We start from the raw sequence: 144,179 nt of genomic DNA on the forward strand, positions 1-144,179 counted from the left end.
CCTTAGTTTAAGGTGTTGGGATATTTATTTTTTTACATTTTCAAAGAGGCTCATTGTGGGCCTTTGTTTGATTATGCTTTAAGTAAAACAAATCTTTCCAGCACTTGCCTTAGAAAAATAGGACTTCTATGTAATGTAAGGAAGTGATATCACTCTAAAATCACTTTCATAAAAAGCATTAATATTAGATAAATATTCTTAGCTCTTAGGTGCTACTCTGTGTAATTACTTAGAGGTTTGTGGTGAAAGGGAATAGTCTGTCAAGGGTTGCATTCTCTCACAAAGTGTAATTTTTTGTCATTTACATTTTTTTATTTGAATGGCATAAATTACAAGAGCTTGACATGTTGAAACAATAAAAAGATCTTCATTGAAGGCTGTTGGTTTGAAAGCTGTCAGTCTCACTAGACAAGGTCTATGGAGACATTGTCTACAAAAATAAAAAGGTTATTGCAATTAACAGCTTTTAAGGAAATACTTTGACTTTAGCACAGAGACATGGCTTGAAGCAAAAAATGATAAAATTGGCAATTTGTTAAAAAAATTTCAGAAGCAAATATGGTACGACATGGAGAATCTGGGTACGACATGCCATTCTGTTTATCTTTTTCACTTCCATATGTCCTACTATAACGGCTCTGGCAGATGTTCTGCTAGGGTGTTCTAAGGACAAACTGTCCTTATCCAGCCCAACCTCATTTCGCTAAAAGTCTACGCACTACACGTCCTTCTGTAACAGCACTAACGTTCCGCTATGACATATTTCCCTAGTGTGTCTGTTTGCAGATGCCCTTTACTCCCTTTCAGATACTGGTGTCCTTTCTTCTAAAATGTAAAATGTTTATGGGTGAATGTATCAGTATTTTCCTGCCCAAATAATACAAATAGGCAGAAACAAGGAATATAAGAAAATAGTGCAAACATGTTAAGAATGGGTAATGTGCTAATCTCAAATTCGGTATAGGGAAGAAGTGCAAGTCACTAAACTCAGATTTGCTCACATGTTAACCAAATGTGTCTTAAACCAGATAACTGTAATACACCATCCCATGGTTATTAATAGTGCTAAATGCTGTATACACAACAGTACATTACTTTATATTACACTGAAAACAAATATGCCAAATATAGTATAGTTCACATTTTGTATGAGTTTCAAGTACTAATCCAACCAATTATTAAGATTTTCAAAAGTACCTTCAGCTATCACTGTAATTGATACAACTAGGTAAAAAATTTATACATATTACCCTTACACCATAAAGGACATTAAACTGGCATCATTTAGATGCTACCCCTAATTTCTCTGAAATCAATATAAATTACTCCCTTTGATTACATTTGAATTGACAACCTCTAAAAAAGGGTGCACATAGAGCCGGCACCTTTAAGTAAACTGAAGGAAAATATATTAAGATGTGCTGTGCTTGGCATAGAAAACTATGGAAATGCAGAAAAGTGGGTTCTGCAGAATGCTCCCTTTTATTTTATTTATTTATTACTATATGTGGTAAGTGTGCATAATTACATTTATTTCACTGCCAGTTATGCCTGCCCGTACTCTGCAAATACACATTTCCCACCTTGTCCTTCATGCACAGGATCTGAGCACTATTAGCATTTGCAGAAATCCTTACTTGACAAGTGGCAACTATAAGAGTTTGTGTCACTGGACAGCTACAAGTATAACATCTTAAAGAGTTTCTATTACAGCATTGTGAGACAAAGGACAAAGTCTTTTTTATATTAAGGTTATCGTTTGTTTTTTAAGAAGACTCTAAAGCAATTAGCCACCACGAGAGACAGACCCCTTAAGGACATGTATCCCTTAAAGATTTGATTGGGACATATAGGGACACTTGTTTTATGTGTGTTTAATGGCATGGCTAGGGTTTTATCAAGGATTGAACTTTATATTAAGATCCATAGTATTATTAATGGATAGGTTAAAGACTTTGTGGTCATGAAGGTACCATAACATGTGGTTGGCCAACATTGTCATGGTCTCACAACCTGAACTTTTTTGAAGTTAGGAACTAGTTTGTATACCTTTCTTCTCTGGTTTTTAAGAGTTTTCTACCACATCTGTCATTCAGACTCAAAAACTATTAGTGCACAGGGATTATTTTATGTTCTCTGTTTAAGGTCTGGTTATCCAAATAATAAAACATTACTGAAAAAGTATTAAAAAAGTCTTTATTTCTGCATTGATAAACCCTTGTTAAAAGTGTTGAACTTTTTCAGATAGGCACATTCGCATTCCTAAATGGAATGATTCTATATTTAAGCATCATTTATTGTGTAAATAGCGATAGTTTGATATCAGCCATGTACAGGGCTGATTTGTGAGTGTATATCTTTAAGAACATATGTGGACAAAGGACTGATCCTTTGGTTTACTCACCACAAATATTGGATACAAAGTTTCTCTTTAAAGTTTCATTTGTCTGATTTCTGTTTCATAAGCCAAAAAGCATTTAATTAGCTTTATAACGTAAACCATAGACCAGGTGGAGTTCAGATTTGATCTCTATCCATCTCTTTCTTAGGATTATGGACACTTAATAGAAATTAAAACCACTTGAGTTGTCTTAGTGTAGCCTGTGTTTCTTTTGTCCTAGGAACCAGATGGTAAATATCAAGTGTATATGAACTTTACAAGAAAAAGAACAAATAGTTCTCCTTGTGGATTCATTAAACATAGGAACTTGAATCTAGGCTTTAAAAATACAGGAGCAATAACATGTAATAAACCAATTGAGATGTCCACTCAGGAAGAAAAAAAATGATGGAAAATATTTACTTGTGGATATTTTTTCTTGTCACAGTACTGATTTCTAATGGAATAATACGTGAAAACACACAAGTGTAATATCTACCAGTACATATTGTCAGTACGCATAATAAGTAAGCATAATAATAACACAACCCCCCTACCCCAGTAGCAGGGGCGTACCTAGAGTATTTGGCACCTGGGGCAGATCCTGTATGTGGCACCCCCCCACTTTAAAACTGCATAGCTCTACTGTTATATACCGGCGCAGACACTGAAGGTGGTACAGCATAACACTTACTGTTATCATTATATACTGAGGCAGACATTGACAGTGGTACAGCATAACACCTATCACTATATACTGAGGCAGAAATTGACGGTGGTACAGCATAACACCTATCACTATATACTGAGGCAGACATTGACGGTTGTACAGCATAACACCTACCACTATATACTGAGGCAGACAATGACGGTGGTACAACATAACACCTATCACTATATACTGAGGCACACATTGATGGTGGTACAGCGTAATCCCTATGACTATATATTGAGCCAGACATTGACAATAGTGCAGCATAACTCCTATCACTATATACTAAGCCAAACATTGATGTGGTGTAGGCCTACCACTTCATTAGTAGTAGGGATGCACCAAAACGAATTCTGGACTGAAACCAAAAATGCAGCATTTACCCCCCACACCATAAAAAAAATTCTAACACTTTTATTTCAAGTAAGTAACACACCAAAATAGGACAAAACAATTAAATAACAATATTAAAGTAACACACCAAAATAGGACAAAACAATTAAATAACAATATTAATATGTATATATATATATATATATATATATATATATATATATATATATGATTGTTAACAGCAATCACATTTCTATCATGCCCAGGCATACCCAGATTCCAGGATGTACTCGCAGACTTGGCATGATAGGAGTATGATTGCCCTATCTACCCCTTCTCACTCCCTTTTGTCCTACCTACCCCTTCTTACTCCCTTCTCCCTATCTACCCCCTATCCCTCCGTCTCACTCCCTTCTCCCTATCTATCCCCTCCTAACTATCTACCCTCTCCCCCTTTGAAGTTCAAGTTGCAAGGCCTCTGTCTCCCAGCTCTGCCACTGTATGGAACAGTATAGCGTGATGGGAGTTATGATGTACTAGAGCATAATTATATAATGAAAAATACATTGGAAATGGTACAGCATAACACCCATCACTCTCACACACTTACCAATCCGCACATATACCAATCCACACACATACCAATCCACACACACACCAATCCACACACACACCAATCCACACACACACCAATCCACACACATACCAATCCACACACACACCAATCCACACACATACCAATCCACACACATACCAACCCACACACATACCAATCCACACACATACCAATCCACACATATACCAATCCACACATATACCAATCCAGACATACCAATCCACATATATACCAATCCACACACACACCAATCCACACACACACCAATCCACACACACACCAATCCACACACACACCAATCCACACATACACCAATCCACACACACCAATCCACACATATACCAATCCACACATATACCAATCCACACGCATACCAACCCACACGCATACCAACCCACACGCATACCAATCCACACACATACCAATCCACACATATACCAATCCACACATATACCAATCCAGACATACTAATCCACACATACCAATCCACATATATACCAATCCAATACATATACCAATCCACACATATACCAATCCACACATATCAATCCACACATATCAATCCACACATACATACCAATCCACACACATACCAATCCACACACATACCAATCCACACACATACCAATCAACTCTCACTCACTGAATGCTTTCCTACCTTTCCTCTTTTCTCCTTACAGCTTCTTTTCCTCCTCTTCGCGCCTCTTCTTCAGTTCTTCTGTCTTCTGTCTTCTTCCGGGTCAGAGGGCACGGACGGCAGGGGGCGCAGCTTCAGTGTTGTGCGCCGGGATCTGACAACAAATCCCGGTTTTAAGCCGGGTTCAAGGGTTGAACCCGGCTTAAAATCACTCAAGGGAGCCGGAGGTCTGCTAAAGACCTCCGATACCGCTCCCTTGCGAGCCTGCTCCTCCAGCGGCAGACATTGCTGTCCGTCTCTGGAGGGGTGCCGGCAAGTTGGCACCCCCCTGATGAGCGGCACCCGGTGCGGACCGCCCCCCCCTCCCCCCACTAGGTACGCTACTGCCCAGTAGCCTTGTGATTGCTCTAAAGAGCAACCACAAGCGCCATCAATGAGTGATGCTGCCACTCACAAGATGGCTGCGCCAATTGAAAAGCTAACAGAGGGTCTATCCAGAACAGGTGCTGCATTCAACCATGCAAGTCAGTAGACCAGCTCACTAATCACAATGTGATTAATAAAATAATAGTAAAAAAATAATAAAAACACCTAGTAACATGTAAAAATAATTCCTCACTGATGTCACCATCAGAGGAACCACCCAGTTCCAAATAATTTTTTTTTAAAGTACAAATATATATATATTTTTATCAGCAAGTCATTAACTTAATGCTGTATCTTCAACAAGAATTTTTGCATGGAAAGATTTCAAATACCAGCTTTTAAAATGCCAACAGAATGTTTAATTAAAAAAAAAAATGTATGATTTCATGAGATAAGTCAGGTTCAAGGATGTCCCTAAAATAAGACATGGGCACAGACTGACCAGATGTCTAAATTCCATAAAATCCACAACCCATGCATGGGGGTATCACTGTACTCAAGAGATGCTTCAGAACACATATCAGGGTGTTGTTTGGCAGTATCATATACCAGGAGCTGTAAATGTATATCTAAATAAAATGTGTGGAAACACACACCAAAAAAATATACGGCAAACTTTGACAAAGGCTGGTGGTAAAATGTGTGCATGGAAAAAGGTAACATACAAGGATTTGAAATACCCTGGGGTGTCTATATTTTTACCTGGGGTAAATTGAATTGGCTGGGAAAAATTTTCAACATGTCAAAATCCCAATTTGAAAAGTATACACTTCTCAAGAGTGGCCTTTTAGACCCCAAACAACCCAACCCCATGCATCAGGGCCAGATTAAGAGCAGCATGGGCCTGGTGCTGAAGATTTTAGTGGGTCTTTTTATGGAAATAAATAAAATAGGCAGAATAGACAGAATCTTAACCCCTCCTCAAGGGGCAGCTGCCCCTTTTGCCCTGCGTTAAAGACAGCTCTAGTGGAAGGGCCAGACTGGGAATGAAAAAGAAGCCCTGGAAATATTTGGACACCAGCCCCATCTATTGTATCGCGTGGTTGAACTCTTGTGCCCAAACCCCACACCCCTTACACAAGCTTATCTGAGCCGTACTATTTACTATTTACTATCCAAATGGCTATAAATTATTCTTATTAAAACTACTATTTGCTCGATTATAAGACAAGGGTTTTTTTAGAGCAAATGCTCTGAAAAATACCCCTCATCTTATAATCGGGGTCATTTTATAATCAGACCTCAAATAGGTCTGACTATGAGACTAAAATCCAGATCCTCAACAGTGCTGCAGGGGACCTGGATCCTCCTGTCTGGTAACCTCCCCCCCAAACTTACCGGTGCTTCTGACTCCCTGGTGTGTAGTCAGGGCAGCGGGTAGACGTCTACGCTATTCGCGTAGGCAACTTCCGCTGCAGCCGGAAGGAGGTGCTTTTAGCAAGTTTGGGAAGAGGGAGTGTTAAATAAGGGCATAAGGCATTTCTGTAGGCAGAGTGCTCTATGATATGCCTTTTAACCCCCTTAATGCCACTCTGCCTCCAGAAATGCCTTTAACCCTCTATATGCCACACTGCCTCCTGAAATGCCTTATACCTCCCTATATGGCACTCTGCCCAATGATATGCCTTTTAACCCTCTAAATGCCAGCGTGGCATATAGGGGTATAAGGCATTTCTGGAGCAGAGTGGCACGTAGGGGGTTAAAAGGCATATCATGGGGCTCAGTGGCATTTAGAGGGTTAAAAGGCATATTGTGGGGCACAGTGGCATATAGGGGGTATAAGGCATTTCTGGGGCAGAGTGGCAAGCCTGGGGGCAGATGTGCATTGTCACCCGCTCCCGCAACGCCGCTGTCCCCCGTCGTCCTGTGTCCGTCCGTCCGTCCTGCTCGGGGTTCCCCACTACACTTACCTCGTGTCGGGGTCAGGAGGAAGCGTTGGCTGGGTGCTTGGCGTGACGATCGTGTTCCCCCCACTGGACGCGCGCGCCACTGCCGCTAGTTTTAGCAGCAGCTGGTGTGTTCTGGCAGGGAGAAGCCGCGTGTGTCGTCAGCGTTGGGGGCGTGGCGGCTACCGGTGCCAAATTAAAAAATCCGGAAGCCTTTTTTCCTGTACCCTGGTGTGGTCTTTTGAAGTTTATCCTGTTCTGTAGCATTTTATGGTGAATCTGACCTTGGCTTGTCCTGACTACCCTCTGGACCATCTGACTACCCGCTTTGGATTTGACCCGTTAACTGGCTGACTACCTGTCCTGTGTTTGACCCCTGGCTTGTCTGACTCTGCGTTTGATTTTGCCCTCCGCCATTCCCTGCACTTTTGTGAACTCCTCATTTAGCAGATTGTGCCCTGACCGATTATCTCCGTTTTCCCTATTTTGTGTGGATCTCCTCAGCTATACCCAGAGATCTACCTTTCCATATCTACCTACTCCACGGCCTCCTCACTGTTGGGATCATTGAATACCTGGGGGTTGCTTCTAGGCACATTCCTCCAGGAGAAGAACTTCCGCGGTGAGTGCTCTGGTTTACGGTAGACGTGACATGCATAACTGGGGAGCAGGTTGGAAAATAAAAGGAAATAAAAACAAAAAAATATTTTTCTCAGTCATAGCTTTTATTAAAAAAAATTCGTTTACATAGTTTACATGAATTAACATTTAGTAGTGAAACTTTTTTCCTATAGGGTCGTCTTATATTCAGGCTTTTTTCCCCCTGAATTAATATTCAGATTTTGGGGGGTTGTCTTATAATCAACTACGGTATAAGCAAATACGGTATATTACATTGTTCCTTTACAATAACTGAATACCACATTATTATTAAAATCCCAGGAACCAAAAGTGTTAAAAGTACCTGGGAATGGACAGAAACTCTTCACCATCCATGTGTGCTGGATAAAGATGACATTAAAGCTTGGCAGATGTACGAGATAGAATCTTATGTGATGGGATTGGGAGTACATCCATAAAATAAAAAAAATAATGATACACCTGAAGCCATAATTTAGTGCCACTAATCCTTTTTAATAAAATATGCAGATTGAAACAGAGTAAATAACACAAAACCTTTACTTTTCCTCCCACTGATTTCTGGGCCCAGAACGTTTTGTCCTCTGAAGTGACTACAAATTCAGGAGGGTGTTTTATCTCTGGATAAGTAAAAATTACACCCAAATACACACACACCGGGACAGGCTCTGCCACACAGACACCCGAACACACACACCATGACAGGCTCTGTTACATCGACACCCAAACACCATGACAGGCTCTGCCACACCAACACCCAAACACACACACCAGGACAGCCTTTGCCACACAGACACCCAAACAAAGACACCATGACAGGCTCTGTTACACCGACACCCAAACACACACACCAGGACAGGCTCTGCCACACCGACACCCAAACACACACAACCAGGACAGGCCCTGTCACACCAACAGCTAAACACACACACACACACACACCAGGACAGCCTTTGCCACACCAACACTCAAACACACACCAGGACAGGCTCTGTCACACTGACACCCAAACACACACACACACCAGGACAAGATCTGCCACACAGACACCCAAACACACCAGGACAGGCTCTGCTACACCGACACCCAAACACACACACACCAGAACAGGCTCTGCCACACAGACACCCAAACACACCAGGACAAGCTGTGCCACACAGACACCCAAACACACACACCAGGACTGGCTCTGTCACACTGACACCTAAACACACACACCGGGACAGGCTCTGCCACACTGATACCCAAACTTACACACACCAGGACAAGCTCTGCCACACCGACACCCAAACACACACACCAGAACAGGTTCTGCCACACAGACACCCAAACATACCAGGACAGGCTCTGCCACCCAAACACACCAGGACAGGTTCTGCCACACAGACACCCAAACACACACACCAGGGCAGGCTCTGCCACACTAATACCCAAACACACCAGGACTGGCTCTGTCACACCAACACCCAAACACACACACTGGGACAGGCTCTGCCACACAGACACCCAGACACACACCAGGACAAGCTCTGCCACACAGACACCCAGACACACACCAGGCCAGGCTTTGCCACACAAACACCCAAACACACACACCAGGACAGGCTCTGCCACACAAACACCCAAACACACACACCAGGACAGGCTGTGCCACACCAACACCCAAACACACACACCAGGACAGGCTCTGCCACACAAACACTCAAACACACACACCAGGACAGGCTCTGCCACACAGATACCCAAACACACCAGGACAGGCTCTGCCACAAAAACACCCAAACACATACACCAGGACAGGCTCTGCCACACTGACACCCAAACACATACATAGTAGGACAGGCTCTGACACACAGACACCCAAACACACCAGGACAGGCTCTGCCACACAAACACCCAAACCAGGACATGTTCTGCCACACCAACACCCAAACACACCAAGACAGGCTCAACCACACCAACACCCAAACACGCACACCAAGACGGCTCTGCCACACTGAAGCATAAAAAAATAATTTTTACACCGCTTTGTTATTAACTGGCCCGTTTGTATTTTTGCCCCTTGTGTATTGATGCCCCACACCCTTCTGTATTGATTTATGTGATGCCCCAGCTAACCCCCTTCCTTGTGTATTGATGCCCCCCACCTTTTTAGTATTGGCTAATGTGATGCCAAACCACCCTCTTTTCTATTGATGCCCCCACTGCCATGTGTATTATCCCCAGCCTCATCCCTCCCTGTTTTTATTGATTTTGTAATGCCAGAACTCAGCCACTCCCCTCCCTTGAATATGGATCCGCTTTCCTATATGTTTCAAATTTCTCGGTTTCCGATGGGCCACTCTGGCCCTGCCTGGCGGCCACATCAGCCACACATAAGCCCAGTCAGTCCGGTCCTGTCTGAGCCTATTTTCTGGTAGGGGCGTAGAGCTGCAGCTCCATGAGCCTCTACATTAATCCGGCCCTGCCATGGATGGGTGGTATCACTGTACCCAGTAGATGTTGCTGAACACATATTGGGCTATTGTTTGACCGTTACGTAAACCAGGAGCGGTAAATTCATACAAGTAAAATGTGCACGAACAAAAAAATATTACCACAAACTTTGATTATCTAGTGGTAGAATTGGTGCATGGAAAGAGTTAAAATCCTATCATTTGAAATACCCTGTGGTGTCTAGTTTTCAAACATATATATGGTTTGGGGGTAAATTGAAGTAGCCAGCTACAAAGTTAGGACATAAATAGGACACAAGGTAGAATGTTCAACATGTCAAAATTCCAAGTTGAAAAATTAATTGCGCATGTCCCAAATCTCGCCTAATACTCCCAAAACAACCCAACAAATCACTGTACTGCCAGCTTCAAACATGTCCCAAATAGGACATGAGGTCAGCATGACCATACTTGCAACAAATAGTTTTGAAATAGCCATATGCTACGTGTACTTATAACCCTATAATGTTTTTTTTTTTAAAAAAAAGCAAAAAAAAAACCTAAAAACACTGGCTATTTCTAAATGTAGGACAAATATCACAATCAATTTTTTTCATTAGCTTTTGCAGATGAGTAAAAGATTTTATGAATAAAAGTCAGAAAAAGTCCTTTATTAAAAAAAAGCCCTGCTTGTCCTGAAAAAGACAATATATAACTTGTGTGGGTGCACTAAATGAGAAAGAAGAAAATCACAGCTAAACAGCAATACCACAAAAATTTTAAAACAGCCTTTTGTACTACAAGTAAAAAATGGTATTGTCATTTTAAGGTGTTAAACTCATCAAATTGGTGTATGTCAAGCAGTGATTCATGTTACCATTCACATATTTGTAACAATGTTCCCTTGCTGCCTGTCAAAAATCCATGCATGGCTATTCCCCCCAAACAGACACATAATCCTAATTTGTCTGTCCATAGGAGGAGTGCTATAATAAAACAGATTAAGTAGGTACGTATGGCCCCAATTTACCTCAAAGGATGCAAAAGAAGTGAGCCATAGAATCCTATTAAATTGATTATCATTATAACTATTATAAGCAAACCTGTGTATGCTTGGTATCATTTGTACTTGAGATAACTCTCTGTAAATATTTTTCTTAGGTGAGTCAAAAAACAAGAGGAGGGTGCTAAGATATGACATCATACTGTGTACTGTGTTTGTACAATGTACTAGATACTGAGAGCAATTAAAAGCTGCTGGGCACCTTTTGTTCTTGTTCTTGAGGTTGAACACTATCAAAAAGGCATATTTTGTTTTAAATGTCACATTGCAAAATTAGTAATAAGACTTAAACATATTTGTTAAGTTTAATTAAAATTATGAAATTCATGCTGGTGACATGAGGGAAGTGTGGCTTATATTCAGCTTAATGTCTGGGCAGATATGATTCATTATATTGCTAAATATTTTTAAGAACAACAATCATTGATTCTGAAATCTAGAAATGATGGTTATATCTCCACTGGAACTTAATAATTTTAAAATTCAGCTTTAAAACCCAAGAACATGCTGATTTGCTTTATTTTATTGGTCTTATAAGGCACTGCATGAAAGGGTTTCTGAATTCCTGTGATGGGAAATGGTAGAGGAAATGTATTATGGGCTGATCACGTTTAAGACAAATATATTAAACCAAATGAGCATATTTTATGCAAAACAAAAATATTTTATGTAATTTATGTGTTTAATTATGTCACTAGTAGAAAGAACTGATGACACTTCCCTTTTAATCATGCATTAAATATATTTTTTTGGGTTGAGATGGAGAGTTCTAGCGTTCACTACCGTCTTTGGAATAGACAGTGGCGACTCTAGAAACAATATATAGGGGGGGCACACAAGATACCACAGTCAAACTGGGGGGCATTCATAATTTCCAAAAGTAATGTGCTATGGAATTATACTTTTGTTATTGGGCTAAAATAATACTTGATCATTCAACATGGGAAGTCTGAAGCCACAATTGAGTGCGACTAATCCTTGAAATAAATATTATAACACAATAAATAACTTTTCCACTAAATGATTTCAGGGCCTTGATCATTTTCTCCCCTGAAGTCACTACAACTTCAGGAGGGCATTTTATCTCTGGATAAATCTAAATTAAATAATTCCTACTGTAAGTTAAGTGCCAGGAAACAGATGACCAAACACACACACCAACACAGGCTCTCTCACACTGACACCCAGACACACACACCAGGACAGGCTCTGCCCCACCGACAACCAAACACACACACACACCAGGACAGGCTCTGCCACACAGACACCCACACACATCAGGACAGGCTCTGCCACACCCACATCCAAACACACACCCTAGGACAGGCTCTGCCACACTGACAACCGAACACACACACCAGGACAGGCTCTGCCACACCAACACCCGAACACACACCAGGACAGGCTCTGCCACACCAACACCTATACACACACACCCGAGGACAGGCTCTGCTACACTGATAACCAAAAACACACAAACAGCAGGACACCATCTACGTCACAGACGTCTACATCAGGATGGATTTTTTACACTGCATTGTCGTTTATACCCCCTTAGTGTTTTTGCCCCTTGTGTATTGATGCCCCTGCTGCCCATATATATTAATATTAGCCCCAGTTGCCGATAGCAGGTATCAGGCCCGGACTGGCCATCGGGCCGGGCCGCGGCAGGGCCGGATTGATGGAGCTGCAGCTCCAGACCCCCTACCTTAAAATAGGCCCAGTCAGGACCTTAAGCCCGCCGCAACTGCGACCGGGTCCGCCACTCTAAGGGTCCGGGAAGCCCCCACCAAGGCCGGGGCCCTGGCTGCCGATCTTACGCGGGCCGCACCCTCTCTCTCCTGCGCATAAAAAAAAAAAGACGGGATTTAAAGTTGCATTGCGACTTTATTCAAAATTCGGCAGGGGGGCAACAATTAACCTAGGGGGGGCAATTGCCCCCCCTTGCCCCCCTGTAGCGACGCTACTGGGAATAGACTATAATAGGTGGTGATAATGATAATGAAGAATTACTTTCCTAGTAATCACTGATTTTGATCAGTGCAAAAAACTGGAGTTAGGAAGACTACTTTAGAAAAAAGAGAGAATGCAGTAAAAAGACTTTATAGGCCGTAAAAACTTTTTAAAAATTTCTAGCTTTACTAGTCAGAATAATAAGGGCCTCATATTGGTAATGGAAACCAGGTTGGCTTAAATTGGTTTCAAAAGTGAGTGGAAAATGGAGTACATTTCATGAGCTTCTTAATAACACTTGATGTTAATCTTGGATCTTCAGTTATGTCTGACCTTCAACTTGTTTTTAGATTTAGCTTCTTGGACTGTTCATCTGACATATCAACTATTACCTGATTTACATGGGAATGTTCAGCAATACCCTATAGAGGCAATTATCAAGTTTTCTGGTTACTGTCATAACTTCAAAATAATGTGCTCAAGCTATCTGTTGGTAAAACAGCCTCATAACCCACAATGTAGAAGTACTTGGAAGCATCGCTATAGTGAATAATAAACTCTACTAGCTATTGGCCATAAAACATGAACCTTATACATACAATAGCAATTTAATTACATTCTGTTTAGGCTTCAGACTGAGCCCCTGATTTTAGTATGTAGCCTAAGTGAAATGTGGACTTGAAGGGTTTATTTTAATATTTTGCCTTGTTCGACTGAATGGATTTCGTCTTCTGTAGAATCAACATTGGATACCTTAAATGCATCACCAAAATAAAGGTAAATAGACACCTGGTTTGGAATCTATGAAGAGCTGTGTGAAAAACATATCACAAAGCATATAGTTTCCTATATTTGCTTGTTAGAAATCAGAGTATCCCACTGTGTATTTGTACGTGTACTATGGAAGGCTCATCAGTTACCGATGGAGTATTGGAAGTATACCAAATTAATCTGATCGTGGTGAAAGGGTATTTTTTTCTGGTTCACGAACAGCTACACAAGAATGTGAAAGCTGAAACTCTTAACCACAGAGCTTCCTTTGCAGGGAAAGTAATCTGTTTTTCATTAAACAAAGCTTTCTTAACTCCTAGGAAAGAGTATTCAGGCTCTGTACTAGTGGCTTCTGTCCAAGAAAACATCCTTTCTGTCATTTCCAAAACTCCAATGCCTGAATAGGCATAGAACCATGTCTCCATCATAGCCCTGTACTTTATATGGAGTCTGTTGCAAGATTTATCAGACAGCACTCGTGCTCTCAGATTTCACTCCAAGTGTAAATAGGTACAAAGACTATAGCGGGAATTTAATAAACAAGTTGATGAAAAGAATTATATGAGTTACAAATAGTAAAAAGGCAGAGCGTGATTTAAAAGAGGGGTCAGCTAGGAAAGGGTCGGACCAACCTTGAAGATCCACCCCATTTACGCAGTCCCCATTATTACTGATTTTTTCATGAAGCTGGGTGTAGATTTTTTGCTGAATTATACTAGAAAAACCCAACAACCATGTAGGCACTAATGATGCCAATGAAGTCTTTTCATACCAACGTTCTTGTGCATCCACTATAACAAACGTTATATTCATGACAATGTGGAATAGATGTATTTATATACTGGATATATATACTCACTGGTCACTTTATTAGGTACACGTGGCTAGTACCGGGTTGAACCCCCTTTTGCCTTCTGGTGACTGTGAAGGGCATTGGAGTACAGTGAATTCATTGTCATGTTAAAAAAAAACAGTTTGAGATGATGTGAGCTTTGTGACATGGTGCATTATCCTGCTGGAAGTAGCCATCAGAAGATGGTTACACTGTCGTCATAAAGGTATGGACATGGCAGAGGAGCTCCCTGCCAGCGACCAATAGAGTCGCTCGTACAGACCTTTAACTCCTGACAGTGAAACTCCGCCTGAGGAGACAATGGGTTCCCTGTTCCAGGAGTTAAAGGTCCATATGAGCGACCAATAGAGTCGCATAAAAGACGTTTTTGCCGCCGCCGCCATGTTCATTTCATCGATATTCGGGCTGAACAATGAACACGGGCCCTTCGTGTTCATTTTTGCCCAAATACCAAGTCCCCATGGACTCCCGGAGCATAGAGAGGCCCTGAAAGGACAATCTCTGACCCATTGTGCTGGACCCATGTGTACTCTCTGGGGGATGTTTCCAGAGCTTGGCTTAGCTAAATCTGCTGGGGAAGTTAGTGAATATTTGGATTGTCAGTCTGGGCCAGCAACTTGTAGCCAGAGAGGACTTTTATTGGGAGCTAGGCTTTTATTTTATGATTTTTGTTTTGTTGATATCTGTTGTGTTCACCTTCATCACCTTCAGCCTTATTGCCCTAGAGGACAGTGGTTAAGATTCCAAACCGTGGCATTTATGACCCTCAGCTAACAGGATTTCCCCCACAATATATATATATATTTATATATATATGACATAACAGAAGCAAAATTAAGTATGTTTATTTTTTTTCATGACCAAATCATCATATTACCCTACCTTGTGTCCAGAATTCGTAAAAATGATTAAACATTCAGGGATCATCTTATCAGATATTGTCTATAAATTGCTGTATATTTGTGGCCCAAGTAATATAGTAGGTCATGTAAATCCTCCTACAAATAAGAGCTTAATCTGATACAATATATCAATATAAATTAAATGAAGTCATTGGAGATCTCATCAACAGAAAGTGTCTCCCAGATAACAATCTTGTCAGTTCAATATTAAGACCTTTTAAAGCCTGGAACACATTTGTCATCTTCCCAGAACAACCCAATAACTGAACCCCAAGCATGCTACTGCACATCTTTCACAAGAACAAACATCTTTACTCTGCCTTGTACCGAAGAAGAAGAAGCAATGGCTGTTTTCTGACAGCTGGGCTACTGTGTCAAAACGGTCACAAAATTAAGCTCTGCTTCGGGATTATAGAAAGTCTACTTGTCAGGAGAAGGTCAAAGTCAAAATCGAAATTTGGTTCATGGATAGTTGTCTACCCTTTGTGGCACCCGATTGTTTCTTCAATTGCTGGACCAAGGAATTGACGTTGATCAAGTGGTGCAAGGATGAAGTGGGCATGAATAAGAACACAACAGTCGATTAGAACAACTACATGCGAGAAGTCTGCGCTAACTACCTCATCGAACTACCAAAACGGAAGATTTGAGACGAAGGATTAATTGTCGAAATCTATGAGAGCTTGTTCGCTAGGCATTAGAACAATTCCGGACAAGTGTTTCCTCAGGAGTGGGTATTCTGAGAAGTACCCACAAGTGGTTCTTGGTCGAAGTTACAGATCGCAGAGCAGCAATCTAAATAACAGCAATCTTGGAAAATATCTAAACGGTCTCTATTATTTACTCAGAGGAATTAGAAAAGGCCTTATTTGAGCATTTTAAAGTCAATCACCGCTACAACTTCATTGATCCGCACACTGGCTTCTACACGCAGAGTGTTGAGTGAATGTGGGGATCGACTAAATGGCGCAACACACAACACTAAGGAACAGCAAATCATCATTTGGAGTAATATTTGGCAGAATTCATTTGGAGGCAGCATTTGGGACACAAGAATGTATTTGAGTAACTGTTGGAAGCAATAAACGTTTTTTGGCCTTCGAAATCTCAATTATAATTGAGTTATTGCGTCTCTATTGCTGCAGAGATAAATTGTTTTGAATGGCTCCAGATAACAGGAAAGTACCGTTTTGTTTTAAAATGAAATCAGTTCGAATGGTGGACTTATTATGTGGATAAATGTGGAATTTAGGAAGAAGAAAACCTTGGTTAGGGAGAAATATTGTAAAAGGAATCCTTTAAATAGTCTTTTTACACTAAAGTGGTCTTAGATTCTCCAACCCATGACAGGCCTATGCATATGAAGTATTTATTTTTTTTAGAATATTGCTATACACACCCCCCCCCAGAGAGTACACATATCTTGTCTATAACAATGTTGTAAACTGTAATCCACAGTTTTGAAATTTCTTCATGCAGCCATTTCACCACCATATCTTCCAAAGCTACCCTAATGCCCTGGCTTGTCTTTTCGTTCAGTGGCATCTCTTTTTGCAGTTTTGATTCCTGTGGTGGCTACTGAAGTTAGAATGTCAACATACCAGATTCGGCAAATTTTCCACTTGGCAAAGGTGCTCTGCATCTTGTAATATCTACTCTGGTGATTTCAAAGTAGATAAAAAACCTGTGCATGTTGGTGGTTTCCAAATCACAGCAAGTAAATTATTATATTTCTGGGTTATGGTAATTGTTATATTTTTGGGTTTGATTCAGATTAAATGATTGGTAGTATGCATTAAAAAAGTATAAACATAGCCCTACTTGACCTGAAAAAATATAATGTGTGGGTACAGTAAACCAGGAAATGATCCAGAACAAACACATAGTTTACAATGTCAAAAAACTCAGATCTTTGGGGTACAATATAGCCGTGGCCATGAAGATTAAAGTATGTAAAAACCCAGATATTTATTAGCTAACTAGCTAATATTGTGCATATCTATCCATATGTAGCAGTAGCAGCCACTCTGTGGGTAAGCAAAAAGCATTTCTGCAACACTCCCCAGATGTTACTTCACTGATCTCTCCTGCAAAAAAAAAAAGTGACAAAAAAAAAATTGAATTACAATGCCTGTGCTCAAGCCGGAATATCTAAAAAGTATAGGGTATTTGTAGCCCTAGAGAACTAGAGTTGTGTTGGTATGATTAATACACAGCATATATCATTTCTACACCTGGAATAGAAATCAAACTGGATTGTGAAATTTGCCTTTATTTTCATCTAATGAAAAGTGAAATGGGCATACATTAAACATGTATTTTATTTGATAGCAATAAGACCTCCCAGACTCTATTTCATGTGGTTTGTATCTTCCTATAATAAACATTTTGAAACTGTGTTCATATTTGTCACACAGCAGGAGCCAGACATTTTTCTAATATGAAATATTGGTTACGGTTCCTCAGAAAGTGCAATCTGTTTGTCAAAATCTCCACATGGCTTTTTGCCCTTGTATAGAAAATAATGTATTTAATTAACAATGTATATATCTAGGATGTAATCTTTATCCCCATAGGTAAGGTGGTGAAGAATACTGTCAAGAACAGAAAGCATAGTTCTCCTAAAAAAAAATAGCCACATGCTTATTTTTTTGATTTAAACAATTTAAAGGATTTGGTATTTTGGCAGGCTTACTTCCAACTGTATTTGTAAATGTTCTAGAGTGAAGTGGAGTGGTGAGTGGAATAAAGTCATCTGCTTAATTGAGAAGAAAACCTCATTTTTATGCACATTGACCTAGACAAGGAATGGATTTAGCAGCACCTTGCTGCTTAATTGCTGTGTTATATATAGATTATATCCTATGGTTTTCTCAGAGTATTTGCAGACCCAGCACAAGTCTTAATATGTAAGATATACTTGGAATGTATCACATTAGGAAAATATCTCTGACCATTAAGACCAGTAAGTTCTGACAAGTGAAGACTCCTTAACTATTTGTTTAAATATCTATAGAGCGTGAAATAAAACAGAAGGTATATAACCTGTAGGTAACCCAAAGATCGATACAATATAAAATGAAAAAGGAATGTGTGAAAAGTCCAAATATATTAAAAAATGGAGTGGTGTGTAAATAAAAAAGAAAATAGAAACCAAGTCTGGTCATATAAATCTTTTTGTTTGCACCATCATGCTTTACATGCAGTTAAGGCGATATACAAAATATTTGTATACAAAATATCACCCTCTGCTTGTAGGCATATTTATAATTGTTGGGACAGAGATTCCCAACTGAATTTAAATACCCTTGATGCACGATGTGAACCACAATGAGCTCACAACTAAGGAGGATGTCTCCTCCCTTTTCACCCAGAATAAGCAAACCATTTGGAGTGAAATACAACACTTCCATGGCACTTCCACTTACGGTTGACTGAAATACCAAGAAGGGATGAAATTTCATGCACTGACTTGTTACAAAGGTGGAATCCTATCACAGTACCCCATTTAAATTCACTGAGCTGTTCAGATTGACCCATGTTTTTTCATAACTGTAACTGCAGACAGCTTAGGTGCTTGAGTTCATACACTTGTGGAAATGGTTGAATGATTGAAATATTTGAATTCAATAATTAAGAGATGTGTCCCAATACTTATGTTGATATAGTGTATCTTGGCTCACACTGCAATCCAGGAGTGCTCCTTCTGCTCACCATGGCTCTTCGTGAGGCAAACATCCACATTTGGTAGGGATTCCTTTTTTAGACTTATAGCTAAAAATAGGGAATTGTAGGCGCAACTCAAGGCCCACTATGACCTCCCTGCATTCTTCTGAGCTTTCAATCTTTTTGACATGGCCTTACCAGACTGGAACTCGGAAGGTGAACAGGTTCTCCGTCTAGTGATGAAAAACAGGGGTCTGTGGCAGCAAGGTTTGAGAAGCCGCAGATCCATCATGTGTCGTAGAGATGGTAGGACGGACTTATGGTCATGTACTCTTTTCAGTTCACAGACGTTCTATAGCTGTTTTATGCGGAGTGACTGGTTTGACGAGTTAATGTTATAAAGTTTTGCTGGACACTTTGTTTTAAGTTGCAACAGTGGCTTGTCCGGACTTTAGAACTGTATTCTGAAAGTGACCCTGAGGTGGAACGAGGGCTTGAGGTTTGGGTGCTTGGCAAGTACATCTCACCCATCTCCTATGTCTTGCATTTCTACAGATATCTCAGAGCGACTGCGCTCATGTGCTGCATAGACTTTTGGCTTCTTGACTGTTGCATCCGGAAGCAAGTAAATTACCCCCGTAGGAGGCAAGCAAGAGAGAGCCTTGGATCTTGATTTGGGAATGTTATTCTTAATCTATTATACAGTAGCATATGTATTGGCTCCCCTTTCTTTATACCTAACTGAGCTAATCCATTTTATGCCAAATCACTGGAGATTTAAACAGCAACACTCAAGATAAAGTTTTTTTTAACAACTAAGTAAACTGAAACTAGACAAAGCTCCAGGGCCAGGTGGGATACTACGGGAAGATAGTCAAGAAATAGCCAGACCATCAAAGATAGTCAGAAATAGCCAGATTTTCAAAGATTCATTCCAGTCGGGAATTGCTGATGTGGTTCCCATTTTCTGTAAGCTTTCTGTAAGCTTGTAAGCTTGACATCTGTGGTGGGGAAATTGTTTAAAAGTTTATAAAGAGATGACATACAGGAATATATTGTAAACAATTATATCATCATTAGGAGTCAGCACGGTTTGGTGAAGAACAGATCATGTCAGACCAGTTTAATTGCATTTTATGATGTTGCGAGTAAATGTATAGATCAGGGTGTTGCTGGAGATGTTGTCTATCTAGATTTTGCAAAAGCATTTGACACTGTTCCACGCCAGTGGTTATTGTGTAAGCTAGGACAAATATTTCTTGGAGAAATGCCTGTGTTTGGATTAGAAATTTGCTTAGTGACAGGGTGCAAAGAGTTGATGTTAATGGTAAATTCTCAAGATGGACTACTGTGGTAAGTGGGGTGCCTTAGGGTTCTGTCTTGGTTCCAGTTCTCTTTAACTTATTTATTAACAATCTTGCAATAGATATTGGAAGTCACTTGTCTGTGTTTGCTGATGACACAAAATTAGATAAGGTTATAAAGTCTGACCAGGATGTAGCTCCTCTTCGGAATGATTTGGATAAATTAGGGGACTGGGCAAATAAATGGCAGCTGAGATTCTATAAAGAGAAGTGTAAGGAAATGCACTTTGGTACCAAAAAATAAGCATGCAACTTACACACTAAAGGGCTTTGCATTGGGACAAGCAGAACATGAGAAGGACTTACGTACAATTGTAGACCGTAAGTCCAAATCCAGTAAGGTATAGGCAGGCATAAAGAGGAGTATTAAATCACAAGATGAAAATATAATTTTACCTCTTTATAAAGCAATGGTGAGGCCTCACCTTGAATATGCAGTGCAATTTTGGGCACCAGTTTTTAAGCATGAAGTGATAGAGCTAGAGAAGACAGGCTACAAAGTTAATTAGAGGAATGGAGAATTTTAGTTATGAAGAAAGACTAGAAAAACTGAACTTGTTTTCACTTAAAAAGAGACAGGAAAGGTCTGGATGCTTTTCTGGTTAAGCATAACATAAAGGGCTACAACTGTTAAAAGGACAGTAGTATTAGCAAATTGATCCCGAGAGTAATCTGATTACCACTATGGAATCAAAAAGGATTTTTTTCTCCTGTTGTGGCAAAATTGGTAATTGCCTCAAGTAGGGGTTTTTTGCCTTCTTTTGGATCAAGTTTAGAACTTTAGAAGTGGTTATGTGTGAAAGGTTGAACTTGATGGACTGAAGTCTTTTTTCAACCTACTATACTACTATACTACCTTGCCTGTGCAGCTAAAAAGACTATTTAATATTATACAAGTAACACTTATGTTTTTTCTTTCTGTATTGTTTGCTCCACCTGTGGACAGCTTTGGCTTACGCGCATATCCCCCTACATATGTGACACACAACCTTTGGCTTTTTCCCACAATCAGGCTTCTGAGGCCTTCTACTGATCTACTTTAGACAGATGGTTAACAAAGGGATGTATCCCCTCTTCCTCTAAAGTATACACACCTGTTTGGTAGATATTTAGTTAATGCGGTTCCTATGTAACATACATTTTGCTCAGCACTGGCTGCTCTATGATACACACTTATCAAAAATGCTGAAATGCACCTCCCAGAAACCAAAAACTAGGAATTCACATACCGCCACTGTCTCCCTGTGCCGTGGAAAATATCTTGCTCTCTTACTGGCATTTGTTCAGTCAGCGGGACAACTCTAGAGCAGGCTTCGAATTAGTTCCCTGTATCACCCCCTCCTGCTTTTAATCTCCTATTCTCTGTATTGTTCATCTTTTCTTTGACCCTTACCCCAACTGGACTACCCTACTCAGACAAATGATGAAGATGCCTATATGCACACCTGCTTCTTGTTTTGGTTCCATTAATGAAAAAACATAACTGAAAAGTGGTCACAACTTAGAAGAGAGCCTCAGAGACCTAAATGTGACTTAGTCTTAATGCAAGAGACCCACTTTTTAGAGGGTAAAGTGCCCTTACTACATGACTTGCATTACACCAGAGCGTATTTTGAACAATGAATAATGAGGCCGTGATCTTACTATGCAAATATCAAAATCTCTCTCTGACACACAAGGTAGATACATCTTTGTGACCGGTCTTTGTGTGCTAATGTTACAGTAAGTCTGGCAAATCTTTTTGCACCCAAAGTGAAGCAAGATGTCTTTCTGGGTAAAACTTTGCAGGTGGTGCATCTACAGGAATAACCACAGTCCCCCAGCATATGCTAACAGAGAATTATAGATGTTTGGTTTTTTTTTATTTTATTTCAAATATGTATAAATTAACAAGCAGCAATATCAAATGACATCCATAGTGATGATAATACACCAATCTCATGTACTTAATTAAGACATTTGACAGTTATTTCAACATTCAGATATCTATCTTACTATTGTTGCTGCCAATACAACCTACTAATAAATCTTAGACATATAGACCAGATTATTCATGATATCTTCTGGTCTCCTGTCCAAATAGAAACAAAGAAAAAGAGAAAAAACAAAAAAAAACAAAGAGGATTTTACCACAATCATACTATCCATTCATACCAGTCATCACTTCAGGTGTTTCCTTGCATATATAAGTTATAATCCCTTTATAACTATAACCTCAATGCGGGTCAGGGTATTTAACCAACCAGGATCTCCACACTTTGTAGAATTTGTATAATTTCTGTTGCGCTTGGTAAAAATCCACGCTCCATTACGCATTGATGGTTAATTTGATTTATAACATGGTCTATACTAATTGATCTTTTTTGTAGCCCGTGTCTTGCTATAATTATTTTCATGGCCAATAGACATTGAAGAAGCAATGCTTTTTGATTAACAGAAATATTAATCAAATTCATGTGTAACAAGGCCTTATCGAGAGTGGAACTTATATAGCTATTCAAAATTTCCGATATGATCTCAAATAACTCCTTCCAGGTATGTTGTAGCAAATTGCAGCTCCACCAAACATGAACATATGTGCCTTTTTCCAGCCCACATCTCCAACATATGGCAGTGGCATTATGATTAAATTTAGCCAATTTCTCGGGTGTCATATACCATCTTAATATAATCTTATAATGGAGTTCTATCATGTTTAAAGAATGTGAGAATTTGCTAACTTCCACTAGACTCGTTATCCAATTTTTCTGATCTACTTGGGATCGAAGGTCCTGTTGCCAAGATGGGCTTTCTGTTTCCTCTAATAATAGATACCACTTCCTCATACCATTATTAATTACTTCTAGGGAAAACATGTCAATTATCTTTTGACACATCACTGATTTTTCTCCCTCATATAGATGGGTCTTTAAATAATGACTTATTCTATAAACATTGAAAAATTCAGAATTACCCAACTTAAAGTCTTCCTTCAAGCGGGAAAAGGAATTTATTTTGTTTAAAGTGTATATATCATTTATTCTCTTATTTCTAAAATCATCCCAGTTTCTAAGACTTAATTGTCGGATGTTATTTTGAAGAGATTCCAAAGGGGTGTCACGTCCTACCCAGGCTGCAGAGCTGCATATCTCGCTCTTGCTTCAGTTTCCCTGTTTTGCTTCGATCCATTCCTGGATTTCCTTTTGCTCTGTTCTGATCTTCCATTCCTTGCTTCTGCTTCAGCTCTTTGCTTCAGCTCTGTTTCCTTTATAAGGTGTGCCCCACCCGTGTGTTCTGTTTGTCTCAGTCTGCAGTCTAAAGGTATGTCTCAGTGCTATGTGTTTGGATTACATGTTTGGTTTGTTTCGTACCACTGTCAGCAGGGATTAGCGTTAGGACCCACCGTCATTGGAGTACTTTGGCGTAGTGGTGGGCTAAGCATACTATGGCCATATGATGTGACGGAATCTCCAATTGTTATCACATAGTTCTAGGCTAGTTCCTGTATTCATGTTTGTCTGTCTCTTATGTACCTTTGCCCTTCTTCCTTGAATCGTCTGAGGATTTCGGTTCCTCTCTCCTCTCCCCATGTCCCAGTTAAGTAGTCTTATCCTTGCTTAAAGGCGAAGTGTCCGAGGATCCTGGCTCCTCACTCCTTCCCATGTGTTCCTTGCCTTGTTCCCTGTCCTTTGTTGTGCCCTGTATCATGTATGTCTTGTCTGGTTATGTTTCGTGCCTGGTCTCCCTGTCCCTTGCTTGTTATGTTTCTGCTATATCCTTTGCTTAGCTTCCATACTCCCAGCCTGCAGCATCCTGCATGTGATTCCAGTGATATGTTTCATGCCTGCGCCAGGGTGCCTGCAGGATATCACTTCGTTTCCTTTTGGACTACATCTGCTGCTATGTCAGGGCACAACCCTAGGTGCTCAACACCTGGATGAGGGTGGTCGCCCTGCAACCAGGCCCTGTCCAACTCCACTACTGCACTGTGACTCCTGCAAACATTCTTTGGGCGCGCTGGGTCCTTTCAGTTATCCGTATGGACCCGGTTTCGTGACAAGGGGCAGATATTATTATTTTATTATGCAGTCCTACTCGATGTTTAAAGAGGGCCCAAAACTCTTTCTAGGCATGGTACATTTAATCCTCCTTTGTTTTTACTAGCATATAGAACTTTTTTTTGGATATTCTAGGTTTTTTGTCTGCCCATATGAATTTTTCAATATTTTTTTGAAACCTTTGGATTCATAGGGAAGGAAGTTTAATAGGGATCATTCGCAATAAATAAAACCATTTGGGAATTATGTATGATCTTATCACATTCATCCTTCCCAGGGCCGGCCCAAGGCAAAATGCCGCCTGGGGCGAATTTTAAAATGCCGCCCCCCCCCCTGTTTTACCCTTCCTCTCCCTCCGTCCCTGCCGCCCCCCCCATATTATCTACCCTTCCTCCCCCCCCCTTGTACTTACCTTTCAGCAGTCCTGCGGCGAATCTCCCTGTTCGGTCTCGGTGCCGGCTATGAGGAAATCTTCCGCCACTCAGCATTACAAGCCGGCACCGAGACTGAACAAGAAGACTCGCCGCAGAGGAGAGAGAGAGGGGCGCCGAGCGGGTACTGACAGCTTGGTAAGCGAAAACCACTCGGCGCCCCTTTCTCTCTCTCTTTCGCTTTAGAAAGAAAGAAAAAAAAAAAAAGGCTTGGGGCGGCGAAGTGCCGCCCCTTCAAAAGTGCCGCCTGGAGCGGCTGCCCCACTCGGCTCCATTGTCGGGCCGGCCCTGATCCTTCCCATCCAAGATATGAACAACCCTTTCCATTCTGCTGTTTGTCGTATTAATTGATCATAAAGTTTTCCATAATTAATATCTATAATTTGCATTATTTTAAGTGGAATAATAATTCCTAGATATTCAAATTTTGTAGTCTCCCATATGAAATCATATTCTCTCTCTAATCTTATTTTTATCTGTTCCGACAAGTTCACTATAACTGCTTGGGTCTTTTTTGTATTTAATTTATAATTGGAAAACTTACTGAATATTGTAATTTCCTCCATCAACTTACCTAACGAATTTACAGGGTCGTACATACATATTAATATATCGTCTGCGTATAGACTAATCTTATTTTCAACATTTCCAATATCCAAGCCTCTAATTTCTTTATTGTTTCTGATCTTTATTGTTTCTGAGGCAGGGTTTGATGCTGGGACCCACCGAACATTGGAGTACTTTGGCGTAGTGGTGGGCTAAGCATACTATGGCCATAAAGTGTGACTAAATCTCCAATTGTTATCATATTGTCCTAGGCTAGTCCTGTATTTGTGTGTGTTAGTCTTTCATGTACCTTTGCCGTCTTTTCCCTGAATCATCCGAGGATCTCGGTTCCTCGCTCCTCTCCCCATGTCCCAGTTTAAGATATCCTATCCTTGTTTAAAGGAGAAGTGTCTGAGGATCTCAGCTCCTCACTCTATCCCCTGTGTTCCTTGCTTTGTTCCCTGTCCTTTGTTCTGTCCTGTACCATGTATGTCTTGTCTGGGTATGTTTCACGCTCAGTTCTTGTTGCTCGCTCTGTCCTCCTTGCTTGCTGTGTTTCTGCTTTTACTCTGCTTAGCTTCTCTACTCCCAGCCTGCATCGTCCTGCACATTGTCTGTTGAGCTATGTCTCATGCCTCCTCCAGGGTGCCTGTAGGATATCACCAAGTTCTGTTTTGTCCTGGACAACATCGGTTGCTATGTCAGGGCCCCGGTTCTGACCATAAAACCCTAGGTGCTCATCACCCGGGTCCGACTGCGCATGAACTCCTAAACATCCATCATCGGGCGCTCTGGGTCTTTACAGTCATCTGTATGGACCCTGTCCCTGACAGATGTGTACAAAAATAATTCCCCCTTTTTAAGGGTGAAACTCACACAGAAGGAGTCTCAGCCCCGGGTCTTGATGGTAAAACAGTTGATATAAAACAAGGTGTTCCTTCCTTCAAAATACCAACAGTGATGGGTCATATATTGACTGGTAAAATAGCTGAGCATGATTAAACTTATAAAAAATATTAAATATTAAAATTACTGGGTTATCTATATATATGATTTCAGTGGTAGCACTTCCATCAGTCAAGACTAGTGATGTGAAAAATGCCATGAAGGGGCAATGCACTGAGCATGGAGCAACATAAAATATTTATAATCCTAACATATATGGACTTTTCTTTATGATATTGTTTTGTGTTCTTCCACGCTGCAACTCAAAGAAACCAGAGATGTACTGAATCCTTCCAACTGTTCCTGTCAAAAATATGGATTGTGTAAAGAATACAGCCATGAGACATGGACATGAGATTCAAGGGATCGTGCAAAATTCAGCATTTTGAAGAAAAACCTCAACGTATCAAAAGATCGGAAAAAAACCTGTCCGGTTCACAGATCATTTTCTTTATAACTAGCTTTATAGCTAGCAAAAAAAATGCATATGAATACAAGATGGGCTACGTAAAACTCCTCCCTAAGATAGGCACCTACTATGTCATCAGTACAGCATTTTCATAAAATAAAAGGAAACTAATTAAAAGTCAAATAGAGATGACTTTGCACAATTAAAGGCCAAATGTACAGTAGATGTAGGATGAATACGTCAAGACAGGGAGATGTAATCGCAGAAAAAGACAAGCTACATGGCAGGGGCGTACCTAGAGTATTTGGCACCTGGGGCGGGTCCTGTATGTGGCACCCCCCCACACACACACTTTAAAACTGCATAGCTTCTACCGTTATATACCGGCACAGACACTGAAGGTGGTACAGCATAACACTTACTGTTATCATTATATACTGAGGCAGACATTGACGGTGGTACAGCATAACACTTATCACTATATACTGAGGCAGAAATTGACGGTGGTACAGCGTAACACCTATCACTATATACTGAGGCAGACATTGACAATAGTGCAGCATAACTCCTATCACTATATACTAAGCCAAACATTGATGTGGTGTAGGCCTACCACTTCATTAGTAATAGGGATGCACCAAAACGAATTCTGGACTGAAACCGAAAATGCAGCATTTACCTGGCCGAAACCGAATATGACCCCCCCCCCCACACACCATAAAAAAAAAAATCTAACACTTGTATTTAACCCCTTGATGACAATTGCCGGTCCGGGCACGTCACCGAAAATCGTGACGATTATGACAATTGACGTGCCAGGACCGGCACGTCTTTAAACGGGTGAAAAAATCGATCCGTGATCGATTTTTTCACTCAAACGGTGTTGCTCTAATGCCTCGACATCGAGGCATTGAGCAACACCAAAAAAAACATTCCCGGCCCCCCCGATCGCTCCTAGGAGCAAATAAAAAAACATGTTTGAAAGACTGCACGTCTTTCAAACATGGCGGCGCCCGCCGCCGAAAAACGGGTTTAGGAAGTGATCGCGAGTCGCTTCCTTTGCTTAGCTGGTGTTGCTAAGATGCCTCAGTATCGAGGCATCTTTGCAACACCTGTTTAGCAAAGGAAGCGACTCGCGATCACTTCCTAAATGCTCAACTTACCTTCCCGGTGCCGGCGTCTTCGAAACACACGCGGTGTTTCAAGATGGCGGCGCCCATCAAGCCGGGGGGCGGAGCCTGCTGTCATCATCGGGGGGGGTGTTGCTGGATGTCATGGACATCCAGTGAATAACACCCCTAGTGGTCAGATCACTCATAAGAGTGATCATGATTTGCTAAATCAAAGGCAATGTTTTCTAAACATTGCCTTTGATCAGTATTGGATCTGCCTCCCTCCTTCACTTGTTTCTAGTGAGGGAGAGAGAGAGATCGGTGTGTTTTCTGGTATTTCAGGTATTCTCTAATAAAAAAATATATATATATTGATCCAAAGGCTCTTATAAGAGCCACCCATATAATATTAACCCCTTCATTGCCATTGATCACTGCATAAACAGTGATCTTGCATAGTGGCAATTGTTTTTGGGTTTGTTTTTTTTTTACATATTTTTTTTACTTTTTTTAGTTTTTTTTTTAGTTTTTATTATAGCCAAGCATTTTTCTTTACCCAGATGTAAAATTCCTACTGAATTTGAATTGCTCATGTTCCAAATGTGGCCCTTTTGCCCCCAAACAATCTGACAAACCCATGCATGTGGGGTATCAATGTTGCTGAACACATATCGGGGTGTTGTGTGACAGCAACATATACCAGGAGCTGTAATTTCACACCTGAAGTACAAAGTATGTGAAAAAAACACCAAAAACAATTACTATCACAAACTTTGACAAGGGTTGGTGGTAGGATTTGTGCATGGAAAGGGTTAAACTATCAGCATCTAAAATACCCTGGGGTGTCTAGTTTTCAAAAATATATGGTTTGGTGGGGTACATTTAATTTGCTGGCTTCAAAGATGCCCCAAATACCACATAGAGACAGAATTACCAGATTCAGAGAAAAATGGTTTTGAATTAGCAAAACTCTACTTGTACTTATTGCCCCATAACGTGTAGAAGAAAGCAAAAAAACATAAAAACATTGGGTATTTCTAAACTCGGGACAAATAGTAGAATCTATTTAGCAGGTTTTTTCAGTAGTTTTTTATGATGAATAAAAGATTTTTCAAATAAAAGTGAGACAATGTGTTTTTTTTTCAATTTTTCGTCATATTTTATTATTTTTATTATAGGAAATTACATCATATGAAAAAAATTATGGTGTCTGAAGAAAGCCCTTCTTGTCCTGAAAAAAACAATATATAACTTGTGTGGGTTTAGTAAATGGGTTAAGAGAAAACTACAGCTAAACACAAACACCGCAGAAACGATTAAACAGCCATTGTCACGAAGGGTACAAAAAATAGAATCAGCCTTTGTCACGAAGGGGTTAAAGTAAGTAACACACCAAAATAGGACAAAACATTTATATATATGATTGTTAACAGCAATCACATTCCTATCATGCCCAGGCATACCCAGATTCCAGGATGTACTCGCAGACTTGGCATGATAGGAGTATGATTGGCCTATCTACCCCTTCTCACTCCCTTTTGTCCTACCTACCCCTTCTTACTCCCTTCTCCCTATCTACCCCCTATCCCTCTGTCTCACTCACTTCTCCCTATCTATCCCCTCCTAACTATCTACCCTCTCCCCCTTTGAAGTTCACTTACCTTTCAGGAGTCCTGCGGTGGGGGTGCAAGGCCTCTGTCTCCCAGCTCTGCCACTGTATGGAACAGTATAGAGTGATGGGAGTTATGATGTACTAAAGCATAATTATATAATGAAAAATACATTGGAAATGGTACAGCATAACACCCATCACTCTCACACACTTACCAATCCACACATATACCAATCCACACACATACCAATCCATACACATACCAATCCACACATACACCAATCCAGACATATACCAATCCAGACATACTAATCCATACATACCAATCCACACATACCAATCCACACATATACCAATCCACACATATACCAATCCACACACATACCAATCCACTCATATACCAATCCACACATACCAATCCACACATACCAATCCACACATACTAATCCACACACATATACCAATCCACTCTCACTCACTGAATGCTTTCCTACCTTTCCTCTTTTCTCCTTACAGCTTCTTTTCCTCCGCTTCGCTCCTCTTCTTCAGTTCTTCTGTCTTCTTCCGGTTCAGTGGGCGCGGCTTCAGTGTTGTGCGCCGGGATCTGACAACAAATCCCGGCGCACAGCAGCTGTTGCCGCGCGGATCACAAGGGAGTGATATCGGAGGTCTTTAACAGACCTCCGGCTCCCTTGAGTGATTTTAAGCCGGGTTCAAGGGCTCCGATACCGCTCCCTTGCGAGCCTGCTCCTCCAGCGGCGGACATTACTGTCCGTCTCTGGAGGGGTGCCGGGTGCCGGCAAGTTGGCACCCCCCTGATGAGCGGCACCCGGTGCGGACCGCCCCTCCCGCCCCCCCCCCGCTAGGTACGCTACTGCTACATGGCTATCCAGTCCTATTCTGTGTAACAGAAATGTAATTAGTGGTCTTTGTTACGCAAAAAACAATAACAAATATATCATGTCTTCAAAATAAGCATGGTGAACTTGACAGGATTTTAATGTAGTTTCTTAAAATAGATACTTTTTATAGCTGGATTTCTATCATTTTCAGTGGTATTATAATTAACCACTATTAACTGATAAAAAAATTGAATTTCATATAATGTAATATTGCATATGAAATACACTGTGGTTATTAAAATTGTTGTTTTTTTTTATTTAATGTTGCTATTTAACTGACTACACAGTGGCATGTAAGTGCAGTAATCATAAAAATATATAGTTTCTTAATCTTGCCTTTGCAACTAAATGAATTCTTTATCATAAGTTATACTGTAACGCCCACCAAATCTTTGTGCTTTTTATGACCAAAATGTATGTGAACACCTAAGGACACCCCAATGCAGGTGCAGCAGGTGGACAATTACACATTCATGCTCACACACACACACTTACACATCCATGCTCTCTCACACACACACAATTACACATCCATGCTGACACACACAAGTGCACATCCATGCTCACAAACACACATAGATATATATTCATATATCTATACAAACACATTTACACATATACATACATCTCACCTGCCCCCACAGCTCTATCTCAGGCTGCTCACACTGGGCAGCCAGCCTCTGTTTCACAGCTCCTGTCTCCCTGTACCAGTTAAAAATAGTTTAGGAAGAGCCCTTCTGACCTGGAGTGGTACGGTCCAGGTCGGAAGGGCCCTTTCTAAATTATTTTGAACCGGCACATGGAGACAGGAACACGGGGTTGCAGGTTCACACCGGACCCCGTAGAGGCATGGGCCGCATCGCAGCTGCGGCTGCCACAACCCCTGTAGTTACGCCAGTGTTCTTCTGGTTGTGGGTAAGATTTTGCAGTTTAGTATATCATTCTTGAGCCCAATCAGCTTTAAATACCATGCAATAAAATACATTGCACTCAATACAGATTTAACTGACCATAAATAATACTAATAATTCCAACATTGTGTACATGTGATATGTGACACTAGTCCCATAAATCATCACACAATAAAAAATAGTTATTAGAACTGTTAATTAAATTACAGTCAATGTCCTGAAATATATACACACAGTATATCTTTTACAGAAACATGAATCATACATGCTTGTTCACAGCATGTAAATATACCACCAAAATGAATAAAAATCATGGATGGTAATAGATTATTTAGTTGATTGATCCCCACTTCTACATAGGATACACAGAGGAAGACCAATATATGTAAATTTATCAGATTGATACACTATCTAATTGGAACTGTCATCAGTCATCAGCGACTGGCTGCTTTTGTATTCATAAATAACGTAATAACACAAATAACATAATCACATTCATAATAAATATTGATTTGGAAATATTTGATTTAACTATTTTGAAAACGTTGGCACATCTCAGAAAATCTAGAAAATGTAATTTAGCGTGTTCACTCATCCTTATTATGAATCATTCAGTATCTTGGAGGAAAGTAAATGGAAATTGAGAGACACATTTTCTTTTTTACACAACACTATTAAAAATGACAAAAAAAACATTTGCATTAACAAATACACATTATGCATTGCTAGACACTTACTTTTGTAAAGTCTCTGCAGTCCATGCTTTATGATTCATAGTGAAATAATCAGGAGGTTAATTAATAATTAAGTGTTAAAGGAATGAGCCACATATAACACGTATCTTAGTTTCCATGTCACTAAGGATATTGCACTTAAGGTGTACATTTCACCATTACAGCTTTAAACATAACCTAAATCATTTTTCAAAAATATCTAAATAACGGAGCCTGAGCATGGTAGATGATTTACTTGCCCATGTCACCACAGGAGAATCTGTGGTTGGTGGGATTTCTGTCTCCTCACATCTCCTGCATATATGTGGTCCCTAACACACCTGCTGCTTATTCTGTAATAAAGGGCCTATATTTACTAGGGCTGCTCCCAGCTACCCTTACCTTGGACGCAGAATTTGATCTTGTTCTGCCCCTTTGTACATTGCTTCTCATGAAGAAGAGAGCAGAAGAAAGAAGACTATGCTTTACCACTATCGATGTTTGACTCGGTATATAGTGATAGGAGTTATGGTGTAGAACCTAGCTCTGTTTTAGTAGACTTGTGCATTTGGATTCTTAAACATTGCAAATTTACAGAATTCAGGCAAATTGGTGATTTGTACAAAGCCACAAAATTAGTCCAGACTCCCCATGAAGCGGATGAAAACAAAACTAAAAACTCTTTGGAATTTCTGTCCAAAATTAGCAGACTCTTTCACTCACAATCTTATGCATTCACCCTCTTACCCTCTTGTTCAGTCCCACATACTCTCTAAATGTTTCCCTACCATCTATGCTGACAACTTCCATTTCTGCCAACTACTTCTACATCTTCTTCTTCTCCTTCTTCTATCTTATAGTGGGGGAGGATATTAACAAAAGCACCATACAATTCACCTTAATTTCCTATAAACCTGGTCATGCTGCTAGTTCAATGCTACATCATTGTGTTTCTGACACTTTATTCTGTGGAGTGCAGTAGTTTTGTTGTATCATGGAATTTTACATTGAATCTGGTTTCTGTATTTGTACTGTGATTTATTTGGATCTTCTCGTTTTTGGCTTCTTGGTGTGGATTTTGGTACTGTGCTATTGTTCCCCAGTCTGATCGTGCTACAGACTCTGACATCATGATTGTGCCTATTTCAATTCATCTGGGATCTCCTCCTACTGTCCCTTTAAGAAGCCATCTGATGCGTGAGACGGAAACAATCCTCCGTCTCTGTCGTGACGGCCCCCTCTTTGTGCTCCAGCCGTCCTGCGGATCATGGTGTGAGGAAGGAGACCTTGGCACCGCCATAATCCGGAGGCAAGCGGGTCAACCATGCCGGACCCCTCTCCGTGCGGCGTCATGTCGGCGGCGCGTGTGGAGAGGAGTGCCGTGGCGGGGACCCGTCTGGGATTGTTATTTAATTTCTCTATACCTTTAACGGTACGTTTATTGGGTTATTGTCAGGACCCGGGCGAGCAGGTCTGGTAGGAGTCTATGTGCAAGGGATACGGGGGACTCTATCTGTACCCCTTTATGCATGGTGACAGAGAGAGATAGGTACAGACAGAGTAGCAGAACTGGAAAGGCAGAGAGACGGGAGCTGAGGCAGGTACAGGCTCAGGAGCTGAGGCAGAGAGACGGGAGCTGAGGCAGGTACAGGCTTGGGAGCTGAGGCAGAGAGACGGGAGCTGAGGCAGGTACAGGCTCGGGAGCTGAGGCAGAGAGACGGGAGCTGAGGCAGGTACAGGCTCGGGAGCTGAGGCAGAGAGACGGGAGCTGAGGCAGGTACAGCTACAGGCTCGGGTGCAGGTACAGCTACAGGCTCGGGTGCAGGTACAGCTACAGGCTCGGGTGCAGGTACAGCTACAGGCTCGGGTGCAGGTACAGCTACAGGCTCGGGTGCGGGCCCACTGGCAGTTTCAGGCACAGGTACAGGCTCGGGTGCGGGCCCACTGGCAGGTGAGCCCACAGGCAGGTTCAGGTACAGGTACAGGTTCAGGCACAGGCGAGGCCCACTGGCAGGGCGGACGGGAACGGAGGCCCACTGGCAGGGCGGACGGGAACGGAGGCCCACTGGCAGGGCGGACGGGAACGGAGTACTACCGGGCCAGGCACGTGTACAGGTTCATGCTTGGGTACTGGATCATGCACGAGTACCGGCTCAGGCACGGGTACGGGCACAGGCTCAGGCAGGAACGGGCACAGGCTCAGGCAGGCACGGACTCAAGGTCAGGCAGGCACGGGCTCAGGCACGGGCTCGGGAACGGGCTCGGGCACGGGTTCAGGCACAGGTTCAGGCACAGGCATGGGTACAGGCACGGGTTCAGGCACAGGCACGGGTTCAGGCACAGGCACGGGTTCAGGCACAGGCACGGGTTCAGGCACGGGCTCAGGTTCAGGCACGGGCTCAGGTTCAGGCTCGGGCTCGGGCTCGGGCACGGGTTCAGGTTCAGGTTCAGGTTCAGGTTCAGGTTCAGGCTCAGGCACAGGCACAGGCACAGGCACAGGCACAGGCACAGGCACAGGAAGCGGCTCAGCGCAAAGCAGTCCTTCAACGTCAATGCCAAGGCCCTGATTGAAGGGCAGGGCAGGTCTTTTAACCCCTTCGTGACAATTGCCGGTCCGGGCACGTCACTGAAAATCGTGACGATTATGACAATTGACGTGCCAGGACCGGCACGTCTTTAAACGGGTGAAAAAATCGATCCGTGATCGATTTTTTCACTCAAACGGTGTTGCTCTAATGCCTCGACATCGAGGCATTGAGCAACACCAAAAAAAACATTCCCGCCCCCCCCCGATCGCTCCTAGGAGCAAAAAAAAAACATGTTTGAAAGACTGCACGTCTTTCAAACATGGCGGCGCCCGCCGCCGAAAAACAGGTTTAGGAAGCGATCGCGAGTCGCTTCCTTTGCTTAGCTGGTGTTGCTAAGATGCCTCAGTATCGAGGCATCTTTGCAACACCTGTTTAGCAAAGGAAGCGACTCGCGATCGCTTCCTAAATGCTCAACTTACCTTCCCGGTGCCGGTGTCTTCGAAACACACGCGGTGTTTCAAGATGGCGGCGCCCATCAAGCCGGGGGGCGGAGCCTGCTGACATCATCGGGGGGGTGTTGCTGGATGTCATGGACATCCAGTGAATAACACCCCTAGTGGTCAGATCACTCATAAGAGTGATCATGATTTGATAAATCAAAGGCAATGTTTTCTAAACATTGCCTTTGATCAGTATTGGATCTGCCTCCCTCCTTCACTTGCTTCTAGTGAGGGAGAGAGACAGATCAGTGTGTTCTGGTATTTCAGGTATTCCCTAATAAAAATATATATATATTGATCCAAAGGCTCTTATAAGAGCCACCCATATAATATTAACCCCTTCATTGCCATTGATCACTGCATAAACAGTGATCTTGCATAGTGGCAATTGTTTTTGGGTTTTTTTTTTTTTTACATGTTTTTTTACTTTTTTTAGTTTTTTTTACTTTTTTTAGGTTTTTTTTTAATTTTTTATTATAGCCATTAACCCTTTCCTTCCCCACTATTTTTGCTGCAATTCTTACCATGCAGCGGTATACGGCTGAGGAGGCGTATGCCTTTTTGGCCACAGATTCTGAGGCCACTGATACAGCGTCAGATTTTGACGTTGGTCAGTTCACAGATACATCTAGTGATGTATCTGTGGCTGTTAGGACGCCTACCACACGTAGTCGTGGCAGTGCACCAGAGGCATGGGTAGCGCCTAATAGGTACAAGCCAGCTATCCCTCCTTTTTCTGGAATTCCTGGCATCAATATTGATGTTACAGGATTCACTCCACTGCAATTTGTGCAGGTTTTTTTGGGAGACGATGTCTTGGGAGACATTGTCACACAAACAAACATTTATGCCCAGCAGCACCGTGCTGCTAGCCCTAATTCTTTTTGGGCAAAACAGCCATGGACTCCCATTGACGTGCCAGAATTTCTTAAATTCTGGGCACTCACAATGTTAATGGGCATTATAAAAAAGCCCTCCATCCGCTCCTACTGGAGCACCAGCCCCATCTTTAGTACCCCCATTTTTGCCCAAACTATAACTAGGCAAAGGTATGAAATGATTCTTCGTTTCATGCATTTTAGCGACAACAGCCTGTGCCCCCCTAAGGAGGACCCCCAGTTTGATAGGCTGTACAAAATCCGCCCCCTGATTACCCATCTCGCTGCCAGGTTTCCAGAGGTTTATACACCTGGAAAGAATATCTGCGTGGATGAATCCCTAATGAAATATAAAGGAAGGTTGGGATTCAAGCAGTATATTCCTTCCAAGCGCTCCAGGTATGGAGTGAAGGTGTATAAGCTCTGCGAGAGCGAGACAGGATATACTCATGCCTTCCGGGTATACGAGGGTAAGGATAGCTACCTTGACCCTCCAGGTTGCCCAGATCATCTGGGCACCAGTGCCAAGATTGTTTGGGACCTAATATTCCCCCTTATGAACAAAGGCTACCACTTGTATGTAGATAACTTCTATACAAGCGTCCCTTTGTTCAAGCTGCTGTATTGTTTCGATACGGTAGCTTGCGGTTCTATAAAAAAGAACCGCTTGGGTTTCCCACAACGCCTGGTACGAACCCGGCTAGGAAAGGGGGAGACCTCAGCTCTACGCCAAGAGGAGCTTTTGGCATTGAAGTTCAAGGACAGAAAAGAGGTGTGCATGCTGAGCACCATCCACGATGAGAGAACCGTGGAGGTTTCTGTCCGTGGCAGAGCTGGGGTCACTACAAAGCCAGTGTGCATCAGGGCCTATAACAAGCACATGGGTGGAGTTGATCTGTCAGATCAACTCCTACAGCCCTACCTCATTATGAGGAAGACAAAGGCCTGGTACAAGAAGGTTGCAATTTATCTAATGCAAATTGCAACCTATAACGCTTTTTTGCTGCACAAAAAAGCAGACACTGGGCTGAAGCTGTCTTTTTTGCAGTTTCAGCTCGAAGTAATTTCAGGTATCTTGTACCGTGATGCACCTGGTCCCGAAGTAGTGATGGGAACCAACAGAATTGGGGCTACCCATTTTATTTTTAAAATCCCCCCTACAGCAAAGAAGCAGAATCCCCAAAAGAGATGCAGGGTATGCTACAGCAGGGGGCAAAGAAAGGACACCACATTTTACTGTCCAGATTGCCCTGGAAAACCTGCACTCTGTGTCGGTGACTGCTTCAAGCTGTATCACACAGTTTCCCATTTTTAATTTTTTTTTTGTTCCTGCTCCATTTTTGTATTTTTTTTTAATTTTTTGTTACATTTACTGTTTTTTAGCTTTTATTTGCTCCACCATTTTTAAGCGTTTTTATTTGCACTGTCAAGTGACCCCTGTGTCCATTCCGTGGCATGAGGGACCACTTAAGGTGCTAGATCAAATCCCTTCTTGGAGATAGGCCAGGCTTTCTTGTAACCTGTCCCTACTGATAGTTGGGTACAAGCATTTTTCTTTACCCAGATGTAAAATTCCTACTGAATTTGAATTGCTCATGTTCCAAATGTGGCCCTTTTGCCCCCAAACAATCTGACAAACCCATGCATGTGGGGTATCAATGTACTCAGGAGATGTTGCTGGACACATATCTGGGTGTTGTGTGACAGCAACATATACCAGGAGCTGTAATTTCACACCTGAAGTACAAAGTATGTGAAAAAAACACCAAAAACAATTACTATCCCAAACTTTGACAAGGGTTGGTGGTAGGATTAGTGCATGGAAAGGGTTAAACTATCAGCATCTAAAATACCCTGGGGTGTCTAGTTTTCAAAAATATATGGTTTGGTGGGGTAAATTTAATTTGCTGGCTTCAAAGATGCCCCAAATACCACATAGAGACAGAATTACCAGATTCAGAGAAAAATGGTTTTGAATTAGCAAAACGCTACTTGTACTTATTGCCCCATAACGTGTAGAAGAAAGCAAAAAAACATAAAAACATTGGGTATTTCTAAACTCGGGACAAATAGTAGAATCTATTTAGCAGGTTTTTTCAGTAGTTTTTTATGATGAATAAAAGATTTTTCAAATAAAAGTGAGAAAATGTGTTTTTTTTTCAATTTTTCGTCATATTTTATTATTTTTATTATAGGAAATTACATCATATGAAAAAAATTTGGTGTCTGAAGAAAGCCCTTCTTGTCCTGAAAAAAACAATATATAACTTGTGTGGGTTTAGTAAATGGGTTAAGAGAAAATTACAGCTAAACACAAACACCGCAGAAACGATAAAACAGCCATTGTCACGAAGGGTACAAAAAGTAAAATCAGCCTTTGTCACGAAGGGGTTAAAGGCAGGGCTTCACTCAGTTCATGAGGTGCAGCTGTACCTGATAATCAGGTTCAGATCACTCCAGAGGGAGGAGTGGAAGCAGATGTATTAGCCTGAAGTATAATTCAGCCATGGTTCAGGCAGCAGAGAGTGCTATTTAATGTACCCTACAAATTCAGTGTGCACATACTTTTGTAACGGGAAAAAAATTATACAACATAAGGTTTCTGTGCACACTTACTACTACAAAATAGAGGGAATGTTTAATTTGACAACATCAGCACCAGACTAATCTCATCACACATACGACAAAAGCAAATACACAACAGAGGCAATGGGATTAGGGAAGTAACTCTTAAATGTAGACTAGAAGGAGAGTCATTCTTAATATACATAGAAATGGAAACAAGGGTGAAAATACAGAATATTACTGTTATGGTCTGGCTGCCTTTCTGCATACTGCCAACTCCTCAGTTGTAGGCTAATTAACAGCTTGTCAGAGTTACCACGGCTCCTTTCCTTTGGATCAGCCCATTATCCAGCCCACGGCCAGCCCCTTCAGGCTATTGAAGCAGAAAGGTTCACTTCCTCCTTGACCTTGTGTTGTTTCCAGCTGTAAGTGTGTTATCCTGTGTTTCTGTTAGACTTGGGCACCAGGGGGCTCTTCGTGTTCGTCTTCGTGCTCGTCTTCGGCAAAAAAAAAACTTCGTATTCCGCGAATATTCGCCTGGTCCTGTCTTCTCTTCGGGCGAATATTCGCGGACACTCTTCGTGCTCGGGTTTTCTTCGTTTTCCCCGGTTAAGGGGTTAAAACGGGGTTAAAGCCGCTCTGGCGCCAGGAGTTTAAATGTCCGTATGAGCAACTCTATTGGTCGTCAGCAGGGGGCTCGTCTGCCATTGGTTGATGGCAGACGAGCCCCCTGCTGGCGACCAATAGGGTCGCTCGTACAGACTGTTATACTCCAGGTGCCGTAATTGTTCGGCAGATCCCGCTGGTCTCCCTGTTCTATCATTTATTAACTGATAGAACAGGGAGACCAGTGGGATCTGCCGGGTAAGTTGCAGCATTGGGATTTTAAAAGTCTGTACGAGCGACTCTGTTGGTCGCTCGTACAGACTTTTAGGCTCCTGGTGCTGTAACTTACCCGGCACATCCCACTGGTCTCCCTCCCTGTTCAATTAATTAAATGTCCGTACGAGCGAACAATAAAGTCGCTCGTACGGACATTTAACTCTGTACAGGGAGGGAGATGAGTGGCATCGGCAGGGTAAGTTGCAGCATTGGGGTTTTAAAACCCCAATGCTGCAACTTACCCTGCCGATGCCACTCATCTCCCTCCCTGTACAGAGTTAAATGTCCGTACGAGCGACTTTATTGGTCGCTCGTACGGACATTTAACCCGGCACGGACTAACTAATTGAACAGGGAGGGAGACCAGTGGCATCGGTCTCCCTCCCTGTTCAATTAGTTAAAGACCAGTGGCATCGGCAGGGCAAGTTGCAGCATTGGGGTTTTAAAACCCCAATGCTGCAACTTACCCTGCCGATGCCACTGGTCTCCCTCCCTGTACAGAGTTAAATGTCCGTACGAGCGACTTTATTGGTCGCTCGTACGGACATTTAACCCGGCACAGACTAACTAATTGAACAGGGAGGGAGACCAGTGGCATCGGCAGGGTAAGTTGCAGCATTGGGGTTTTAAAACCCCAATGCTGCAACTTACCCTGCCGATACCACTCGTCTCCCTCCCTGTACAGAGTTAAATGTCCGTACGAGCGACTTTATTGGTCGCTCGTACGGACATTTAACCCGGCACGGACTAACTAATTGAACAGGGAGGGAGACCAGTGGCATTGGTCTCCCTCCCTGTTCAATTAGTTAAAGACCAGTGGCATCGGCAGGGCAAGTTGCAGCATTGGGGGTTTTAAAACCCCAATGCTGCAACTTGCCCTGCCGATGCCACTGGTCTTTAACTAATTGAACAGGGAGGGAGACCGATGCCACTGGTCTCCCTCCCTGTTCAATTAGTTAGTCCGTGCCGGGTTAAATGTCCGTACGAGCGACCAATAAAGTCGCTCGTACGGACATTTAACTCTGTACGGGAGGGAGACCAGTGGCATCGGCAGGGTAAGTTGCAGCATTGGGGTTTTAAAACCCCAATGCTGCAACTTGCCCTGCCGATGCCACTGGTCTTTAACTAATTGAACAGGGAGGGAGACCGATGCCACTGGTCTCCCTCCCTGTTCAATTAGTTAGTCCGTGCCGGGTTAAATGTCCGTACGAGCGACCAATAAAGTCGCTCGTACGGACATTTAACTCTGTACGGGAGGGAGACCAGTGGCATCGGCAGGGTAAGTTGCAGCATTGGGGTTTTAAAACCCCAATGCTGCAACTTGCCCTGCCGATGCCACTGGTCTTTAACTAATTGAACAGGGAGGGAGACCGATGCCACTGGTCTCCCTCCCTGTTCAATTAGTTAGTCCGTGCCGGGTTAAATGTCCGTACGAGCGACCAATAAAGTCGCTCGTACGGACATTTAACTCTGTACAGGGAGGGAGATGAGTGGCATCGGCAGGGTAAGTTGCAGCATTGGGGTTTTAAAACCCCAATGCTGCAACTTACCCTGCCGATGCCACTGGTCTCCCTCCCTGTTCAATTAGTTAGTCTGTGCCGGGTTAAATGTCCGTACGAGCGACCAATAAAGTCGCTCGTACGGACATTTAACTCTGTACGGGAGGGAGACCAGTGGCATCAGCAGGGTAAGTTGCAGCATTGGGGTTTTAAAACCCCAATGCTGCAACTTGCCCTGCCGATGCCACTGGTCTTTAACTAATTGAACAGGGAGGGAGACCGATGCCACTGGTCTCCCTCCCTGTTCAATTAGTTAGTCTGTGCCGGGTTAAATGTCCGTACGAGCGACCATTAAAGTCGCTCGTACGGACATTTAACTAATTGAACAGGGAGGGAGACCAGTGGCATCGGCACTGCCGATGCCACTGGTCTCCCTCCCTGTTCAATTAGTTAGGGGTTAACTTTTTTTTAAAGGGTTAAGGGGCCGTGCAAGTGAGCCTATTGTTCGCTAGCACGGCCCTTTAACCTATGGATTTCCGCTCCCGTTAACCCCTTCGATGCTGTGTTAGATAACGCAGCATCGAAGGGGTTAACGGGAGCGGAAATCCATAGGTTCGCTGTCAGGGGCTACAAAGACCCTGCGAGTGAGCCTATTGGTCACCTGCAGGGTCTTTCTCTGGCATCAACCAATTGGTTGATGCCAGAGGAGGTCCCTGTAGGCGACCAATAGGCTCATTCGCACTGCCCTGTAGCGTGACGGCGAACCTGCGGATTTCCACTTCCGGGAACTGCCGCGATGCCGCGAAGCCAAGAAGCCAAGACAAGGTAAGATGAAGGGGGGGAATGGTAGACGAAGACGAAGACAATCACGAAGATCTTCGTGGTGTGTGTCTTCGTCTTCGCCTACGTTTTACCGCCGCCGTCTTCTCTTCGGCGTGTCTTCGGAACGAACACGAAAACGCACTCTTCGTGTTCGTTTCCATGTTCGCCCGAAGACGAATGCACAAGTCTAGTTTCTGTGTACCTGTGCATGACTTGGCTTTCCCTGACATCCCTCCTGACAACAGCTTGTCTGAGTAGCCGTCTTGGTTCCTGACCCTGGCTGATCTTTTGATATACACTCCTGGATCATGATTTGGATTTATTCACTCGAGTCCTACAATAAAGTTGTTTTGCATAAGTTTTGTGTCCGTCTGGTTTCTGGTAATAATAATTTTCCTAAAATGGGGGTCCAGCATCATACACTATATACACTATATATATATATATATATACCAATCATTCATAACATTATGACTGCTGACAGGTGAAGTGAATGAAACTGATAATCCTGTGGGATATATTAGGCAGCAACTGAACATTGATGTGTTAGAAGCAGGAGAAATGGGCAAGCGTAAGGATCTGAGTGACTTTGACAAGGGCCAAATTGTGATGGCGCCAGAGCATCTTTAAAACTGCAGCTCTTGTGGGATGTTCCCGGTCTGCAGTGGTCAGTATCAAAAGTGGTTCAAGGAAGGGAAAGTGTTGAACCAGCGACAGTGCCATGGCTCATTGATGCACGTGGGGGGCAAAGGCTGGCTCGTGTGGTCAAATCCAACAGACGAGCTACTGTAGCTCAAATTGCTGAAAAATGCTGGTTCTGATAGAAAGGTGTCAGGACACACAGTGCATCTCAATTTGTTGCATATGGGGCCATGTAGCTACAGTATGTTTAAGTTGAAATAATATTTTTCTCATGAAGAAATGAAACTGCATGATAAACCAAGAAAATATTGTTTTGTCGGAGAGTTATTTTGCAGAAGTCACTGGGAAAACGCCATGTTTATGTCATAGATGTGGACATATGTTTTATTCTTTTTGAAAGAATGCCATATTGTAAGAGAATGGGGGAGTAAATATGAAACGATAACCACAACTTGTTTCCAAGTTAAACAACATATTACTCTGCAGGTTTAAAAGCAATGCCAGTTCTCACATAAAAATAGGTTCTCCAATAGGCCTGTCCTAAAGCCAGTTAGTAAGGCCTTGTAGAATAATGAGATCTTTTGGTTGTCATGGCATTTGGTGCATGTGACCCACCACATCTGCTAGTTATTGTGGAAGAAAAATATATGAGTGGCGAAAAGAGTTTCCAGCATTTTCTGCAAAGGCAAGCATAACCTGAGCCAAAGAGAATTTAACACTTAAAAGAAAGGCATCAAAATATATAGTAATCATTCATGTGTGCTCACTTATCTATGACATAATATCATGATTGCAGTCCACCCATACATATGCTCTGATGGAAATAAAAAAAAAACCAACAAAGTATGTAAAATATTCGGCAACTCTTTTTCAGTGTCATTATTTCTGTACGTTTTACTTGTTTAAGGCGAGAGGCATAGGCTATTATCAACCCACGCACTTCAGTCTATTTTGGGGAGAAATCATGCACGTATTGAATGATATTTTATCCATTTTGATATTCTGTCCTCCCCTTCTTAACCTTTTATTTTTTAGATCATGGGGCTTTAGTAGCCTTTGTGGCTAATGGTGCCTAAAATGTCACACTGGCCTTGCTCACCTTCAGAGCGGCACCTTGTCTGTAACATTTCACACCTTGCAGAGGGCCCTGGTTGGAGTCACAGCTTCAAAAGACAAATTCATGCTATAAGACCTTTTGGCACCACATGCCTATACAATTGAATTAACCCCTCTCATGCTGAAATTTGGCCATACCATCTCTACCAGGTAGCAAGTCCATGTATGCACTACACAGGTTGGCGTGACACTATCTATAAGCTTATATAATGTATAAACAGCGTAAACCCTGTTTCTATCCACTCAAGGGGTCCAGAAAAGGGAAAGAGGTTAGGGAAGGATTGTTGAGGAAAGGTAAAAGAGATTAAGAGGTGATGGTTGTGAATACCCTTAGTTTTTAGTTTCTGTCTGAATATGAAGTGGTCTTCTGTTGTCCTGGTAGGTGGAGAGAGGGTGTACCAGAGCTACTGTATGTACCTAGTACAGAAGGTTAACGGCTGGATAATTTTTACTTCTGGTATATCTTACTTGTTGCAAGAGCAGTTGAGGAGGAGCAGATGTCTTTGGGGGAAGGTCATGGGGTGAACATCTGTAAATATAATGGTTCACTTTTATATAGTGCCCAGTGCACCATTGTGAAGGATTTTAAATGTTGGTGGTTGTTCTCTTCTGTAGTTTCTTCAGTTCCACAGATACAGTTTTGTGAAAAAGAAAGTAAACCCTCTTTGAACCCTATTGTCAGGAACTTACCGTTCACCCCGGCTTCTTCGTCCGCAGCCCACGCGGTCGCATACCACGCGGCTGTGGACCGCATCCATGGAGGATAGGCCGCATCCCCGACCTCTCCTACGGTGCACGCCGTGTAGGGCGGACGCCAGAAGGAGATTGACAGCGGGGAGGCGTGTCCTGCGGTCCAGTGACGCAGGTGGGCAGGCAGAGAGGCGGGACAAAGAGGTGACGGACAGTCACCATTAATATGGTATATTGGGGAAGGAGGGCTTATGGGAGGAGTCAGTCTTTAGCGGGCTATTTAAACCTGCAGCCCTGTACATTCATTACTTGATTGTTCTGGTTACCTGCTATATCCATCTCCCTTATTGCTGGACACTTGTTTATTGGATTCTACGGACTTTGACCTTGGCTTGATTATACGGACTTTGCTGATTCTCTCTACCCCTGACTGCGGATTGCTTAACGGTACTGCTTTTTGCCTATTCCTTTTTGCTTCAGTAAATAAATCATTGCTGTTGCATTATCTACTGGTTTTGTGTCTGCTGCTTCACCTGGTGTCTTTCTGCGCCGTGCTCCAACCCCACAAACCTTACACCTATGGTTTTAAATGTCAGGGCATGATAACAATTATATGTTGCTTTACCCTGAGAAAAAATTAGGTAAAAAACAAATTACGTAAATACAAACTTTTTAAATGTATTTAACAAAAAGAAAGCAAAAATGGAGAAGTGTGACCACCTCTATAAAAGCCAAAGGTTTAGCTGTTTGCTGGTCTGGAACATTTAGGTGTGTGTTAACACAATGCCAAGGAGGGATCTTAGAGAAGGCTATTTCCAAAGAAGTCCATTATTCTACAGTGAGAAAGATTATTGTAAACTGGAAAACATTCAAGATAGTTGCCCGGATCAGTAAATTTAGTCCACATCAAGTTCAAAATCTAGAAAATCAAAATAAATCACAGTGCAAAGGAGCACACCAGGACCAATGTCAAAATCCATGCCAAAGGGCAAAATTCACGCAGTTTATCAGTGCCATCCTAATCCCAAACAGTTTATCTGTGCCAGCTTTGCCCTCAGGATGTCTGCACCATCATTAACCCTTGCACACATATGTAAACACACACAAATTTGCACATGCTAACACACACTTATTCATTAACTCACGTACACACTCATTCTAACACACACACTCCCTCTTACACCACTTACACACACATGCTCACATACACTTATACACAGACATACATACATACAAACATATGTACCCCCGCCCTGGGATGTTGGTGATAGGAGTACTCCCTGTTTGACTGACGCACTGATTATGGAATGGATTGGGGCAATTATTGCTGGTGCTCAGAGTTTTTGAGGCGGTTTGCTAGACAAGAGTCTAATCTGCTTAGTTTCGGCGACGATACTAAGCAGGTCACTAGTGGATAGTTTTTGGAAGGAACTAAAAGGCTATCTTTAATGAAGCTTGGATCAAGTGTGACAGCTGGGCAATGGACTCTGAAGTGACCACATAAATAATTAGCATTTGCAGGCCGTGTGAATGAGCCAGACGACGCTAAACTCAGCAGGGGAGGACCCACCATGACCCCTTTATAAGGTAAGTGTGACAGGTTCATGATTCATCTGATATTTAAATTAACCAATTCAAACGATGCTTATCTTATTAAACAAGGTACTAACTGTCTGGTGAATGTCAGTGATGCACAAGGAAGAATGTCAGTTTAAATGCAGTGCAGTTACTTGAAATAGCAACAAAAATTTACTGTATGGTGTTAATCAGTGATATGGACAAAGTAAAGTAATAGTAGAAAAGTAAATGCCATGGGGAAAAAAAATCTATAAAAGAAAATGTTATGCAAGATAAAGTATTCCAACCTGCCTGTTGCTGGGTAGCTATTTCTTTAACAATGAATGGATGATAAAAGGGAACGTTATTACCCACATCAAGGTGCATTAATATTGTATGAGATTCAGACAAAACCATCACAGTCAAGAAGCTGGGTCATTTAATGATGACCCTTTTTCCCACAGATGAAAGACATTTGCACCTTGAATAGATCATCCAGGAGTTTCCAGTTTGAGTTTCCAGGAATAAACATAATAGCCTTTCCAGCAAGTAACAGGTATGATTGTGTCTTACTACAAAGGGAATATGCTTTTATTCTGTCTATGCCATACTTATATTTAAGATGTAAAAAGAAAAAATCAAAACAAAAAAGCTTATTGAACCATGTTTACTATAGTACACCCTATGATTGGACAAATATCTAATGTATTAAGCATTATTTACATATTGCAAGATCTGTGTGGGGTGCATGGAAATGGGGTCTATTCACAAAGGCTGAAATTGGCCCAAGATTATTTCCATTTGAAAAATTTGTGAACCATCATCCCAATGTTCTGATTCAAGGGTCAAATAAACTCTCCTCTGTAGTCTGTATCCTCTTGCCTTCCATTTGATGGAATGTTTAATGTTGTTAATGTCAGTGAAAGTGTTTCATAGACTAATAGAATGTGTCTCATGCCAAAACGTTCCCTTTTACCTTGTGGGAGGAGCAGATTTTAGAAATTATTTTTTTATTGTCCGTGGAAGGGGGTTAGTAGAATTGGAATAGAAAGATGGTCCTGATGTTGTCCATTGGGTAGTCCTCCTGTTAAATGTAATCTCATAATCAAGCTTCACAGGGAATGGGAGAAAGGAGCACATAACCTAAGCAGCCCACTACCTGGTTACTAATTGGAAATACTGAACGTTGTGGCACTTAATACTCATTTGGGCCATATAGTCTGGCCATTTTCTCCTGCAGAAAAACCTTAAACCTTAAATCGGTGCCTGGTCTTGTATTATATTGATGCATGTTTAAATTCCCTCACTGTATTAACTTCTATTACTTCTGCTGGAAGGTTGTTCCTATTATCTACTAGGCTTGTGCATACAGATTTGTACAGATTCCAAATTAAGGAGATTTGCATCTTTCATAAATTTGAGCAAATTTCCAAAAATGAGACAAGACCCCCCCAGTCTATCTCACTCTCATCCATGTTCTCTCACACTTCCATTCTCATTTTCTCACGCTCTCTGAATATCTCCGCATATTGCTTCTGCTTAAGCAAGGATCTTAATGCAGAGTGATGGGTGGGGCAATGGATGGGGCAATGGATGGGACAGTGGGATACACATATTGTGGGCTTATGGGCCTCAATATTTCTGATGGGGGGCCCTGAGCCAACTCAGCACATCCTCCATTGACTTCATTATAAAGCGCTGCATGCCTAATAGATACGACGCACAGGGATATGACATTGTATCCTGGTGCTCTGTACATTAAAGGCATGCAGCGCCTTTTAGTGTACCAGAAATCTGAACACAGAAGTGTTCACGTCTAGGGCAGCCCCAAAGGTAAATATACCTTTGGTTCCTTAGGTTAATCAATAAATTCATCAGAGCCAAAGAAAATTATTGAGCAGATTCCAGGGTTCCCTGATGCCACAGCAGAGATTGGTTGGCTTAAGAAGATATCAAGCATGTTGACTAACAGATACAAGCCATGGCATGGGTGGCCATTCAGGGAGGCCGCCCCCCAAAGGACATTCATGCAAATATGCCCACAATGCATTGTAGCATACAAGACTTCTCTACATTGTTTGTAGACAGTGCACAGGCTTTACTGGGATCTCTTGAAAACAAAACTCAAACTCTAATCGGTATGGGCTAATCCCAGGCACACAGAGGGTGCCACTGAAGAAGCTTGGTGCTCAATGTTTTTTGTTAAGGACACTTTGTGGTTTGCTAGGAACCGCCTGAAGCTGAGAAGGGAACAGGTCACTGCCTTAGACTGCTATTTCTTTTTTATACTGTTTCCAAATGAATGTTATGAATATACTATATTACATATGTGAACTGTTTGTTGTGCTATTATTAATATGAATCACGTTTTTATGTATTTTAGTTAAGCTGTTGCTGTTTGTGTTGTGTGCTGTGTCTCAGTATTCTTAGTATATTAAATGTATGTTATGTCTTTGAACAACCTCAGCCAACGTACATAGGACCAAGGTGTTCCACACTGCTATAATTCTTCAAATCCCTATGAGTTTTGTAAAAGATAAGGACATGTAACCTGAGAGGAGAGTGATGTGTGAGGCACTCTTTAACATGAGGAATTATAAGGGTAGAAAGGCAAGCTTTCAATGTACCACTTTGTGGAGGTGGAGCTCAGTGGTGTTACGCTATGTGTTAAAGTAAGTATTAGTACTAGTGTGCTAGTGTGTTTGTGTGAGTGTATGGTGGTCTTGTATGGTGGTCTGGGAGCAGTAGGTCACTTTGATTTACATGCCAGAAGGTGCCAGCCCTCCCCATGTGACCATGCTGGGTGGAAGCCCAGGCACTTAGTTTATGCTTTGCCTGAAAAGTTATTACGGCAGCCCTGTTAGTGGTTGGGGCTATACTGTACTGATAACTTTCTACCCATTTATCCACATACAATGTATTAGACATCTACCTTCAGTATTACCGTTGTAGCTTCCAAATACATAATTGTGGCTTTACTGAGATAAGCATTCTCATACACACCTGAACATAAACCCTGATGTATCCTGAATTATATATCATGCTCTGCCTTTGATGCTCCATGTGACTGTTCCTGTATGCACTTACACCATTCATAGACAAGGACTGTTACTAATTGAAAGACCCTGGAGACATAGATCAAAATATCCCTGCATAATCAGGCCATAGTGCTGGTTTCCCTGTAAGCCACGGAGCCTTCTTATCAGATTTCATCCTAGGTAGGTCACATGAATATAAAAAAATGGTAAGCTAAATAGAAAATTTGCACAATGAAAAAATATGCATGTTACAAAAAAACAAAAAATACTTCCTTACACGCCATATGGGTCAGTCAGAATGTTACTTGTAGCTAGCTGCTCTGGAGCTCTCTGGGTTAAACCTCCTCCTTGTTTAGTCTGCCTTCCTGTGGAAATCACAGCACCATGTCATCACTTTGACAACATCTGGATCTAATTATGAGCCACATGATCAGCATTTTCTTTTCTTTACTGCCATGCTTTTCCTCTTGAGAGTGCAAATATTCTGCATATGATACATTAGCTACATGACCCGCACACACAGCATTGGCTGTTAGACCATGAATAGTCCCCTTGTTCTCAGTTTAAAGCAGCAGCAGGCATTTGACTTTAATATGTGTGATTGCCTACCACTTTTTCTGTCCAAAACGGTGAGCTTCCATAGGTCCCTGCTAACTATTATCCAAAAATAGAACAGTTGTGCGGTTGAATGTTTTTCAATTTTCTCCAATTTTACATAGCGAGTAAAATAGTGGACAGCTTATATAAACAAAATATACATAGGACTATTCATTCAAAAACCCTTATTTTAATAGACGTCCCTTTTCCACAACTACAACTAACAGGATGTCCTTTCGGACTTAAGTATAGGTGAGTTGTTCCATTCGGGTATTATTATTATTAATAATAGTGTGCTTATTCTTACAATCAGGTCTCATCAAATACTACCCTTCCCCACCATGGGAAAAATATGCCATAGGGTATTATTTTTCTTGTACTACATCAGTGTAGGTTTTTAATTCTCTTCACATCTAGCTCTTTTCTTAAAACAAATTAATGATCTGTCAAATGAATTATATTACATAGTCATTTACATGTGTGTGGAGACCATGGGAAAATCATTTTTGTAACAAAATGTAATCTAGTTAGCCAGGACAGCTACATGTGTATAATGTACAACACAGTAGCATAGTAAAAAGCAATTCAGGTTTAAAAATAAGTTCATCAAGTTCAAAACTTCTAGCTATCATTCCTGCTTTTATCCAAAGGAAGGCAAAAAGAAAATCCCAATTAAGCTATTTTTTGGATTTTGGGGAAAAATCCTTCTCGACTCCAAAAGACAATCAGGTTTCTCCTTGGATCAAGAAGCTTTTAAATATGAATTTTAATTCTATCATATATAGGTGGTATACCTATCGTTATATAGGCTTTTGCCATTAAACATAAAAATCTCAAGGCAGAGTATACCATTGGGAACACTGTTCTGTCAGTGACGACAAAAGAGAGGAGTAATTATTTCTAATGACTTAAAGGTAAGCAGACAACACAATAAAGCATCTGAAAAGGCAAGCAGGGTGGTGGGTTGTGTAGCGAGGTGGTTCTGCTATGTTACAGATCTCTGGTCAGGCCTCATCTAGAGTTCTGTGTACAGTTCTGGAGAAGCCATCTCTAGAGCAATGTTGATACAGTGGAGCGTTCAGAGGAGGCCTACAAAATTGGTAAATGGTTTGGAAGACTAAGTGATCTTAAGATATATAGCAAAGCAAAGAAGCAAAGAAGGGAGATGCAATAGGAACATTTAAATACTTAAAAATGACTTAAAGTAAGTGAAGAGGCAAGTTTTTTTGAAAGCAGGAGTGATGTTAGAACAAGAGGTCAGGGTCTGAAACTATAGGTTCAGAGGCTTAGGGGTAATATAAGGAAGTTCTACTTTACTGACAGAATAGTAGATAAATGAAATATACAGTGATGAAATTTAAACATGCATGGGATAGAAAAAGCTATCCTCACTACGGGACCAGGCTAGAGACTGATAGGGGTTAGGATCCCTTACATCAGGGAAACCAGGGAAAATGGGCAGAATAGATGGGACAAATAATCCTTTTCTGCCATGAAATTCTATGGCTCTATGTTTTTATTAGCCTAGTGGTTTACATATTTTTCGACCCTGCACGGTGAATGTTTACACAATGTGTTCAATATAGACATTAAAACAAATAATCAATGTGTTATTGGTTGATGCAGACTGTGCTTGCCTGTTGAAGATCAGATCAAATTTCATGACCAATATATTGAGGTATATATCCAGGTAACTCCAAAGGGTTCACATACTTTTTTCCTGCAACTGTATATCTATATAGATTTGGGAAAATATATCATACACAATGCTTTCCAGATTGTCCTTCGAATAACCTGGGATGGCAAGCTGGTATGAGTAAAACTCAGTCCTGCAGGAAACTGACCTGCAATTATAAAAAATATAGACGTGCTTTAAATAAATAAAAACTGAGTTTGCTCATTCCAGTGTGTAATTTTATATACATATATTTTTGCTATATTTTACCCCAGAGCCAAAAGTCTCCTCTGTCATTTTATACATTTACTGAAGATATTCACACATACACATAAGCTTGTCTAAAATGTAGGTCTAGGAATTGTGAAAGAAATGTTTTCTGGTACATTCTGTTACTTTATCAGTTTTTTAAATGAGCTGGGAAGTGTCTCCCAGTTGTATAAAATATATTATAATGCATTACATATAGACTTGTTTTTTCCCATGTAGGAAACAAGGCTCTGATTATGACCCTGTGGATCAGTTAAAAGAGAAAACATGCTTACAATCTGTGTAATTATTAGCTGCCTGGCAATACACTCCTCTATCTTCCTAACAACAACTGAAGCCCAAGCAAACGTACAAAATTTTGCTAAAACATTTCACTCGGGCTGCCCCATATCTTTGGAATCTACTTCCACCGAACCTTCAGCATTCACCCTCCCTCCCAACATTCAAGAATCATCTCAAAAATCACTTCTTCAGAGAAGCCGCACCATCTTAGCTTCTAGAACCTCCTTGTCATCGATACAACCACCACACTACCTCTCACCCTTTCTCTGTGCCTTATGATTTTCACCCCATTCCCTCAAGATTGTAAGCTTGCGAGCAAGGCTCTCTCCACCTAATGTATTGGTTTGTCTTAGTCTGTCAATTATCATCTTGTCACATACCCCTTGAATATATGTATTATATTAAGCGCTGCGTACATTGTTGGCGCTTTATAAATAAAAGATAATAATAATAATATATTGGTTTGTTTATTTTCAATATAGACCGATTTGTGGGAAATGTTTTAATGCTATAGTGAAATTAAAATATTTAATTATGTGGTTTGAGTACAGGAGACAACTTTATTAACTGATTTTTGAAGAATGAAACACATACTTGTTGTAATATGTAACTCGGAGATGTTTTACAGATGTTTTCAGATTCTGCCATTTTTCTGTGTTTTGTGATTTTCATTATGACACTCCAATCATCATATACACTTGAATGCATATGATTGCTATGTGGTCCGTTTACATTTTTATTTGGTCCCCCATGAAATTGCATGGAGGGATTCTGCAGCACCCCTTCATGCAATTACCTTGCTCACCAAAGTGCCTGTGTGCTATACTCACCGACAGCCAGCTCCAAGGAAGTTTATCAAGACTTAAATGGGAGCTCCTTCTTGCTGCTGATTTGGTGAAGTAAGAACCACGGTCGCAAGGGTCACAACTGATACGCATCCTGCCACTCTAGGGACCACTCTAAAGCTGCTCTCTCTGCACGCCAAGGGCCCACAGCTTACCACTCTGGAACTCGCACACTGTGCAAGCAGCCTTGCGTTTAGCGCGGGATCATGTAATGTGTCCCTGCTGCGTTCCTATCTGTGCCAATAGGACTAGCCCTTTGTGAACAATTTTTGACAGGCACAAGAAGGCAGGAACTCAGCAGGGTCACATAACCACGTAAACATGGTGTGTAAGCTATTTGGGGTAAAGATGTCACATACATGCTGTTTGGGTGCAAAGATGGCGCTGACTTGCTGTTTTGGGGGGCCACTATAGGAAATGTTGATTGTGAAGTCAGGGGGCTGTGGTTTCTAGTTATGCCCCTGTGCTGTTCAACAATGGCGCAAAAAAGACGACCAAGGAAGCGTGGTATGCAGCAGCTGTTAAAGGTAAGTCATTTTTAAATATTTTTTTTGCAGGCTGATGATTGCATATTACTTATAAAATACTGTAGTATGCTCTTCTTTGGTGGTGCTCCATAGGAAACTGGATATTCATTTTAATATGTCACCTCATCAATGCAACTGTGTTGGAAAAGGACACTGGAATATCTGGTAAACTTGGATATGTCTCCCTGTTATGCCTAGCTCTCCTTTTTTATTTTATGCTCAAGCCAGAGAATCGGAATTTGCTGATACATGATATTCCAAAGCATTCTATAGGGTTTTCAACAATATTAAACCTGAATTTAAACCTTTCATTGCCCTATAATTCACCCCCTGAGCCAACGAAACTCTTTCTCCTGTGCTATCCACACACATCCTTTTTTTCTACTTAGATAAAAAAAATAAAAAAAAACAAACAAAAAGTATTTTAATTTTAGGGGTTAAGCTTTCATTTTTAGTTTTGGGTGGATAGAGTTTGGTGATTTAGTGCAAGTCTTATTTTGGTGGGTAGAGGGAATTTTGGAAGTGTAGCATGTTTTATTGTGCTTGGTGAGAAATGGTAATTTGAGAAGTGTACAGGGGTTTTAGCATTATGGATGGAGAAAACATAAAAAAACTTGTACTTTTCATGTACAAAGATTTACAACGTTTTGTAGTGTGTAACCCTAATGAAACACGTTCATACTGTGGAGGAGCCATATGCTATCCTGGCAGTGGAGAGCTACCAGATTCCACCCTTATGACATCTGGTAGCACCAAAACAACAAGTAACATTGTGAGTTATGAGACATTTCATTTTGTTGTTTTTATTGTTTTTTACTGATTACTTTTTAAAAACTGTAATGTTGGAAGCAAAAAGGTATGCCACAGTATCTTAACTCAGACTCATGCTACCAAGTGCGGGTTGGATAAAGGTGAGCGAGAGAGAGGGATGGAGCAAGCTAGTGAGTGGGAGGGTAAGAGTGGTAGTATATACCAATGTATGTTAGAATGCGAATATATTTATAAGTGTATGTGTTAACATGAATGTGTAGGTGTGTTTGTGTATGAATGATTAAGTGTTAGAGTGTTAGCATGGATGTGTAAGTTGTTTTGGTAAAGATGTCACATACATGCTGTTTTGGGCATAACCTGGCTAAGAAACTCTAAGCACTCTGCAAAAAGTGTAAAAGAAACAAAAAAGGCTATAAAATAAATATTACGCTAAAACTTGGCTACATGACACCTTGGGTTCTCTGCTTCCCGAAATTAACTAATGCAAAAACACTTGCATCTTTGAAACAAAGATGTTATTTCCAGAAGTTCATGAACATTCTATGTAAATTAGGTATTTTTTTAAAATCAACATATATCAATACACTTGAATAATTACATTTTTGTCAACAACTATTTTATTTGCTGTTTTTTTTTTCAATGTCACTGTTTTTAAAGATATTTTTGATAATAAATGTTGAGATGTAAAAGGAGCAAAATAAAGCTCTATCTTTACAGAAAAAAACAATATACAATCTGTGTGGGTGCATTAAAGGGAATCAAAATTCAACAAAGATGTGGTAAAAATGGCAAAATGGCATGTTAAAATGGTAAAAATGCATTTTGACATGAGTTGAAATACTAATAAAAAATTAAATAAAAAGGGTAATGCTTAGGTGCAATGGACGTTATCATCCACATGTTTGTAGAAGATAAGTCCAATTTAAATAGAAGCAAATAACTAAATATATTGGAAAATGTGACTTTGTTTTGCTGATAATGAAGCTATGCCTAGGGAATGGGTTTTCTAGGATTCTATGAAGTAACTAACTTCTTTAGTAGAAGCAGTTAAAAAAATGGTAATCATAATTATTGTAATCATTACATATTAGTACTAGTCAGAACAAATTTTTTTGTTCTGAATTGCTTCTTTTCATTGAAACAACACCTATTGTATTATAGTACTTGATACACTTTACTGTGTTTTCAAGGAGTGGAGAAACAGCTGTGGCCTACTTTCGGTATATTTATACAAGATATTTGTCCTATTTGCTTTGAAATGATTCCTTTTAGACTTCCTGTGCCTCTTCTTTTAGAAATGCTCCCTCTTTGATGTTCTTGGCTTGAACGTTGTTTACTGTCAATAATTCCAGTCTTAATTCTTAAAATTACCATAATTTGTGCTTCTCAGCATACCTACCCTTTTGCACATGTCATAGTTTCATATATACTATGAAATATGTTAAGAAAAAACACCAAACTGTTATTTACTGTTCTAGTTATCTATTTATGCGGGGGCTAAAACATTTCACTTGTTTTCCTCAATCTTATCTAAAAAAATAAATTGTGTTTTGAATTATGTTGAAGAACCAAACAGCTTTTCATATTTTAAATATTTCCTGACAAAAACTGTATTAGAAAAGTATAATAGATCACTAAATAAGTCCAAAGCTGTTATATCGTAGACATTTTATACCTGTCATTGTAGAACATGTTAGCCTACATGTGAGAGTCTTTCCACTGACACAATTGTACCCAATTATACCCTTTCTTTCGCAACGTATTTGAATTCACTAGACTCTAAATTTACTCTATAAGCCACCTCACCAAGTACCAGGAGAAACCTAGATTTGTAGGTAGAGAAGCACCCTTAGCGTCCCATTAAATTTGTTATTTAAAAAAGATTTTCTAGGGAAAAACCTAAGTAACATGCAGAAACCTTTTGACCTATACATTCTCAGCACACTAAAAAGGCGCGTTATCTTCAGTACCACTGTAGCCAAAAGATACATAAGAATATATACTGTATTTGCCCGAATATAGGCTGCACTTCCCCCCCCCACTTTAAGTCTTTAAAGTGGGGGTGTGGCCTATAATCGGAGTTTAGCGCAGGGATGGTCAATTCATATCGCCCAACGCTCAGGACATGCAGTTCCGGACGCCGGGTGGGTGTTTTGTTTTTTTCCTTTTTCATTTGGCCCTGCTGCGGGCACTTACTGTCAGCAGGTTACAAGTTATAGCAAGATAAATAATCCCTGCTCCACACAGCCAGAGGTCTCAAGAGTTCTTCAGTATATGGACCTTTCCTTCCTTAGAGGCACAAACTGCCCTCAGATCCCCTGAGCAGGTTTCATTTAGTTTTCTGTGGTTTATTTTTCTGGTTGGGTCAAAACTTTTGGCAGCAAATAGCCAATGCTGGGCTGGCTGAGTTTTCATCTGTGAAGGGCAAGGGGAAGATAAGCCCATCTTACTCTTAAAGCGGTGAACACACCAGCTACAATGAAATTCAGAGGGCCCTAGCATTCACATGCCTGAAAAGTTCTACAAAGGCAGGTGAACTCTAGGCACTAGAAGCAATTCCAAGTTGCTATGGCCCCCTGGTGACTTGGGTTTGTCAAACCCTGTAGTAGTAAATTACATTGGCTTAACTTACACAAACATCCATGAACAGAAGACGCATCTAAATCAAATCAATATTTGATGTGACACCCTTTGCCAAACTCAATAACAAGGTGAGGTTGCTAATGTCAAAAGTCATACTCCGTGGCAAGACTGAGCACAGCAACAAGATACAAGAAAGGTATACTGCATCAGCAAGGTCTTCCCCAGGCAGATATTTCAAGGCAGACAAGGGTTTCCAGATGTCCAGTGCATTAGTGAATGAGGTTAAGTGACAACAAATGTTTCTGTATATAAACCCCCTCTCATTTTCTTCCACACCGAAACGGCAGGAAAAAATAAATCCCCCCCAACGAAAAATGAAACAAAGAAATCTTCAAAAACGTTTTCGGTCCATTTGCACAAGTCTACTGTTCACTGTTAAATGATAAAAATAAACCGTTAACATGTCTATTTTTAGAGCCTTTTTGCTTTACAATTTTTTTACATTTTTTTTTAACAATAAGGCTAGTTAAATTGTAGCTATGGACACTTAAAGAACAGGACACCAGCAGTAACAGGAAATAAAGACATTTATTAACAAAGATTTTCTTTGGGCAAAAATATCAAGTTCAGTACCAGTCTTCTAATACAAAAACTTAATTAGCTAAACCTACTTGCAATATTATACAAAAGGCACTCGTCCTTACACAATTGTCAGGTCATAAATAGCATTTCAACACCACCAATATTCTTTTGGTTGAGTATAGCTTTCAGTTTCACTAGAAAGTATTTTATATATGCAGGTACTAAGGGAATCAGTCAATACCAGCTTGACTTTCCAACCTGACCCTTAACCCAAAAACAAAATATTCGTAACAGAGATGACAAACTTGAAATAAATTCTAATATATGAGAAATTGAATTTCATTTACCCCTCTTGAATTTTATAATACTGGTATAGGACTCTATACCAGCTTCTGGAAACATAAAAAGATAATTCTAACTAAACAGTCGAGCTAATTAACAGCTGAGGTTATGGAAGAGGTTAGGGCACATGACAGACCTATATTGTATACATGTTTGAAAGAATGACACCATAAATATCAATAATATTGTTAATTACAAGTAAGCAAGTTGCTGAGCAGGGAGGAAAATTTAGTATAAATGTACAAATGCCACCTTAGCCAATGTTTAGCCCTCAGAGCACTGAGTAAGAACATACATGGTAACCTATATTTGTACTTGGTACACAGATTATTGAAAGCCAAGGGGAATAATTTATAAAGGTATTAACAGGTGAAAAAAAACCAAACCAAAACTAAAGCAACACCCCAAGAGAGTAGGTTTGTAGAGACAGGATCACTCTACAAAGTTTCATATACAAATATACAGTATGTTGGGGTGTATTCAAAGTGACGGTACGTCTTCTAATGCAGAAGTATGCAAAGTTGATCATTCCTTTATAGGTTTCATCATGATGCAAACAATACTTTATGTATTGTTCCGATCATACGTTTGTGGTACATTTATGAATTACCCCCAAAATACTGACTTGGACATATAAGTACCGCACATACCACATATTACTTTTTTTTCTTTTGGTACAATTATTTCTACACACTGTACACATAAAAAATTATAAAACTATACATCCTGTAAATCCCTTCGGTTAAGACAACAGGAACAGCAATGGTTAATATTAAATCTTTTTATTGATCTATGGGATTATGACAATAATCTATGCCTCTCCATTTTGCTGATGTTTCTCAGGTGTCTGTACTAACAGCATGCACTGGGTTCGGTGCTATATTAACATGTATATGGCTGTTCTATCAGTGCCCCAGTTATGGCAGATACAGGCTGATTATTAAATGTATGTGAGTTTATTGCAAGTTGTTTTCAAATTATATCAGGCATTTCATACCTTGTTTGGCACTTCAAATGTCTGAACAATATGCAAATAATCCAAACACATGCAATATATGTGTGTGTGTGTGTATATATATATATATATATATATATATATATATATATATATAGCATACATATTATTCTATGGTGAATTTTTGGTCATGGGAAATAGCTGGTGATAGTAGCTAACAGTAATAGCTGACAAAACTGTACGGTTTGTTTATTTTTTATAGCTTTTTTCCCCATTATATAAATAAAACTTCAAAGCACTATTCCAGGAAATCATGGCTTATGAAGTATAAAATCTAGATTCTAATAATTATAACACATGGCCTTATTGCTTCCTAAAGATATTTTGCAGACAACACACTGCTATGTATTTTTAATGCAACTTGGCGGACAGCATGGTTTCTGTCCCAGTTATGTCTCTCTGTCATAAAGACATACATGCTGTAAAAGGGGATACTTTAGTATTTAATATGTAGGCTTTGCATGGTGAATAATAATTTCCATTGCGGTAGTCAGACCAGAAGCCATAGGAGATATGTATTGAATCTTACATGTTTTCAAAAGTTAAAAAAGACAAATTAGAACTGAATACAGAAAGACATTTTTTTCAGTTATCTGTTATGGAAACTAAAGCAAGACATTGATGCCTTTATTAGCACAAAATATATATATATATTTTTAATAAAAAGCTTTTTTTAATGCACAGTTTGATAAATATTCTTAAATTAGTTGAAAGTCAAAAGCTGTCTATTTTTCCTGGCCGAGTTTGATTAAAAATAATAATAATAACAAAATGCCCAAATGACAAAAAACTGTGCATCAAGGTATTGGTACTTAGAAAACCAAAATATTGTTTAAAATTGCTAAATAGGAAGTGATGTTTGAGTAATTGTTATTTTAAATCACCTAAAGCCAGTCTCTACTACATTTAGATCACAGTTAGGTAAACATTGAAAGGGTCCTACCTATACCACCTCAATAAGATGTCCATGTTTCTACAAAAAGTAATATTAGGATATGTAAAGCAGTAGGCTCTAAACTAGTAAAAATAGATTTGTTTTTGAAAGATTTTGTTTTTTTCAGGCAAAACCCCTGAAAACTTACAAAAAATTTATCATAAATTATACTTTTTATCTTGTGAAAAAAAAGGATGGAGTTTCTTTTAAGAAGCATGATTTTTAAATTTGTAAATTTTTAGTCATGTGCTTTTTCCTCTTGTAATAATAAAAAACCCTTTCAGTTGTGACCAGGAGATAAGCACTATTTCTCATCGGAATCTTCACTGAGGATTTTAAACCCACAAAGCTGTTGGTAACAATTTTTAAACAGTGGTATTATTGTACAGACTCAAAATAACATTGTTAAATAAAAGGTTCATGCATTTGTAGCCCAAGCTGAATATGGAAATGGAAATAACACAACTTGTAATAGGATAGCAAAGGGAACATAAGAGGCTAGCTTATCAAATGCAGCAAAACAGATTCATAAAATATTTTATATTAATATAAGCACTGCTTATGCACTTTCTGTTACAGGTACACATAATACTGCTTTAAGCTTCTGTTTTCAAACTGAAACAAATGACAATGTAATATTGATAAACATTACAATAATTGCTATTTGTTAACAAGATTCTTCTGAACTCTTAATTCTGAACCTCCGTTTATATCTTGTATAAAGAATAAAAAAGTGAATAACTTAGTTTTATTCTTTTAATCTGAGACGCATTAAATATAAAGAACAATAGTAAACTAAGAATGGATTTATCTGAAGGGGAAAAATACTTTGTATGGCAAATATTATTGAATATTAACAATCCAGAACAGAGTACAGGTTTACAGAAGTTCTAATGCTCCTAATATTTCTCTCTCTCAGCATTGTCCAGATTTCCATAGAAATGATGATTCCCAAGTAGATGGTTATCTACTCATACTACTCCTAGTTAAATTGATGGAGAGAGGCCATCAGTCCAGTGACAGATCCCTCTTGTCTCTGCACACTGAATTCTAAAAAGTTGGTTTCCATGTCCCATTGTCAATGAATATTTTAAAGGACAATATTCAGTTATTTGGCTCACGGCATGGCTAAAGCAAAATACATCAATGTATATTGCAGAAGTCATCTGAATCCAACTTAATGCCCTTTTCAGCAATAATACAGATGTGCAAATTTGCTACGATTATTTAACAGACTGAGGGGGCATAATTGCCATTTTCGGCTGAGATTTTCCATCAGAGTCCAAAGTGGCATCTTTGCTTTTCTTACGAGGAGGTTTCTTAATGGGTGTTTTTTTAATTGTTGGTTCTACTGCCTCCTGCTTTACATTTGTAACCTGTTCCTGGTTACTGTTTGAGTTTTGTTTTTCAATAGTGTTTGCATTGGTGGGGACTGTCTCTGAAACAGGGCTAATCATTTTTTGTAAATTAGTTGATGTTGGAAGAACAGGCTTACTGGATTTTTGGTTTATGCTAGCTGTAGATCGCTTGGCTTTTTGGGGAGGAGTTGGTTTATCTTTCTGTGCTTTCAGCAGCCCAACACCATTTTGAGTGGTGCTGCTTTCAATCCTGTTGAGACTCTGAGTTTTTTCTTTTAGCTGCGCAGCTAGTTGTGAAGCGGCCTCAGATGACAAATGTGGGTGAAAAACTTCAGCGCGAGACTTGCTATGATCAGGGCTTTTTGGAACCTCTTTTACATCAGCACTTTTTTTGTCAATATGAAGGTTCCCTATCTTTTTTAAAGCATTCTGAACTGTCCCATTAATGTTTTCTATGTTATCATGACTTGATTTATTCCTATGTTTTGTTTTGGATGGAGATTGGGGTTCTTCAGATGACCTGGAATCTGTAGCACTTCCATCCTTGGTTTGCTTGTGTCCTTTTTCCTTATTTCTTAAAATAATCTTATCTTCTTTTTTGCCATGGCCAGCAGGGCATGTGTCACTAGGGTTTTTTTTTCTGTGATGATCTTTAGTACTTAGCTCTGATTGTTCACATTGGCCAGTTGTCTTGTCATTAGGCCTGCTGGAAGTTGGTAAAGAGTTGGACTGGTTTGCATTATACTTCCCGTGAATCCAGGAAACTTTAGGCTTAGTAGATGGATCAGGTGGAGGCGGTTTTATTCTTTCTGGAGATGGAGGTTTCCCACTAATTGTAGCACTTTTATTATCCAACAATGTATCATCTTCATCCTTAGACTGCTTGGACAATCTCGCAACCTTCGCGTAAAGAGCACCCCCAGTTGACCCAGAGCCACATGATGACCTTTCACTATCTGAGGATTTCAACAATGGGGTTTCACTGTTGTCAACTTGAAATGATTTAGGTGACCCCGACTCTTTTAAGTATGTGTATTCCCCAGCTTCTTCATTAATTGGATGACTCATCTTTTCAAGAGCACTTGCATTTCCTTTCTCTTTACAATCTGTCACAGATTCTGCAAGATATAAGATCTATGTTTGAAAAACATACTACAAGAAAAAGTATTTTTCACACTCTATATTTCTGTAGCTGTAAAATACAACAATAAAAACTTAACTATAAAAAATATGGCTGTGGAAGATACTGACTCCAGTCATAACCCTTTGTGTTCCAGATAAGAAAGAAATGCATACAAATTTGGTAAACCTTTTTTATTATACTCAAAGAACCACATGGTAATCAAATATTACTTATTTGTACTAGAGCTTTATTTAGATACAGTTTACCTATTTTACTCCAATACAATCACAATTTAGTTATCCACAACGCAAGGATTGTGTTTTGGCATTGAAATGTCAATGTGTTTCTCACCTTCATGTGGTACACAATAAACTGGGCCATCATCAGTTGTATCAAATGATGAGAAGGAACCACGAGAAGACCATGATGGAGATGGCTGTTCTGTAGCAGATGGAGGCTCAATGAAGCTGCAGTTAAATGTATTCTCCATGTCATGATGGGCCACTGAAATGCAATATATGGTAAGTTTTCATTTATTAAGACTCCATAAAATAAACCAGTTTTCACTATTAACAAAAATGAATAATGAATAATATTTTTTTAGATCATTTTCAGTTCATTTGCAAAGTCTAGGGGAGGTCTGGCAGAGTTTACTGTTGTTAATAATTGTTGGTTATTTATCTGAGCAAATAAGGTTCTACTAAACAGATCAAATGGTTTCTACTGAAAGACATAATTATTGAAGGACCTGTTAACTTCCAGGAATCCAGAAAATCTGTGGTGGTTGAAACTTTTCAAGGCTTATAGCACAAGAAGAAGCTCATAAAAGAAGCAAAAATAAGTCTGCAGAATATGAATTACAGAGGCATTGTGTTCTGCCATTTACATTTCAATCATAAATATTCATTATTTTTTCATAGCAATGTCTTTTTCTGAACATGGAAGGTTTTGGCTACTGAGGCTCTATTGTCTGTGAGTACAAGTTACAAGTGCTTGTTTCTTTAGCCTTTGACCACCTTAAAAGACAGCACTGTCTGTCAAGACATGCACAGACCAGACCTTATGAAAATGTTAAACATAGCATATAAACAAGTCATTGATGTACCTAGAAAGTAATTGTGAGAGAGAATCTCAGTTCTGCACATTTGGATTTCTTTCCTCCAATGTCTTATCAATGTGAAAGTGCTTTACCAATATACATATATGTACTGTATATGTGTGTGCATATATATATATATATATATATATATATATATACAGCAGCTATATTGATTGTTCAGAATGTGATTGACCCTCAGCTTCTTTTTTATGTTTTAAAAACAGCAATGATTGATATTTGCAAATTAAAGACTTTAACACTGCTATTAATATTAATTATTTAATAAACATCATAGTGACATAACACAAAAATACAGTTGATGCCCTCGAAGTGACTACGTTCATAACTGCAAAACAACATTATTTTCTAGGTGGTATAGAGAAGGTCACCTGGTAGTTTTAAAGTGGCAGGCCACGCCACAATACCCTTCTGTTCATCTTAGCTTTTACAAAGTGCCAGCAGACTGGTTAAATGATTATATGCACCTATAGTCAGAACTTACTTCTGTAAACAGACTTTCACAGGAAAACAAAATTGACTTTGACTTTGAGTATAATGCAAATCAATTTATAACTTATTTGCTTTATTCTGCATTGGTTTGTTAGTCTCTCACTGTTCAAATAAACCTACCATTAAAATTATATACTGATCATGTCTTTGTCAGTGGGCAAACGTACAAAATCAGCAGGGGATCAAATAATTGTATCTTCATTGTAGGTTTATACACACAGTTGAATAGATTTATATGTTATTGACACAATAGTAATTAAAAAAGGAATCAAAATCATCAGTGAATACATAATTAAGCTTCTTAAATCTGATAAGAGTTTTCACTGAGCACTGCTTCATCAACACAATGTGTGGTGTACTATAAAATTATGCAGAGAGAAATGCCACTTCCTGCCTTTTGTTGAGACACAGAAGTGGAAGTGATCAGCAGATCTATCTATCTACCTACCTACCTATCTATCTATCTATCTATCTATCTATCTATCTATCTATCTATCTATCTATCTATCTATTAGCTATAACATTTTAAACACCTGCCTAATATTGTGTAGGTCCCCCAAAACACCAAGACATTAGCAGCAGATCTTTTAAGTCCTGTAAGGTGCGAGGTGGGGCCTCCATAGTTCAGACTTGTTTGTCCAGCACGTCCCACAGATGCTTGATTGGATTGAGATCTGGGGAATTTGGAGGCCAAGTCAACACCTTGAACTCGTTGTATTCCTCAAACCATTCCTAAACCATTTTTGCTTTGTGGCAGGGCATATTATCCTGCTGAAGGAGGTCAATGCCATCAGGGAATACCGTGTCCGTGAAAGGGTGTACAACAATGCTTAAGTAGGTGGTACATGTCAATGTAACTTCCACCTTAATGGCAGGTCCCAAGGTTTCCCAGTAGAAGCATCACACTGCCTCCAGCCGGCTTGAGTTCCTCCCATAGTCCATTCTGGTTCCAAGTGATGCACACACACCCAGCTATCCACGTTATTTAAAAGAAAATGTGATTCATCAGACCAGGCCACCTTCTTCCATTGCTCCGTTGTCCAGTTCTCATGCTCACGTGCCCATTGTAGGTGCTTTCGGCAATGGACAGGGGTCAGCATGGGCTCTCTGACTGGTCTGCGGCTATGTGGCCCCATACACAACAAACTGCAATGTACTGTGTGCAACTTTCTATCAGAACCAGCATTAACTTTTTTCAGTAGGTCGTCTGTTGGATTTGAAAGGGCCAGCCTTTGTCCATTTTTCCCGCTTCTAACACATCAAATTTGAGGACAAAATGTTCACTTACTGCCTAATATATGCTACCCACTGACAGGAGCCATAATAACAATATTATACGTGTTATTTACTTCACCTGTCAGTGATCATAAAGTTGTGGCTGATTAGTGTATATACTGTGTATATATATATATATATTTATATATATATATATTGTGGCAAGGTAATGGAGTCTGTCTACATAAGTGGCAGATTGGAACACTCATTATTCCCAGCATGAGGGGGTTAATTGCTGGAGGTCAGCAAGGTGGAGCCAATTAACCTGCACTCAGGTGTTTAAAGGGCGGCCGTTAGAGGCATTAGTTGTCTGGAAACAGGGAGAGAGGCAGTCAAGCCAGAGGCCCTCAGACTTTATAAAAAGGTACGGTCCAAAAATACGGTGTTGTGCTGCTATTACTTTTATGACTGGGACTGGATTAGCTGGCCTGTTAGTTAGTGAGGTAAGAACCTTGTATAGTTAGTCTCCAAGATGGAGTAGGATTTGTTTTTGTTTTGGTTTATTTATGTATCCTGTAAAGTGCAACACTCTGTGGACCTTACAGCAAGCTGCAATAAATTACATTGTGCTTTTATTCCGCTGGTGTTTTGGAGTTTCTTGTTTTGATCGGGCCATCCTGCCACAAGTGGTGTTAGAAGTGGGATATCTTGGTTATACTGTCGGGAGAGGTCTGGTAAAACCTCAAGTCACTAAGGCTGAGGCTATTGAACATTGGCCACGCCCTCTAAGAAAGAAACAGGTCAAAGCTTTTCCAGGAATAGTTGGCTATTATAGACGCTTTATACCCCACTTTGCCACTTGAGCTGCACCTCTCACTGATTTGATTAAAGAAAAGGCCCCAGATACAGTGAGATGGAATGATGAGGCAGAAAAAGCGTTTGCAGACTTGCGTACAGCTTTATGCAGGTACCCCGTTTTAGTAGCCCTAGATTTTAAGGAACATTTCTTTTTGCAAACTGATGCTTCTGATGTGGGCCTGGGGGCGGTATTATCTCAGATGATAGGAGAGGAAGAACATTCTGTATTATTTTTAAGTCGTAAGTTATTGCAAAGGGAGCAAAAGTATGCAACTGTAGAGAAGGAATGTTTGGCCATTAAGTGGGCAACTGAAACTTTGAAATATTATTTGTTGGGCAGATCTTTTACCCTCATCACTGACCATGCTCCACTACAGTGGATGCAGAACAATAAAGACAAGAATGCTAAAGTGACACGTTGGTTCCTCTCGTTGCAACAGTTTAAATTCGTTGTGAAGCATAGGGCTGGGCTATAGCATGCCAATGCAGATGCATTGTCTAGGGTGCACAGTTTCTTGTGATAGGCCGCTTCACACACCTGTGTTAAGCTGAGGGGGAGGATATGTGGCAAGGTAATGGAGTCTGTCTACATAAGTGGCAGATTGGAACGCTCATTATTCCCAGCATGAGGGGGTTAATTGCTGGAGGTCAGCAAGGTGGAGCCAATTAACCTGCACTCAGGTGTTTAAAGGGCGGCCGTTAGAGGCATTCGTTTTCTGGAAACAGGGAGAGAGGCAGTCAAGCCAGAGGCCCTCAGACTTTATAAAAAGGTACGGTCCAAAAATACGGTGTTGTGCTGCTATTACTTTTATGACTGGGACTGGATTAGCTGGCCGGTTAGTTAGTGAGGTAAGAACCTTGTATGGTTAGTCTCCAAGATGGAGTAGGATTTGTTTTTGTTTTGGTTTATTTATGTATCCTGTAAAGTGCAACGCTGGTGTTTTGGAGTTTTTTTGTTTTGATCGAGCCATCCTGCCACAATAGCATATATATATTTTTACATTGGGTAGAAAAAACAAAGAAAATTCCTACTCGCATTGTTAGAGGTACAATAGAGTTTGAAAAAAGTTGAAAAATTATATAGATTGTAAGCTAATTGGAAACACCAAGTGATAAAAATAGAAATAGCTTAACGCAAAAGCTAAATAGGCAATAGCGTGTTACCTATGCCCCTACACCCTAAGGCTTCTTAGTCCATATGAGGGCCCATTGAGGCTGGTACTAATGACAACTGCTGATAATGACCTCTGTAATTATTAAAGTATAAACTTTACATTACATGTTTCAGAATCTAGCCCCCTAAATCCATAATAAGACACATAAATCATTTTACTTTACATCATTGTTGGACACATAATTTCTATAGCATATGTGTTGCCATTAGTATTTTGTTAAAGTACAGTTCACATAATACTGTAGCTCACCAGCATGGGTATGGCTGGTAGAGCATCACTGGAGCCATATGTTGTTCACATTTTTGAGTGCATGCTGTTAGTATGTGTCTTCATGTTACTGTAAGGTATTCATGTGTATTAGTGTATGGTGTTAAAGCGAGTTACGTGTTCTTGTGTGCATCCGTTTTAGTTACGGGAGAGGCGCAGCCAAAGAAATACACCCAGGCGCCATTAACCCTGGGGTCTCTCTAGGCTCCCCCTTGCATAGTTACATCTGGAGAGTAAACATTTGGCTGATGCAAACAACAATGCTGCCAACCACACTCGCTTATTGACTAAATGTCAGACAAATGTTAATTGTCTGTCTATGAAATGCCTACTCATGAGATAGTTGGTAAAGCACCAATATCAGTGTTCTCATTCATTTGGTCTGCAGAAATCATTGTAAGAAAATAAGACAGAAGTAACCTTCCTGGAAGACTATTCTGTTGATCTGCATACCATTGCTTTGCCAGAAAAGATCTATTTTAGTTTACTCATACTTTTGTCATTACATCAATTATGTTAAGGTCAAGGGAAATATTTCAAGTCACTGTCTGTGTAAACTCATTACTGTAAATATGGAACTGAATTATGATTCTTAAAAACAGTCTCATGAAATTAATGTGTACATAAAGAGTACTTTGGAGAAAACTGCTGCTAAAGTTCAAAGGAAAATAGATATGAAAAGAGGCACATCTATTCCTTTTCCGCCAAAGTAACCTAAAGGTAAGCCAATGTTTAGACACAAAATTTTTACGGTATCAACTATCTGATACTTTCATGTTTCACGTCACAGCGTGGAGGGCCCACTATAATATAAGCCCATGGTACATTCTCTTTCAATTATTATCAAAGGACAGAAAGAATGTGGTAGCATTAAAACCCATGTATAAATTGGTATTTGTGACTTGTGGAATGGGGAAACAAAATTTTAAATATATATGGATTATGACCATCTAACAAAAAAAAGATATGTATGTTTGATGTTTTCATGTTACAGCATATGTCTCGTCACATATTTGTACTCCCCTAAGAAAGAAACAATTTCATTAATCACACCACACAAAAACAAAAGTTTTAGATTTTAGAAAAGCTGACTTTTCTAAAATGAGAAAATGTATAGAGGAGTCATTATCAGACTGGCGCAATTTAAATAGCGTTCAGGAGAAATGGGATTTTGTAAAAGCTGTTTTATTGAAGATAACAGAAAATTGTATTAGGCTGCTCAGTAAGAGTAAAAAATTAAGGAAACCGCTGTGGTACTCTGCAGAAGTGGCCAAAATCGTGAAAGACAAGAAGTTAGCCTTTAGTAGATACAAAAATACCCAAAGTGAGGAAGATAGACAGATCTATAAAATTAGGCAGAAAGAGGCAAAGAAAGTTATAAGAACTGCCAAATCACATGCAGAAGAACGAATTCCCTTCTCAGTAAAAAATGGAGATAAAACATTTTTTAGATATATAAATGAGAAAAGGAAAGTTAAACACGGATTAGTTAGACTAAAAACAAAAGGAATATATGTAGAAGAGGATAAAGGTTTAGCTGACTGCCTCAATGAATATTTCTGTTCAGTTTTTACAGATGAAAATGATGGAATGGGACCTCAGCTGGGAAAAAAGACTGAATCATTTGAAATATGTGAGTTTATCGAGGCGGAGGTTCTATTTCAGTTGTCTAAGGTAAAGACAAATAAGTCAATGGGGCCTAATGGGATACACCCCAAGTTATTAAATGAGCTTGGAGGTGTACTAGCAAAACCGTTAACTGATATATTTAACGAATCATTGGTAACGGGAGTTGTCCCTGGGGATTGGAAAGTAGCGAATGTTGTGCCCATTCACAAAAAAGGCAGTAGGGAGGAGTCGGGCAACTACAGGCCAGTTAGTCTTACGTCTGTAGTGGGGAAATTAATGGAAACAATGTTAAAGGAAAGGATTGTTGAACATCTGAAGTCACATGGGTTTCAAGATCAAAAACAACATGGGTTTTCCTCAGGAAGATCTTGCCAAACAAATCTTATTGATTTTTTTGATTGGGTGACTAAAGTAATTGATCAATGTGGTGCAGTAGACATTGCGTATCTGGATTTCAGTAAGGCCTTTTACACTGTGCCAAATAGAAAACTTATAAATAAACTGCAATCTCTGGGTTTAGATCCCAATGTTGTTGAATGGATTAAGGAGTGGCTGAGTGACAGACAACAGAGGGTTGTAGTGAATGGCGTATATTCAGAACAAGGTCTTGTTACCAGTGGGATACCTCAGGGATCTGTACTTGGACCCATTCTCTTTAATATTTTTATTAGTGATATTGCAGATGGACTTGATGGAAAGGTATGTTTATTTGCTGACGACACAAAAATTTGCAACAGGGCTGATGTTCCTGGAGGAAGAAGCAAAATGGCAAACGATCTAGGAAAACTGGAAAAATGGTCAGAGCTGTGGCAATTGGCATTTAATGTAGAGTAGTAATGCACCTGGGGCATAAAAACCCAAGGGCAGAGTATAGAATATTTGGTACTGTCCTAACCTCAACGTGTGAGGAAAGGGATTTAGGGGTGATTATTTCTGAGGATTTAAAGGTAGGCAGACAATGCAGTAGAGCAGCAGGTAATGCTAGCAGAATGCTTGGTTCTATAGCGAGAGGTATTAGCAGTAGAAAGAGGGAAGTGCTCATGCCGTTGTACAGATCACTGGTGAGACCTCACTTGGATTATTGTGTACAGTACTGGAGACCATATCTCCAGAAGGATATAGAAATGTTGAAGTGCTACTAAAATGGTTTATGGATTACAAGATAAACCTTACCAGGACAGGTTAAAGGATCTTAACCTATATAGCCTGGAAAAAAGATGGGACAGGGGGGATATGATAGAAACATTTAAATACTTAAAGGGAATCAACAAGGTAAAGGAAGAGAGTTTATTTAAAAGGAGAAATACTACCACAACAAGAGGACACAACCATAAACTGGAGGGGCAAAGGTTTAATGGTAACATCAGAAAATATTACTTTACGGAAAGGGTAGTGGACGCATGGAATAGCTTCCCAGCAGAAGTGGTAGATGTTAATAGAGTAAAGTCATTTAAGCAAGCATGGGATAGGCATAAGGGCAAGTACTAAAGGAAAGTACTCAGAGGTTGGGCAGACTGGGTGGGCCTACTGGTTCTTATCTGCCGTCACTTTCTATGTTTCTATGTTTCTACATGGGTTCTAATTACATAACAGCAATGCATTTATCTGCATTATGGTGCTTAACCGAAATCCTTATGAAAAAGTAATGGTTTAGTCATATAGGTTTCTTTTTTAATGAATGAGCACATATTTATGTTGTTATATGTATGTATGTAATATCGCCGTTTTTTTTCCAGTAAGCTAGTCTGATATTTATGTCGGTAAAATACTTAAAAATAAAAAAACCAAAGAGTTTTCGTCCATACCCCACATGGGAGAAGATGAAATTAATACCACAATGCAGAAAGACTATGTTACTGGGCCTAAGATCCTTTTCTGGCAGGTCTTCGCTCTCAAACATCTGTTTGCTTGGTAACATCATTATATCAGATCTAGCCATTTCCTGTTGGATTTAAGACTCCCTACAAAAAGCTGCATATATTACTTATACTAGATTCAAATAATCCTTATAGTGACCTATACAAAACGCAACAGATTAAAAACCTAATTATAAATACTGTACCTCTAAGTGGTAAATTGTAAAACAAGTTTTTTATTATAATAAAGATTTGTTTTTGTCTGGGTCCCATCAGTACTATAAACGTAGATATACGAAAGTAAAATTTATAAACAATTAAGTTCTATGCCAAATTAAGAAATAGAAATTATAGAATAATAGGTAACAATGTTATACATAGTTCAAAAACATAAAAAGCCGATCAAAACCATTATCCTAAGTATTTGCAACATAAGAAAGACAAATCCGCTAAAAGATCTGGGTCATTCTGATGCAAAGTATGGTTGCAAGAGTAAAAACATCACATTTGAAATATAGTCATGCAATCATGCCCAGAGTGGCCATTGCGCACACACAGCAAAGGCCAGAAATGATGGTGTCCTAAAGAGCCTCTTGCCTAGATTTGGAATACTACTATGTGGCGTAATGGTTACTGGGCCTTAAATTGCCAGGACTGATTCAATTCACCAATCTAGTATTATCTGCAATTGATAAACTAAACCAGCACTTCAGCCTTATTTTAATGATAAATTCATACTAGAGTACATTTTGCAAGGACTCCAGTGCAATTTACTGGATAGACATTGAAGTCCATTTAAAAATAAAAATACATATTTTGAGGACAAAGCTGATTCATTAAGAATGGGAATGAATCACACCTTTGAGTAACTTAATACTCAGATGCTATACATTTCAGAACAGAGGGGGCATGAGCAGAAGATTAGCTGTGAAAAACATTCTTAGTTTATTAGATGCAGCGAATTAAGAAAACACTACCAGCATACACAAATTTCAATCAACTATTGAAACAGCATGTAGGACGTGAGAAAGCACCAAGTGAGAGATCCAGCACCCCAGGACAACACTTACATTTTAATACAACACAGAAAAGGATACATTTGTTTGCAGAAAGCCTTTATCAAGACCCCAACGGAAGACTATACAACTATTTATTATACAGAGACCACATATTTTCATGAGATCAACTAGCAAGATTATCAATGTGTCTCAGAATAATGGTAAATTGTTTATTGTTTCCCCAATATGCCATGTAAAACATAAATTATGAACTGATCTTGTCTTTTTGCCCTGCTCTCAGGGTCTCACAGACTCACAGGGTAAAGGGGTAAATTCTCAGGGTCACACAATCTGGAGCTGGCTCGCACTACTATGATCATATCTAAGAGCCAATTAGTGCATTTATGAATAGTATATTATGGTGGCTATCCCTGCTTGAATGCAGGTAATTCAATTAATCTTTAAATTATCTTTAAATAATGAGAATTCAAAGTTTCCATGAAGGCCGGTATTAGAGCCATTTGACAACTCACTACAAAGAATATACAAGATGGGCTACAGGGCTGTAGGAAGGGGCGAGGGGGCGCACAGGTGCCTGATCAGAAGCTGCAGTACTGGTTGGGGAGATCACAATCTCCCTCCAACCGGCCCAACATTAGGGAGCGCGAAGTCTGTTGCTTCATACCTCGGCTTCCATGCTCCCTCGTCACTACGTGCCGGCAAATGATGCCGAGCGCATGTTATGACATCACCCCTGCGCTCTGCATCAATAGCCATAGTGATGAGGGAGCACTGCAGCAGAGGCCTGGAGTGATGGATGTTGTACTCCCAAAATTGAATGGAAGGTGGAGGATGGAAGATGAGAAAGGTAAGAGATGGGGAGAAAGGGCAGTGTACGTATATATGTGTGTGTTTTTTAACTTGTGTACGTGTATGGGCAGGTATGTGTAAGAGCAGTGTAGGTATTTGTAAGCTGGTGTGTATGTGCATATGTGTGTGTTAAGGCAGGGGTGAGTAATTGCAGTGTATGTGCATATGTGTGTGTAAAGGCAGGGACGAGTAATAGCAGTGTATGTGTATGTGTGTGTTTATGGGCAGGTGGGTGTAAAGGCAGTGTGTGTAAAGGCAGTGTAAGTGTATATGCATGTTAATGGGCAGGTGGGTGTAAAGGCAGTGTGTGTAAAGGCAGTGTAAGTGTATATGCATGTTACTGGGCTGGTGTGTGTAAAGGCAGTGTATGTGTATATGCGTGTTAATGGGCAGGTGTGTGTAAAGGCAGCGTGTGGACAGTCGTGTGTAAGGGCAGCATATGTGTATATGTGTGTTTATAGGCAGTCGTGTGTAAGGGCAGTGTACGTGTACATGTGTGTTTATGGGCAGTCGTGTGCAAGGACTGTGTATGTGTATATGTGTGTTTATGGGCACATAGCTGGGGGGCACAATTTTCCATTCTTGCCTTAATATTTTAAGTCATTTAGAAAGTTTCCAGATATGCTGATATGGCAATTACTGTGCCTCACACTTATTTAAAAAAAATTTACAAAAAATGCCTACAGGATGAAAACCATAGGTTTTTAAAATTCAGATTCATGCCTGTGTTTAGCTAAATATTTGTATGATGGGCCCCAGGATTGCCTGCAAACTCCAGGCAAAATGTGAAAATTTCTCACAGCGATTATTCTGCTTGAATCTCTTTTATAATAATAAAGCTTCTGTTGATAACAGGGCTGGTGCAAGGGTTTTTGTCAACATAGGCAAAACCTCATTTTGCTGCCCCTTTGACTGCTTTGGACTTGCTTAGCACCCATATTGCACATATATGACTTGCTTAGCACCCATACAGCACACATAGAACTTGCTCAGCACCCATATTTCACACATAACACTTGCCCAGCACCAAGATTGTACACATAGGACTTGCCACACCAAACACACATACTAGGACAGGCTCTGCTACACTGATAACCGCATCAGTATGGGTTAATCTACACAAAGCATAAAAAATGCTTTCCACACTGGTTTGTTTTTTGTGTGTTTCCCCCCTTGTGTATTGATGTCCCAGCCACCCCCCTTTGGTTTTAATGTATCCCCCCCCACACCCTTGTGTATTGCCCCATGTGCATTTCTGCCCTCAGCCAGCCCCCTTTGTGCATTTATGTCCCAACACCCTTGTGTATTAATTTATGTAATGTCCCCAGCCAGCCCCCCTCCCTTGTGTATTGATGCCCCCTTTTGTACTGGTTAATGTACCCATGTGTATTGCTCCCAGCCACCCACCCCCCTTTGTATTGATTTATGTGATGCCCCAACCACCCTGTTGTGTACTTATACCCCACCAGCCACCCACTTTTTGTATTTTATTGTTATCCCAAGGCAGCCCCCCTTTGAATATGGGTCCCCTTCCACCTATCACCCCAATTATTCTTTTTTTATACTTACCGTTTTGCTGCCTTCCTTCCCTGCAGACTGCGCTCCTCCGATATATTCTTCTCCTTGTCACGACTCACGAGGAGCTGTGACTCCGCCCCCTTCAGCGGCCCGTTGCGTCTTCAAAGGGGCGGGACGAAAAGGCCTCACTGAGGCACTGGGCGACACGGTGTGTCTTACCTCCGCTTTAAAACTTGCAGCAGCAACGGCTGCATTGGCATCTCGGTGTGCCGGCCCACCGCGGGTGCTGTGGTCTTTTGCTCCGCATTAAAGACGGCCCTGGCGCGGCCTAATCGGCCACTTCAGTGCGCGGACGATTAGTTCCCTGCATGTACACACACTAAAGTGCCCCTACACATACTAAGTTACAGTCACACTTTCACTAACATAGCCAAATAAACATGTTCACACACTAACATGTAGACACACACAAAAACTAACATAGCCAAAGGCACATGTTCACATACCAAAATACTCAGAAACACATACTAACATACCCAGACACATACACTGACATACTCCCACACACATTTACTAATATAACCAGACACACACTAACATACACAGACATGCACTATTATACCCTTACACACACACACTAACATACCCCTACACACAAACCTTAACATACCAAGACACACATACTTACCCAGACAGACACTAACATACCCAGGAAGAAAAATCTTCACACACTAACATACCCAGACACACATGCAAACATACCAACACACACAGACACACACTAACATACCCAGATATACCCAGCCAGACATTAGCATACATACCCAGAAACACACTAAAATACCCAGGCAGACATGAGCATACATACCCAGTCAGACACTAAAATACAGGCAGAGACACATACATATTCTGACAGACACTAACATACATACCCAGACAGACACAACACACATACCGAGACAGACACTAGCATACACACAGACACTAACATACAGGCAAACACACATTCATAACTAGGCAGACACACACTAATATACCCAGACACACATATACACAGCTCATTTACCTCAGAAAGCCTCAGTCGGTCTCTGATGCAGCTCACCCTGCGAGCTGCCGCGCTATCCCTTGCAGGGTCATGGGGGGATTCATTCTCCAATGTCAGCTGAGCATCAGCATATGACATCACATACCAGAGCCGGCAGGAGCACAGGGGAGCAGTCAGACGGGGGTCTTAATAGACCCTGCTCTTTTTTTATTGAGTGCTAGCTGGAGAGAGATCCAGTCTACCGCAGAGGTGGCATCCCCACATAGATTCTGTGTTCTAGGATAATAAAAAGCCACATATCCAAGTATCTTCTTCATTGCACAAGGTTAAGTCTGCTCATATAGAAAATTAACATTCTATTATGATCATAATGCGTTTAGATCTTTCTTTAGCTAAATTGCTTACATTTGTTCAGCCTATATTTAGATTTGTTTTTAGTCACAAAATATATAAGAACACAAACACATGGCAGATACTGTCTGCCAAGCAAAACAGGGCCTCTGACCAAAGCATTTTATCCAAGTGAAATAACAGTTGCCTCTGGCAATAAAAACAGACATTAAGGATAACATTTTCCCTTCTGTTGTGTGTGAAACTAAATGACTGTGATGAAAGGATTTTAAGATACCCATGAAAACCGGCTCTCCTTTAAGAAAACCACAAAGACCTGTGGTTTCTGTTGCCACTAGCGTGAATAACTATTTTGAAACAAGGGCTTTAATATTCTCCTGTTAAAGTAGAGAAGACTGTGAATCAAGTCTGGCAAATACCTGGTGGAGATCAGGTCCTCCATTGTATACATAGGCACATGGGTCAAGGGTGTAATAGAGTAGATTGCTCCCCTACTATAAGTGTATAAGTGTATAAGAGTATCTGAGAATGGAAGTCTATGTATAATTGTTTCTGAGCAGGGATGTCTATGTGTGCGAGCATGTACACTATATGGACAAAAGTATTGGGACACCTGACAGTTACACCAACAGGGACTATTATGACATTGCATTCTAAATACAATAATATGTAGTTGGGTCCCTCCTTTGCACTATAACAGCTTCCACTCTTCTGGGAAGGCTTTCCACAAGGTTTTGGAGGGTTTCTGTTTGCCTAGTCAATCCATTTCTGACGTCAGGCACTGGTGTTGGACTCTTGGCCCGCAATCTCTGTTCCAGCTCATCCCAAAGGTGTTTGATAGGGCTGAGGTCAGGGTTATGTGTGGGCCTGTCAAGTTCTTCCACACCAAACTCATGCAACCATTTCTTTATGGACCTTGCTTTGTACGCTAGGGCTAAATCATGCTGGAATAGAAAAGGGCCTTCCTCAAACTGTTCCCACAAAGTTGGAAACATATCATTGTCCAGAATGTCTTCGTATGCTAAAGGGGACATACCAAGACAATTCTGTTAGCAACAGAATTGGTTCTAGGCTTACGCTACTGAGCATCTGGTTACATTTGCAATGCAAGAAGAATGCTGTGAGTTCCTAACTATACCCTCAAAAAGACTATTAAATAAGAAGAACTGGTGACCTTGGGACATTTTCAAGCCTGTAATCTGTTTGAACACAGAAATGCTAACATACAGTATATGCCGTTAGTTTTGCCAGAACTGAACAGATCTTCCAGAACTGAAACAGAGAGGTTTGGCTAGGCTCACATACCATCTGTACATATTACAGTAAATGTCCTCTTTAATGATTACCATATAGCCATTGAAAATAAGCAGATTAAATGATCTAGGAAAATGCATTAAGCATATAATTTGAAAAACTGATATGATTTTAATCCAGGTGGCCTGTTTATCACATTGTATAAAGTATAGATAATAAATGTGATATACTGAATTTTGTGAAGAAACAACAGCATGCTTACTAGATATGAAAAACACCAAGGCTAAAATCCCAGACAAATATTATTTGCACTGTAATAATATTCCAAACTTAAAATAAATGAATTTATGAACAATATCTATAAAGAGACCGTTTTTTGTTATAAAAGTGGTTCCCCAACCATGACCTCAAGACACATCAATAACAAATGTTTTCTGGGTATCATATTCAAGACTACACAAATGAAAGTGGGATTGTTCTGTCATATACAAATGTATGAGCCACCTAATTTTTTTTAGGAACCAATAAAAATAATATATTTATCCCTTTAGATCACTATAATAGTGTGTGTACAAAAGTTGGGCACCAATAGTACTCTCTTACCAGCAAAGCCTCTGCTGGAACACTCCTTGGGTCTAAATCCTGGAATGTTGAGGACTGGCTCAGGAAGAACTACATGGAACTATGAAGAATACTGAAGCAAAGTTTAAATGATACATTGTATCATGTGGAATATAATACATTACACCAGAAGGCTGTCTGGGGCATATATGAACAGGCAGTATGGCGCCATTATGGACTGCACTCCTAATAATTATTATAATGTATAGTAATTACTTAACTACATTACATTCATTCATGACAGATTTGGCTACATTGTCTTGCTCCTAAAAGTGTAGTGCTGATATCTTATTTTGAAAGTCTGGAACCAGTTACTGATACCAACCAAAGAGGAATTCTCATATTAAGTGCTTGTTAATTCACTACTTAAAAGAGATAACCATGCCTATGTTGTTCCTTTATAATAACTTGTTTTCAGTTGAATCCTTGGTCAATCTCACATCTCCATCGCCTCCTTATAATTGAACGGGAAGCTAAACCTTTTAAATTACCTCCAATTTGTAATTATTTTACAAATCTAGACATTTGAATTGTTAACCTATTCTCATTGAGGGTCCTGCCTTGTGTGCTATCTTATAGATTTGATTACATAATGTTTTTGACATGTATGTGAAACGTTTTCAAAATTATTCAGATAGGAAAATGTAGAATGTATATATTCTTGTTTAAAATTGTATTCATTTTTTAAATGCATTATCAATAGGGGTTAACAAACTATTAATTTTTACCTTGATGTGCAGTTACAGTATTCTTAATAGGAAGTTGTTAGAAAAACAGTTTTAATTTTTACCTTACACTTACTTCTGCTTTTCAAAATAAAATTCCCGAATAAGCATTGGCAATTGGTGAGCTTATAGTGGTGCCATTCTGGTTTCTGATTAGCTGACAATAGGAGAAATGATAAAGATGATCCTTGAACATATTATATGGCCCACAGGAAACAACTTCTACTCAATGGCATCTTGTGTTGGTTCTCAAACACCCTTCCTCACAGGCAAGTCATTTTCTTGTAACATTTATTAGCTATGATCTAAACCAGTGGTTTCCATCCCAGTATACAGAGCAGACCAAAATTCCAGATTTTTAAAAAATCTCTCAATGTAGTAAATATGAAATCCCATTTTGTTAGTCTGCATTAAAGACAGCGTATGGAACCCCTGATCTGACTGGTGTCAAGCAAAGATGATGCCATGCAATGCTGAAAGACCCAATGACCTTTTTTGCCATGTTTTCTCTAGTGTTAATTTGGATACAACTTTGCAGACTTTGCAGACAGTTGACACGCGGGCCTTGCCAAATCTAGTTGAAAATCTTTTACAAGCATATAGGGTTATCTGAAACTTTGGATTAAGTGTGTAGACTCCATACCTCAAACAGCCAAGTTGTGCTATGACATACAGACAAAATAATTAGTTTAAGTAAATTTTGACCTGAGTTAAATGTTCTAGTGACATGTATTCAACCTTCTATAAGTTTACGCACATTTGAAAACACCTAAAACACAGATGTTAGCGCATCCAGCAAATAGATTTATACACTTTTTTTTTCTTTTCAGGGGTAAGGGTGCCTAAGGAAGAGATTTTTTCTTTTTTTAAGATTTTCATAAAAATAGCTTCTGGAAAACATAAAATTAGATGCATTTATTTTCTGAAACATATGGGTTTTAGCATTTAAACAAATTGTGCTCTGTCAAACATAGAAGCAGATGGCAGAACGAAAAACTGCCAGTAAAATAAATATATTGCTCAGTTCAAAGTTTACATATGGCAGAATTTAATCACTTTCTGTTGACATGTCCTCAGCTATTCAATACACTGACAAGAACTTATATCAATTACATGCTAGCATAAACTGCTTCTGTTACAATGTTATTCTCCGCTTGAAATATGAAATAAGAACAACCTTGAAGCCAAAAACAACAAATGAAGGCAATATTTGGCATTCCAACTGTTTTTGAACATCATCTTGGATACTGAATTAGCATCATGGTATGTGGCGGCTTTAACTTGTAGAATTCCGCCGTTTTTATTGCAAATGTAAAAAAAATGCCTGTGAATATTGTTATAGTCATGGCCTTAATTACCGAAGAGCAAAATGGATAACTGCCCATGGCCCAGACATCCACAGGGGCTCACTCACAGCTATCCCTTTCCCTACTTGGCTTTTAATGACAAAGACCTGTGCATCAGGCTGTGTCTGAGGCAGAAGAGCTGCAGGGAAAGTTAGCTGAAACTGATGAGAATGAATTCCACACTTTCCAAGTACAACTCTCACGACTCTGAAACCACAACTCTCCTGCAAACCATCCTGTCAACTGTCTGTTTAGTGAATAGACTCCACAGATGTAGAGAGGATTCCCAAAGAGGTGAGTAGACATAATTTGTATTACCATATTGTTCATGGCATCCTTCACATGACTGCACCAAGGGCAGATTCAATGTTGAATTATTAGAATTAGTGCATATCCCAATATTAACAGGTTAGGAAGACAAAGGATAACACTTCAAAGGCTAAATTTACTGAGGTTTTCTTCAAGATAAGACTTTAAAAATACAAAACAAATTGCAGATAAGCAGAAGTGCCAACGTAGCTCAACTAACTGACGGTTGGACGTCTTGAAATAATTGGTGAATTCTCAAAAGAATACCTTACACAAGTGATGTAAGCAGCTTGATCTTGTTATACTTACCAATGTTCTTGACATGGCCTTTTATTAAAAAAAAAATGACTGCCTATTGAAGATTACATTGCCATTACATATGAAAATAAGGTCTTACGCATATTTCAAAATAAAAAAATAATAACTTCATTTGATCTGTGTAATTTAGAGCTAAATGCCCATGAAATAATAATCTTACCCACAACTTTTGGCAGCTTCTGTCTGCGCAAAGGAATTCGAGGCAACTTAGTGCTGATTCTGCTAAACCGTCCACAAAAACGTCGGGGAGTTTTCTTATTTATTTGGTCTTGTGCTCCTCTGTATGGAAGGCATTAGCAAACAAGTTAGTTATGTTAAAGGTGCAGGATTTAGGAGTGTAAAATAAAAAGATACTCTGTTAAACAATTTAATTGTTTTTTTTAAAAACGATTTGTTCAGCTTGGAAATTCTTCATCTATGCACTCTATGCCAGTGACCACAACATGTAGATGGATTTGTTAACCCTATGAAATGGCACCTTTGTTTGGTATAACACAAATATAACTATTGGAGATTGTATCATACCATATGGCCATATATTTCATAGTTTTCCATTTTGTCAGGGTACTCCAACTGCAGCCAATTCTATCTAATACTAACATGGCTGTTTTGCTTATCATTAATGTAGTACCAGTGAATCCCTGATTTGTATATTTGAAATAGGTGTTTTTTTGAATAGCATTTTCAGTATATACCTGTTGGTTATATGCTGTTTATTCGGTTACTTAGGAACTTTAGCTGATGCATAAACAACAGCACACAAAAAATAGCAAACTAAAAAAAGTTACTGAATTATAGCGGTATGAATAATAAAAACACAATCCCCTAACACAAATAGAAAGGGCATAGACTATAACAACTATGCTTTTTGGCTTCAGAACACATTTTAAATATATATATATATATATATATCATATATTATATCTGAAATGTCAGTAGCAATGCATATATACCGTACATATTATCTTAGTATTAGTATTAAGACAAACTTACTCAGGTGAGTCATCTTTCTTGCGACAGACACAGCAGCAACAAAGTAAGGATAGAAGAAGAATAAGAAGTAAGGCCACGAGAGCTCCAGCTCCTATTACACCCATGCGCTGATTTGCTTCTAAAAGAATAACATAGAAATAATATGATACTCAAGTATGAGTTTCTGGAGCTTACATTGAGTAGCTTCAAAAAAGCTATTAGCTATAGAAACATCTGAACATTCAACTCCCACTCGAAACATTATGTTATAACGATATATGTTATGATATGTTGTTATGCAGTCTCTTCTTTTATATCTTGTTATATAGCAGTATATTTTAGAAATAACTTATAACTGTTTTTCATTGATGCTATTGATGCCATATGATCATGTGTTTGGAACACCACCTTTTTGATTGAAGAGCTGTTTTCTTCAACTATTGCCTTTATTATATAGTCCCACCATCTTTTCAATAACATTGAAACGTTTTATCCTCAACCACTGTATATACCGTATTTGCTCGATTATAAGACAAGGTTTTTTTCAGAGCAAATGCTCTGAAAAATACCCCTCGTCTTATAATCGAGGTCGTCTTCTAATCAGACCTCAAAAAAATGTCCGCTGGGGCCAGGCTGCTTACCGGTGCTTTGGTCGCGAGCAGCGTCTCGTGTACTAGCAGCAGGAGAACAGGAAGCTAGCAGAGTGTCACATAACTCTGCCTCCCCCCTCCTTCCTCTGGGGGTGGGGCCAGAGAAGTTGCTCGCACAGCCGGGCCCCTGCAGAAGTCTTCGAGTGAGAGATCTGCAGTTCAGGTAAGGGGGTGGGGGAGGGTTTTTGAGCAGGTATGTGTGATTAATGGAATGAATGAGTATTTAAATGTTTGTGAATGAGTGTGTGTGTGATAGCATGGATGTGTAAGGGGGGTGGTGGTGGTAGCATGGCATAGGGAGGCTGTACTCACACTATCATCCCCAGGTTCCAGCATGTACTGGCTGCCTTGGCTTGATAGGAGTGTGATTCCTGTTAGCAGTTATATATATATATATATATATACCTCCAGAGATGTCTTATACCCTCCTATATGCCACTCTGTCCCATGATATGCCTTTTAACCCCCTATATGCCACTCTGTTTACATGAATTAATATTTACTAGTAAAACTTTTTTCCTATAGGGTCGTCTTATATTCAGGTTTTTGTTTTTTCCTAAATTAATATTTAGATTTTGAGGGGTCGTCTTATAATCAGGGTCGTCTTATAATCGAGCAAATACGGTAATTCTTTATGTGCACAAATAATTTTGTGCACATTGCAACTGTGTTTTAATTTGGCAAAGCTTTCCACATCCCCACTGCTTGACAAAAATGCAAGAAAAGTAGTTGCTGTACATTGATCTGAAATTTTTTTTTTTGATTTGCATGTTGATTTAATGAAGAGAATAAAGAGAATTTTGAGCAGCTTAGGTCTCATACTGCAAATGAACCTACATTTCTACATTAGTAACTATATGAGCAGTGTTTAAATAGGCTACTTGATCACAGAGAAATGGCTGTTATGAAGTTTACTGCTACATGGCAACAATTTCTCCCAGGGCTGAACAAGGCATGACTAGGCAGCCCTGGCACTTTAAGGCCAGTGGCCACCAAATGAAGTACGTGTAGCCACCAGCTGGATACACATGTTTGCACTTTAGTTTACTAATATCATGCAGTGTTAAACTACACAACCCTATACAATACGTGGTCCTACAGCAGCTGATCCACCGATAACCAGTCCAGGCCTGTTCTGTTCCACTCTGCTATGAGAATTTTGTGTCAAGATCAGGGGGCTCATGAGTTGGATTGTTTTTCTTTACTGAACCTCATAGCAGCAAAGAAAACCATGGTAACAATAAACAAAAAGATAAAAATCACACAATCTATATAACCCTGCCCCTTGAATAGGTTACTCCTCTTTCTTTGCTGCTTCTCCACAGGTCAGTGCTATTCTGATATGACATAGTATGTCTTCTAAACATTATTTTGTTATTTTGGGAAAGTGTTTTTCATACCTTAGGTTAACTATTAAGGTATTAGAGCCTGCCTATCTGTTGTGCGGTGGCAATCTTGGTGGTGGCGCGCTATTGCCTAAGCGTTTTGAGCCCGTTTTTCTTAATTTTTATGGTCTTCCTTCGTATCAGAAGGTCCCCCGTTTACCTCTCATGGTTGTGAGACGATTTTTGGGGCTGGTTTTTTGAGAATGCTTGTTTTTGTTCCGGCAGCCATCTTGGAGGTGGCATGCAGAAATCTCATGCACCCTCCATCTTGTGGAGGGCATGCTATGCTAATTTTTACCACGCATTTTCCCAGTTACCTAAGCTATGTGGCAGCTAGTTTATCTGTTTGGTGTAATACACCTCTTAGATAGTTATTTAAAGCTGTAGTAAACGCTGCACAAATATTGGCACTTAATTAGATTAACCCTTTGTAACATTCTAAATATAAAAAACATATTTGCAGTGGGTGAGCCCTACTACGGATCCCTGCGTCTATGCTGATATTATAGTGGTGAGCCCACGTTCTGTGAATTTATATGAGCCATAATCTGATAATTTGAGCCAAATAGAAAATTATTATACGATCCAGACGGCCATTCAGGAGGCTCTGGCTTCTGCTTTACCGGCAGCTCCAGTTATATCAGCAGCTCCAACCCAGGTAGGCCCTTAGACCCACCCGGAAGCCGCTCAAGTTCCCTACCCCACATTCAGATTCAGAGTCCAACTACTTGGCTCACTCCTCCTCATCTGTCTCCAGGCCTAGAGTGTCGGGGAAAAGACTGTCTCTCTTCTCCTTATATCTCCTATGTGGCCAACCCAACCTTGGTTCCCAGCGCTGCTGGAACTGTCCTTCAAGGACCCCATGCTTCTCCCTTGGAATCCTCGTCTTCTTCTAGATCAAGGTGGCAAGGTGGCAATTCACACCCTCTGATTCTAGATCGCCATCTTTCCATGACAGCATGGTCAATTTCAGGGGTGCCTGGAATATGTCAGGCCTATCACATACGGCTAGATCGTTGCTTCGGTATTCCTGGTCCTTTGGCACCAGACAAAGTTACCTCTGAGCATGGCGCAAATGGAGAGCTTGGTGTTTGGTTAGGCAGAGTGATCCCTTGTCTATTATTGTGGGGTATGGGTCTGGCGCGTCTGCCAGCCCCCTGATATTCTTCCTTTTGTGATGTTTCTCTGGTTCTCAATCTTTTCATGTATTGGCCAGACAATGATTCGTTGTCATCAAAGATGGCCACTTTACTCTGTTTACTCTCTTTCCGCCAAATGTCGGATATTCGGGCACTGGATTTCAACTCCTCTCAAGCCGTTTATTGTGGTTGCTCCTTGCAGGAAATCTTGCGCTCAGCAGACTGGTCTAGGGAATCCACCTTTAGGCATTTCTAGTTTCGTCCGGTAGATCATGCGGCAAGTGCCCCGGTTCAGCAGCGTTAAAACAAAAATATGAGCCTCCTGATCTTGACATAAAATTGAAGATTATGCTAGCTTTAGTGTTCGAGTAATCAGAATTTTATTAAAAACAAAAGGCGAATATTTTTCCCGCCCAAACGGCCTTTTAATGCATATTCCCTTCCCTATCTACTCAAAACTCTAAAGGTTTGTGGGGCTTTATATCTATGTTTTGTACTGTATAGTGATTGAGTGATTACATCTATAGTAATTAGGTGGTTTACTTTTTAGTGTGTATATTTATTGTTTGGTTACTAAGTTATTATGAAATCTTTAGTTATATCGCAATTTCTACCTCAATCCTGATGGTATCAGATCTTGGTTATGTGGATCGTTACTTCGAGGTTACTGTTAACATTTTTTTCTTAAGTTACTGGAAGTCGCTGCAAGAAAGAGGAACCTATTCAAGGGGCAGGGTTATATAGATTGTGTGGGTTTTTATCTATTGATTTATTGTTACCATGGTTTTCTTTGCTGCTATGACGTTCAGTAAATAAATATAATGCAAAATATTCACCTCCTGTCTTTAATACAATTCTGATTATTCGAACACTAAAGCTAGGATCATATTAAATTACACACAACCCACTACACACAGAAATGTAATTGTTAAAGGGAGAATAGGTTGCAGAGTTTGTAGAGGATTTAATGCTTTAGGTCCCTAGCTCACTGTTCATTACAAAGGGTGACCATTGGTAGGTTCCTCCAGCCAGTAGGGCTTGTATAATACATTATTTAATAGTTGAGGAGAGCATAACACAGGGCCAATCAAGCAGCAAAAGTTTTTGGGGGATGGGCCATCAGAGTAAGTAGTCAAGTCAATGAGTCAAAGCTACAAGTCTCCTACCAGCTCTCCCTTCAGTGAATACATTCTTAGACTTAAGTGTGCTTCATCGACCAATAGTTACAGCTCTCTTATCAAGGTTTTCCTTGTAATGACAGATATTTTTCTGTTTTGTTTACTTATTCATATTTTATACACCATTTTTATATTATCTGTATCTGGCCCTCCAGGCCTTGTGTTGAATAAAATTATTTTGGGTTCATCCCTTTTCCATAGCACATGGACCATATTTCTGCAGGAAGCATAAAACATTTTACAGTTGGGGTATATAAAACAGATGTTATATGGTAATATTTTATAAAAATACATAATTTTGCCATACATACAGAGTTCAATATATGTTTCATTACTATTTAATGTTATTTCAGATATTTAAAGACTGGCTTTTTATAAAAATTTTATGGCATATTAAGCAACACATTTCAAGCAGACGTGGACTGCTTTGAAATATTTATGCTCTGATCCCCCTAAGGATAAAATAATGCTGCAGGAACTACAACTACACAATCAAACCAAAAATAATACCTGTATACTGTAAAATGAAATCTGTAGTGCCATTTAATGGGCAAACAGCATAAAATGTATATAAAAAAAATACAAAAAGGAGGTCCCTGCCTACAGGAACATACAGTCTACAGTAGGAGATAACAGGAATCTCTTAGCTTGGAAGGGAAAAACACTCTTCCATCGATTGGTCAGCTAGAGAGTAAATATTTTATAACCAAGAACAAGAATAGTGAACAGTTATTTCTGCATTACCTTCCAGTGTCTTTTCTATGACCTGAAATCTGTATGGATTATTCATCCTTAGCTGGTCAGCATGGATATGCATTAGACAGAAAGTGCAATGCATACAATCTTCTTTAACATATGATAGTTGAGTCTTTCTAGTACAACTGTTTCACCTTTTTTTCCTGACATAATTTCTATGAAATACATAGAATGTAACCTACTTCCAGAAAATGGAAAAAAGTAATGTTCATAGCTCTATTTTGGATAGATGGTAATACATTTTTGAAAACAAAGAAGTTGTTCATGCTACCTTTTATCTTAATCATAATTATATGTGGTATTATGAATTTTGTAGATACTTTCCTACAATGACCTTGGCTAAAATAGACAGTACACAGAATCATGGGTTAAGTAAGTATTGTGAAAGAAGTCTAACAAGAAATATATATGACACTTACTGTCATCCCAAACTTTCAACTATTTGCACTAAATACTTTTGCAATCTAAATTGAATGTATAGAAACATGTATGAGTACATATATAAATATGCTCATATATACACACACACACACAAATAGACATTCAATAATTTGCCTTGACATCTAATTAGAACATCTAATATATCGCATCCATCTGGCACAGGAACGGTTAATCTCATTGAATACCTTAGAACCATAAAGTATTTCAATTACTTCCCAGACATGACACTAACATCTCAATGTATGTCTAAAAAAATAACAGGTTGGCAAATCAATGGAAAAGTATGTGCACTTTGTAATAATGTAAAATTATACATATATTGTTACTGTACCCAAAATTATGGCTATAGAATGCTTGTAAAGTTCAATAAATCAACATTTCAATTCACTTATTTCCATATGCTTCTTACCATCAAATGTTCAATGTCAGCCAGGCAGAAGAAGCCAAAGAGTAGAGTCCCAAAAGAAACATATAAAATGCTTGTTATGTTGCCTGCTGGATGGAACACTTCCTCTCTTTGAAGCACAGGAACAGTTCTTTTTAGTATGAAATCACAGATTTGTACACGGGGAGTTGCACATCTCACACTTGTTAGTACTGGCAACTCATTGACACGCTCGTACAACAGGATAAGCTGCCACACAAGCGTGTATTTGTCAGTTGCAAACTCCTTTGGTCTGGCTATCCAGGAGAGTTGGCATGTCCACTTTTTGGCCTTGTCTATAGCTTAGCAAATGTTACGCATGGCAACAGGAACAAATGCATTTGAATGAGGATTATTGGAATAAAGTAGATGACAATAAATATCATTGTATAGTTTCTCTAATAGTACTTTTAAATGCATTGCACAAACAAGAATTTTAAGAATGTATTATTTTCTGTTGTGAATTTATTTCAAATACCATTTCTTTCTAAGGGTTGTTTGAACCAATGTCTTTGGTTGTCAGTTTAAAGAAGCAGAAGATGTGTACCTACAAAGGCAGATTTCTCCTTTCCTTGCCTGTACCAGTTTACCATTATATAGAAGACTTACCCATATAGCAGGCACCACTGACTGGATCACACTTGTTATCGTGACAGCTGCAATACTGGTCACAGTTAACGCCAAACTGGCCAGGAGGACATGTCATGTTGCAGCTAAAAATGACACAAAAAGCCAGGTTAATTTAAAGCAAGGTGGCTAGCTCGTAAGAGTTAGAATTAGAGTTTTTGCCCAATTAAATCATTGAGGCAGATTTTAAAAAATACACTGGGCAGATTTTTGATGTCCGATAATACCGTTAACTCCCTAAGTGCAGGATTTGTGTACAATACATCTTAATGCATGTCTCATCTCTCTGACACTGAAAGAGTTAAACCATTTCCAGTTCTCATACTGCATGCAATTGAAGCCTGGTATATAATTAGTATCTGCTCACAACTCTAATGTGGGTGGGGAACATGCAGTTTGGTCAACCAGACAACCATATCTAATGTTGGCATCGCTTCTTATTTGTGAAAAGACAAAGAATGGTAAAATCTAATGCACAAATTATAGAGTCCAGATGTGCTGTACCACATACTGAAAGAATAAATATATGTGGATATTAAAGGAAAGCTAGGGTTTCAGTTGTTGTCATGTGATGTAAATTACTTGTGAAAGACCAGTGATTTATTTTGGCTGATGTTCTGCAAGAGAAGTCGTCATGCCTTTTTGGTCACAAACAATGCAAGTGAATGGTTCTCATCAAATGTTCTTCCAGAATAATGTTTACTTCAATGTTTATAGGAAATTGTATGTGATTTCCATGTAGGATTCTTGTCCTTCTTTCATTCTTAGACAATACTTGCAACTACACATTCATTTTGTTTCATTCATTGGAACTATTTATAGTATTTCAGATGAACATGAAAACACCCTGGTAGAACTGTGGGTAATGTTTAAAAAAAATAATGAATAAAATTATGTAGGGGACAGTCCCCCCTGGTTTTCTTGGTCAATATCCTTGGCAGCAGGAAGAATGGTTTTATGTGCAATCTGAGTATAATCGTTAATTTCTAACGATAATTTGTTTTCCTTTAGTCCTAACGGCAGCACAAGAGGGGTATTACTGCCCCTGTGAACAATTAGGACAGGTGGAAAATTAATGATTTACACAATTAAATAAGCAATTAACCCCCTTTACCCCACCTATAAAGGGAACTCCACCCCTAACCACAGTGTGCTATAACAAGAATAATAAAAAAATATAAGAGGGAGGGATATTAGTGTGCTGCCGTTAGGACTAAGGGAAAACAAATTATCGTTAGAAATTAACGATTCCCTTACGTCCTTACTGGCAGCACAAGAGGGGAAGTAGCTAGAAGATCACCTATGAGGGAGGGTCTTCCGGCTGAACGACGTTCAGAACAGACCGCCCAAAAGCAGTGTCTTCCGAACGTCTTAAATTTAGCCTATAATGGCTTATAAAAGTGGAGTCAGAACTCCAGGAGGCTGCAGCACAAATATGTTGAAGAGGGATGAGGCCCCTTTTAGCAGCCGAGGTAGCTACCGCTCTGGTAGAGTGAGCGCGGACAAAGGCGGGAGGAGGCAAGCCTTGAGCTGAGAAGGATTCTCTGATGGCTTCCTTAATCCACCTGCTCAGGGATGGTTTAGAAGCTTTAGATCCTTTGTTCCTGCCAAAAAACTGTAGAAAGAGATTTTCATCTTTCCTGAAGACACCGGATCTTTGCAGATAGATCTGCAGACATCTGGGGATGTCAAGAGTATGTAGAAGAGATTCTTCTTCTGTTGAAGGATCCGGGTGAAAAACAGGTAGAGAAATGACCTGATTAATGTTCTGAAACGAAGGAATCTTCGGTAAAAAAGCTGGCAGGAACCTTAGGGAAACACTAAGGTGTAAGGCTCAAAGGCACACAGAGCTTGCAACTCACCAATTCTCTTGGCAGAGGTAATCGCCACTACATAGTAACATAGTTCATAAGGTTGAAAAAAGACCAAAGTCCATCAAGTTCAACCTACTAGGAAGGCAGCCTTCCAGGAAAGGTACTTCATGTCATGACAGTAAGGTCCTATTGAGGGACTGGTCTCAGGATCTTAGGTTTTAACCTTTCAGCTCCTTTAAGGAACCTCCTGATAAGGGGTTCTTGAGTCAGAAGTTACCTAAAAAAACAGATATGGCTGAGGTGTGCACTCTGAGTGTAGAGGGAGCAAGGCCTTTATCCAGTCCATCTTGGAGGAACTGTAATATGGAAGAAATGGGGGGATCTGAGAAACCCACTTAGTTCTTCGCACACCATAATGAAAAAGAGCGTCTAATCCGGTTGTAAGCTCTATTAGTAGACTCCGCTCTCGAATGAGACAAAGTCCTCAAGACCCCAGAAGAAAGTCCACTATCCTTCAATAGGGAGCTGTCAATCTCCAGGCTGTCAGATTGAGAATTCTCAGATCTAGACGAGAACCTGTTCCCAGAAACACAGGGTTCTCTGATATTGGAAGCTTCCAGTACAGACCGACTCATCCCCATGAGCTGGGTGAACCATGACCTCTTTGGCCAGAATGGAATTATCACAATAATCGAGGTCTGGTCCTGTCTGATCTTCATCAATACCCTTGGTATCATGGAAATTGGAGGGAAGATGTAAGCCAGCCCGAACCTCCAAGGGATGGACAGAGCATCTTAGAGAACTGGCGGCTCTGACAACCCGATTATGTCTGTCGAGAGACAGAGAGAGAGTCATCCGGGTCGAGTCAATTATGAACCCCAGAAACTTCCTGGAAGTGGATGGAACCAACTCGGACTTTAGGAAGTTTACTATCCACCCTAACTGGTGGAGAAAAGCCTGAGTCTGCTGAAGATGAGAATACAGAATTTCTGTAGAAGCGGCTTTTAGAAGCCAATCGTCTAAATATGGGACGATTTCTAGGCCTTCTAGACTCAAGATTGCTACCACGGCAACTACAACCTTGGTAAAGGTATGAGGAGCAGAGGAGATTCCGAAGGGAAGGGCAGCAAACTGAAGGTGTTTCACTTCACCACAAAGGGATACAGCCACACGCAGATACTTCCTGTGGCCTTGGCAAACAGGAACATGAAGGTAAGCGTCCTTCAAGTCTATAGAGACCATCACGTCTCCCGGCAGTAAGATATTTATTACAGAGCGGATGGACTCCATGCGGAATTTCTTTCTCGCTATGAACTTGTTCAAATAGCGAAGATCTATGATCATCGGCCAGTCTCCTGTGATCTTGGGCACTAGGAACACTGGCGAAAAGACGCCCGATCCACGCTCTTCTGGAGGAACTTCCTCCAACGCCTTCTTCTGTATATAGGCATGGATAGATGCCTCTAGGACTCTGAGCCTCTTGCGCGAGAGAATCCTTGTCAGAACAAAATTCAGAAGAGGTAGGGAAACAAAACTTATTTTGTAGCCTGACCGGACTACATCTAACACCCAGAGGTCTGATATGGACTTCCCGCAAGCCTCCAGAAAAAAAGATAGACGACCTCCCACCAGGGGGTCTATCACTGGAGGAGGGGTTACCTCCGGACTCTCTGGCGCCAGACGTCCTTTCTCTTCTCAAAGGACCCGCGGGAGCGACCTGCTCCTCTCTTCTGAGTCCCCTGACGCCATTGGGATCTAGAAGGTCCCTGGGACCTGGATCCTCTGGACTGTCTGCCCCCCTGCTGGGGGAGGGATTTGCCTTTCTTGTCAGAAAGGCCCTCCATGATCCTGTCCAGCTAACTGCCAAACAGCTTGCCAGGTTCGTAAGGCAACCCACAAAGCAAAAATTTGGAGGCGTTGTCCGCTTTCCAGGGTTTTAACCATAGGGGGTCTCCTTGCAGCAGCAGATAGCACCGAAGATTTGGAGGCTAGCTTCAGATGTTGAGGCGCAGCATCCGAAAGGAATTCCACAGCCAGTTGAGCCATTTTAAACTGCTTCAAGATATCGTCTCTTGGAACACCTGCATCAATATCCGACTGGATTTGAGACATTCTGGTGCGCAGAAAATGAGTAACCTCGCTAGAGGCTATAGCCACAGAAGCTGAGGCAGAAGCAGCCGCATAATTGTGGCGCAAGGAACACTCTGCGCATCCATGGCATCGTGTGAAGAAGATCCTCTTGGACATCTTGGCGATGGCCATATCGACTTTAGGGAGAGGACCCCATGGTCGCTGCTGGTCTACATTAAGGGGAAACATAGATTTGAACCGCTAGGTGATAACCGGACCTTTTTCCGGGAATTTCCATTCAGTTTCCATTAACTTAATGAGAGACTCATCCACTTTGAAGGCCCTTTGCCCTCTAGAGGTGGTTTCTGGAGCTTCCTTAGGGTCAACATCCTGGTCCCCTGACCGGATGGACTTTAGTAACCGTTGGGTTTTCTCAATGGGAAACCAGAACGGTGAAGCAGGTTCTTCTTCTTCAGAAGAGTCAAGCTCATCTAAAGTGAGATAAGCCTCTTCAGACATAGGGACCAACCTAGGAGGGGACTGGGCCCTAGGTCTCTTTATCTGGAGTGTATCCTCAAATCTCTTGAAAGAGGATCCAACAAAATCTTTAACCCAATCATCATATCACGTATATTGGGTTCTGCTTCAGGGGGATCTATGCAACTTGAGCAGCGACTATAAGGGTAAGCATGCTCTAGAGGTGTATCACACCCGCGGCAGGTAAAATGCCTGCGCTTGGCAGTGGACTTGCGCCCCTCGGGAGCAGGATCCTCTGGAGTATGGGATGACATCTGCAAAAGAGATGACCAAAATAATATAAAGAGTTTTATTAAACATAAAAATCTTCTTAGTTATACCTACCCTGAGATTGAAAATGCAAGGGAAGGATAACACACAAAGCCAAAGATAGACAGAAGACTCTGGGAAGGTAACCAATAGCTGTACCAAGAGACAGCCTAAAGGACACTAACAGGTTAATATACACTGGCAGAGAGCCAAAACGGGAAGCCACACCCCCCAGAAGTGACATCAGACACCACAAAAGAAAATCAGGAATCCAAGTAAGAACAAACTTTCTATGGGATTATTACTGCTGCTGAGGGAAAATTAATGGATTCTTCCCCCTCAGCAGCTAAAACGAGTACAGGGAGGCATAGAGAAACTCCAGAACATCACAGCCTAGATCAGCAGACATGAAGAAAAGCAGCTGGGAGGAGACATCCAAACCAGTCAGGTATAGATCCAGCACAAACACAGATAATGCTGGGTGAAATGAGGCCGTCCTGCAGCACAGCAGGGCAGCAGATAAAAATAGGATACACAATCCAACAGGAGGGCCCCTGAAAAAAAGTAAAATAAAGGTTAGCAAGCTAACACAAGGTCTCACACAGAGACCACCACCTGTCCCAATATGTCCAAAGGACAGAAAAAAGTACACTGTGGTTAGGGGTGGAGTTCCCTTTATAGGTGGGGTAAAGGGGGTTAATTGCTTATTTAATTGTGTAAATCATTAATTTTCCACCTGTCCTAATTGTTCACAGGGGCAGAACTACCGGGGTCGCAGGGGTCGTGACTGCGACCGGGCCCTGGAGTTCTGCCAGTCAGGGGGGTTGCTGAAAACCGCTCGGCAACTCTTGGGCCCCCCTGACTGACAGAAATCCAGGAAGCCTCTGCTCCCCGCCGCTGCCGCTGCCACTGCTGCCGACGTTGCCGCCGCCTGCTTCAGCGCTGCCCAGAGTACAGTGTTGGGAGCGTGAGGCGTTTGTCTCGGGTGCACCCGAGACAAACGCCTCACTCTCCCAACACAGGAGTTGATGGTAAGTGACCTACAAAGGGGGGGGGTAGGGAGGGAGTGGGTAAATCGTGAGAAGGGGGGGTAGGGAGAGAGAGGGTAGATCGTGAGAAGGGGGGGTAGGGAGGGAGAGGGTAGATCGTGAGAAGGGGGGTAGGGAGGGAGAGGGTAGATCGTGAGAAGGGGGTAGGGAGTGAGAGGGTAGATTGTGAGAAGGGGGTTTGGAGGGAGAGGGTAGATCGTGAGAGGGGGGTTAGGGAGGGAGATCGTGAGAAGGGGGTAGGGAGGGAGAGGGGAGATGGGGGGGTAGGGAGGGAGAGGGGAAACTGTGAGAAGGGGGTAGGGAGGGAGAGGGTAGATCGTGAGAAGGGGGGTTAGGGAGGGAGAGGGGAGATTGTGAGAAGGGGGGGAGGGAGAGGATAGATCGTGAGAAGGGGGGTTAGGGAGGGAGAGGGGAGATCGTGAGAAGGGGGGTAGGGAGGGAGAGGGTAGATAGTGAGAAAGGGGGTGGGGGGGCCCTTAACAGATTCTCGCACCGGGGCCCTGAGGTTTCTAGTTACGCCCCTGCCCTCTTGTGCTGCCAGTTAGGACGTAAGGGAAACTGGAATGAAGGTTAGGGTAAAATGGAAAGAAACATTGTACTGAGGCCACAAGATCTCAGATTTGTTCTGAAGATACTTCTTGGCAAAACACTGTAGGTTATTCAATCACTTTTCAAGCAATGCAACATTTCAGAAGCTGAAATGATCCTGTTCACCCTAAATATATGGATGACAAGGTTAATTTCAGGCAAAGTACAAAATGTTAGCTACATCCTGAACTAGTTAAACCTTTATTAAGTGTACAGAAAAAAATATATAATTACCCAAAATGTACATTTCATGCTGGTTCTGTGTCACAGCGTCTTCTCTCTCCGGGCAGGGGAGCATCATGTGGCCATACCCACCGCTCAGCCATATTCCCCCAACTTTCCCATGCACTTTCTTAACACTATACAAAGTATATACAGCAGTAGAGCACAAGCTCCCAATAGTCTATGCTGGAAAATTTCCAGGTATGGCTATGTGCACCGACTTCTGTAACATGAGTAGTATGATCATTTGCTGGCATATGCTAATTGCATCCATGTTGAAAAAAAACAACAAAAATATAAGTTCTCAAATACATGTATGAAGTTTGAGCTACACTATAGAATATGCATAGTTAGTACTTTAAGTAATAACCTATGCTTTCATGTTGTGCAGAGATACTTTGCAGAAGGACATGAAATTGATGGTTTAATATTAGCTAACATAGTTTACTGTGTGTCTAGAAATAAACTGGGAATGCTACCTAGTGGTCTCTGAGATAAATTCACACTTTTATGGTGGATCTGTTTAATATGATGAGTTTAAACTGGATCAAAGTCCTTTTGAGTTACTGTACATGCCTTTGAAATATCAAGCAGCAATAACAAGAAAAAGAAAAAAGCAGACACAGCTGCAACTTGAAGAGATATCATGTGGATCACTGTTTTATCAAGATGACATTTTTACTTTCAAAAGGCAAACACAGAACTAATTTTATCCTGGCTGAATGTGTGGCTTTAAGGATTACTGTACTATATTAATTCTATTTTTAATGGTAGTAAAACAGAATAACAGTACAGTTAGACAGGCTGTCTTGTACCAAAAATAAAAAAATATTTTTTTTAGAAAACTGAAAAAATAAAATAAGGAACTCAACTTTAAAAAAAATATATAACATAGTGTTTACATCCAAGTTTAGGCTTTGCTGATATAGTTAGATACCGCCAACACTCACTTCAAATAAATGGAGGATTTAAGTAAGTATTTATATTCTGTACTTAAGAAATATAAATTTTTTTAACTGAACTTCAGTATACAGCATAGCAGGAAAAGGACAATAAGCTGCCTTAAGTTTTTTGCACGGAACAAAATAAAATCATAACATCCTTCATTCCAATGGTGCCAGGTATTCTTTCGTTAAGCTTTATAGGAATTGTATGTTACTTGGGTAGACTTCAAATCAGAAGATGCTGAGCAAGGTGGCTGATGGTGAGTATCTTAATAAAAAAGTCTGAAAACATTCATGTGTAGGTGGAGGCACCATACTCACTATTACAAAGATATACCATAACAAATTTCCACGACTGCTTCCACCTCATAACTACGCAATTTAAGACCACAAAATATTTTGAATTAAGACAATATCTTAAAGGCTATATCTACTCTGCTGAATGTAACAATTTTAATGCACACTGGAGTCCATTTTTCATGGAGGCCAGTGTATTCAACTGCATGCAAAGGGGTTAATATTTTAAGTTGTTACTAACGTTATACAAAAGCCCATTATTTTCTTTTCCATGAATATGAAGCACAGGTGATCTGAATAAAATATTATGGCAAAAATTAAAGTACCAATGAAATTTAATTTCACAAAAAGCTGGTTTTATGCTCAGTGTGCATGGATAGAATGTGTAATGTTAGTGCGTATTGCTGAGGCAATAAAGTCAGCTGTGAAAACTGTGTGAAGATAATAGCAAAAACTGTATTGTCTAATAAAAAAGGAAAACTTAGTAATGCCTGCTGAGTATTTGTTTTAAAATAATTTATAGCCTGCTTCTTTTACCAGTGTTTGTGCATGGTTAGATTAATGGCAACCATATCTATATGAATTGTATTTCATATTGGAATGACTCCATTAAAATCTGAGGCAAGTGTTAGATGCAAATATCTAAAACGATGTCAGGTAATAACAAGGTATATAATTTTGCTGGCTTTAAGAAGTAAAATAATCTATCCAAACTTTCCAGCTAAAGCCTTTAATTGGGCAAACACAGCCTAGTTTGCATTATTATTTCTCCAGATTCATGTCCTTTTTTTTTTTCCTTTTGTGCGAAGCTGAAATGTCCTAGTATATTCAGTAGGGATAGTAAAACCAGATCATTTAGAATTGGCAACAAAAAAAAGGATAAAAAGGAGCTAAGAGGAAGCTACTTCTGGGGGAGTGGGTTCATGTAGGGGTAGAGCTACAGTAGCTGCACACAGGGGCCAAAGAGCCTTTAGAGGTAGGAACTGAGCAGGGTAGAAGATGTGCACGGAAAAGGTATGACCACACACCATGGGTGTACAGAAGCGGGTCCAGAAGAGGAACTGCCCCCACCACACTCACTGGACTTACTGGAGCAGCAGCACAGGAGGAAGAAACAGTAGACTGATTAGAGCAGGTTAACTAGACACAGAGGCAGAAAAAAGCACCTGGTAGTTGGCAAAGAAGCTTTTATTAAATGTTGTACACCCTTGTGCTATCAGTGTGGTTTGGTTTGCCCTCTTCCAATCCCTCTAGCTGGTCTCCTCTCCTTCACACTGGTAGCTGCTTCTTCATAGACACAGAGTCCCTGCCTGGGCAGAGACACAGTTTGCAGGCTGCAGACACATACACTGCACAACACAGCATTTTTCTTAACTGCTACTCCCTTGCTACAACAAGTCTTCAGTACAAACAATCATTTTCGTCGACTGCATCTACAATTATATTCAGAAGCCATATTGCTGGCTGAACTTCATGGGAATTGTGGTTATAGACCGGGGCTGTGGTGGCCTACACAACACACTAATTGCAGCTCCCATGATATGCAGTCAGCCATTACTGCCTGAACACCATTTCATTTATGTATATAGCACCAGCAGATTCTGTAGCACTGATACAACAGAGTTGGTAAAATAAACAGAAATAACAAAATGGTACAAAATGAGAATATGGTCTTGCTCTTGGGAGCTTACTATCTAGACTGGGGTAGTTCTAGCTAATCATTACCACTCTTGACTATTGTGAACTAAAGTTCTCATGTTGTGCAGATTCATGCTGGTCTGTTACTACCATGGCCATATAATTTTTCCTAATAATGGGTAACTAACATTTGTCTCCCACCAGGAAACCCCTCTTCTGAGCCAACAAAGGTAGGTTTTAGGGTAGGAGAGGGGAAAGGTGGGGAAGATATTTTTTTGCCCCATGGAAGAAATCCTCTGGAGGTCAATGTCCCATGCCGCTCCTTTGTCCAAGGAAATATGAAAATGACCTGGGGAAGCAATGCTACACTTAGGAAACACCTCCTCTATTCTGGGCACCACATCTCGGTATTCTGCCTCTTACAACAAGAGGAATACTATTCATAATATCTCCTAATTTTATGTTTAATTTTAGTTACAGGTTATCAGAACAAACACATTTAAGTGCTAATAAAAGCACTTGATATAAGTTTGGAACTCTATAAATTATATTTCTCATGTTGGATTAAGCTAGTCAAGGGTTAAATTCAGCAGAACACTCACTCACTGTTGACAAAAATATCATTCTGTAACAATGGGGAATATAACTTCATAGGGAGAAATCATATAAAATCCTAAAGGAAGGCAGACTGTTCTCCTACTCGTATACACATTAGGTAGGTTTCTAATACTTATATATTGTCTGGTCTTACTTAAATGAGGCCTCACTTCACAAAGCAGGATAAAAAAACATGCCACTCCGATACCAGTAAGTCTGAACAAAGGTGATACATCTGTATCAGTAATTTAATTAAATTTAACACACTAAAACAGTGTAATATGTTTTATATATACATAAACTTACTATGGTCCGTAGGAACCTGCACTGCAGAGACACTTCCCAGTCTCAAAATGGCATTCACCATTATAGCAGTCGGTGCAAACAAAAGCACAGTTCTCTCCATATGTACCATTGCGACACTTTGTCTCACACCTAGAAAAAAGATAATACTTTTTAAATACTACATTTTAAAATATATTTGGATTTTCAGAAAACATAAATATTTGATATTTTTATTTATTACATAATTGGTCAAATAAAAAATTCAAGTGTCTCAACAATTTTTTTCCAATTTTGCAACTTTATAGGAATTGTACTTTAAAATTTGCAGAAATGTTTTAGTTTGTTCACTGCAAAGGTTGTATTAACCAAATCTAGAAAACATGATTTTGGTGTTATCTTAATTAATATCTACTTCTTTAAGGTAGAAATGCAACTTGAAAATTTGTAAATTTAATAATATGAAGGAAACAATATTACTGAGATATTTCAATCAGAAAAAACTAGAATGCCATATGATAGAATACAGATAATGTAGTAATAACAAGTCTTTGAATAAAAATTATGTATATTTTTGGGTTTTAAGTAGTGACAGAGAGACAATGGTAACAAAAGTAAGTTAATAGTACAAAACATAATTTCCCAAATAGTGGAATAAATGAAGCACTCTTTCTTGCAGTAAGAACCAGATTGCTCATATCCAGATGATACATCAAAGATGCCAATCTAATGATGTACTATTAATACAAGGATATAGACAGAATACATTATAAGGTCAGAATTTAATTCACAGAACTTTAGCCCAATGGACATCATCTCCTCGAAGAGTGCTTTTAATGAAAACAAACAAACAAACAAAAATAACAGCTGGGTTGTATATTAATTCTATTGTGTGACTTGAATTAGATATAAAACAATAAACTGCCTTTATTAGAACAGAACCAAAGAAATGGACTTGAAAGCAGGTAAGGACCCTATACCCTATCTAGTCTGCCCATTTGTACAGTAAGACATCAATCAGTTGTGCCTGAAAGCTCTTCCATATACCCATAATCCTCTTAGTGAAGTCATAATAGTTCTAGACTATTAAATCCCCTCATATTATTTCTCGTTAAAGAGCTCCCAGTTATGGTGATATCTACCATGTTTTATCTCTTTCTGTTATAAACGCCTCTCACAACCTAGTAGCAGAAGACTCCAAATGACTCAAAACCCCTCACCAGCTGCCCAGGTCTCCAGAAGTGAGATTTGTGTATCCAAACAAGATAATGTCAACCTGAATAATGTGTAATATGTATAACATAATTACCGATCGCCTATCCAGCCAGCGTTGCAATGAGAGCACTTCCCATTAATGTGGTTGCAGGTGTGTCCATCTTTGCATGGTGGACACACTTTCTCACAAGCTTCTCCATAAAAACCATGTGAGCATACTTGGTCACACTTAGTTCCATTCCATCCAGGTTCACAAGCAATACATCGTCCTTCTGCAATAGTGCAAGGCTGTTGTTCCTTACACTGGCCACATCTACAAAAAAAAGAAAACCACATATGCATATTTAAAAAATGATGGCCACTGGTTAAGCATTTTCGGACGTTAAATCGTTGGTTAGGTTTTGACCTCTTTATTTCTGAATGACAGAATCACACACGCTCAATTCACACACAAACTTGCATTTCCATATCCGTGACAAAGGAATGAATGTTAAAACAAGTATTGGGGGATATTTGGGGTAGTAGAAGTATTATTAAACACTCATCTACAGACACCAGACAAGCCAGAAGGCTTGCTTTTCCCTCAGAAATCTCATGGTGCTTTCACAACCACAAGGGATTCTGGGTAGGCACATGCAAATAAGGTTAACAATTATCACCTTTGCCTCTATATCCACTTTATACATGGATCCCTTGAGAGTAATTGCCCGCTGTACAAGACAGCCTTTAGACAAAACTCAGGAAGAGGTACAATAGCCAGATCACCACTCATGGACAGCTGTTTCGTCCTACATGGGACTCGTCAGCATGAGGTTGTGATACTGGCTTAATATTTGGGAAATATACATATAAATGGGGTGGTATGTAGCTAAACCCACATACTTATGGCAGCATTAAGAGTAAGTATGTGGAATGTATATGCCGCACAACAGTTTATTTCATGCTGCATTTTAATGTATTTTGAAAATTACAATACATCAAAACAGGTTACGGAAATTATTTTATTCCATTTAGGGTATTCTGTTTTGATGTATATGTATAGCACTGAAGAAATAATAGAGAGAAACATTTAAATAATTACAGGGATTTTACAAAGTACAAGAGGAATGTTTTTTCAGAGGAGGAGAAACGATGGCACAAGAGGTCATAAACTAGAGAGTAAGATGTAAGAGGCCTAGATGCAAGTTTCACTTACATTTTAACTTACTAAGATTGACTTTATTGAGAGGGCAGCAGATAAAAGGAACAACCTCCCAGCAGAAGTGGTATATGGTAATACAGTGAGGGGATCTAAACATGCACGCGATAGGCACACAGATATCCTGAATCTAAGAAAAGACCAAAGACTTTACATCAGAAAAAATGGGTAGACTAGATAAACCAAATGGTTTCATTGCATTTTTTAAATTATACTCTGCATATATTTTCTATGTTGTTTCAGTTTTATTTGCTTAGCTATGTCTTAAGTCTTCTAAAAGCTTATGTTTGCTATCACCTCAGTTACCAATGAAAGCAGGAGCAGAACTAGGGCTCTTGGCACCTGGGGCACTGTTGAAGGTCCCCACCTGCACTGAAAGCAGAAGGGGGCACAGGGGCATTGCCACCTTGAGGCTCAAGACCATTCCTCACCTTACAGTGCCTGAGCGAGCTGTCCCTCTTGCCCCATGTAAGGTATGTCTGAGCATTAAAGGTCTCATTTTTACACCTCCTTTGTAAATTATTACAAAAGTATCTTGACTGCTGTTTATTCCCCTAGATAGTCACAGATTATTATTGAAATCACTTTAAAAGGTCAGTATGAGAATCCCATTAAATTTAAATATAAAAAAAACATATACAGAATGCTAACACTCTCAAACTCGCATTTTACCAAAAATGAAAGTTGTTACGATATATAAGTAAGACACGCATAAATGCCTAAATTTGAAGTCTCCTTACCGTCTTCTACAACCCTGTCCATAGAGTCCTGCAGGACAGGGCTCTCTACAATATTTGCCCCTGTAACCTGGCTCACATGTACAAGTTCCATCAGCTTGGTTGCACTTTCCTTTGAAACACTGGCAAACTCTATCGCAGCGAGGTCCCCATAACCTCTCTCGACAAAGACAACGGCCAGTCATTTGTTCACAGGGTGAATTGTTGCATGAACACTGGTTGTTACAGCTTCGGGCCCACCATCCAGGCTGACAAATACACCGGCCAGTGGCCTGGTCGCACTGTGAGTTGGTGCTGCAGTAACAGGCATTTGAACATTGAGGACCCCACCAGCTGGGTTCACAGGTACATTTTCCAGTGTCCTGGTCACATTTGCCATGTTTGCAGAGACATGCATTTTCACAGTTGGGTCCCCAGCGGTTTGCATTGCAAGTGCATTGGCCAACAACATCATCACAATGGCCATTAGGATGACAGGCACATTTTTCTTTGCAGTCTGGACCCCAAAACTGTTTAGGGCATTCTAAAGAAACAAAACAGATGCAAATCATTAAACATGATATGACCTAGGTTACTGTTGCATGTTTAGCAAAGTGGAGTTTGCCTCCAAAGGCCCATATACTGTATTATCAATAATCACATAACTAATATCCAAAAGTGCAATCATGTTGTCTTAAGAAGAAAACTAAATATACCTATGTAATATTTGCAGCGCTTGCATTTATGTTATCTTTTGCCATATAAGTACTGTTATCACTGCCTACATTGCACATTATATGCAAGTACAGAACAGGATTTCATTGTGAACAGCATTAAGATGTTTATTTTTTAACAGTCGAAAAAAAAATATTTTTGCAGTTTTTTTAAAGATGTGCCACTACTCATGGTGCTAAGAAAAGTCTTGGTACACAGTTATGATGATAATGCGGCAAGAGGGAAATTAAGATATAATATGGCATGGTTCAGTAAGACTCTACCAGGCATGACGGACAGAAACTTCCCTACACTCAGCAGGAACATAATTGTGGAACATAATATGCTTCCTACTAATTACTGATGTATATAACAAAGAAACAAAAAGCAAAAATGCAAACCTTTTTTTATTATGACAAGCTTATTTATTAAACAGGATCTGCAGGCATCAACAACAATATATATTTTGTGTTGCAGAACATTTTAACTACTCAATAAAGGTTTATCTTAACAAAGTGTACTTTTTATGCTTTCTTTATTTTATTTTTCCAAGAATTAAGATATGTATAAGAGAATGCAGAGAAAGCGATTAGAACATTTCTAAAGTAATTATATATAAATATATATATATATATAACACATCCCTCAGGCTGCATAAAATATGTTTATATTACGTTCGAATCGTTCTCATCGCTTTCTCTGCATTGTGAATATAAACAAGCTTTTAAAATAAAACACACATTTTAAATACAATAATATTTTCATTAAATAATATGAATTTTGCTATTTGCATAATCTATACCAAGTCATTCCTGTACCATAATAAATTACCTTACATACTACCTAACTGCTCATTAGAGTGCCCTACAGAATGTGTAATACTCATAAGAATATTAAGACCATTCTCTTTGCTCACACCAGTTCCGTTTGTGGACTTCAAAGACATAGTACAGTTGCTCTTCGTCACCTAGGAACTTCCCAGAACTGCCCCCAAGCTATCCCTTTCCTGCTCCTTATGAGAGACTAGAAGTACCGTATTTCCCCATGTATAAGACGCACCATTTGGGGTCTAAAAACTGGGTGCGTCTTATACAGTGGTTGTAGGTTGTAGATTGCAGTTACTGCTTCCCAGTACCTCCCTGCAGTCACACTGTCGATTGGCCCGTCCCTTTTCTTTTCACACTGCTCTGACAGGAAATCATCTAACAGTAAGTATAAAATGAATATTTGGGCTGCTGAAAGTTAGGGGAGGTGGGGGTTAATTTAGGGGCAGTGATGGTTAATGGGGTGTTTAGGGTTAATTTAGGGGCAGCTATGGTTAATGGGGCGTTTAGGGTTAATTTACAGCAGTTATGGTTAATGGGGACTTTAGGGTTAATTTAGGGGCAGTTATGGTTAATGGGGCGTTTAGGGTTAATTTACAGCAGTTATGGTTAATGGGGACTTTAGGGTTAATTTAGGGGCAGTTATGGTTGATGGGGTCTTTAGGTTTAATTTAGGGGCAGTTAATGGATGGTGATGATGATGAGTATACATTTTATGATAATACATTGGTTTTTCTAATTTCGGGCACCAAAACTAAGGTGCGTCTTATACATGGGGAAATACGGTATATCTGTCCAAGTACAAGCAGCAGGAATAGCCACACATAGGGGCAGGCTAGCCCCCAAGAGACTTGAACATGATAGGCACTGGTTGGGCCAAGCAAGATTCACTTGCTCAAACTTTAAACACATTGCTTTCTGGAAAAATCCAGAAATCCATATACCCCAGGTGTGTACATTTAAAAATTGATGAGGAAAATGGATAGGTGTATGTTATGCTATCACTCGTTCCATGCCTTAGTATTCAAAACAACATTGAGCTATCTCTCAGACGCAAACATTTCAGCTTGTGAAACAGACATATAATTGAAATGGGTCAGCATATGGGCACAATTTGCCCTATATTTTGCTTAGTTACATCGATGATATTTCATGATGGTGCAAAGTTGCACTTTGAAGTGAGTGAGTTAAAAATGTTGACAACTTGCTACATCTGACCTGAAAGCTCATGGTTGGAAAAAACCTCTATAATCTGGAGTGTATTTACGTGAATAGATCATATTGGTTAAATTAGATGGACTTCACAGATGTGGAGAGGGATAGCTGGCCGGTAAAGCAAGTCTATGTAGAGCATACTTCTAATATTTAGCCTATCAAGATGCAAGGTAGGCACTTTGGCAAACTACTGTAAAGTCAATATTATTCTTGTGTTGTGGTACACAAAAAATCATTGTTTCAATTCTATTTTACTTAAAATTTCAATAACAACAAATATCCAACAATTATTATTTAAATGTGGTAAATGTGTTGTCCCTTCATAATGAAGAGTGAAGCAAAGGGGTTGAAACCATAACCCTCCTGCGCACCCCTTTAGTCCACAGTGTTCTCTACCACATTTGCCAAACTCACCAAAAATATTTAGGGTTTATGTATTATTTATTGATTTCTATAGCATGATCATATCACGCAGTGCTCCGCAATGACGAGAAGGCAATGGAGATAATGGAATGTCCCTGTTGCTTAGATATTCCATTGGTTGGTACATGTGTACAGCCGGGTATCTTTTTAAATAGATTAGGTTTTGAATTATGACAATCATAGTAACATTAAGTTATAAAGAAGTTTGGACACAGCCACATTAGAAAACACAACAAATAAGAGTTTTGTTTAAAATGTAGCATTTAACGTTTTTGGGGACACAAATTCAATACATCTAAATGGTTTAAATGTATGTATTTTAACAAATCCATATTTAGGGGCATAAATTGAGGGTCGGACTAAATCGTGTATCTAAAAGAAATAAATACATAATTAAAGTACTAGACTTTTTGTTGTAGTTGTTGGTTATAGGTTCTCTGTACTGGATTTCTTTTGCTTTTATCATGTATCAGTCCTTTAGATTATTGATAGAAAGATAGAAAACAACATTGCCAGAGGACAAGAAAAAAAGATGACAAGGTAAAGAAATGAAAGTAAAGCTGTTACAGATGCACTAGAGTATTGGCAGCCTGATCAGAAACATTGTGCATACCAAGCCTGGGGCCAAAATTACTTATCGTATGGTCTCTGTATAGTCAGTTTCATGTTTCATCTGAATTACAAAATGACCTGCTAGCCAAACAGAATTCTTAGATGTCCCCCGTCTGAAATTATAGGGCTTAGAAAAGCATGTATGATTCCTATAATAGGGGAGCAGTAAAGTTTTTTCCATCAGTCATAAGTACAATACTAAAACACAGCAGAGTATTCCAGCCATCATAGAAACAAACTGTGGAGTATTGGAGGCTACTTCTTAAAAAAATGAATATCCTGTGTACCCTGCATCGCAGTTTAATCTAACACACTAGGATTTTAACATATACACAAAAAGGACCATCCTTTGGGCCTTATATACCAAGTGTTGTAACAGTGATATTAGGTAATGCTTCATAGTGCATGGTATGCCCATTTGGACTCTGTTAGTACATAACTATATAGTGTACGGTGTACAGAAAAATATACTGGTAGGAAACCATTCTGTGTCTGTTCAGAACACTGACTTGTCACAGTGGCAGCACTTTCACATCTTGTGACGATGTGCATGATACAGGAAAATGCAGTCAAGGGAAATGGAACTTGTAACTTAGCTCCCATCGGATTATTCCCCAAGCCTCATTAGTCTGACATAATATAAAACTTTGTGAGATCCCAGGGTACTTGAACGGTTACATGAAACCACTAGCTCCTAACCACAAGCTTGTGGATTTCAGCTCTACCAAAAAAATTAAAAATCCGGTATTTTGGCCGTCATTGCTCTGCATCAACCACAAATAACAATTTACAAGTGAATAATAATATTTTTGAAAGATGTTTATAGGGACAATGGTAGTGAAGCAATATGTCTCTGTGAAATTAGATGCTATGAGCTTTACATTGCAAGAATAGTTTAAAAGGAAACATTGGCTTTAAGTTGGTCACTTTCATTTAGTTTTAAGATATCTCAAAGTTCTTTTTATACTGCCATTCCTTAAGACACGGAAGGTGTAGCTCAAATAGACACAAAATGATAATCATTTTTTAGGAAAATACCAAATTATAAAATTTGATGGCAGACAGTTTGTAGTTTCTACTTTGTATTGTCATCTGATGCTACAGTATAATACATGTATAACAGCTCCATAGAAACATTATACACAGGCATGGTTAAACTACTTCATTGTAAGACCCTACACTACTTCTGCTGATGGCAACTATTCTATATATCCACCAAGTGGATTTATTTTGTATAATCCATCAAAGAAAACCATTAACACAATGGTACAACTATAATTTTGAGAAAAATAAAAAATAGGAATATCGGGCATGTGGTGTCAACTATGCACATCACCTGCTATTTACTAGATTGTAAGCTCACTAGAGCAGTGTCCTCTTCTCCTTCTTATGTAAAAACTATTTTACAGCAAAATTTATGATGTAAAGGCTCAAAAGTTGTGCATGTATAGTAACAATTAATATTTTATGAGCAGGGGAAATGGAAGAGGTTGATCATTTGCTTTATGTTAGGTGACACATGGTAGAAACCAGGGCCGGACTGGCCCACCGGGATACCGGGAAATTTCCCGGTGGGCCGGCAGGTCCGTGGGCTGGGCGGCCGGCAGACTAACCCTGAAGACAGCCGCTGAGCGGCTGCAAATGGCATTGAAGGCTTCCCTCGGCGCCAGGGGCGGGCTGGGCAGGGGGGGGGAATTGCCCCCCAGGCTGCCCGAAATCTAATCAAAGCGGCCGCTGGGTGCTGATGCGGCCGGCCGGCATCAGCACCCAGCAGCCGTGTGCGATGGCCGTCTAGTGATGGGAGCAGCGTGAGGGGTGAAAGCTCCGCCCCCTCGCACTGACCTTTCACCCCTCACGCTGCTCCCATCACTATGCGGCCATCAGACTGCTGGGAATGTAATCTGAACGGCCGGTGCGTGCTGATGCCACCGGCCGGCTCTGCTTTAATACTTTTTTTTAACTTTATATGGCAAGCCGATCCAGCTTACCATATAAATAAAAAAAAAGTGTTAAAGTAGCTCCGGCCGGCGGCATCAGCACGCATCGGCCGTTTAGATTACATTCCCAGCAGTCTGATGGCCGCATAGTGATGGGAGCAGCGTGAGGGGTGAAAGCTCCGCCCCCTCGCACTCAGACTGCTGCAGCACCGGATGTCAGGTCAGTGACATCCTGTCAGCATAGAGGAGAACAGTGTGCAGCTACCAGAGGACAGAAGTCAAGAGAAGCAGAAGGTCAGTAAACCAATGTATTTTTTGTACTGTATATTTTTTTGTATTTGTTAAAAACAAAAAAAAAATCAGCATGTGTGTGTATGCAAGTGTGTCCCCCTATATGCCACTCTGCCTCCAGAAATGCCTTATACCCCCCTATATGCCACTCTGTCCCATGATATGCCTTTTAACCCCCTATAAGCCAGAGTTGCATATAGGGGTATAAGGCATTTCTGGATGCAGAGTGACATATAGGGGGTCAAAAGGCATATCTGGAGGCAGAGTGGCATAAAGGGGGTTAAAAGGCATATCATGGGGCAGAGGAGCATATAGGAGGGTATAAAGAATATCGGGGAGGCAGAGTGGCATATAGGGGGCATAAGGCTTTTCTGGAGGCAGAGTGCCCCATGATATGCCTTTTAACCCCCTTCATGCCACTCTGCCTCCAGAAATGCCTTATACCCCCCCCTATATGCCACTCTGTCCCATGATATGCCTTTTAACCCCCTATATGGCAGAGTGGCATATAGGGGGTTAGAAGGCATATCATGGGACAGAGTGGCATATAGGGGTATAAGGCATTTCTGGATGCAGAGTGACATATAGGGGGTCAAAAGGCATATCTGGAGGTAGAGTGGCAAAAAGGGGGTTAAAAGGCATATCACGGGGCAGAGGGGCATATAGGGGGTATAAGGCATTTCTGGAGGCAGAGTGGCATATAGGGGGTTAGAAGGCATATCAGGGGGGCAGAGTGGCAAGCCTGGGGGCAGAGGTGCATAACTCGGGGGTAGGTTGTCAAATGAAAGGAAATAAAAGCCAAACATGTCTCAATCATAGCTTTTATTAAATATGGAAAAAATAGTCTACATGAATTAATAAAGAAATAAAAGTTTCTTACCAGAATATCGTGAAGAATAATGTGATCAGTGTTTTGTTCCACTGAATAAAATGGAACTTTTTCATCTAAAAATGTTCGCAGTAGCAAATGTTTTGATCCCATTATGTGTAATGTATTTAATTTATTAGGGCCTTTTAACACTTTTGCTTTCTGGCATTTTAATACAAATAATGAGATAAAAAGAATGGCGAATAGTGTGACGCGGGTACATGTGGGTATAAAAGCTTGACCGTGAGATAAACTATATGGGGCTGGTCTCCAAATTTTTCCAGGGCTGCTTTTCAGTCCCAGTCCGGCCCTGGTAGAAACAATGAGCGGATGGGAAACAGAAAGGCGGCAAGACCATGGAACCATCTAAGGAATAGGTAATCTGTGTCAAACTTTAATCTAGTAATTGGAATTTGTTATAGTGTTGTGTGGTGTGGTAAGAATACCGTAGGTCATAGAAGAGAAATCAGTAGAGAAACTGATTAAAGAGACACTTTACCCTATTTTCATGCTAAATGACTATTGCTGCATGCAAGCTGGTACAGGCAATTTGTAGCTATCGGAGTCAGAACATGAGACTTCTTGTTCAACGCCTCTCCTAGCTTCCTCTACTGAAAACAGGGAGCATACCACAGAGTACCAGCAGCAAATTATATAAATGCTACATGAACACTGATATTTTGTAAGCATTCACGTCATTGACTTTAGTTGGAGTGCTACTGAGTATATGCAAGAAGCATTTATACTAATGCCGCTTGGTTTAAGTAGAGGCAGCCAGGAGGTGATAATACGTCATTTAGCATGAAAATAGGGTAAAGTGTTCCTTTAATCAGTTTCTCTACTAATTTCCCATTCATTGGTATAGCAAGGTATTTCCACCAGATATGGAGTGCAGTGACAGTGTCATTCTCACACAGGTGTGAGAGGGTTGGAAATGTCGTGTTCAGCACTAATAGGGTGTCTGGTAGCACCATTTAAAGGAAATTCTTGAATTATAGTACAAAGTAATTTGATAAATTCTGTACGATTGCTTTAAACTTAGAGGTCTTGGAGGTTCTCTATTCCATCATCTGGCCATAAAAGGTAAGTAGTCCGTAGGGGTATTGTTAAGAAAGGTGTACAGTAAAATGCACATAATGAAATCTTTCCATGAAAATTTGTTGGATATGTGGTAGGGTATATTTAAAGGGGCCTGTGACTGCCCTAATGTATACATTGGATGCCCTGAGTGAACGTTTAATAAAAACACAACCAAGCGACTTAGAACCTGTTGATGACTGGAAGTCAATATGAATCCAGACACCAGTGGCTGGGACCCCAACATATTTTCACTGTGTCTTAGTGTGGCTGATACCATTGGCTTTTGTGGGCTTTAGTTATAATTTGGTTAAGTTAAGCAGAATAGGTGACACACCACGTTTAAGCTCCATTTTGTTATTTGATGCTTCATAAACCAGATCACCAAAATGTTTTTTTTCAAATAGCAGGGGAAAGGCACGTGAAAATGATTTAGTTTAACAATAAACCTCAATAAAAGTTATTTCCCTAAACATCAGAAATGTCTACATGTCTACATTACCATAGCTTACAGAGCAAAGGGTAAACAAAGAATGACATGTGCTTACTTGTTTCACAATTTGCACCAAAGTATCCATGCCGACATCGACATTCATTGGGACGAACGCAGACTTCATTTTCCTTACACGTAAAGTTGCCTTCACATATAGCTAGGAAACAACAATAGAATTATGTTATGAATCATGCACATGAGGTTGTATCTGACTTGTGTTTACATAATAAAATTTGCATATGTACAACAAATTCTCTCTGCCCTAAGGATACTGGCACAAAACATGAGAAACAAGCTCTATGTCCTTGATCAAAGCCACGTATTAGTAACCAAAACCTTGCACAGTACTACAATTATACTACAGTTGTGATTCAGTTTTTTCAATTCACAAATATATCGTATCCCCCACCTAGCTCTACGGTTAGGTATTGGATGACACAACATCAAGAAAGACTGGTAGTAAGTGGAAAGAGCAAAGTCCAAAAAAGTAAATGTATTTAGTTCATCACAATATCAGGAGTTTCAGATCTGGCAAAGGACCATGGGTTGTTCAGAAAGGAAATTGCCTCACTGATTGTCTAAGTTCTGTCTATAGAACATCCGGACATTAATCATCTGACAAGAAGCCAGTTTTTAGTGCAGTGAAATAAAGTATTGTTTGCTAGAGCTAAAACGAAATAAACATCATAATCATTATATCTTACAGATGATGTTTGTTCACAGACATAATAAGAGTCCAACTTTTTAATCAAACCCTGACTTCCAAAAGTCTTTTGTGCTAAGGCAAATTTACTTTGGAAAATGGTCATAGAGTGTCTGTGTTCACTATGTGCTTATTTGTAGAGTTGTTATCAATGTGTCTAATAAGAAATAGCCCCATAAGTTGGACCTTTTTCATAGACTACAAAGGAGAAATCATTTTCAAATGCTAAAGCACATCAAGGAATAGAGATGGCCATTATAAATGAGTGAATGATAAACTTGATGACCAAACCCAGTGGTCATTCACGTTTAACACAAAAATCAAGGGATACTCCAGATATCATATGTACATGAATGCATATGATAGCTGAGTGTCTTTCTTTAAACTGCCATTTTTCATCCACATGCAAATGGAATTCCTCCATATGCATTCACCTCTTTGACCGGCCCCAGCTCACATGCTTGCAGATGATGTGTTCGGCCAAACACATCATCTGCAAGCCAAAGCACATGGGTGCTATGCTCAGAGAAATAGCAGAAATGAGGAGGAGGGAGATGAGGAGGGAGGAAAGAAATGAGAAGGGTAAAGATAATGAGAAAGAGGAGAGATACAAAGAGAGGGGAGAGATAGAGGAAAGGAGAGCGATAATAAAAAGGGCTAAATTAAAAAAAAAATGTTAGTGTCCTCTCAAAGTCCAGCAATTGTGAAAATGTATTCCATGATCCATATCTGTGCCTGTCCCTGATTAAAATGTGTTTGTGTATGTTAATATACAATGTGTGTGTGGGGGTGACTGTGTACAAGTTAAACGGTGTATGTGTCAGTGTACAGTGTTTGTGTATGTGAAGGGAGTGTCAGTGTATAGTGTTGCAATGAGTGCATTGGTGTTAGTGTACAATGCTAGACTGTGTGCGGTGTCAGTGCATGGTGTTAGAATAAGTATGTGTGTGTGGAGGTGTCAGTGTACAGTGTTAGACTTTGTTTGGTGTATGGTACTAGAAAAAATGTGTATGGGGTGCCAGTGTATAGTTTTATAATGTGGGGTTTGTCAGTGTACAGTGTTGCAGTGAGTGTGTATGGGGGTGTCAGTGAATAGACTGGGTGAAGTGTTGATGTATAGTGTTAGACTCTGTGTTAGTGTGCATTGTTTGAGTGACAGTGTTAGAATGTGTATAAGCTTAGGGTGTTAGATGACTATGTGTGTTGGCAGTCTTTAAGCCAGTAAGGTGGTTTGCAGAACAAATGCGCCCTGCATTGGGCAGTGAAGAAGCTTTAATGAGTAGGGAGCAGAGCAAATATTTTCTGTGAGTGGGTGTGCTGACCTGAGCTATCCTGCATAAGAAATAATTGCTCTGCACTCTACTGTGTATAGCTTGCTCATTTCTCGATCCTGCTAGGCTTTAGAAATATTGCTATCTATGTAAAAAAATTGGGAGGCATAATTTTGCCTGGGTTGCCACTTTGTCTAGGACTGCCCTTCATCACAGCACATATGACCTAATATTGGTGCTGTAAACACTTTAGATCTCTAGGAGGTTCTGCTTCATCAGCAAGTAGGTTGTGGTTTAAAGTACCAGCAGATCCAAAGGTAACTTATCTCTGGCCTGAATTAAATGTAAGAATAGCCTGCATAAACATCAGCCAGATAATGTTAGCAGAAATTCCATATAGTGTAGTATTTGCATGCAGCTCTATTACTGGATTTGTTAAAATTTCTAAATGTGCATTATAAATATTATGATTAATAAGCGCATACGCTTTCATATTGGGTGGTATTGTGCAGTGTGATATATGCAGTGCTCAAGGGCTGAGAGAAAACGCACCTTGTTGACTTAAACAATGCACACATTTTATTGTGTCAGAGCCAACAGTGGACACCTGAATGGAAGTATATCATTGCTAATATGACAGAATCATTAAAATGGTCATGAGGCTAATGCCTCTTGTGTTATTGTACACATTAATAATATTCAATTCAGTCCTTTTTAACCAATTTGTCCTTTTGAGAAAAACGGGACAATGCCAAAGTAATGTAACATATTTGCTCATGCTACTATATGTTTGGGTACTTTATGTTTCTATAATCATTTCAGTGGTTTGGAATATTTAGCATCCGAGGTGCTGAGTCTTTCTTGCCCGGAAGGACAGACCACTGTAATTTTTCATGTCAAATTTAATCAGTATTCCCAATTCAAGTTCTTATTAAAGTTCAATAATGTGTCAGAGTATGTGAAATTAAATATAGAATACCAGAAGTATATAAATCAAAGTAAATCTTTTCTCCGGGGTGGGTACAGTTCATTTGCAATAAAGGTCATCAGCAAATTATAGCACTTGCATCAGGTTTTTGCCATAAAACACAAATTCTAATCTTATAGAAAGAGCATTAATACTAAAAATATATCTATTTCTACAAGTTCACATATCTGTACACTAATATATGAACAGATGAACTTCCACTCTGCATATTTCAAAAGAAATAAGAAATTAGACAGCAGATACAAAAGGCTCAGTCTTCCCATTATTTACTGCTATAAAAACTTCAAACCCTATTTGGTTCATGGTATTGTACTATGTTCAAAACAGCCATATGCCTATCCCATGACTGTTTAATTCTATCACTGTATTAACCTCTACTACTTCTGCTGGAAATATTTTTGTTTTATATGTAATCTAATATTATGAAATCCAGGAGGTTTACACATTAATCATGAGCTATCCATTAAATCTGTTACATGACAATATGCATAGTGTTTTCAGGGCAAGTTAGAGGATGATGAAGAAAATCATGCTACTGTTCAATGGAAAATGTTGTCATTACATGCAGAGGGCTAATGTGCATCTGACCAATCCTATGTTGACAGACAGGAAAAGGTTAAAATCTCACACTATTAAATCTGTCAAGAAATGAATATAAACTATATTATAATCTACTATACCAAATGAAAATGCAGTGAATGTACCTCTTTTTATTTCTGCAGCTCCTAAATTGAATGCCTTGTGCATGGTTCCAGTTTCTTTTCTGCTTTGACAATCAACACACACCCACATTGTGCTGCCTATATGCTATATAAAACTATTCTCTGTCTGCAAGGATCCTATTTAAACAACGAGTTTGTGTGACAGACCATAAGAGAGGATACAGCTGGGTTTCAGAGCAGTTTACACAAACTCATGCATTAAGGTCTACATTTAGTATACTAGAGCACAGCTATTCGCTTATGTATACTGGATTTCATCAGCTATTCCCGGTTTCTGAGCTTCTGTGTATGTTTAAGCTGAGTAAATGCTATAAGATTTGCCTGGAGACAGACTGCCTGAAAATAACACAAGACTCTCTATACATTAAAAGCTTTAATGAATAGCATCTCCTGCCTTCCTTTTTCTGGACCCCTAACTAATGGAGGGGGGGGACGACAACAAATGTCTGATTTGAGAATCAATGCCAGTTCCTAAAAAGACATTAACAAATCACAGGACATGCAATAGTGATCACCATAACCCATATTAAAGAATGTAATTAAATAAATAAGATAATAAAAGTGCAACCATTCATGGTTTTTACTCATCCCCATGGACTCTATGCTGTCAGAAAAAACAATGACCTGATAGTTGTCATAGGCCAGGGTGGGTACTTTCTTAATGTAGCCAAAAGTAATTACAGAGCCCATGGATGTTCTTCTGAAGGGCTAACATAAGTACTAATGGCTTTTTGCCATAATCTTTGGCACCAGTAGCTCATTAAGAATGGATGCAGCCCATGAACTACACAATAGAGTTCCCATGTGACTAAACTAACATATGCATATACTTGCATGCTAAAATAACAAGCTGGTAATTATATATAAAACACGTTTTTTCATTATTCACACATGGCAGGCCCTGCAGAGGCCCAACTTTTCTTGCGTCAAGAAAAAAAGAATATTGACAACCTCAAGCAGTGGCGTATTCTGGCTTAGGTCAACTAGACCTATGGCATGAGGTCAAGGATGGATCTGTCCCAGTTTATCAAGGGCAGATATCCCTACTAGACTCCCCGGTGGGCCACAGGTGAATGGCCCACAGTGGGAAATCATTTATGCTATGGATCTATGCTTTACCTGCATTGAACATGCCATTTGTCCATTATACAAACTTAGCCACCAGGTGTCTCTCCAGCTCTTGCATCATTACACTTCCTATGCTCAAAAATCAGCACCAAAGAACAGGAATTTGCTAGTGGCTGATTGTGCTTCATCTGATAGAACTGTTGTTGACCTCTGTTGTTCTCATGTGACTCTATGAGCAGGGAATGAAAAAGATCAGTTATCCATACATACCAACTAAGCATTCTTCCCCCTGCTGTTTCCATCCTGGACAGCATACAAAACTTGATGAGCTGTTTTGAAAGAAGACACAATGCATATCATTAGAATCTGCCGGTGCTGTTTACATCAATGCAGTTTGCATTACAATACATTATACCATAATCTGGAGCCTGATATGTAGAACTTCCCCAATGATATAGCCTATAGAAAAGTCATACTTCTTACATCTACAGCTGCCGTGAAACTAAAATTCTTGTCAAGTTCAGTAGTTAGTTTTCTTGATAACTCTCAGGGTAACTTGTCTACTTTTCTCTTACACCTTCTTTTTTGCACCGTATACCTATTCTTCTTTTTCAAAGTTTTCAAGAAAATTAAATTTACTGGAAAATAGCCAATTCTATTTCTTTACACTTGGTCACAGCTAAATAGCTGCAATTAACAGGTAAGGTATATTGTATGTCTATTTGTATATACATTACATAGGGAGATGTGGTTGCATAGAATAAAAGAGTTTACAAAACTTAAATACTTATTTGATACACACTACAATTAATTTAGAAAACAACCAAGACTGTTTATATAATATTTGTAATCGATGCAGAAAACTTTTTTTCAAAACTAAATTTGTCACCGCATATAGCAATGGTAGCTGTATTTAAACTACCCCTTAGCATTGAACTGTGAGATTAAGGGGGTGCTAGCACTGTTAGCCTCAAAATATTTTGAAGGCAACGGGTGGCCACTACAAATATTGATTTAAGACTTTTCCCAGGAGTTTTTAGGTTGTATTTAGGGTACTAATTTCCAATATAGTACGGACTGCTTAGAGAAATCTGAATCTTCTACAGATTTGTGGACTACAAAGGCAAAATCAGTGCTAGTCAAATTAAAGAATATGTATGTCAATATCAAAGTGAATTTTGATTTTTTAAAAGGCTGAGTTGTTCCTGAACCTGCCAAACTAATACAGAGTTCAAATGAAAATTTACTGTCAGTCCACATTGGCATTTTTACAAAATAATGGCCCTTGTAAGAGCAAACGTTTCATGATTGGTGCTGCCAAGAAAAACCTAAAATTACAGCTGAGACCATTTTTGCAAACAATATTTGCCACAACTGGGTTGGTTGTGTAATTACAAATAAGTAATATCAATACTTCAAAATGTGCACAAAAAGAAAAAAAGAAAAGTCTGACATATATATAGAATATCTGAGAATATATAACACTATATACATCCAGCCCTCTGAGTTTCATTAAAACAAATGTACACACTTCATCTTCTAATTTTCTATGTTCTTACAGATTCATTAGAAGAGGCTCCAGACTTTTGCACAACCAGTCTCACCATATTGATTAAATATGAGTGTTATAAAATGCTAACAATTTCTGCAATGTGTGTTACAATTGTGGCATTTATTTTCTGGCTGAAAAATATATGATATAAAATTTCGAATATTCACTACAGGGTCTGATGTATGGTTTTCATTTAAACTCTCCAACATTGAAGACGGTTATACTAGGAAGATTCAGAGCTAGTTGATTAGCCAGCTTCCTACAGACTGTTTTTCATAGCTTTTCTCCAAACTATTTTTGGAGAAAGTACAGGTAAAGTAAAAATGTGTAGTTGATGCCATTACATGCATTTTGTTCTAAGCTTTTACTGAACCCATGATAATTTTGTGTCCGATTACCCTGAAACCACAAAGAAGGTTAGACTTTTGAGAAGGACCATTTTGGCCAGCTTTAGGTCATCTTAGTTAAAAGAACAGCCAACCCATGTTTCTTTCTTTTTGATACATGACATTCCTCGCATAGATAGTGGCTGCCTTTCTGCCATTTCTTACATTGGCATGAAAGTCTATCTTTCTCAGTATACATATATATACAGACAGAAAGGCTGGTACAGTAGTGGATGGGCGGTATATACATCCTACTTTGGCTAATTTTGTTTGCCCTTACACGTAAAATTGAAGCCCCAGGGAACGATAAGCACAACAAATAACTAAAATATAAGTATGAGACTTAGAAATTGTGTAATGGGTCCCTGGAGTGGAGTATCCAGAAGAGCAGGGTGGTGCTCCAACAGTTGGGGTGGAAACCTCTGCACAATGTGAGTAGTTTCCGGGTCTTCACGTCAGCAGCCTCAATGTATTCCATTGGCCAGCTCACTATGCCGGCAAGGTATCTGATGACTGGCAGGGAGTATGTGTTGATGGCTTGGATCTTGTTCTTCCCATTGAGCTGGCTCTTTAGGATCTGCCTTATCCTTTAGTAGTACTTGGATGTTGATGCCTTCCATGCTTCCCCATCGTGGTAATCATGGGACTGTTGGATACCAAGGTACTTGTAACTGTTCTGTATGTCTGCTATGTCGCTTGTTGATAGTTCTATCCCATCAGTGTTAAGTAGCTCTTTAGTACAATCCGGCTGCACTTCTCCAGTCTGACTGACACCCCAATGTCTTCACTGTAAGTACGTGTCAGGTGGAACAGGTGGAGTCGATGTCTTGTTCGCTGATTATAAGACGAACCCCCAAAATTTGAATATTAATTTGGGTAAAAAAGAAAGCCTGAATAAAGGACTACCTTATAAGAAAAAAGTTTTACTAGTAAATATTAATTCACATGTAAACTATTTTTTCATATTTAATAAAAACTGATTGAGAAAAATGCATTTTTTTATTTTATTTCTTTGTATTTGCCAACCTGCCTCCATGTACATCTGCCCCCCAGATATGCCTTATATCCCCTTATATGCAACTCTGTCCCCCAGAAATGTCTTATATCCCCTATATGCCCCTCTGCCTCCCAGATATGCCACTCTGCCATCAGATATGCCTTATACACCCTTATATACCACTCTGCCTCCCTGATATTCTTTTTAACCCCCTATATGCAACTCTACCTCCAGAAAGCCCTTATAGCCCCCATATGCCACTCTTACCCTCCCCTGACTTACCAGTGCATCCCTAGACTTCTCCCTGTGCTTTAGATTCCTAATGTCTAATGGGGCAGCCGGTGGAGGTCTGTGCAATGCGCGCAGACAACCTCCACTGCTGCTGCCGGCACTTCTGACGGGGCTTCTATGAATAGGCACCGGAATAATAATCATATTTATACAGCTTCCTGCCAGAACCAACAATTATTTTAACCATTCATGTATTCAATGCTACTCATCTCCCGCTTTCATCAAAAAACTGTATTTTGTATTGTTATTTAAAGCATATTTTATTACCATTAAGATTTGTGTCTAGTAGGGTAGATTTTCAATAAGGTTAAATGACTGATTTATATGCAATCTCATCTACCGCTTTCATTTCTATTGAAATTAAGTATCTTGAACCCTATGTATAAGTATATACCCCTTCAGATTTGACCAATACCAAGGAATCAGTAAAAGGAAGTCCCTGCTTCGACTGATGCACTCACCCAGATAGCAAAATTGTGCAGCTATCTGTGATGATATGTGTGTTTTTCCTGGGGTGAAATTTTATAAACTAAATGGCTGACTAAAATGCAGAAGCTATTGGTAGTTTAAATCTAGTTTAGTCTGAAACTGTACTGCTCTGAAAAGTCGCTACCTCAAATGTTAACCATTATAAATGTTATCGTAATTATATATATATAATATATTTTATATTTAAAATTTCATTAATGGCACAAAAGCCCTTTTGTTCTCTTCCAAACAGATACCCAACGGGTAGAACTTTAATAACTAATGAGAGTCTGGTTTAATTTTGCCGTAGATGAGAGGATACTGTATTTTGATATAGCAGGGTCATTAGCTAATCATTAAGTCACCAGTAATCATAATCACGCCAGAGGGTTAAATTCCAGTGTTATATTAAATCGTAAAATACATTACATATGGAAATGACACATCCAAGTCATTGCAGTCTGTAAATATGATTGTATTTAGATAGTCTATCCTAAATAGAGACTGTTCCTTTCTACATTTTAGACAGGCTAGCTGTAAATACTGTTTACGTGACATGTGACAAGTCACTCACATACAGTAACTCTATGAAAGGTGAATAGCCACACATTCTCTCTCACTGTACCAACCCATACATTTATCTTTATCCAGAAATTAGGATATATTTTCAGCCATTCCAGTTGACCATCATCAGTTGACCTAGACAACATAGAACTCCATTCCCCACAGAGACAACACCATTGTACTGTTTAGTATGAGCAGCACGAAAGGCAATATAGGTCAACAATTTCCTTCTCAAGAAGTGATCTTCACAAGTGTCAACACAGCAAGTGCTATTCTCTCACCATCTCATCATACCCTTTAAGCGTTCGTCCTAGAATGATCAGCTTTCATCCTTCCACCTCAACACCATTTTAGCTCTCAAGGTGTGAATGCATGTTATTATTTATAGTTATAGTCATATAGAAGAACAATATACCATGTTTTCAAATGAATCTTTAACATTTCTATTTAAAAGCATGTGTGCCTATTTTTTTAAATAAAATATAGACATTTTCTAACATTTTCTCCAGCATGATGACTGAAGCTTCACCACACACCTTATAACGTACTTCCACTCTCCCCTTTCTTGTAGGTTGCTGTACCGCTGACAACGGTTCTCATACTGTACATGTCCACAACACACTTTTTTTGCATTTAAAGAGTATGATAAGGTCTACCTCAACTTCTGGTTATGAATATCTAAACATGTAACATGATCAAAGCATCTAAACATATTAATATGAATACATTTACAGGATTTATCTGTTCTTCCTGTTGAAACTGAAATTGAACAGCCACAAATACTAGTTTTTTCATGCATACAAGCTGGCTGTAGAGCTACACAAAGAGTCCACACATGAGCCAAGAGACACTCTGGTATGTTTCATCAAACCTGCTCATGAGCAAAGCCTACTTCTCCCTCTGGACACACAAGTCCGGGTGTGTGTTTGGCGAGGACCTAATGGAGCGGAAAAGGTTTCAGCTTTGAAACATTCATCTTCAGTTTATCAGGGTATAGAACTCCATTCCCCACAGAGAAAACAATTAGCATGACTGCTCCTTTTATAAAACCAACATGTAACCAGTGAGTGTATAGTTCTGTAACTGTGAAACTGTATCAGTCTACAGTGGTAGTCTAAGTTGGTAAATTGCAAGAATATATTAACTAAACATGTTTCATCATTGTTTTCCAGAAAGTACTCTAGATCTGCAATGTGCATCAAGGATGGGTTCATATTCAGAAAAAAATGAAGGCTATTCATAGAGTATCCCACACGTTCCCCATATCTGAAATTAGAAGTAACCACAGGGTGTTATTTTTCCCGTCAGCTTGCTTGATCTCAGTTTGGTTTTATTTATTCTAAAGACGGCTCTAGAGGTTGCTGGATCAAGCACAGCGACTTTCTACCCTCTCCAAGGGAGTTTTCGTCTCGCTAAAGAATGTTGTTATTGGCAACAGACTGCAGATATGTCAAGCAGACTGACATCTGATTATATAAAGCACGTGTTTCCCTTAACACCTTCTAAATTGAAACATAGCTAAAGCACAATATAAAGCTATATAGGTAAAAGTGTCGCTTTTACCAGGACGGTTATTCTGTATTCTCAGGGAATGATGCATTACACTGGCTTTGCCAAAAAGCATTCTGCAGCTTCATACTTTAAAGAATGTCTGCCAAATTCTGTGTTGACAATTAGATGTTTACAGTCTACAAAATCAGTATTCATCTTCCTTATTAAAACTTGATTTTGATGGCAATTTAAAAAGTTACTTAACAAAATTGTTTTATATAACCACATGGGAGGTTATTTGGGAACTAACTAGTAAAACTCATTAAAACTAGGAATATTAGAAGCAGTCTACATCTTATTAAATATTAAGCTTACGTTTACTATCATGTAGTGGATACCAAGTTAACCCCTTAATGACAAAGCCCGTACATGTACAGGCTCAAAATGCATTGTTTTCAATGGGTCCTTAAGCCAGATCCTTCAATACAGTAAATATGTAAATCCTGATAATGACTTCTGTGGAGTAAAAATCATTATTAGCTTAACAACATGGAGTGCTAGGAGTAGCATTTCACAGGACAGCACAACACTTAACCATTAACCATGCAATGTAAATAATATGAATACAGTTGTTTAGAGTATTAATTCACATACAGGATAGTCATTTATCCAGTTCTTAACATTTAGAATGATTTATCTACTATAATAAAGAGAAACTATTAACAATTTTAGTTTTTGGTCACTTTATATAGTTTTGTTTATAAACAATTGATGAGTTGCTGTTGAACATTGTTGTGGCAAATGCACCAGTTGAGATGGTGAGTCTGTTCTCAGCCACCAACATTACTGCCAAATGACTTAACTCAGTTGTTTGTGAATAGCTGAGCTATGCTTCCAACTGCAACACAAGTTAGGAGTTGAGTTAGAATTACATGAAATGTGGTTGTGTTGGAAACCATATTGACTTAAGTGAAAACACAAGTCGCTCCATTAAAGTCAACTTAGTCATGTTGGCTCGCATCCACCATTCCAAGAAGGATATGTTAGTTATTCTTCAATTACTTACCTACTTAACAACTTAAACTATATATTTTTTTTCTAAAATGTTTGGTCAAAGTTCACAATTTGCCACAGTTTTAGTTGTGTATTATTTAAAGTGAAAATCATGTTAGACACAAACTAAGACTGACCTGAACAAAATACCACTAACACTGTTCTAGACACTAAAGCTGGCTCCTACAAGTAATATAACAATGGACTGTAAAGCTGCCTTTATTCTTGATTACTATCTAATTTTAAAAAGAAGGAAACTGGTACATAGATTGTAGAGTGTATGTTAAGGCTACCACTGACATAACCAAAACCACCAGAGTCTATCTATTGTTTACGGAATGGGCTTAGTGTACTCTGTGTCAGGCCAAGAGACTGCATATAATATGTTGACTAATCAACCTCCACCAATTAGGTTAGGCATCAGGCACGGAGCTCTGGAGCAAAAACTGGAGTAATCTGTCAGACCAATGGAATTCTAAGGATACTGGAGGAGTTCTCCAACTATTTCCCTCGCAGGTTGAGCCTTGGGTTCTAGCGGCCATGGGTCTTGTGATGATCCTCCCAGATCACAGGGAACCATCCGGTTAGACAAACACAAGTAATTAGGCAAGTAGTTAGGAATGGAGAATGCAAGGTAAGTCAGGATAGTAGAATAGTCAATCGCTAGCTAGGACAACATCAGACTTATAACAAGAATAAACAGGACCATCAGTAACACTGAATGGACACAGAAAAAATGGCATAGACATAAACTGGAGGTTTAAATAGGCAAACCTTATAGCTCAGTAGAAACAAGTGTGGGAGCAGGTAAGCAACCCTAATCAGCAGGCTGCTAGTGGAAGCTTTACAGTTCACACAGTAGAAAAGTCTCCGTAGTTGCCACATTGGCAAGAGCTGCTGGTCACAAGTTCAAGTGAAGATTGAACCTCAAGACTAGTCTAAATGTACTGGAGTGGGCTCTGGTACTTTCCATCTTTAGAGCTGACATTCTACTGTCCTTCCACCTCCCAATATTCCAGATCAGCCTGACAATAAGGGTGACCACATTTTATTTCTGCCACTCAGGTACACACTGTGAAGCCGGATGAGATTATATATATATATATATATATATATATATATATATATATATATATATATACTGTATATATAAATCTCACAGATACACTGATTCACATATACACACCGTCACATACACATAAAATACACCTTTTTATCTATATATATATATATCCATCTATCTATATATATATATATCACATACACATGGATTCAAATATACACGCCGTCACATACACATAAAATGCATTTTATATTAATTATTAGCAAGCTTTGATTTCAGATTTAATATGTTTATATTATAATGTACATACAATCATTACAGACATGAGCAGTTTCAGATAATTAACCTCTCTATTACGAGACATGAGCAGATTCAGATAATGAACCCCTCTATTACCAGGCATGAGCAGATTAAGAGACGTATCCCCTCTATTACCAGATATTACACACACAGTCAGACAAACAGACAAACAGAGTCACATACACACACAGTCACACACACATATCTGGTGCTGTTTTCAGCTTACACTGAGCTGGTTGTGAAGGAGGGACGCAGGAGAGTTGAGAAGTCTCGCCTAAATGGCTGAGACCTCCTTCAGTCATTATTTTTATTTTTACATAAAAACATCACACTGGACAAACTCATTGGCAGCTCATTGGCAGTAATCATATTTAAGAAGAGGTCCAAGGTAGGCTTCCTGACAGAACACGCAGACTGTTAACTGCTACTAGGCCATTTACAAGAAAACTGCCTATATGAGAAGTGTATTCCCTGTGCTCTCAAATACTATTGGTAAACAAAGAAAAAGACAAAAAAGACCAGACTGGCAGCTTATAAATTAACATCTAATTTCACAGGCTGCAGACAAAGCCCACACAAACACAGATGATACCTGGACCATTATACTACCCCACCTCTAGCCAGTAATATTACCATAATTTTGCAAGAAATCAGTACACTGGAGACATTTCTATAATTTCATGGTCCAGATTGCCATGGTAAGCATACAGGTGCTGGGCCAGCCATGCCACTCAGATAATTTTACCCAGAACGGGGCAAAAACTCTGAGACCCAGGATCAAACATGGAAAGGTATAGTGCTCTTTGTTATGGCAGGGGCGTTATAATATACAATAAAGCACAGCTATAATTGAATTTGCCAAACCAGCTTTGATATCTCAAATTGCTTGCGGTGGGTGCTGGTACTAAAAAGTACAGATGGTTATTTTCTGTGATTTAGTTAGGATATGTTTTAATGTTTCACACAGACTGATGCTTGAGTGCTTCTAAAACTGTTTTTATAAACTCAATGTTTTTATTCTGCTATTGTGCACCTTCTTGAAAGCAAGCCATTTTTTTATGTTATTTTTAGTTATAGTATTTTAAAAAAAAAAACAGATAATGGAAAATGACGAGCATAACACCCTAAGCAGGTTCAGCCACAAGTAAATGAACAAGAACTGCAGGCAGCTAGTGCAGGGAGTCACTAGGAGCCTCCCTTCCTCACACAATACTGATGGTGTAGGTGTGGTGCAGATTGGCACTCTGGCTGACTGCCATTAATTGAGACTGTGAGCGACACTGATGATCATCATAACCTAATTTATTATTATAACGTAAAGTATTACTTTTCACCAAGTTTTGGAAATAGGTTTAAGTTTTTCTACCCACTCTACTGCCAGATTTGTGTATTTCTTACAATCTTAGTTCCTAAAACAATCATCATGTAGTGAAATGTGCATGTACATGAATAAAATAGAAAGTCTTTGTAATGACCACTGTGCAATATTTTTTCAAACCTCAGTGCTAGAGGGTTTTGCAGTGATTTATGTCAAACTCCAACACTTTACCTTTAACATTGTGACACTGTATGTCAGTTGGACATAACATATGATTGTGGGAAGCAGTGGAGTGTGCTTACCACTGATGTAGAGCTAGTGAGAATAAATGACCGCAACCACCACAGCAAATATTTACTTGGACTTTCTTAGGCAAATATTAAAAATTCAAAAGTAAGAGGCTTTTGGTAGACATCCCAAACTAATTTTATTAAATGCAACTGCTTTTCTGAAAAAATGTCTGTATATCTACATAATATATAGGTTTTGCAGTAAAAAGAAAATCATTTAAGTGTGGTCACAAGCAAACCATTAGGATGTAACATTTTTTCGCAGAGTGCACTTATTCTGATACGGTTTGGCTTGTGCTTAGGTTTGTTTGATCAGAAAGAAGCTGCTATGTCCTGGTGGCCAGACATGGTACAGTACCTAATGGCTAAACTAAAGATAGGAACATGAGGAATGGCTGCTCGGAACTCATTATGTTCAACTGCTATCTGTGGATGAAAAATTTAGATGCCTTGGCTGAGTTGTTGCCCAACCAGTCTCCTCTCCATTCTTCCTTTGTAGCCTCTGCTCCTGCTCAGTTGTACATGAAAAGGACACATTCTGCAGTATTTAGTTGCTGGCTGGATACAGATGGCCACATGCTACAAGTAATGTGCAGCTACCAGCTTGATACACACCTAGTTAGACAGAAGGCCAGTCTGGGCCTGGCTCTATACCTCTTTTACTCCAATTAGGTACCAACCTTTTTATATACACAGAAACGTACCATTGTACGTCATTTGGTGGCCTGTGGCCTTAAAGCATTGGGACCGTCCTTAGTTTGGCTCTGTGTATAGACATAAATTGGTATTTCTAATTTGTCTTAAGTCAAACCTTGTAGTCAGTATCTGACAACCCATTTGTTTTGGGGAAGAAACAACATAAAACATACTTACTAATGGACAGTTAATGTGTTTTGACCTAGTGACTAACAATCACACGCAGCACAGAACAACAGCCTTATGTGTATCTGAGTAGCTCATGTATAATTGCTACGTGATTTATTACTTAAAAAGTTCTTAGCCAAAAAAATTGTTGATTACCAAAGCACAGTCACTTTTGAACTCACCCAAAGGCTTCTATTATCCAACACAAATACACAATTATTTTAGACATATAAAACTTAGAGCTAAAGCATATTTCTTCCCCCCAGAGGGTACAAAAAATTTAGAAGGGTTTGCTTTTCTGTTTAGCTGAGCATATGGAAGGTTGACTTTAGCAATCCCATGACCTTGTGATAAAAAAAACTACCTAATAAAGTATATTTTGTTAGAAAAGTTACATTCTAGCTGTCAATCTATTTAATAGCTTGATAATTAAATAATTATTCAATGAGGTAAAAAGTACTTTAAATTCATGAAACCAAAAATCGTTTTTTGTCACCATTAAATTCAAAGTGGGTCTGTTAGCTTGGAGATTTTTGTCTGATTTAATTTTCTTTCGGAAACAGCCTACATACTATTATTTTTATTCATCCGTAACACGGATGTCCCTTGAGCCTTTTGTAGCTTGTCCTGAATATGTAACTACACACCTTCCTTCTGCTTAATATGAAGCTGCCATAGCTCGCAAGGTTCTTTGCTAAATGGTTGGTGTAAGTCAATTTAGAGGTGATGACTTAAGTACATGAAAGATCTTCTTTAGTGGGGTCTATTTACTAAAATGAGAGTTGACAGAAGAGTTTCTAGAGTTGTGGAATTCAGCTCATTGACTTTACTATTTATTATAAAGGGTCAATGCCAGTAAGCTTCTGCTGCAAAAAGAGCTTGACTGGCTTTTTATAACACATTGTTAAATCAATGAGATGTCTTCAAAGTCTACTCACACATTATACGTTATGTGGATGGAGTTCATAATGATTAGTGAAGTAAGGAGGTTGAAAGCAAAGATGTTCTGCAAAACCTTGTTTTAGTCAATAAACCCCATTGTGGACCTTCCATCAACAAATCTGTAGATGGCAAGGCCTACTATGTGTACAGTTAACAATTTTATCTCAACTTTACAATGACACTGCTGGCACCACAAGTGTAGATACAAAATGTATTTCCCTAAATACTCCTATAGTTCTCTCCATGGCCGCAGAATGCAATGACCTGGAAGAAAACATTCACACAATAGAAGGTAAGTGTGGCAGAGCTCCAATACTCGACCAGAGTATATCGACCAAAGTCTCTCCGTTTTGAAAGAGTGTTCAGTGGTAAATAGCTCCCCACCCAAACAGTCGAAACTTGAAGAAGGGTGGTTTATTGAACAGGACACTCATATGTATACACACAGGACTAAGTGAAATACAATACCCTCCACTACCCCTGCCCCACCCAGGGCAACCAATCTAGCCAACTGCTAGATGTCCTTCCCCTGGCGCCCTTCTGTGAACTGTCCGAGTATACAGAAAAAATGGTCCCTCCCAAGTCCCCCTAATGGGGCAACCTCAAATCCGGTGCATGCCCAAATGCCTCTCCCAATTGCCTCCCTCGTCACAAAATAGTATACTGATCAGAGGCTTTATGGTAAAGCAACAACCGGTTGAAGTTTTAGATGACCGAAGCGGATTTGCAATCCGCCCCAGAGTTCAAGGAAAATCCTGGTCTCCTCCAGTCAGGTTTAAGTTGTAATATCCCCCAATTCCTGACGCTTCCAGCAGGTGGAGTACAAGTTGCAGGGAGCGGTAAATAGGCATAAGGACAGGGCAATGAAAACAAACTTGTGGGAAGAATTACCTAACATAAAGGGCAAGCACATGTAAAATAGGGAACTCAGGCTGGCCAAGTGTCTATCAGGCAGGACTAGATGTTGAAAGGAGATGTAGATGATATTATCACAGTAAATACATTATAATGAAAGTCTTCATAAAAAATAAAATAAAACTTAGAAGGTTAATTATTTTCAATGAGGCCCAGAGAAATGCTTGACGTTATGTATAAAGAACAATTCTGGTGCAAAGTAATATAAGTACAATTACCATCATATTTTTCATCACCCTGCAACAAAATTGTTATTTTTATATAACATCTTAATGCTCACAGAAGGGAAAAAGGCATGAGAATGAGAAAGTTTATGTACTACAAGAGACATAGGGTGGAGCAGCAGACTGATGAGGATGTTGTGGCATTATGCCACTGACCACACTCCATTAACCCAGTGTTTTTTGCAGAGTACTAGTGCCAGCATTGGCAGACCCCTAGCAGGAGATCCTGGGCTCCTGCCAAAATAAGACAACTTGGGCCAACAGCAGTAAGCCTTTACAAATTCCCCCTGTACAAAAATAATGACTACGCTATTCTCTTGCTGATTGCCAAAAACAATTTTGAGTGCCATTTCAGATATGATATATTTTGGTACTAGCAGCTTTAACATTTGTCATGTTGATTTTTTTTACCCTATTCAAGTCATTTTACTACCTCATTGCTGTGTTGCTAAATATTCTGTATCATATAAAATGTCTAGTCTCTGGATTTAGGATCTATTTCCTCACCCAACGACAGAAAAGTCAGGCACTTTACACATTCTCTTTTCCCATGCATTATTTTACCCATGGTTTACACTACATGGTTTGGCTTGTATTCATATGTGCTCTTCTAGTAAGGTCATTAAAGTGCACACCTTTTAAAAAAACAACAAAAAAATAAAAAACTACTTAATATTTAATGATGGCTGTTGTTCACTTTCAGATAAGCACCAATAGAGATATGCAGTATTCTATAGTGTTTCACACAGCTTTGTTCAAGTAAATGAACAGTGTGTAAGAAAAAAAAAGATATAAAATACAGGTAAGTAAATTAACCTGTATTTTAAATTATATTAATTACCGTAATATAAGTAAATTAATAAATTCTTAAGTATTAGAGGCTATGTCTTTATTTGAGCTTAGACCAATTTGTATTGTAGCATCTTAAAAATACTGTACCACTTAGACAAAACATTAATGGAGTCACAGCACATTAAGCCAATAACCCTTCTGAGATTTTTTTAGTCATTTAAAACAATAACTTTTCAAATACTTTCACAGTTTCTATTGCTGCATTTTTGAAAAATGTTCTGGAAGGGGTTTGGGCTTTCAACAGTACTGGCAAACAGAAACCAAAGTATTTATCTGTGTTCAATGAGCAAGCATATCATTTAAATCATTTCAGGTCACAATCAAAGAACAGTCTATAAGTAAGGATCATTTAATTTTGTAGCAATGAAAATGTAATAAAAATAATAAAAATTATATTTAAAAAAAAAATAAGAAAATGTAATCTGGAAAACATTTAATGGGCTAAAATACATTTACATCCAATGATGTTATTATAGTAAGAATGCTATTAATAAGAAGAAAATAAGAACTATCTTCTAGATTGTAAGCTCTTTTGATTAGGCCCCACCTCACTTTTTGTTTCTGTAAGTAAAATTGTTATGTTATGCACTACTTGTTATGCTTTGTTTACACCATTGTACACTGCTGTGGAATATGATGGTGCTATATAAATCAATAAAAAATAAATATGAATAAGAATCCAAATACAGTAATAGATCTATAATATTGTTATATTGTAGGGAAGTTGTTTTTGACACTGTGAGGTTTGCCTATTACAGCAAAGAAGAATAATGTCAAATAACTGGTTAACATTATTGTAAAGGTGTAAGATACACTGATTTTCCTACACATCAACAGAAAATGTGAGAAGACATGATAGATTTCATGTCATATAACGGCCCCTTGATGTAACATATAAAAAAGTGATCCAGGTAGAAAATGTTAAAATATTGATTTACTACAACAGCCAAATGGTATGGTCCAGCAGGATCATAACATTGGTTGCTACGGTTATATAAAATCACTAAAAAGATTACACCAGAAGTACAAATTTTATCCCTAGACTCACTATTTCCTTTAATATAAAAAAAAATATAATATGTAATATTTGTCTTTATAATATTTAGAAAAAAAATTGAAATTGCACCTGGGATAATCCAAACTGAATGTCATATTACCCCGGGATTAACCTATATCAGACGTGAACAGCATGACGTTAGTCGAGAATACCAACGTATGAGGTCTGGAGAAGGGTAATTCCACACACAGCTGAAATTGAAAACTGGCAAGTTTTATCAAAAACTTTTGCTTTGAGGTAGAATTGAGCTAAAAACGAAAAAAAAAAAAATGAGTTGGATTTGATTTCATTAACTAAACACTGTTCACAGCATGAAGCAGAGTGTGAGAGACAGGAAGCAGTAAATTATGAACTTTGTGTCCACATGTACACATGGTGCTGTTTTAAACATTCATTAAAAAGGCGTCATTGCTAGAAGGGGAGAAAAGAAATCCCCTGCTCTAGGTTTAAAAGGACTAGTTTCATAAATCACTGCTTGTTAATTCCAACACCATGTCCTATACCTGTGCAAGAACAGACCATACTTTGTAGACTTTAAATCAAGTAGCTTCTGTTCACATTTTTATGGTTAGACAGCAGAAAATAATGGTTTAACACAAAAGATAATGCTTTTATTATCCTGGCAAGTTCTATCTTCCAAACTAAGCAGCTCAGTCAGCATAGGCGTACGTTTTACAATGTCACACAGAAGAATTAATTAACATTATTCCTACAATTTACTACCAATGAGCAAAAACAAGGTCTGAGGCTTTACAGAAGAAAAAACAGGCCGTAAACTGCCGTCAAATTCTGTTTCTATTTGTTCTGTTTCTATTTTGAACACACATCAGAATATATAAACTTAATGTGATGTGCTAAAAATTTTAACGTCAATGTGAAAAAACAATTAATTCATAAACTTACCATACCCAGACACCTGGTTATATAATATAACAACTCGTGTTTCTATAGCGCCTTTCTCCCACTGGGACTCAACGCACTTTCTTAGAATTAACCGAACTGGCAGCTGAATAATAGATGTTATTGCAAAGAGACAATTATTCAGCAGCAATCCTTGAGATGGATCCCAGAGGAGTATAGTAAAATTTCCCAATATTACATTCAAATAATACAAAAGGAAGTATGCACTAAAGCATTCGGAAGAATACAAGTATTAGTGAAATTGACAGTATAAATATGAAAAAGAATGTAAACAATTTTACCAACTACTACAAGGTATTAAGATAAATATTTATATAAAATTATTTTATTACAAAATATATAAATATGTAATAAATGAATATAGATAAATATATAATCAGAATATAATCAAAAATATATACAACTTCATGTAGTAAAATCAATTTATAGTAAATCATAATCAATTATGAATTATTTTCTATTCAATTACAATTTATCATAAAATTAAAGAAAGCAGCCACGCAGCAGGAATTAATATCCTAGATAAAAAAACTTGCGGTACGGACGAGATGATAATTCTTACATATCAAAAATGTCTTTGTAAACAACATTTGGGTTATTACTTGAGGGTACCAAGTAACCATGAGTACTCTGCTCTCACCCTTGATAAGGAAACCTATTTTACCTTCCTTTTCGCCTCCCTGTCTCATAACCCTAAATGTCTCTTTCAATTCCCTTCTTTGACCCTGGAGGATTTGGGTGTCAACTGGAGAACCAAAGAAGTGGCACTTCTCCCAGGTATGGTCAGCAGTGCAAGTACAATACATTTATGCCTCTTCTAGCTTCACCACCAGTTGCAGATACTCATAGTTATGAAAGTGTAAAACGTGTGGCATTCTGTGACCCCCCATCAACATTGGCTGCAGAAGGGTCTCCATTGAACTGAACAGTTTAGCCCCTTGAAGTTGCATTAGGCATAAAGTGATTAACTAAATTATTCATTTTAGAGCAACCGATGGTGTAATCACAATCATATAATTTGTATATAAAACCAACACAGCTCTATGTATATTGCTGTTTAAAAACAAAATCTGAAAAGAAGATAAAAAGACTAAAAACAAAATCAAAGATTTTCAAACCTAGCAGACAACAGTTAGCCTATTGTTTAAAAGATATACAGTGCTCATAATATCTCTGATAATGCTGATGGTCCGATGTTATATTCATGTAAAAATCCAAAAGCTTCAAAGACTATTTTCCTGGAAATGTGCAAGGGAAGAACATTGTATGCATTTTTTTTTTATTGTTTTAGGAAAACAGCACACATCCTTGTCATTAACAGCTGGGAAAGCAGTAGTGTAATTTAGGCAGCAGGCTGCCCTAGGCACGACTGAAGGCTGCCCACTGCAACTCACCTCTGCTCCATCATCCTTTTTTGATGCGTGCCAGGATATGACATCATATCCTGGAGCTCCACATTTTCAAAGTGCATAGCAAGGATACTGCATGCTGTGACATTTTTTGGGATAATTTATTTTGTTTACAAGTAAATATTCTCACAAATTTGTCAAATGTAGTTTCTCCAAGTTCATGTTGCAGCAGGCCGTTTCTTACATTATAAGTGATTGCCGTTCTCCATGGACTTTTCGCACAAGATGTGTTGGCTTGATGATCACCTTATTTTTTTTATGTTTATTGCATACACAAGAGGGATCACTACATTCTGCGTGAGCCCAGCCTGTTACACACTGGCCTATTTAATTCCACTATAAACAGAACACAAATGCCTGAGCCAGATCCTCTGTACTGTGGTGCGATTTCTTACTGTTTGTATTGCTTGCCTTTGTCTTTTATTGACCTCCTGGCCCTGAGAACTACTTTTGTCTTTGGATTACCCCTGTTAACTCAACCTCTATTATTGCCACCCAGAGACTGTGCTGTTTCTATGCCCTTCCTCTGCCCAGAGCTCCCTACCTAGTAAGCCATTGGTAAGCGATTATCTGAATTGTAGCAACACTGGGTTCCACGCTTTTCTTCCACTGTTCCCCAGTGAAGAAGAAAGTTAAAAAGTTATATTTTATCTTCTTTTATAGTCTTCAAGAATAAATGGAGCTGATGTTCTAAAACAAAGATACCATGTCACCTGATTTTGAGCTATCTGTCAGTGTAAGCTTAGCCACCCCACTTGTTTCCTGGTGTCCCATGAAAGAATTGGGCTGTCAATGGGGCATGACCATGGTGAAAATCAGCATTTGAAATCTAGTTTAACATTAAAAAAACGCTCATATGTCAAAGCAGGATTCCCATCGTCTACTACTCTAAACAAAACAGCCACAGATTTCTAGACATTGATTATGTTAGAAGACTAAATCTAACAATGTAAATGTTTTTACTTGTGCCAGATATAAAATATTCACAGCTGTATATATCTTTCAGAAATGTAAAGTCAAGGCTGATTAACATAAAACGTATTTGAAAATACGCCATCTGAAAAACAATGCCAATTCTCTACTTAAGAACACAACCTTGAAGGAGCTATTCAGTCTGCTTTTTAACCATCGGTCTATAAAAAGAGCAGACACTGGCAGGATACAGCTGTTTGTCTTTCTGTACAGAAGCCATGTGTTAACAGAGCAGCTGTGATAAGTATGGGAATGCATGACAAGTATTAAGGAGCCTCTGTATTTACCATATCACTTGGTGGGTCACAGTATCATCACTGTACTGTTTAACTATATATACATTGAAACAGGATTCATAAGTGGTACAGTAGCATTTGCTTTTGTGTTGACTTACATCAAGACTAATTTGCACAAGGCACTACTTTTGTAATTGGAATTAAGGTTTTCATGTGTGTTGAGGTTGGTCGTCCTAACATATCAATTCTCTATAGCACAGATTACGTAACACATACTGTAGTTTACACTATTAACAATTTCCACTCTGTGTCTTATAAGTTTCTACCAAAGAGAAAATATCACCTGCAAAGTTTGGGTCGTAGCTTCATGTTACCCCTTCGGGAGCCAACCATGTATTCAATATGTGTTTCTTTAGTTTAGCACATTGGCAATTGGAAGCAGAGTCATGTCAGCCTTTTGAACTCGAGTGTTCAAGTGTACATGTTATAGACAAGAACCTTATATTTATACCGAAACTGTATATTGGCATCCAATGTACTGCTAGATGAGGTGCTAGCATGCAGATGTTTAGTTTTCCTCAAACTAGGCACTTATGAATTTCATTAACTTTGGCCTAAAAGATATACCTTAATGTAAACTGCTTTTAGATTGTCAACTAAGGGTAATTATACCCTAATGATTCCCATTCAAAGGGTTCAGGACCTAGGTTGGGACCTGAGTAGAAAATTAAGGTTTCACCATTCCCCAGATGGGATAAGAACTGCGTTTAGGGCTTCCCTTACAAAAAAAATACTGCAGTTTTTTGGACATGAAAAAACTGCAATACTGCACTTGTACCTTGTACTGCATTTGTACTTCACTGTACTGCAGTTATTTTTGTACGGAAGTACAAATGCAATAAAGCTGCAGTACTTTGAAGTACAACTGTAGGTTTGCAGCATAAAAAAAAAGTGCAGTAATACTGCAGTAAAAGTGCAGTAAATGTGCAGTATTACTTCAGAAATAACTGCAGTAATTTTTCGTAAGGGTTGTGTTGCAATTCACCACTTGTCCCTTAGATAGTTGTCATGTTACAGGGAAGCTGAGGGTGGATTCAGCTAAAATATTTACATAATCATTTCCTGCAAAGAGAACACAGGCTACTTCTGTAGTAGAGAAAACCCTTGTTAAAAAATCCCATACTACAATGTAGCATACTGTTACTAACTGCCGCTATACTGTATGTCAGGGGTGTCCAAGTTTTTTCTGCAGTGGGCCACTTCATCAGAATTGTATACGTGCGCGGGCCGCACTCATTTTTCACTGTGACAAAAAATATGGCCTTTAATAAAATATGCAGATTAAAATAAAGTAAAATGACACAAAACCTTTACTCTTCCTCTCACTGATTTCTGGGCCTTGAAAGTTCTGCGACTACAAATTCAGGATTCCCTAGATTTATTCTAGGGATGAACTAAAATGAAAATTCTGGACCAAAACATTCAGGGTTCACTTAGCCAAAACCGAAAATGACCCCCACCTTTAAAAATAATAATAAAAACTCACATGTTTAATAAAAGTAGGTAACACACAATTGGACAAAATTAGCAATATGACTTGGCATGATAGGAGTGTGATTGCTAACAGCAATCACACTCCTATCATACCCAGGCAACCAGTAAATGCTGGTACCTAGGCATGATGGGACTGTGCTCGCTGTGATTGCTGTTAGCAATCACACTCCTATCATGCCAAGTCAGCCAGTACATGCTGGTACAGGGTGGCTGTAAGTGCAGACCCCATACTGCTGGCAGCATCACTACACAAGGGGGGCAGCTAGCTAGGTTTCAGCATGTACTGGCTGACTTGGCATGATAGGAGTGTGATTGCTAACAGCATTTGGCCCGCGGGCCGCATGTTAGACGCCCCTGCACTATACCATTACAAGCAAGTACTCCTGATAATACCTGCTCTATTGACATTAATTGTGGTTAACTATAAAGATACATGCTCTGTGTTTTACAAAGTAGAACTTTGCTGGTATGTTGACCATTTCAACTTTGTGACACTGGTTCACTTAGTATTTTGAATAGTCAACTGCAGTGACTTTCTACTACAAGACTGGCTCCCTGAGGGGAGAAACCTTGAGCGCCACCTCATTGCAAACTCACAGTTCAGGTAATGTAAAGATATCACATAGTAATAAAGAAGCATAGAATCTGATGGCAGATAAGAACCATTTAGCCTATCTAGTCTACCCATTTTTCCTGATGTAAAGACCCAGTTCTTAATCAGTCCTTGGTCTCGCTCTAGATTTAGGATAACCTTATGCCTATTCCCTCAAACATCAAGTTCAACAATCAAGTTTTGGGTATACCCTTCAACAAACCTAAGCAGCTTGTAGTTTTTAAAACAAAATTCAACATGGATTCTAACACCTACCCCTGTCCCTGACAGGATAACTAAGCACTGTATAGCTTTCTCAATATGGAACAGATAGCACTGCTTACTAAAAAAAATGATTTTTTTTTCTCAGAAAAATAACCATTTGGTTTAAATCTGAAAGCTTATTCATCAAAACAATCATCCCAGAGTAAAATAAGAAAAGATTTGCAAAACAAGCAGCACACATTAGTCATGTGAGCCAAGGACTTCTATTTTTAAACATCGGCATTGTGCAAGAAGGAAGAAACTTTCCAGTTAACATTATAAGTTCTTTGGGGATCTGCCCTGTCCATCATAAAAAATACCTCAAATTCTAAGATCCTTTGTACATCCAGCATGTAATTTTGCTCTATATCCAAAATCTGAATTTCTACATTGCATATTTTCCCCATTCATTAGGGCAATTATCACAACAGCTTTCTATGGTACGTTGTATTTCTTTAACACAGAGTGTTGTAAGCTAAGGATAAAGGTTAATTTGTAATAAAATATATAGGAGGAACTGACCTCATCCCATTTCTGGTGGTATAGAATTGAACGGGGCTCATTCAGGAGGTGGGGAATGCCACCAAGGCTTATTTTATCACCTCCCTGGAAAAAGGGGGTAATCACTGCCCCTGTCTCAGGTTAATAGGAGCTTTTGGGGATCACTGGGGTTTTTTTATATTTATTTTATTATTGCTGTCACTCTCTAAGTTCCAATCATAGTACAGCAAACCTTATATACAATCTTACATTATCATATGGTTTTGTTTGCTTAGTGAGCTTAAACACTAAAAAGTACTGTACATCGGAGAAGCTAAATCAGGAGTCTAGGAATTTTCTCAATTGATACTTTCATAAGGGTAATTAATACAACTGTGTATAGAACTTGAAGCGTAATAAAAAAGCTACACAGTGGCTGAAAAGAATGCGTTATCTATACTTACTCCCTCACACCCAAAAGCATAACTTGGCAGTGAGGAAAGCCCTTGTTTCCAATATTTCCTGGCTCCTTGCTCTCTCTCATCTTTTCATCCTATGTTTAGTTTTATGAGTAAAGTGTCTGTCTATGTATGTTTACCAGAGTCCTAGAAGATGAGCTGGGAGATCTGCGCCACCATAGGCACCCCTCTCTTGTTCTATGTACATTGTTGAGTCTCAGGTGAGTATGACATAATAGGCTAGGCCAGGGACGTCCAACATGCGGCCCGCGGGCCAAATGCGGCCCGCGAGACCTCGAGGTGCGGCCCGCGTAAGATCGGCAGCCAGGGCAACCGATCTTACGCGAGCCGCACCTCAAGCCCTGCTACTTACTTGTGGGAGGGTCTTCTGGACTGCACAGAGGAAGCGGAGTTCACGTGACATCCTACTTCCTCTGTGCTTTAGCAGAGAAGGCAGAGGGAGGCCGCGCCCCCTGCTGAAGTCTGTGAGCGGCATCGAGGAGCTGCAGTGCAGGTAAGGGGGTGGGGAGGGTGTTTGTGATTGAGGGAATGAATCTGTGAATGAATGATTATATGAATAAATGAGTGTGTGTGTGATAGCATGGATGTGTAAGTGCTGGAACCTAGGCATGATGGGACTGTGATTGCTGTTAGCAATCACACTCCTATCATGCCAAGTCAGCCAGTACATGCTGAAACCTGGCCAGCTGCCCCCCTTGTGTAGTGATGCTGCCAGCAGTATGGGGTCTGCACTTACAGCCACCCTGTACCAGCATGTACTGGCTGACTTGGCATGATAGGAGTGTGATTGCTAACAGCAATCACAGTCCCATAATGCCTAGGTTCCAGCATTTACTGGATGGATGTGTAAGTGCTGGAACCTAGGCATGATGGGACTGTGACTACTGTTAGCAATCACACTCCTATCATGCCAAGTCAGCCAGTACATGCTGAAACCTAGCTAGCTGCCCCCCTTGTGTAGTGATGCTGCCAGCAGTATGGGGTCTGCACATCACTTACAGCCACCCCGTACCAGCATGTACTGGCTGACTTGGCATGATAGGAGTGTGATTGCTAACAGCAATCACAGCGAGCACAGTCCCATCATGCCTAGGTACCAGCATTTACTGGTTGCCTGGGTATGATAGGAGTGTGATTGCTGTTAGCAATCACACTCCTATCATGCCAAGTCATATTGCTAATTTTGTCCAATTGTGTGTTACCTACTTTTATTAAACATGTGAGTTTTTATTATTATTTTTAAAGGTGGGGGTCATTTTCGGTTTTGGCTAAGTGAACCCTGAATGTTTTGGTCCAGAATTTTCATTTTAGTTCATCCCTAGAATAAATCTAGGGAATCCTGAATTTGTAGTCGCAGAACTTTCAAGGCCCACAAATCAGTGAGAGGAAGAGTAAAGGTTTTGTGTCATTTTACTTTATTTTAATCTGCATATTTTATTAAAGGCCATATTTTTTGTCACAGTGAAAAATGAGTGCGACCCGGGCACGTATACAATTCTGATGAAGTGGCCCACTGCAGAAAAAACTTGGACACCCATGGGCTAGGCACTGGGAAAAGCAGCTGAGGAGATGTGTGCTCATGGTCACAAAACCTCCCCGCTCCCCCAAAAGACCACCGGAGGAAATATGTCTAAAGGGGTTAGGAGTTGAAATAGCTACAGATACAACCCCTTATGGTTGCACTGGTGGCCATACCTAACCATTCTATTATTGGGTCCCTGGGATAAAACATAGGCGTTGCCAGGTATCTTGGTGGTATGTGGTATGAGCTAAAAGTATTCCAATGGGTATTTGAATATTTTTTACCTGTATTTCTCAAGAGAATTCCCTTATTAGTTTCCGAGTACAAGCACAAAAGAAAATGGATCCTATGTTGCAGTGAAGGTTAAAAAAGTATTTATATTATATGAAAGCAATAGCAGTAACAGGTTAGCGGCACATTTAAGAGGCCCTATTTACAGGAATTGCTTTGACATGACCAACAGAATAGAACTAAAACATGAAGTGATGTCCTTGATTCCGAAACAGGACCTCACAGTCATTCAGTGGTTAAGGGAACTGAATTGATAAAAGAAAACCTCAAGGGCTTTACTGCTTCCTCCAAATTGACTATAAATCCAGAACTACAATAGTGCCACACATATTCATACAATATACAAAGAAAAGAAACACAGCTACAGAGAATATATGCTTCAAATTGTGCATTTAATACTGTTATTTAGGGGATAATTGGAAGCTTCCATTCCCATGTACAAGCTCAGCTAAGAATCCAGTAACAGAATAGCAAAAGAATATTTCCTGCAAAAGAGTATGTTCCGTGCTCAATCCCTGGTCCTGTCTCGGTCACGTTCAAAAACATCAAATACATAGGAAACTCATAAAAAGAGTGCTGAAGCCACTCACTTGGGTGTTGATGATGTGGTCACAAGTAAAACACACAGAAAAAGAAAACACGTTTCTCGCAGTGGCCGCCAATCTTCCATCCAGTGGGAAAAAAAATGCCCACGTCACTGATAATGTTCAGTCTATCAAAAACAGGATCTACTAACAGTTACCACTTGTGTCTGGCATACCACATAAAGGGTATTTGTTGAAAATATATCATTGCATGAATAAAATGACTGACATTTTAGCTTCTACCTGGTAAAACAGTAACTTTACCATCTCTGAATTAAACAACATTAGTAGAGTTTCTCAATGCCAGTCCTTAAATAATCTGTGAATTTCCAGATTTCTCTCACATGGCCCAGGTGGATCTAATTAACCCTCCCTCCTGTATATGTCTGAGGAGATCCTGAAAAAATACCCTATTGGCAGAACTTCAGGACCAGTACTGAGAAATTGTGGACAAAAGCATTCTAAGATTCAATTATATAACCGATATATATGCTCTGATGCTACTATGCCCCATATACCATTTAGCTAAATAGGATCCCATGTTCCTATGCAAATAGCAAAGCAGTAATACACTTAGATACAATAATCTAACATCAATTTTTATATATCCTGGTACTATAATTTTGCTTTTCTTTTTAACATTACAAGATATGATAAATAACTGAAACCAAAGTGTACAAATATGTATACCATATTGTATATGTTATATTTATGTTATTCAGTAGAGTATATAATATTATGATTAGTTCTTATGGGGAATCCATCATCAGTGTGTGTGTGTGTGATCATTTAAATAAATGCTCCTATCACTGAGTTGGACTCAGAGCTACAAATGAGGACAGGGAGAACGCCGCTTTACGGACACTTACTTTAAATCACTTTTAGCATGCCCCCTGATAGTTAGGAGAAATGAATGCAGGACATATGGATGCACTCAGCTTAGAAATATACACAGATCATGCAAGCTCCAGTTGTTCATACCAGAGGATCAAAAGTGAAGGAATTTAAAATGTTATGTGGAGTAAAGGAGGGGGGTGTTGCTGAGCCTAAAATTGATATGGTGGTATATACACATGGCTTCAATATTAGGCAGTAGTTGCTTGTGTGTTGATCCACTTAAAAAAAGTTCTATGTAGCTATATGCAAGAATTACACAAGCACTACATGAATATTTATGCATGCCCAGCTCACTTGTACTGTCAGCTGCAATTATAGTGCATTTCCAACAAGTCCCATAGCGAATAAGAGGGTTAACAGGAAATCCGACGTACAGCTCAATGCAAAATGTTTACTTTTACCAAATGTTCTTGTCTCTCGAGTTTCAGGCTCAGCACACATCTAAAAATGTATGCCTTAGAAATTCACTGGGAATTGATTCCTTTATAGTTAAGGATGATTAAAATCGGGTGGTGTAAACCTCTGCGTCCACGTAAATTCCCATTCCAATGTTATAACATCCAGCCTGTCGGCAAGCATTATGACATCCCTCATTTAATGGTCAAAGGAATCTGACACGCAAATTTGATTCATTTTACTGCTTATCAATTAACCCAGATCAAGTCAAATTAATGGCATCCTCAGTAACGCAATGCAATCCAAAGCAAGATTCAGCTAGCATACTTGAGATTGGTTGCTGCACGTGTATACTTATATATGCTTCCTGCTTTAAAAGAAGCTGACGGGGGAGGGGATATGAGGCAAGAGTCCTTTTCTATTTATAATAAAATCTTGAGTGCGGGCATCAATTTGCAAAACAATGGATTGAGTGTTACAGCCGACTTAGAAGATGTATTAATAAAGGCATTCGTAAAATTTTAGGGAACTTTTTAATTACATAAGTTATGGTGGGTAAAGGTGATGGAAAACCCTTCCACTAAAATTTAGGGGTATGTAGAAGCATTGTTAAACACTCATCTACAGACACCAGACAAGCCAGAAGGCTTGTTGTCCCCTTAGAAATCTCATGGTGTTGCTACAACCACAAGGGATTCTGGGTAGGCACATGCAAATAAGGTCAATGGAACTTTTTAATGAAATAAATATCGGCTTTGGAAGAATCTCTGGATTTTAGAAGAATATTTTGATTTTACCAGTCAAGTTCATAAGTTTCAGCTTTCGAATGCCAATACTATGTTGCCCCCCACCTGTCTCTACAGTAATGGCCTCCTTATAATAGTCTTCAATTTTTAGCCTCTTATTCTTATTATTATATATTCAAATAAAGACAAGGGCACATAAAGTCATTATTTTGCCTACTTTGCACAAAGTTTTCACTTTTTTTCACTAGAACATAGAGTAGAGTAATCTTTCTAAAGACAATTGCTATTTATATTGAGGTTGAACAAATTTGGCTTTTTGGGTCCTATCAGATTCAAACTTCTTACTCTTATTTGACTGGCTGAGAGTAAATGAAGCAACAACGGAAAGGCTGATGTTTCTCTGACCTCATTTATATATATATTACAAAATGCCGTAGGTGATAAGTAATATTGTAAAAGTGATTCTAGTCCAAAGCCTGAAAAGTTGTCTGATCACCATAGCATTCAGTGGAATGGTCCAACATCTTTTTATACTTGGCACCTGATATGCCATGTAGCAGACTATAATGTCTGTACTCAATTAGATGGCTTATGGAAGACTCTAGAAAGTTAAATTTGGCATTATTCATGGCATATTATTGAACTCGAATACAAGATGGTAACTGATCTCCGAATAAACAAGTCTGGGAATTTTCTCAAGTCACACTTTGTTTTTTTTGTCTTAGCTGATATACTGTATTATCCAGCCAATCATGGTATGTGGTATTTTAGGAAAAACAATGTAATGCAAAAGATAAATGACTATATTTTTGGTATATGTGTGCTTGCTGGGGAAAGGTATATAGTTTCATTGTACTGATAATTATTTTAATCATGGTGAAAGTCATGATGGAGTTTTTAGACCACTCAATGGTTGCAATAAACAGCTACCTTAAAATGAATATATATCATGTCACATATCTCATGTCTATGCAAACTCTTAACCGGGAAGTAAATAAAATTAAATATTTTCAATACAACATTAAATACAGTAACATAATTTCTATTATTTGCAGATCGTGTTGTTAGTAATGATAATTTGGGTGACTTTTCCCTACTAGAACACTATACTGAAATGTTTAGGGCAGTGCTAATGTTCGGTTTATTTCATGAAGTCCTTTCCTCTAGACTTTTATTAGTCACAGTGTCACTGTGTTAATAACACTAAGCTATTCTATTGTGTACCACAAGGCAGTATGTAAAGGAGTACATTGTGCTTACATAATAGACCCACTACACATAAACATGGGAAATATTAAACTGTGTAAAACATTAAATTATGTGAAAAATTATTTCAAAACACAATATTTAAAAATATTGAAAATATTGACCCACTTGAATGTCGCTGCAGCAGGAAATAATTCATGTAATTCCCTTAAAAAATTGTAAATGTTTCAATGTTTTGTAAATATAGATTAAAATATTTTTTTTATCTTTCTACCTGACATTGTTTTGTACAAATGCCATGTCATAGTCTCCACTGCCACCACACATTCCACAATGTAATAAACCTCATATCTCCTAGAAAGATTCTCAGGACTGTGCACAGCCCCTGTTACTCTCTGGAGATGCAATCTTATGAGAAAGTGACCTCACTAAAATGGCAAGAATTTAAAACATTTAATTTTTAATCTAAGTTGGTTTTCATTTGTTTTCATAACTGTGACTAAAATTAACTAGGTCAAGTTCAAAAAAAGATAAAATAAAGATTAAACCATTTTTTAATATCAAGAAAATGAGATAGACATATTCACCAAAGTGGTAAGTTATTATAAAACAATGTTTTTCAATCTGTTGTTAAACACACCTAAATGCATTATTATTATTATTATTAACAATAATAATATTCAGGCAAGAGCTTTAGGGGGTACATTCTGTAATTTATTAGCATTAGTATACACATATCCATAGAATCAACGATATAGCATGAATAATCTGCAAAAGTACCTACAAAGAAGAATGAAATATAATAATTTAAGAATGTGGTTTTTCACTATTCACACTAACCCAATCATACATATAGTGAGAAAAAAAGAACATGCTTCTTATGTTCCATCTGAACCTGGCCTCAACTTTGTATTTCAAGATAGACCCTGAAAAGCCTGAAGGAGACCCTGTGGTAGACTGTCTTAACTATCCTACCTACTTGAGGTCACACCTGATTGCCTTTTTGTTTGTTCAGTAGGATGAACAACTCCCTTGAGATGTACACTGACCTTGGATAATGTACATATCAATTAGATCACCACTTAGGCTTCCTTTTTCAGCAGACTAAACAAACCATGTTTAGATTGCTCCTCTTAAGAGTCTTTTGCATCCATTACCTTAATTAATTTTGTTGTCTTTATTTTCAGCAACACTATTATGACCCTAGCTATCCATCATAGTATAACATACTCTGTTTTTTGTGTGTATCAAAATACACAATAAATCCCAAAATCTACAATGGCTCTATCACTAATGAAGTTAGCCATGATACTTTAAACTGGTTGGTTGAGAAATTAACTTCATTGCAAAAATTACACTTAGACTTTATTATGTTAGGATACCTTTATGGAAGCACTGGCCCAACAGCACTGGTATATCGACTTTCAAACCCCAGAATTAAAGTTAGTTTTGTTAATAAAGCTGTCCAAAGAAGAGAAAGATAGAAAAGACATAAGTACATTTGCACCTGCCAAGCATTGGACCTTGTTTGTCTTTACTTGGGCCAAAAGGCTAAACTCTATAAACCAGGGATCTATCACTTGTGAGTCTGCTGAATAAAAGAAGGGTGCTCCAATAGCCTTCAAGATCCATCATGCATGTGCCGACTTATGTCTTAACTGTTAATGTGACTAAAAAGAAAAAAAATCATAATGCTACCTTACTTTGGTTCTGCAATTAAAATCAACTTTTGAAACAAGAATCACCTAATAATGGAAATATTCTGTTTTATTCATACAGGAAAAGCCTGTGGAGCAGGTAAGTTTTTATAATACAAGTACTTTACTTGAAGCATGGAGCCTTGTCCTGTGCTGTACAGAAAACTGGGCAGGGTGACAGGAGCTCCCATCCACTTGTGCATGGAGATCCCAATGAGCTTTATCAAACACATTGTACATCTATTGCGTATATACGTGTTGCACTGTTAAAACCTGGTGGTACAGTTTCCCACATAAACATAATCAGCCTGTACCCCTCTTTTCTGGGCTGTGCATGGTTATAAACGCAAAACATAAAACATCCCAATTATAAAAGTCCATTCTGAAGAAATCAGTAGGAGCGATCCATAAGTTTTCAAGATGGCTGCCCAATATTCAGCACGCTTCTGCAGAACTCCTTTTAAGAGACATTGCTCACAGTTTCATTGTGGAAGAATGAGTATTTAATCTTACAGTAGGAGCACTGACATATGAAAATGCTCAAGCTCACAATACAACACTTGAAAGATATTCAGAAGGGGTGGAATGTAACAAATGGCTGCTCCAAATGACACAGTTTATATTGTGAAAGTTACAGATAGTTTGGCAAGACGTTTGGCTACAATGCATTCCAAATACAATCAAAACCACAGTAAAAAGCTATTTACGACAAATTTGAAGGATTAGAATTCAGCACTATAAACAAGTTGAAAATGTGCTGGCAAAGTTCCATGTGCATGCATGCCTAGAGAATGGAAAACGAACTCTCCACAAACATATAACATTTCGTACTTGCTTTGCTCTTCTTTATTAAAGGGACACTACCGTCATCATATGCACATTAGTGAATATGATAGCTGAGGGTCCCTTTTAATTTATCCCCACACACACATTGTAAATACATGATAGGATTTAGCAAAATCCCCCTTATGCTCTATGTGGTTTTCTCCGACCCCCAGGTACTTGGCTCTTAGGATATGTGTTTGGCATTAGTGTTCAAAGGGGTCAAACACAATGATTTCCTGCCACTGATTGGTGCAAAAATGTATCCAAAATGGCCAAAATCAGCTCCTAATAGTAGGTGACCTTTTTGTCTACAGGTAAGGAATGCATATCAAAGTACTAAAAATGCAGTACGTAATGAAATATTGTAACAATTCTAGAAGAAAATTGTGTCCATGGATGACACCAGTGATGTTCTATGGTCCTCTAGCTGTTTTTGGACTATAATATC

At 39.4% G+C, this 144,179-nt stretch overlaps 1 protein-coding gene and 1 non-coding gene across 2 annotated transcripts; one reads left to right on the forward strand and one right to left on the reverse strand.

The window, feature by feature from the left end:
• The first annotated feature begins 37,578 nt into the window (after positions 1 to 37,578).
• On the forward strand, positions 37,579 to 37,708 carry LOC149290250 (small nucleolar RNA SNORA35). The gene has a single exon (XR_016277255.1). It is a non-coding gene; the product is annotated as a small nucleolar RNA SNORA35 (small nucleolar RNA).
• Positions 37,709 to 60,617: 22,909 nt separating this feature from the next.
• SCARF2 (scavenger receptor class F member 2) lies at positions 60,618 to 117,258 on the reverse strand. The gene is made up of 11 exons (XM_089489465.1): positions 117,251 to 117,258; positions 114,304 to 114,362; positions 109,337 to 109,438; positions 100,852 to 101,371; positions 99,008 to 99,226; positions 97,723 to 97,851; positions 87,394 to 87,497; positions 80,833 to 80,950; positions 80,000 to 80,118; positions 62,227 to 62,379; positions 60,618 to 61,870 (listed from the first exon to the last, which is right to left on the reverse strand). Exons 1-11 carry the CDS (start codon positions 117,256 to 117,258, stop codon positions 60,618 to 60,620), a joined length of 2,784 nt encoding a protein of 927 aa, XP_089345591.1.
• Positions 117,259 to 144,179: the final 26,921 nt, after the last annotated feature.

This window comes from Sceloporus occidentalis, unplaced genomic scaffold, assembly GCF_023333645.1.
Source record: "Sceloporus occidentalis isolate IW3139 unplaced genomic scaffold, rSceOcc1.0.p SCAF_40, whole genome shotgun sequence".
Taxonomy (NCBI): Eukaryota; Metazoa; Chordata; class Lepidosauria; order Squamata; family Phrynosomatidae; genus Sceloporus; species Sceloporus occidentalis.

Excerpts from the sequence above, each read along its gene's own strand:
- SCARF2 (XM_089489465.1), bottom strand. Across the intron at positions 101,372-109,336 it reads TGGTGCAAATTGTGAAACAA|AATGCCCTAAACAGTTTTGG; the intron begins GTAAGCACATGT and ends TTGTTTCTTTAG. Across the intron at positions 87,498-97,722 it reads GCAGGTTCCTACGGACCATA|CTGCAACATGACATGTCCTC; the intron begins GTAAGTTTATGT and ends TGTCATTTTTAG.